The 144,179-nt window shown below is 43.1% G+C and overlaps 1 protein-coding gene across 1 annotated transcript; it reads left to right on the top strand.

Moving 5' to 3' along the window:
• Nucleotides 1-52,175: 52,175 nt before the first annotated feature.
• nsmfb (NMDA receptor synaptonuclear signaling and neuronal migration factor b) lies at nt 52,176-120,567 on the top strand. The gene is made up of 16 exons (XM_072240526.1): nt 52,176-52,436; nt 53,793-53,860; nt 65,860-66,291; nt 69,576-69,651; nt 82,593-82,598; nt 82,709-82,777; nt 83,697-83,749; nt 89,220-89,309; nt 91,880-92,004; nt 94,251-94,334; nt 98,098-98,131; nt 101,014-101,084; nt 101,991-102,070; nt 104,911-105,013; nt 110,474-110,549; nt 112,637-120,567. The coding sequence occupies exons 1-16, from the start codon at nt 52,366-52,368 to the stop codon at nt 112,732-112,734; spliced, it is 1,536 nt and encodes a 511-aa protein (XP_072096627.1). The 5' UTR covers nt 52,176-52,365; the 3' UTR covers nt 112,735-120,567.
• Nucleotides 120,568-144,179: the final 23,612 nt, after the last annotated feature.

Below are 144,179 nucleotides of genomic sequence, written 5' to 3'. Positions count from 1 at the left end.
GTGCAACTGGTTGACAACATGGTTCAAGCATGTAAAACCATGAAGTGCAACATGTCACTAAAGATTCATTTTCTGCATTCCCATTCAGACTTCTTCCCTGCAAATCTTGGTGCGTTAGTTACGAGCATGGTGAATGTTTTCATCAGAACATTGCGGTCATGGAGAAATGGTATCAGGGCAACTGGAATCCATCAATGCTGGATGATTATTGTTGGACACTTAAGTGAGAAGCTTCAGACACCGAGCACAAATGAAAATTATCAACAAAATATTTTTTAGTTTAGTTGAACTATTGCAAAGTGTCAGCACTGTTAAGCAAGTAAACACATATTCAATAAAAGGTATTTTCTTGTTTCTCCAAAATCCTATGTGATACAAGTAGTCTGAAATTATAATTGTGCTTAGCTTCACATGGTCTATCATGACCACAAAAAATCTGAGGAGCAACACTTTCAAAAAAAACTGTTCAATGATAGAATTCATTTTAGAAAAGGGTGTTCAGTATGTCTGTCTTATTCAGGCAAAATAATCCTTTTAAACTGGAAACAGGGCTGGCATTACACATAAATGAGAGTGCAATTGTCATTTTAAGCCAGAGCTAATGGCTGTCAGCACAGCACCTGCACTGATTAGTCCCGTGGGTGATGGAACAGCCCAGAAGGAGTGAGAGCATATTGCATAAATAATCCGGGTGAGATATCCTTCCTGAAGTATCTTCACAGCTAGCAGTGAGTTTGACCAAAATTAAAAACTCATCCCCACTTGTGTGAAGTAAAGCAATCAACTAAAAAACCCATCAGTCGAATCACACCTGCTCACTCAGTACATCAGTTCTATATACCTACAATTAACTATAGAATGTCAAACATAGATGGTTCTTTCAACATCTATCTATGAATCTCTTAAATCTCCCGAATGTATCCGCCTCTACCAGTGCTCCTAGCAGTGCATTTTACGCACATCACTCTCTGTGTAAAAAACCTACTTCTGTCATCCAACCCCCTCCCCCCCACCCCAGCTTAAAATTATGCCCTCTCTCATTAGCCATTTCTGCCCTGGGCTGTCCACTCTATCTATCCTGTTATCATTTTGTACACTTTCATCAATTCACCTGTCATCATCCTTCACTCCAAAAGAAAAATCAATTTTTATTTAAAGTAACATGTCATAAGACAAAGAAGATAAGCATTTTACAGATTGCTTTGGATGGTGCTTCACAGACACGTGCCATGAAACTTTCGGAAATGATATCAATCAGAAGATTACTTATCTGACCTTACTAGTCACTTCAATTATGCTTAATTAGAAAACTTATGTTTTTTACACCTTTTCTTTAAAAAATCTTGCTATTTAACCAAAGCAGATACACAATCGCAATGGGCACTGTAAAATATGAATCGAGCATCGAGTATCTCCTTCCAGTGTTTACGCTCGGTGACTGGAGTTTGATTCATGGGATCCACTATGGAGAACTGTTATGTCTGGTTTTGGAGATTGTGAATAGGTTACAGAGCCACTGGAGGGGTGGGGGGTCTGCATTCAAGAGCAGTTCTCAATCTCAGTAATTCATCCATTCCCATCAGCTGGCCAGTCTCTTCCTCAAAAATATATCAAGGTTGCAGCAGTGTGCCTGGAGTGAGATATGAAGTTTACATCTATTACTCTCTGCATGGGATTAGCTCCTCTTCATTCAATGTGTTGTTGATTCAACAGAGCTAAATATTAAGATTTCAAGATTGTTTAATGTCAATTCCAGTACACAAGTGTAAAGGAGAATGAAATAATTGTTATTTTGGATCTGACACAGCACAGAAAACACACAATAATAAAAAAACAATAAATATAAACACATAAGACAGCTTATATACATAGGTTGATTTTATGTCTATAAAGTGATGATTGTATGTCCATGAAGTGTGGAGGGGTGGGTCAGTGGCTGGAGGTGTTGATCAGCCTTACTGCTTGGGGAAAGTAACTGCTCTTGAGTCTGGCGGTCCTGGCATGGATACTATGTAGCTCCTCCCTGATTAGAGTGAGACAGACAATCCATGAGCAGAATGAGTAGGATCCTGCATGATGTTACTGGACCTTTTCTGGCACCTTTCCGTATATATGTCCTTGATGGAGGGTAAGCTGGTGCTGGTGTTGTGTTGTGCTGTGCAGTTTTGACCATCGATTGTCGAGCTTTCCTGTCCATGCAGTGATGCAGCATGTTAGGATCCTCTCTACAGTCCATTAGTAGATTTACTGGCTATCTTACAAAAAAAGCTCTTAAGTTCAGGTTTCAAATTTGAGTTTAATTATCATTCAACCATACATGAACATAGCCAATCAAAATAGTGCTTCTCTGGGGCCAGGGTGTACAAAGTATTACCAACACACTGCACATAGTGTATAGCACAAATAGCATTTATGATGATGATTTCAGAAAAACATGCAGTCACACAGAAAATTAAATATAGCCCAAGTCCCTGAGTGGCATGACAGTAATTGTCCTGGTTCAGCTTGTTCTTCCACCAAATGAACACTAGAGAGCAGCACCGAGCAAGTACTGGAGAGCAGCACCAATGGGAGAGGCCAGCCTCCAGCCCAGTACACCCAGCAGAGGCCCCTTCTTTCTTCCACACAACCTCAGCTCTCCTTCCCTGGGCGGCTGCTGCAGGCTCAGCTTAGGCTTAGTCTTCGCCGCAACCAATGCAATGCAGCTCTCCCACTGTTGGTCTCACCAATGGACTGGACTTGCAGTATTCTACATTAGCAATGTCTTTTTTTAAATTATTAATTTTTTATTGCAACACCAACAAATTACATTCAATACAACCAGCTGCCAATTACATTTTGACTGTTTAACCCAGCCACCCCCCAACCTTCATCACCTTCCCCCCTCCACCCCTCTCTCCCCCATCCCTCTCCCCTCCACCAATCAACTGAATAGTAGACAAAGCATTCCTAAAAGATATTTTAAGTTAGATATCAAATTTGTCCACATTAAGATTGTGTTTGGTCATGCATCATTTACTCTTGCTGATGAAAGTTCCAGGTAAGAAATGTCCAAAAAGCTCTGAAGCCAGTGAGTATTTGAAATATCATGGGGAGGTTTCCAACGCTGGACTACAATCTTCTTAGCTGCAGTCAGGCCTGCCAGCCAGATTTTGCATGTTTTTTCTGTAAGGAAAAGGTGGGAGTCATCATTTAGAAGATGTACAGCGGGATCCATTGGTAATTGTACCCGTTAGTTCTGTAAAAGTACTGATAACCTTCCCCCACAAATCAAAACCCCTGGGCATTCCCATACAACATGTATAAAAGAGCCAATGGCTACATTAGCAATGCCTTGCATTTTGACTCATTTTGTTGGATTGCACACCATCCCTGTACAGTGTTACGCAACAAGTCCAGGTAACAATAGTATGCAATAAATCTACCTCCCTCGTTATCAAGCAACTTGCTGATAGGATCATCCTGCAGTACTTGATATAAGGCTGATAATTTCACTTAAAGCATAAAGCCCCAATTTAGCAAGCTTAGAAATTCAACAGATGTAAATTGTGGTTCATTATGCATAACCAAGGCCCTTGATATTCCAAATCCAGCAAACATTATTTGAAGTCCTTTCACAATGCTGCACGAGCCAAGATATTTTGATGGATTCGCAGTAATAATCATATGCAGTAAATATGGCCATATTGATGTAACCCTATTGCTGTGGCTCATAATAAACTTGGCTCATTAGCTAACTCTGGCTAGGTATTGCATGGGTAATGGTGTGAAAGCTACCTTCGATAAGCAACATACATCTCGGGTCAGTATGAATTAGGTTCAACCAAACAGGAAAGTTGGAAGGTTCCATTAAGGGAATGGAAATAATGGTGAAAGCTGTGTAAATGCTGCCCCATGAGAAGTTATCCTCACCAGGAAATAACGGGCATTCGTTATGCCAGCATAAAACTGAAGTGAAAGTATATTAACATATACTTCAACTTTAATAATAATTAATAGGAAATAAAGAAAAGGACCCAGTACAGATAAACCTGTCTAAGTGTACACATAAACATTGGAGCTCATTTCTGGAGTAGTCAGGTGCTTCGCTTTGATTACTCACAGACCTTGCACGAAGGAGAACAGCTACAGTTTGAACTCCCCCTGAAGACCATTTTGAAAGAACTCACTGACTCAGGAGTATTGGCACTTCCTCTTTTGAACCATTTGTCTGCACAAAGCATTTCTTACAATGGGGGTCCTTCCTTCGGACGAGATTCTGTGAGCATCTTACCTTGTGTTCCGCTCCACACTACCCTCGTCTTCCCACCCTTGTCAACCAAGGACACAAAAGCCAGACAAACCCAGTCCCTCAGAAATCTGATCCCGCCTAGTTCTCTCGAATGTTCCATAGCACTCCACTGGACTAAATATTATAGAGCATTACCAAGACAAACCTGATTGGCTGACACAACAATCCTAAGTTGACCGAACGGCTCAAAATCTTAGCTGAAGCCAAAACACTCATCTATTTAGCTTAACTAAAAGAAAACACTGCATTTGCAGAAAAAAACTTCTAAAATTAAATAGCTAACAGCATAGCAGTACAAATACAATAAAACATTTCCTTGACCAGGGCATTACATTACTCAGAGATCAGCACCAACTTTTACTCACGGTCTGGTCACAAAGTAATGGTGAAGTAAAGATTCATAGTGTAAGTCAAGTATATTATCATATGCACAAGCACAGGTGTAATTGAAAGCTTACTTGCAGCAACATCACAGGCACACAAGTTTATTTTACATAGGCAGCATTCACAAGAAAACAAAAATTAAATATAAATTACGTAAGTTTTACAAGAAACAATTAGAACCAAAAAAAAGGATTCCTTCCTTAATGAAGTTGAGTATGCTAAATTTTGATGTTTAAGCTCAGATTTATCCACAGCTAATAGGGGTCATCTCAGCTTCCACAAATCTGTGCCAATGTGCATTGAACAACTGGCATTAGCTCTTTATGCAGCAAACTGGTCTCAGGAGTCACTGTGTTTAAGAGATTAGATTGCAGTGTGCAGCTAATCAATGAGAAAAATCAAAGTTAAGATGGAAACATTTAAGGACTTCTGGCTCGCTCTGAGGCCATTCATGCTAAATAGCAACACACAGGTGCTTCCAGTTCAGTTCCTAAGCAGCTGCCTGACTAAACTGCTCCCAAAGTTTGTCTGCAACAAAGCTTTTCCAGCTCACGTGTAAACTCAGATGCTAATCTCTGGCAGATGCGCTCTGATCAATTTATCTTTCTCCATTTTAAAACACCACTTTCAGAGGAAAATTCCATCAAGTCAGCAGCATTGTCTAGTATCTGCTGGTATTGCTCAGTGGTTTTGAGAACACTTCTCTGCAATGGTCGATGATCTGCTTTAAGATTCACTAAGCCTGATTTAATCCTGATAAATCCTAAGCATTGGTACATGGTTCAGACTTGTCACAGGTAAAAGAAATTGCTAAGAATTGCTTCCCAATTTGTGCAGGTCTTGTCTCTGTGTGTCTCTTAATATCCTTTGTTCAAGGGTAACTAGTTGTACATTTTTTGTTGTTGTTTCTCCAGACTGAAAGGCATCAGGCTAGAATGTTACCTCCCTTTGAAGAAGGTTGTCGACAGAAAGATTTCACACTGCCATTTATCTTCAGAATAAACTTTTCTTATCACAAGTTGATGTCAACAAGGCAGTCACTCATCCTAGAACGAATACCCCCAATCCAAAGTTTTCATTATTCTTATATTATCTCTGATCCATTCACTACCTCTAAACAGCACGTGCTATATATACATAGAGTGAGATAAGCCTTTTGCAGTGTCAAACTTCAGTATCTACTTGTGAGCTTTGTACAGTTCCCCTGTTACCTTATATGTACAATGACGAGCTTCTCCCCTAAAGTTTTATAAAGTTTTAAGAACTTGTGCTAGGTAGCCATGCATGAGTTCACACTAACATTTTAGCTTAAGCTTCGTTGCTCAGGCCATTTGGACCTGCTACAGACCTGTAAGCCTGCCTTTAACTCTTTATTCTATGCTCATCCCCCTATCTTCTGTTTAAGATGGTGCTGGTGAATCTCAGCGACTTCTGGCTGGTGGTAATGAAACAAGGAAACCAACTGAATACTTCAGTAATCACTCCTTTTCTGGTAAGTGATCATCACAAACTATAGTCTGTAACTTCTCTTTGGACTTGGAGGCAATTCAATGTGGCAGAGGCGAGGTGAGGCAGCGGGCCTTTTGCTAAGCGTGAAGAAGACTTGAGGTTCGATCGATTTAAGTCCCAGGCTGAGACAGAGAGGTCGGGTACAGGGCCTAGAACATACCAAAGCAACCTGATCTTTGGACAATGATTTAGGCGCCAGGCCAGATTGAAAAGGGTCGAAGCGTTGGGCCCCAAGGCTAAGGACAAGCAGGATCAACTCACTGATCCGCATTGTTTACTCGGCTGTGCGCGGAACTATGGGTCTCAGATTCTCCTTGAGGACTTCAGGTCAGAATGCTTTTTACTTGCCTTTATTGTTTACATGATTTGTTTTTTTACTCTTCACATTGAGTGTTCAATAGACTTCTTAATGGGTTCTTTTGGGTTTCTTTGTTTTGTGGCTGCCTCTAAACAGGCGAACCTCAAAGTTGTATAATGTATACATGCTTTGATAATAAACGTACTTTGATCTCTCTATGTTATGCTACAGAGCCAAGAATTCATTATTCCCTACTATGAATTCATTATCTCTTACTATAATGATAATATTTAAGAACTGTATTATCTCTGCTCAGCACCACTTCGCACCTCGCAGAACCAACCCTAACCTTCACCCTGGTTTGATCCTGACCTCTGCAGTTGCCTTTGTGGAGTTTGCATGTTCTCCCTGTGACAGCGTAGATTTCCTCTAGGTGATCCAATTTCCTCCCAAATCTCAAAGATTAACTGGCCACTGTTAATTATCATTAGCATAGGTGGATGGAAGGAGATTCAAAGTGGAGTTGAGAGAGAGAATAGCTATGTGGGGAAACCGGATTGATGGGATTGCTCTGGAAGCCTGAATTGATTCAATGAGAAATGAAATCTTCTTTGGGCTCCTCTCCAGTTTTCGTTCTTAAATCTCAGAGAGGCTTTATCACATCTAATAGATTAGAAGAACTTATTCAGATATTCAGCATGTCCCAGTACAAGCTGGAACCGTGCCACATCTGTCAAGGTTACATTTCTAAAATAGCTGTAATTTTGGCTGATTCTACAAAATATCCTTGGTTTGCAGCAATATGTCCAATCATGACAACTTCTTACCTTTGAAGTTCCACTTTGTCTTTCTTTAGTGTTGCTTGACACTCATTATACCTTTGTTGAAATGATTCTCTATGTTTATCACAATCTTGAAATAATTCTTTAGTTTTTCTTCACAACCTGTGGCAATCTTTGCAAGTTTAATTCTTGCACAGGCATAGCGGATATACGCTACATCAACTCCTTCACCTATATAAAGCCTCATGCAACATCCTGGTTCAAACCTAATATAGCACACTCCACATCATCCAAACCCTAAGCATCGCACCATTGACAACAAAAGCTGGTGTTCTTGGTTCCACTACCTGCTTATGTGAAGATGATGTTTTCCATAGAATTTCCTTGCAAGCGGTTGCTTATTACACATTTTACCTAAAGTAGTGCACAATTCCCTCCTTTGGAGCTCAGTCTTACAGCCTTAGAGTTCCTTGAGCCTCAGTTGTTACTCTAGTGCTTTCCTTGGCTTTATGTGCTGCACTTATATTCTGCTCTTTCCATTTACTTGGGACTGTAAATTCATCTTTGGTGCTCTGTGCTGAATAACAAACCTCTGAGCTTGGATTAGTTTCTGGAACAAATTCTTTCCTCACCTTTGAGTCTGTAGGACGTGTGCAAGCACCTTCTCTGGCCAGAAGGAAAGTAAGCTGCACAGTGCAGATGGTGAGAAATGTGTGTTATATTAGTTTAGAGTCAGGAATAGTGCACTGGAGTGCAATAATGAGAGAGTGGCAAATAATAAGGATAATGAACTTATGGATTAAATTGGCAATGTTTGTGAGAGCACCATACCAGTAAAAAAAATTAAGATACCTTCAATCCCTGCTTCCAGTATTTAGAGTACTAGGGTTACGTAGATTGAAAGAAAAATCACAGAGCCCATTGAGTTGGTACCAACTATCAAACACTCATTAACCCTTTATCCCCCATCCCATTTCATTCTCCTCACATTCCCATTTTCTCATCCCTGTTCTTGCACCCCTCCCACACCCCCCCCCCCCAGATTCTATCACTCACCCACATTAGGGGCAAATTATAGCGGACAGTTAACCTAGCAATCTGCATATCTTTGGGATGTGGGAGTAAACTAGAGTGTCCGGGAAAAATCCACACAGGGAGAATGAGCAAACTGTGCACAGACTGGACTGGATGTCAGGACTGAACTCAGTTCGCTTGAGCTGTGAAACAACGGCTCTACTTAGCTGTGTCACTCCGGATTAAATTCATGAATATTCAGTGGGTTTGGGCCACGCTGCTGTGCATTTAATCTTGTGTTCCTCTGTTAAATTAATACCACTCTAAGGAAATGTTTTCTTGCAGCTGGCAGGGCTGAGGAAGCTTCTGTGACACAGCTGCTGCCTCATACTGATGGCTGTCTTGGGTGCAGTTTGCAGAGTTTATGCTGTCCTACCCCCTACTCTTTTCAGACAAGTGGCAGCCCAGACTCACTCCGTCTACAGCTCAGTTTCACTACCACAGCAGAGATCTGATAACTCAGATGTCCTTCACCTTCTGACACCTTTCTGTTATGTATTTCTAACAGTGACAAGTATTTCCTGAAGCCATGTTGTATGGAGTTAAGATTTTGCGACATTTACAATTCACATGGAAAGCCTCAAAACGTGGTGAGGAATGTTTTAAACATTCCCTTCCATGTGATTTTCCCCAGCATGTTTTGATTCTTCATATTCAATTGATCCTGTATGAACAAGTTTAACCTTGATGTTTTACCAAAAACAAAATTAGATTTTCCTTGAAATATAATGCTAAAGGTGTAAAGCATTTTACAGACTGCCTCGCAGAGACCATCTGGAAAAAGTAAAGGCAACTCTAATCAGATGACTTCACTAACCACTGTCAGATTTACTTTCTGAAATCATCAATCCCTTTATGCTCCTTCCTGTGCTAAGACTCACAAGCACCAACTTTGTGGATCAGTGCGGCAACAAACGCCTGTTCCACACTGTCTTTGCTTTTATTTCTCATTATTAATATAAATTTATTTGCATTTCAGATCAAACAGAAACCTGGCTGCACTTGATGACCCGACCACTAACTGCTACAGTACCACAGAGGTCTGCGCGACATTATTACCGCCTGGGACATAGGTTCAGTTCTGGCGTCCTCTGTAGGAAAGTTTGCATATCCTTCCGGTGAAATGCTTGGGTTTCCCCTGGGTGCTCTGGTTTCCTCCCACAGTCCGAAAATGTACGGTTAGTATGTTAATTGGTCATTGTAAGTTGTCCTGTGATTAGGCTATGGTTAAGTTGGTGGGTTGCTTGGCAACATAACTTGGTGGGCTGGTGAGCCACTGGGCGGCGTAGCTCCGTGGGCCAGAAGGACCTGTTCTATGCTGTATCTTTACATAAAATAAATACAGTGCCTATAAAAAGTATTCACTCCCCCCCCCCGGGAAAATTTCATGTTTTATTGTTTTACAACATTTAATCACAATGGATTTAATTTGGCTTTTTTGACACTGGTCAACAGAAAAGGACTCTTTCATGTCAAAATGAAGACAGATCTCAACAAAGTGATTTAAATGAATCACAAATATAAAACACAAAATTATTGATTGCATAAGTATTCACCCCCTTTATATGACACACCAAATCATCACTGGTGCAGCCAATTGGTTTTAGAAGTCACATAGTTAGTTAAGTAGAGATCTGTTTTTGGAGAACTGTGTGTGGTCAACGTGTTTCCGTTGATTGTTGTAAAAATACACCTGTATCTGGAAGGTCCAACTGCTAGTGAGTCAGTGTCCTGGCAAAAACTACACCATGAAGACAAAAGAACACTCCAAGCAACTCTGCAAAAAGGTTATTGAAAAGCACAAGTCAGGAGATGGATGCAATTAAAGTTCCAAGTCGCTGAATATCCCTTGGAGTACAGTTAAGTCAATCATCAGGAAATAGAAAAAACATGGCACAGCTGTAAATCTGCCTAGACCAGGTGGCCCTGAAAAACTGAGTGACCATGCAAGGAGGAGAGAGGCCACCAGGAGACCTACAAAAACCCTGGAGGAATTACAAGCTTCAGTGGCTAAGATGGGACAGACTGCACATACAACAACTGTTGCCCGGCTGCTTCACCAGTTACAGCTTTATGGGAGAGTAGATACGAGAAAGCCACTGTTGAAAATAACTCAAAATTTCAGCTAAAATTTGTCAAAAGGCTTGTGGGGACTCTGAAGTCAGCTGGAAGAAAGTTCTATGGCTTGATGAAACTAAAATTGAGCTTTTTGGCCATCTGACTAAACACTATGTTTGGTGTAAGCCAAACACCACACATAATCAAAAACAGCGGTCCCCAACCACCGGGCCATGGACCGGTACCGGGCCACACAGCATGTGCTACTGGGCCGCGAGGAAACAATATGAGAGTCAGCTGCACCTTTCCTCATTCCCTATCACGCCCTCTGTTGAGCTTGAATGCACGTGAGGTCATTACCCACGCGTCATCCATGTCAGCGCGGGAAGGAGATCAACGCCTGGAGCTTGCAGATGACGGCGGGCTGAAAAGTATGTTTGACATAACATCTCTGCCGGCATTCTGGATCAAAGTCAAGGCTAAATATCCTGGGACAGCCATGAAAGCACTGAAAATGTTGCTTCCATTTCCAACATATCTCTGCAATGAATGCAACGAAAACTAAATTGCGTAATAGACTGGACATAAGGAACCCCGTTTGAGTATCGCTGTCTCCCATCACCCCTCGATAGGACCGTCTTGTTGCAGGAAAACAAGCCCAGGGCTCCCACTGATTGAGCAATATTGGTGCATTGCAATGATTTTATATGTTCATATGGGGAAAATATGTGCTGTGTGTTTAATATCCAAATGTTACTTAAAATGTTATGATGCTATTGACTTACTTATATAACCATATAACAATTACAGCACAGAAACAGGCCATCTCTGCCCTTCTAGTCCATGCCGAACGCTACTCTCATCTAGTCCCACTGACCTGCACTCAGCCCATTACCCTGCATTCCTTTCCTGTCCATATACCTATCCAATTTTTCTTTATATGATAATATCGAACCTGCCTATACCACTTCTACTGGAAGTTCATTCAACACTTACTTCAAGCTCCCCTGATAATTGACTTATCACTATATTCATGCGAGGAAAATATGCACTGTGTGTTTAATACTAAATTCGTTTGATAAACCCTTTTAGAAACAAAATTGAGTGTATTAGCTAATTATCATCTATATTCCGGTCATGATTAACACCCACCCCACCCCTGGAACAGAATCGCCAAAAACAATTTGTAGAAAGAAATATCGGCACGTACACGCATGCGCACTGGTGCCTGCGCTGGGCTTCATGGTCATTGTAGTCTTTCTCGGGGTAAGCACAACGTATTTGACTGCTACTCTTGTCCGTTGGCAACCCTACCCCCACCCCGCCCCGGGTCAGCCGGTCCACAAGAATATTGTCAATATTAAAGCGGTCCGCAGTGCAAAAAAGGTTGGGGACCCCTGATCAAAAACTCACCATCCCTACCATGAAGCATGGCAGTGGCTGCATCATGCTGTGGAGATGCTTCATTGCAAGCCCTGAAAGGCTTGTGAAGGTAGAGGGTAAAATAAATGCAGCAAAGTACAGGGAAATCCTGGAGGAAAACTTGATGCAGTCTGCTAGAGAACGGTGACTTGGGAGATGATTTGTTTTCCAGCAAGACAATGACGCCAAGCATAGGGCCAAGCTACACAGGAATGGCTTAAAAACAACAAAGTTAATGTCCTGGAGTTGCCAAGTCAGAGTCCAGACCTCAATCCAACTGAGAATTTGTGGCTGGGCTTGAAAAGGGCTGTTCACTCATGATCCTCATGCAATCTGACAGAGCTTGAGCAGTTTTGTAAAGAAGAATGAGGAAAAATTGTGTGGTCCAGATGTGCAAAGCTGATAGAGACCTACCACAAAGACTCAATTAATTGCTGGCAAAGGGGCATCTACTAAGTACTGATTTGAAGGGGGTGAAGACTTAAGCAATGAATTGTTTTCTGTTTTATATTTGTAGTTAATGTAGATCACTTTGTAGAGATCTTCTTTCATTTTGCCACTATAATGTCTTTTTCTGTTGATCAGTGTCAAAGAAAGCCAAATTAAATCCACTATGATTCAACATTGAAAAACAATAAAACATGAAAACTTCCAATGAGGGGTGAATACTTTTTATAGGCACTGTAAATATGATCTTGATCCTTAGGCCAGGGGTACATACTGTAACCCTTCAGATTAAACTGTGGATGAGATCCCAAAGTAGACATTATAAATTTAAAATACACTGGAAGAAATTCTGGGGAAAATGCTTCACTCAGACAATATTTCAACTCTGAAGTTCACCACCACGTGAATCATTTATGGGGAATCTAGTTAAATACATGAGGGAGAAAAGAATGGAAAGGTATTTAATAATTTACATGGGACACCACTGTTACTGGTAAAATATCAGATGGTAATGAGGTGGTGTACTGGGGTGAGATAGATCAGCTGGCTGAGTGGTGTCACAACAACAACCTTGCATTCATCGTCAGCAAGATCAAGGAACTGATTGTGGACTTTGTGTATTTAATATTTCAATAATATTTGAGTAATATTGTAAGTATATTGTTTGATTTAGCATTCTTTGTTATTTACACAATTCATTATGGGTTATATGTAGAAGTGCATGAATGGCATACATTATTACACCACCACGTCATAAGTTCAAACTTCAAAGTACATTTATTATCTAAGTATGTATACTATATACAACCTTGAGATTTGTCTCCTTACAGGCAGCCATAAGCAAAGAAGTCAAATAGAACCTATTAAAAAAAGACCATCAAACACCCTATGTGCAGAAAAAACACAAATCATGCAAACAATAAAAGTAGGCGAATAACATTCAGAACTGAAGTTCATGATAGAGAGTACACAGCCGCGGTCAGTCACAGCCAAGCCAGGAACTAGTTGCAGGCCACAGCCTCAGGTCAGCGCAGAGACAGGTAAATCTTGTTGAGCTGTGAGCTAAGCACCCATTTCTTGCCTCTGGCCCTGGCACACTGACTTTTTCCAGTCTAGCCTGGCGCTTAAATTGGCCAAATTTTGGGCTGTTCTTCACTCTTGGCCAAGGCCCTGCTGTTTTGATATGGTCTTGGGCCTGGGCCTTGATTCGGCCCATACCTGACCTTTCCAAACTGGCCCAGCGCTTAAATTGGCCAAACAGTGCGCACTTCACTGAACGTCAGAACTAAGTAGACACATTATCCTGGGTTCCATGCTTTCCTTTTGATTAGTTTTATGCTTTGGAGTTAAAAACATAACAGACTTCATGTAGGGAAAGTTGAGAGAACATACACCAGGGTGAGCAGCTCTAAGTTTTTGGATCTCAACATCTCCAAAATTCTGTCCTGAGCCCAAAAAACTGATGCAATAATAAAGAGCACACCAGTGCCTACAAATAGTGTTATTTGTAAATAACACTATTCTTTGCCTTTCTGGTCAGATGCGAACTGCATTTCATTGGCTTTGTATCTGTACTCGGCACAATGACAATAAAGTTGAATTTAATCTAATCTAATCTAATTGTTTGTTTTCTTTGTACCTTTTATTTATTTTGTAATTTATAGTCACTTTATGTTTTTGCTCTTTATTGCAGCCACATAACGAAAACTTTCACTTCATATAAGTCTGTGATAATAAACTTGATTCAGATTATGAGCCCTGATGATCTTTGATGAATAGGAAAGGATAAGGCTTGTGTGGACCATGAACACCAGTAAAGACCATTTTCTATTTCAGTGCTGCAGAATCTCCTGTGCCTTCAGTGATTCAGTGATGGGAGCTAGCTGTTTCTCAGCAGCACATTGCAACATAATCTCATATTATGTGGGGCCTGTCGCCACTTGGTCCTGTCCCTTCAATAGCATCTACCATCGATGCAATAAATGTGTGCCAAGTCACTTCTTATGCGGGGCTCTCAGAAAGCATTCAACACATAAATGAGCAGATCTAAATTTTCCTGTACTTTCTCCTAATCCCACACTATGCCTGACAATAGTATAATCATTCTTACCCATTTAAACAAGAAGCTATCTGGTCCACTCATTCTTTGTCCCTCAGGAATGATTTCCCTGTTGCTTTTTCCCTTATTAAACTAATCAGGAAGCTCACCTGCAGAATCTATACCTTCCTTTCCTCTGAACTGTTACTTTTCCAGAGGGCTTCTCTTTGAATGGTGTCCTGACATTGAGAGTTCACTTTTGTGTCAGCTTTCTGCAAAGATATTCACTGACACTGTTCCAGCTGTCGAGGTCGTTATGCATTGGTGAAGTAACATGGAGAAGAGGTAAATCCTCAGCTGTTTTACTCCTATATATCAGGAAGTAACTTTGATAGTTGGGGTCACTGAGATACACTGCCTCATGTACAGAATGAGATGCTTTGAGCAGCAACCAAATGCCAATAGATGTCACGTCTGTCTCAATGAACTGAAGCAGGATGTAACTTGCGTTCTTGGTTTCCTGAAGCCCAGGCTCCACTTGGTGACCCGATCCCTCCAAGTATCAGTTACTACTGAATTCCTTTAGCATGAGGCACAGATGCTGATGCAATCCTGGGATTAATCAGGCCCAGTTCTAAAAATAGGACAGTAAACATGAGCCAGTGTGCAGGGTATAATCAGTGACCCACGCTGAGAGTGCCCCCCTCTTTAATGACTGCCTTTCAGTTCTCTTACGCCCACAGAGGGAGGCTCTAGACATCAGCTTAAATACCAGTCAGAGGCAGCTGGTAGCTTTTCAAAACAAATTTGATCCATTTATCTTTGCGTTTGTTGGGGATGCCCCATTCTTCATCAATAGCACAGCCTAAATGCACAACTCCTCTTGAAGACAAACCTTCATCTTGAAACTGTTGTGGAACAGGCAAAGGGATCTCTTCTCTTCAGGATGAAGAAAGTGTGGGGTGGAATCATCTGTCAGGTTTCAGCAGGACTCAAGTGCAGACCAATGAATACTATTCCACCAGGATCATTAGGGAGCGCAAAGGTGACAGTCTTTCAAAAACAGAAGGCAGGCACGAATCCAAAATAGCAGGCAGAGGTCTTACCAGAAAAGACAGTCAGGCGAGGGCAGACAATCCAGAGCGCACAGGCAAAAATCAGGTCCAAGAGCAGGCAAAATCAGAGGGCAGGAGTCACAATGACAGGCTGGAACAACACAGGTCAGAACTGGGACAAACTGGCTGAGAATACTAGTCAAGAGGGGGTTTAAATGGACAGGGTAATGAGTGAAAATTAGACACAGGTGGGTGCAAATGAGGAGACAAGCAGGTAATTGGAGGAAGTCCAAAAAGGAAAGGAGCTGGGCCAGAACCCACATGGCCAGGTGAAAGAAAACAGAAAATAAAGACTGTCGTGATCCAGAGCTACCAGCAGAGGCCCTTCGACCCAGTGTTCAAGCCGGATAATTAACATCATCAGCCTGCCCACCAACTCAACCATCCATGCCCTGCAGTACAAGGGGAAGAGTCTAAGCATCTACTGTGGCCATTCAATGGCATTTTCACTGCAAATTCCCTGACATCAATATCCTAAACATGGACCAGAAACTCAACAGGACTGGCCACATAAATATCGTGGGACAATAGATAGTCAAAGACTGGTATCCTTCAGTGAGTGTCTCACCTCCTAATATCCAGACCCTTTCAATGATCTACAAGGCACAAGTCAAGAATGAGATGCAATGTTCTTCACTTGTCTGGATAACAGCAACATCAAGAACTTTCAAGGAACTTGGCACTATCTCAAAGCAAAGCAGCCTGCTTGGTTGGAATCCCACCCACCACCTAAAGCAGTCATTCCCCAGTCCCTCCACTATCAGCACCCTGAGGCTGCAGTGCGAACCATCCACAAAATACGATGCAGTCACTTCAATAGAACTTCCCAAACCCGCAAACTGTACCACCAGGAGGGATAAGGGCAGCAGGTTCCCTTCTCCTAAGTCACACGCCAAATTGACTAGAGAATAAATAAATAAATAAATAAATATACTGTATCACCAGAACTACAGTGCCATTAGGTCTACCTTCTGGAACTCCTTCCCCAACAGCATAGTGTAGTACCTCCAACAGGTGGGACACAGTGGTTCAAGCACCACCATCTCCTCAAAGGAAAAGAGAAATGATAGTAAATGTTGGTCTTTTCAGAAATACCAAGATCTTAATAAATACAATCTCTCCATGACCTTACTCTCCTGCCTTGAGGAGGATTATTCTGATTGCTCTATATAAGTCGATTCCTTCATCCCAGGTTAAAGTTCTCATCAATCACTGACTCTGATTATCTGTTACACCCAATCTCAGACTCCTTCTTCTTACATATTCATTTCTGAGAGACCTTTTCTTCATCTTCCTCTGGATCCCTATACTTCTGTCAGAACATTCCTGAAACATTCCTTGACCTGGCTCCAAGAGTCTGATTGGATGTAGGCCTCTAAACCACCTCCAAATCCCTGGACCAGGCCATCCTGAGCGACACATGTCCTCAACGAAATTCACTACACTTCAATAGCTTTGTGAATCATTAACCTTGGCTAGCTCAATCACATTCTGAGAATCGAGTGCATTCAGTATTCAAAATCCAGCAACCTTTCACTGAGAAGATGAACTTCAAGGAATCTTTTCTTCCCCCGCCTCCCCACCCCTGTGCATCCTGCGCTAAAGCCAACATCGATTCTACTAATATTCCTACTGGATAAGTGAAAACCATAGATTCCTATATGCGAGGGCGAAAGCAATTCCCAGTTCACATTCAGGCATATTTTGTGATGTCCCACCAGGACCATAATGAAGAGTCTGTGAATTAAGTTTGGTTTAAGGAATATGTGAATTTTAATGGTTGCCTCTTTGGTTATGGTGTATGGGCTGAAGGTCAAATCTGAGGCCGGCGAACCTGGAGATGGAGGCTCGAAGGACAAGTCTGCAAGTCTGGGCCAGGAACTGGTGGTTGGAAGCTCAATATTAGAGAGTCCAAGAGCTTGGGGCCAAGGAGTGAAAGCCTGAAGGTGACTGACACTGGGCTTGGAGGTCTGCCTGTGTGTTGCCAGAGGGCTTTTCCCAGCTTTGCTGCTGCTGTCTTATTTGATCTGCTGCTTGTATTGTTCTGCTGAACACTGTGGGCATGCCACGTCAGCACTAGAAGGTGTGGTGACAGTTGTGCGCTGCCCCCAGCACACCTTTGGGTGTGCTAATGACAAGTTTCACTAGGCGTTTTGATGTTCATGTGATAAGTAAATGTGAATATGAAAATTAATTTGAGAGGAAATTATTCTTTTCATTTTCAAAATTCTGAATAATTTCCTAATGGTGCTGCATCGGCGAGTTGGCGGCGCTTGGAGGTTCATGGCAGGGAGAGTTCCACCCTTCTGCCGCCTGCGTGAGATGATGAGTCTATTGGGACTTTGAGACTTTTTTTTAACCGTGCCCATGGTCTGCTCTTTATCAAATTATGGTATTGCTTTGCACTGTTGTAACTATATGTTATAATTATGTGGTTTTGTCAGTTTTAGTCTTGGTTTGTCCTGTGTTTTCTTGTGATAGCATTCTGGAGGAACGTTGTATCATTTTTTAATGCATGCATTTCTAAATGACAATAAACAAGGACTGAGTGTCCTCATAATCTAATCTAATACATTGCCTGTAAATTTTATATAATCTGTCTATCCTCATAATATGATGTTAAATTTTATAATCAAGCTTCCAATTGAACCTTAGCTATATCCACACTCTATTGATGGTTTCTAATTGGAGGGGCTTGTGCAATATTTGCTGGACAGCTGAGCTGGTAGGGAGAGACATTACATCTGAATGCATCTGGAGATTCATTACATCTGCACAGTTCCTGGGAGTGTTCTCTCTGTGATATTTTCTCAACCATGTCATTGATATATTGCAGAGACAGGATTATAAGCTACAGTGACCCTAGCCAATCCTTAATATTCTAGTTGGAGTAATATGGCCCAGCATGGCTTAAGACTGTTGAAGGCCTCATCATTCTGAATCAGTTCCTCCATAGTCTTACTTATCTCTATCTCTATAACTTTATCCGGTCATACACCTCTCTGATTTCTCTTTGCTACATTGGTTTTTAATTTATTACCGTCACAGGTACTGAGATAAAGTGAAAATCATCATTCTTCCAGCCATCCAGACAGAACATTCGAAAGCTTAACTGCATTGAGGTAGTAGGAAAGAAAAAACAATGACAGAATACAGAATATAGTGTTAGAGGCTCCAAGTGCAGTGCAGATATGTAATAAGGTGCAAAGGCTACAATGAGGCATATTGTGAAGACAAGAGTTCATGTGTATCATATTAGAGTCTTACAACAGTGGGATAGAAGCTGCCCTTAAACTTGGGATCCAAATTTTCAATCTTTTATATCTTCTGCCCAATGGTTGGAGTAGGAGAGAGAATGACCAGGGTGGGAAGGGTCCCTGATTATGTTTGCCACTTTCCTGGAGTGGCAGGGAAGTGGAGACTTTGTCAAAAGAGAGGAGGCTGGTTTTGTGATGGACTATGTGTCCTCACCTCTCTAAGATTTCATGTGCTCTTCATTCTGACCTCTTGCACCTCCCCAGGGTTCATCGATTCATTTACCATTCAACTGCCTCAGTCTTCTGCTCTGAAGTTCCCCTCATGAGCCACGATTGATTCCAGCTTTTGATCCTCCCTTATATTCTTTAAAATTTATTTTACCACCCCTTTGATCAAACTGCTCGAACTCTCCTAATGTAGCTCAATACTAAGTTATATCTACTCCTGCTCTTATGTAGTGCCTTAAGACATTTTACCATGATGAAGACATTGTGTAATGCAATGTGTTGTTTGAAAAATGAAAAAGACAATTGCTTCCATGGAGCTAAAGCATGCATTCAGTCTTCAAATATAAGTCAAAATAACCCATTAGTACCAGAATGCATTGACTGGAAAAATTGCTCCATTGAGTAATACACTCAGTAAGGAGCTGTGCAGTTCCACTTACATACATTTCCTATGCTGCCTGTCTGTGCAGCTTTCAGTGTCTCTCCATACACAATGCTTCTCTGCATTTTCTGTCTGTCCACTTTTCCCAGCTTTTACCCAATTTCCCTCTCCATTTCACCCACAGGCATATTACTCAATCACATACTGACATTTCTATCTATTCTGCCTCCCTTTGTATTAAAGAAAGGAAAGAAGAAAAAAAACATTTCACAGAGACAGGGCATTGCAACATTCTTTACAGCTAATAAAGAGATTGGAAGGGAGGCCGTTGTTTACAATTGAACAGGCAGAAGCTAAATTTTCACTCAGTAGGGTTACATCAAAAGCTACGACCAGAAAATGAGCTCAGATTCCTGAGTAAGCTCTTCACTCTTCCTCAAAACCATGTTTTAAATATATTCTGCTCAGAGGATAAATGAAGTTTGATGGTCTCATCCAAGTGACAGGATCTGGGTGACAGCCCAACAATCCCTTGGCACCAGTAGTTTCCTGGATTATACCTTAAGTCTCTTGAGCTCAAGTCCTCCTGTCTCACAGACAAAAGTGCTGTCACCCCTACACCTAAAATGATGATAAGATGGTGTAATGAACAAATATCACTGCTATTGGGTTCTGTTATTCATTGAGTGGTTGTCATTTTCAGCATGTTTCCCAGGGCTGCGTTGCGTTCGGTATTGAGGGAGAGTGCAGAGCACACCAGGACCCCAGCATGCAGGATACTCAACTGAACTTTATTGATAACCCTGCTTGTGTTATGTGAACTTCTCCCATGCTGGAGTGGCTAACTGAGTAACACAGGAATAACACTATCACCTACCACTACATCTCTTCTTGAAATAAAACGATAAACTAGGTAAGTACCTCTTATCCATAGAACTACATTGAAATTATAGTCACTGGAATTGAGGGATTCAGTTCACTTTACCCATAGCGCAAAAATTATGCTCCTTATGTAAATATAATTGCCAACATTATTACTGTCTTTCTCTTTGTTTTAATGGTCTCCCACTCTGTTCATTTAAAAAAGGAATTGACAACATTCTAATCATCTTTCTCTTTGTTTTTAACAGTCTCTCTCTCTTTGTTTTCCTCCTTTTTTCCATCAATTCTTTTTTTTCCAAGAACAGTTTCATTATGTGAAATGTTTTCAACATTAGAATTATTTTTTAAAAAAAGCGCTCAGTCTAATGGAGGTCAGGGTAGACTACCTGAACACTGGCAGTGAGAGGATTATTCTGCCTCTTTAGTCACTTACCCAAAGCTATAAGAGTGTGGAGTATATCTCTGTGGTGGGACAGATAAATGACCTGATCTGGTATAGGTTCCTGGAAGTGTTGGGGTGGTTGGAGATTCTTGAATGGGTGTGTCCACCTCAAGTAAGTGGTCCTCATTTTGAGGATCAGGCCACTCTATTTCTTTTGTGGACTTTGAGGTGCACGTGCCTGATTTCACCTTGTCGTGTTCTTATCACAAATGATCATGGTACGTGCTGCCAAACTACTGTTCCTTTAGTGAATTCATCTGAAACCCAAACAGGTTTACCACTCCTGAGCGGCAACCAAGATTTTGCTCTGTGTCTGAGATCATGCATGCTGTGATGTCTCAAAATTTCCCACTTTATCTAAGTCCAGTAAGTGAGATTGGAGAAGGGAAGGAAGAAAAGACAGGCTTGTTCTCAGCCCGTTGACAGCTCGGATGGACTGTAGTCATTCAAAAGAGGTATGGAGTAATAAGTTGGCAATACTTCCTTGGGTTCTTTTGTCTTCAGTTATAGATTTTTAACCATTTCCACTGCTCTTGTCATTTCTCCATTTGCCTGTGGGTATTGTAGACTGCTTGTCAGGTGTTTGTCCTTAGGAAAGGCTTTGAATTCTGAGCAGCTGAATTGTGGACTGTTGTCTGGCACATGTGTCTCTGGTATTCCATGGTGAGCAAACACAGCCTTGAGGTGCTATGTAACTGCCTCTGAGGATGTGGAGGACAGCTTGGACACCTCAGCATTCCATGAGTAGAAACCATAGTGAGAGATATTTGTCTCTTTTCAGCTGAAAAATTTTGTTCCTACAATTTGCCATGGAACGTCTGGGAATTCTGTGGGACAGAGATGTTCAGCATGATTTTCTGCATGCTTTACTTAGCTTTACATAATCTCCCAGCTGTGTACTCAGACCAAAACACTGCATGGATTGCCTTGCTCTTAGGCGATAATTTTTGATGCTCTGATGCCTTGGTGGATTCAACTGATGATTTTGGCATGCATGGGAGTTAGAATGATGAGTCTGGAGCCCTTTAGCAGCAAACCATCAAGAATGGTGAGTGTGTCTCTTTCAAGCCAGTAAGGTTGGAGTTTGTGAGCTGCTTTTGGAACAGCTGGCCATCCATGCTCACAGTACTGTACTGCATGACCTTGCTAGTGATTTGGTCCTTTTTCAACTCAGTGCGAATTTCATCCCGTTTACTCTGTGATTTACGAAAAGCTTTCACATACCTGAGCTAAGTAAATGTTGGTATCTTCCGTGAGGGCGGAGTCAGCTTCTGTCCACTCACTTCTGTATGGCATCTGTGACAGAGTGTCTGGTGTGGTGAAATACGTGCAGGGAACATGTTCAATGTCATAACAGTATCGCATAAGCCTCATTCTGAATCCTTGCAGATGTGGAGGTAAGGCATCCAAGTGTTTCAAGCTGAAAAAGGCTGACGAGTGGCTTGTGGTGTGTTTCAGGTAGGAAGTAGGTGCCTATCAAGTAGCATCTGAAGTGTTCACAAGCCCACGCGAGAGCCAGTGATCTTTTTCAATTTGGGTGTAACGCTGTTCAGTAGACGTCAGTGCTCTTGTTGCATATGCCACTGGTGTTTCCATACACCACTGCAGTGTTGCGTGAGCACTCACCCTAGGCCAAAGTAAAAGGTGTCTGCTGAGACCTTGGTTGCTTTGTTCAGATGAAAGAATGCCATTGTTTGCTTTAAGAGATGAGGATGACTTTTCCTGTGGTGTGCCCCAGGTCCAAATGCTTCTCTGAGCTTTGGGGTAATGTAGGGGTTTTGTTTTCTCTGCCAAACCTGGAATGAACTTTCCCAGCTGGTCTACTATGCCAAGGAAACTGCAGATCTCTGATTCATTTGTAGGTTGTTCCATTTTCGGAACTCAAGCCAGTTTGGCTGAATCTGGTTGCACTCCGTCTGAGGACAGTTAGTGGCCTAAGAACTTCACCTCCTACTTTACAAATTCACATTTCTTTTTGTTTCAGTTTCTCCAAGACAGCTCCCACTCCTGTCATGTTCCTCATTTGAGTCTCCGAAGATGAGTATATCGTCCATGTTCCAGAACCTCCAAAATTTGGTTCATCCTCAACTGAAAGAGTTCAGGGGCTGATGAGATGCCAAAGTGGAGTCTCTTGAAGGTATAGTGTCCATAGGGTGTGATAAAGGCTGTGAGCTTCTAGGAGCTAAACGGATCTACCAGAAACCCTGAGTTTGCATCTAGTTTGGTAAAGAACTTCGCTCCACCCAGTATACCAAACAAAGGGAAGAATAAACTTCAACTTATTCAATGTTGTTAGATCAACAGATCCTCACTGTGCTATCCAACAGGAACAATGCTTGCACACGAGTCAGTAGGTCCATTCACACTAGTTATAATGTCAAGCGCCTCCAATATTTCATGTTCAGCTTTGACTTTGTTCATCAGTGGGGCTGGTATACGCTTCACTGTGATCAGAGAGTAGGGCAGCACTCCTGCCCTCAATTGGATAAGGTATTCTTCTTTCAGTACCCCCAGGCGTGTGAACAACTCTGACTATGTCTCCTCCACTGAACATTATTTAGTCAACCCAACCTTGCAATGAGGTTCAGCTTCTCGATGGCATGTCATTCCAGTAGTGGTGAGAAGAGCTTCTGAACAATATAGAAGTAATAAGCATTTCTTTCACATTGAGCTTATGCTTCCATGGCCTCATTGACATTTTCTTAGTTGGGTTTAGCGCAAAGCCTGTATTCTTCCCAGTTTTGTGAACAGAAATTCAGGGATGTCTGTAGATCTACCCCATGTCCATTTTGAATGTCACTGCCTCATTTTGCATCTGAACAATAGTACACCTACCTTGTCTATTTGAATCTAGAGTCCCAAGGAAAGATCTCTCTTCGACTGAATCTCTTTGACCTCCTGAAGAACTGTTTTTGAGTGGCACTGGCTTTTGAGTGACAACTCTGTTGCATTGGTGGCATTTCACTTCTTTTGCTGGACAGAACTCTTTGATGTGGAATGGAGACATGCCACATTGCCTGCAGCTGGACATTTTACCTGTTCTTTGTGTCACTCATCTGTTTTGTTTGAGCTGAGCTCTACTGTCACCTCTTTCTGTAGTCTTTCTGACTGCATCTTGTTAGTACCCTTCTTTTTGTACAGCTTCTAGCTTTACCTCATCATTGTTTCCGTGCCTGAGTTCTGCCTGTTACTGACAAATATTCTCACTCTGTCGGACCATAGTAATAGCTTTCTCTGGTGTGAAATTTGCCTGGCAATTTGGTGTCCAGTAGCCTGACAACAATCCTGTCCCTAATGAGCTCCATGGGCACAGTTGTCTGACAGGTCATACAATGCTATGATGAAGTCATTTACACTTTTATCTGGCTCCTGCTTTCTGGAGTTGGAGTTCCACTCTCTTATATCACATCTTGCTTTCCTGTGAAATATTCTTTGAATTTGTCCTGCACTGGTTTGTACTCCTTTTTTGGAGCATCTGTCAGTCCTAATCCACCTATGATGTCATCTACTTTATCACCCATGCAGTATATCAGTGTGCTTACTTAATGTTCTTCTGAAGCTTGAGTGAGATTGCTTGAAACCCTAAATCTCTCAAAGAGTCTGAGCCATCTCTCAATGTCCCCTGATTTAGAGAAATAAAATGTCTCAGGGGTCTTTGTTAGGGAAATAGATGTAGGTACTGCAGGTATTTGCTACATTTTTCTGTTTATTTATTATTATTTTATTCATTTGCAGTGCAAAAGTCTTATTTTCTCTTCTTGTGAGTTTGACTGAGTTCTATAACTTCTCTGCTGTGTCTCTGTCTCTGTGCACTTCCCCAGGCTAGCAGCCCACAGATTATTGCAACGTATCCACTTTTGGGTGTAGCTCAAAGGCATTGCCTAGCAACCCTGGCCGTTTCTCAGCTCATGCCTCATGGTGCATACGGTTAGTGAACTAACATAGGCAGTTTAGGTTGCTAAGTCTCTGGATATTTTTCATAGATATATATAAACTGGAACAGTCTTACTGTAAATTATTTCCTTTTGGGGATCTCACTTGGTCTGTAGCACTAATTCACCAACATTCAGCCACTTCTGGCACCATAATGCACCATATTGCATTTGATATTGAGGAATAGTGCAGATCACACCAGGAGGCCAGCGTGCGGAATATTCAACTGAACTTTATTGATAACTCTGCCTGTCCGGTATATGAACTCATCCCATGTGGGAGTGGCTAAGTGAGTGAAATAGGAATAACCCTATCAACTCCCACCACAGGCTGCATAGTTTGTTTTTCCTACTTTTTTGACTCCACCACAGTATCCCATTGATTTTGCTTTTCCATTCCGCTGACACAGTTGCTGAAATAACAATGAGGTGCGGTCAGAGGAAGCTTGCGATATCATTGGTTTTCCTCCAGTCAGGTTACAGTTTGAAATGAATGGAGTGCATCGGACGCACATGGGATATGCATTCTATTTAGCTGAAATGCCCTGGTGATTTGCTTCTCTGTGATTTAAGATCCTATCCCTGAACAGTGGTGATTATAATTTGATTATTAATGCCTTGTTCAACGCAGATCCTCAGTATTGATTGTAAATAAAATATAGTGGATTGCAGTTAATTGGTCACACATTGGGACCAGTACATTTTGGCCCAATTAAGTGGCTGCCCCAACTAGCTGAAGTTTCATGGAAGTAGTTAAAAGTTACAAAAATGACAAACTTTTATTTAACTGAGTAACAATTTATGCATTTAAATGAAATATACAACAAATTAGAACACAATTAATACCTCTACAGTACTATAAAACTGTGTATTACTTTATAATTATTGATGGAGGAATTCATCTGCAGTGTTCTTTTGATTGGCTGTAAAGGAACAAAATCAGCAGAGACACCTAGTGCAGGTAATGGACTGCCTTCGTGCATTTCTTTAGATGACTTTATCCTTCAAATCTTCATTTTGATTGCAACATTGTCAATACCTCCAAATTGTCGTAATTCCTAACGTTGAAGTAGTGAAATCATTTTGTTTTCACTCCCGGCCGTTTTTGGCATCTTCAAACCTGAATGCTTGAAACTGTGGTGAGCAAAGCAGTTCCAAATTGTCTTACTGCTTATTTCTAGCCAACTATCAGTGATAAAAATCACTGCCTTTTGAATACAAACACACACAATTGATGCTATTTATAAGCTGTTTGCTTTAAGCATGGTGTAGTACCTAATGGCCATACAAGTGCACATGACTGATGCTAGTTAGGAGCTGCTTAGCAATCGTCTCCTGTCCCAATTAAGTGGCTTAATGTCCCAAATAGATTGAAGGAATCCTGGCTGTTTTCTTGACTTACTTCTTATTGTTTGTGGGTTGTCCCAAATAAACGGCTGCCTCAGTTTACCGATGGCTTAGTTAACTCAAACCACTGTAATCATAGTGCTCCAGCAAGCAGAGCTGCTACCTCACATCCCTTCCCCTTCTTGCCATCTGATTTGTAAATGGACATTGAACCCATGAACGCTACCTCACTTATTTATATTATTTCTGTTTTTGCACTACTTTTAATTTAACTATTTAATATGCATATGTATACCTACTATAACTGATTTACATATTTTTTCTATATTATCATGTATTGCATTGTACTGCTGCTGCTAAGTTAACAAATTTCATGACTTATGTCAGTGATAATAATCCTGCTCCTTATTCTGATTCTGATTCTCTAATAACCAGGTTCAATCTTGACCTCCAGTGCTGTTTGTGTGGAGTTTGCATGTTATCCCTGTGATCCCGTGGTTTTCCTCCAGGTACATACACCAGCTTTCTCCCACATCCTAAGGATGTGCGGATTGGTGGGTTAATTAGCCTCTGTAAGTTGGACCTAGTGTGTAGGTTCAGGGGGAGATGGGAGAGGTTAGGCTGTGTCGCATGTTGAATGGAACATGAGCAGAAAATGTAGTAGTGGAAATTTTTGGGAGGGCAGTTTTGCTCTGTGAGACAGTATAGACTCAGTGGACTGAGTAGCCTCCTCCATATCAAAAGAAAATTTAGAAATATACAATTGTATTATTTACATTTTCCCTTAGCACTTTAATGTTGTGCTTGAGAAAGCAGGTGTTGTAGTCCAGTAATCAGAGAGATATTTCTGCTTGGCTGAAAGTGCTCCTTCTGCTTATTTCCAACTGGTTCAGGGATCATGCAGCTGTTCTCTATTTTTACCTGATTTGCAGCTGTTTTGGGTGCTTACCAGATCATTTGCCTTGCTGTCTTGTAGTAAATAATCTGGATGCCATTTACCACATAGACCAGTTACCTCAGGAGCTTTTTATTCTTACCTAAAGATCAAAGTATCTATAAATTATGCAGCCTTGAGATTCATTTACTTACAGGCAGCCACAAAACAAAGAAACGTCAAAAGAATCCATTAAAAAAAAACGTCAAACACCTAATGTGCAGTGAGACAGAAAAAAATCATGCAAACAATAAAAATAAGCAAATAGCTTCATATCTGAAGTTTTGCGAAGACACAAAGCCAGTCATCACTGCAGTTGGAGCAGGCCGCTGCTTCAGTTCATCACAAAGCTGAATAAACTTTGCAAGACCACAGATGTGAAGCCAGGCTTCACTGCAGTGGGAGCAGGCCACCCTCAGTTCAGTGCAGAGCTAAGTAAATGTCATTGAGCAGTGAGCAGAACTTGCCCTCTCCCCGTCTCTGGTCCCAACACCCTGACCTTTACAATCTGGCCCGGCGCTTAAATCATGCTCACTCTTGGACTGCCCTGGGCCTGAACCTTGCTGGCACAATTTGGCCTGTAATCAACCCTTCCAATTCAGCCCAGCACTTAAATAGATCAGACATTGTGACAGTTCTTGCTCTCAAGGACACTTCGACTCTACCTTGACTCTGGTTCAACCCTGCCTCTGCCTTCAAATGCCTTGACCATGCCTTCCCTGCGCCTCCAACTCGACCACCGCTCGCTTCCATTTTCCTCGACCATTTCTCGCCTCTGCCTCCACCACCACCACTGTTTGCCTGTCCACTGTTAGCATTGGTCATTATTAATGAAGTGTTAGTGATAAGGTCTATAGAGGTTTCCTTTGTTTTGTTTTTTTAGCCACCAATAAGTAGTCGCTGGGCATTACCAGTGCCATCTTACACCCAAAGTTTAAGTAATGAATAGGATTTACTTATATACAGTAGTAGTTTTAAGATAGTAAAAGTATCCCAGAAAAAACACCTGATGTATCAAGCAAAAATCAACAGCAAGCAACATGCAATGATTTTAGAACAGTTGTAGAGTCATAGAGTTATACGGTACAGAAACAAATACTTCAGCCCATCTCATCTATGCTGACCAAGGTGCTTTGCTGAGTGAGTCCCATTCACCTTCATTTGGCCCTTAGCCATTTAAACCTTTCATATCCATGTTCCTGACCAAATGACTTTTAAACATTGTACTCACCTCTATCACTTCCTCTGGAAGCTCATTCTGAATACCAAAACATGCCCTCAGATTCCCTTTGAATATGCCCTCCTCTTACCATAAACCTATGCCTTCTGGAAAAAGGACTGGAACTATACAGCTTCTCTATGGTCCTCATGACTTGATAAACCTGTGAGGTGACCACTCCACTTTCTTCACATAAAGGAAAATGATCCCAGCCAAGCCAACCTCTCCTTAGAACTGAAGTGTCTTAAATGTGGCCAAACTGAAGTATTTTAAACATCTTAACTTGTTTTAGCGCAAGAAGGAAACAGGAACTCTTCGGAAGTGAATTTTGGAACTTAAATACCAAAAACTGGAATGATAGCTATGGATTTATAGCGAGAAAGATAAGAGAGAACTACAGGATTGGACAAGCACTTGAAACTTGTAGGATTGTAGAGAAGAAAATATGTTCTGACTGAAGAGCCCTCAAAGACCAAAACAGTAGAGCTTTTACTTCATCTCAATGCACGCTGAAGGCAGAGTAGATTAATTGAGAGACTCCCTCTGAGAATCAAAGTACATTTGGTTGTATACCCTTTGAAAATGTGTAACAGCCCCTCAGCTCTGACCTTGTCCATGTCTAGTGAGGCTGGTGATCCGGTTATAAGGAGCCTTTCATGGTCTTCTGTCACATGTCCAGTACTGAACAAATACAAGTTGATATCATATTCACATTGAGAATAGGATTTATCCTACTGCACCTTCTTTATAACCAGTCAGTGGCTGTATAAATTGCGGTTGATTCTGAGGACCCATTATGCCAAGTGGTCCCAGTCCTTGGAAACATCCAGCAGATTCTGATTATGATCTTTGATGGTGCAGATCTATCCTGGTGACTTTCATTACTGATTACAGCTCATTACATTAACAGAAAACTGGGGTTTCTGTGATTTCTGCAAGACTATAATAGAAATGTTTCCCATGATTCATGCCCTCTACTCTATTTCTCTCTCTGCTCCCATACACAAACTTAGAGTGAAAGAAAAGTTAGACCAAGCAGGAATTTTAACACACATGTCTGCCTTATAAAATTTCAGGTGAGGAGATGTACTCAAATACCCCTGTATGACAAGACTAAGGTTCTCTAAAGATGATACTCCTGAGCTGGAGCTACACTGTGCAGTCATCAATGGAATAAAACCGTGGTCTTCTACCTTCTGTGCTAAAACAGCACTGCCAATATCCAATAAATCTCTCAAGCTGTCACTCACAATGTAGCTCCTGCAAATGGAGTTCTTGATTTTCCCTTAGAAAACTAAAGGTTTTAAAATGGATCAGACCAGAGAAGATACCAAGAGTGACCAGTGATCAAGGCAGCAGTGGCAAATGTCCATCACCATCAAGTGCGAGAAGATATTTTTCCACTTCCTCAAGAGACTTCTTACAAACACTAATAACAGCTGAATAAGCTGTAGTTCTCCACCGAGAGCCTTTAGAATCAACTGTGAATAAAGAGCCACTGAAAAAAAAATCAGGCAGTGACTAGAATGGATATCTTTGTCAAACTCGTTGGCTGACAATGACTGCTCTTCTTTTCAATGGTGTTTGGGGTTTTATTTTACCACTCAAGAAGGATGACTGGTTTTAATGCCTCACCCAACAGATTACAATTAAATGTTCTGCTTATGCAACACCTTTCAAGGCCTTTGGCTAATAAAAGCACTTTCCTGCCCAAAAAAAGATAGTATTTTCCAAGGAAATCACCAAATTCTCCAGGAATTGGTTGTTTGATCATATACGTGGTGATAGGCAACGCCAGTAACGTTGATGCTCTGGGATGAGTGTGTTGAATCAAGGTTCTCACCACACTGAAGCACTACCACAACTATTAAATCAACAGCACAAAGAGATGAGCAACACACATCCAAGTTGCTGGTGAACGCAGCAGACTAGGATGAGATGAGACCTCTTGCTTGTTTTGTCAATGAGCTCTCCAGGGTGCTGAAATAAAAGGATTTCTGGAGCTTGTATAGGACACAGACCCAGCGTTCTTCTGCTGAAGGTGTCTGTAACTAGACTATTCTCTAGTCCAAGTGTAAATCTCACAAAATGTTTGGATTTTTCATCCCACATCTGCTTGCCAGGATCTCCAACTATTTACTTCTTCACTGACTTCACTGCATAAAAATCTATCATCAGCATTTCAATTGTGCCTTTTGGTTTGTTACAGGCAAATGTTCAAACCCCACTCCCAACAGGCCGTTGCTCTTATTTACACGCAGTACTGAGTGGGGGGGGGGGGGGTAGGGGAGCATAGGATCAGTAGTGCTATCCGAGACTGCAGTGAATGTTAAAGATGCAATGAAAGAAACGGAGATTTGCCAGTGTCATGGCCAATGTTAATCTGTCAACCAGCATCACTAAAGCAGATTGTTTTGATATTATCACATAATACAACTGGCTGTGATATTTCTCACATTTTAATATTAACCACACTGAACACGGCTTCATTGGCAGTGAAATGGTTTGGAATACTGAAGTACAAATCCTGAAAGTGAAAATCCATACTGAAACATGTGCCTATCTTTGGATATGTGTTCAATATTGCAATGCAAAATTTCAATATACTATAATATATGAATTAGCCTCAGGAGTGGGCATTATAATCCTTTGTGTCTTCTCTGCCATTCCACAAGATTGTGGCTGATTTTGTTTTAACCTCAAACCCATTTTCCACACTAATCCTGTATCCCTTATTATGTAATAACTATCAATATCTGTCCTGAATACGTTCAATAACTCAGTACCTAAAGACTTGTTTGGAGTGAATTCCAAAGATTTACTACCATCTGCTTGAAGAAATTTCTTATCTCTCTTCTGCTTCTACCTTGCAGAACCCCATGAGAATTCTGTATGTTTCAATGAGATCACTTCTCATTCATCTCAATTCAAGAGAGACTTGGTCTGTTCTGCTTAATCTCTCCTCAAGTGCCATACAAATTACAGGATTCAACCCGGTGAACCCTTGCTATATTCATTCTACCTCACCCTTTCAAACCTTTATTCTTGAAATATAGATGTCACCATGAAGTCAGCATCCATTGCAAGTCGAGAGTTATTTTGCATTAATTCAGTTAAGCAAATGATAAGGCCCACTTTAGAGGATAGTTAGGGACATATGAACATACAAATTGGAGCAGAACGAGGCCCCTCAACCCTGCTCCATTTTGATCACAGCTAATCTGACTGAAATTTCAACTTTTCATCCTCTTGCTTAAAGTATCTGTTTTCCTCCAACTAAGAATCTGCTTTCACTATCCCTTAAGAAAATAAGCTCTAAAGAATAGGAAAGAAAATTATTCAGTTAATTGCTGTCTTAAGTAAGTAAACCCTTCTTTAATCAAACAGTGATCCCTATTCTAAATTTATCCACAAAAGGAAGCATCCTCCTCACATCCATATTTGGGTAGAATTTTATTATACAGGTAGGATGAGCAAGTTTTTGAACATCAGGAGAACAAATAATCTCGGTGGGTCTACATAGCAATCCAACAGATTAAGGAAGTTTCACTGATGCCATACTCCCATTTCCAGGAAACCTGAAAATTAAATTTAAAATTTCAAATACTATAGAGAGCTCTGTACTCACATTATTTAGATTGCTAATTTTCTTTTTCTTTTGAATAAAATTATGCTTTATTGAATTTTATAGCCATTACTTTCCTCAAGTGGAGAATATTATAAATGCTTTCATTTTGTTTGATAAACAAAGGCCATACATGAAGCAGGAGTCTGCTGCAATACGATGACTACAGGAGCTCCCGTTCATTTTAGCACTGAATGACAAGCTTCTGCAGGGAGAAGTGACTGAACAACAAGGGGCCCTGGCAAACCGTGGAGCACGATCGGTGAAGTCTGGGCATCAGAGTAATGCCCAATCCACTTGAGTGCTTCCCTGGTGGGACAGCTGTTAATGCAGAAACACAACAGCAGTTACAGAATTGGAGATGGACTGCTGTCAGATGGTAAGTCAGTTCACCCCTTTTTGTTACATGTGAACTTGAATTACATAAATCATTGGAAATTGGCTTTGTGGGCAATAGAAAGGTAAAATTTAGCTGAGATTTCAGTTTCTTGTAGTTCCTCTGACAAAATCCCATTGCATCTCTCTCTCTCTCTTCTCTACCTCCCCCCCCCCCCCCCGCCACACCCCCCAACAATCCTCTGTAACGTAATTGGGTCCTTTTTTCTGTCTGGGAAGTATATTCCATCTGGGTAGCCTGTATCTTGATGGAATGACCATCCATTTCTCCTTCCAGTAAAAATTTCCCTCCCCTTCCCTCTTTTTCTATTCCCACTTTGGCCTCTTACTTCTTACACTTATCATTTTCTATCTCTCCTCCTTCCCCTCCACCCACCTTTTCATTCCGGCATCTTCCCCCTTTCCTTTCGAGTCCAGAAGAAGTGCCTCAGCCTGAAACGCCGACTGTTCATTCATCTCCATGGATGTTGCCTGACCTGCTGAGTTGCTCCCGCATTTAGCATGTGTTGCGTTAGGTTTCCAACATCTGCAGAATCTCATGTGTTTATAAATCTTTCCATTCTTGTTTTTAATTTTTTTGGACAATCTCTAAACATCTGAAGATCCAAAGATTTTAGCTAACACAGGTACACTATACAGCACAGTGGTATTCATCAATTGCATCTATACCATTGCTTTGGAAAAGCCACTAATGTTCGTTCTTTCCCATACCCTGGATAATATTTTCTTTTTGACGTAGGTATCCAACCCCCCCCTTTGAAAAGTTACAGCTGAATGCTTTCAACCCATATGTGGGTAAAACAGTCTGGATATTTGAGATGTGATTTCGTGACAATGGGAATTTGATTCCAAGCACAACTACACCAAGAGACACATTAAATTCATAAATATATGACTAATCTGAGCAATTAACCAGATCTAAGGCAATAAGATTAAAAGTAATGAAGCAGTAATGAAGGCGCTCAGAGAAAAGAGATATGAATTACATTAAATAAAAACCAGGCAAATGTGAATAACGGAACATTAAATAACATTGAGTGGATCAGAGGAAGAAAATACAGCCAGCAGATTACAATGAATCTTCTCATTGGGCTCAATGTTGGAATCACTGTTTGCTATTCCATCAGGGTCAGCGCTGGGATCACTCTTGTTATTAAAATAGATGAATACAGACTGAACATAAAAATTAAAAAGTACATAAACAATCAAGGAAGAAAAGGCATTAGGTGACTGTAAAAAGATCAGGAAAAAAAATATTTAGATACGTAGTAGAAATAAGCTACCATGTTAAAATACGAAGGAATATAAAGAGGAGAAGGAAAACATGCAAAGGAATATTACAAAAGAGTGAGATCGTTGTTGGCTGTTTGGACACACTTCTGGTATGTTAGTAAAATGGTGGAAGTACTGTACTGTGCAAAGGTCTAAGTCACGTATATATAGCTATGGTGCCTAAGACTTTTGCACAGTACTATATTTGTAGCGGAGAGCGAGGATGTAAATCTGACAGGAGCGAAAGATGTTGGGAAGGGCGAGGGAGGAGAACTGCAGAATGAGTGTGGGGCAGGTGGCAGAGAAGGAGTGCTGGGTTGGGGGGAGGGGGGCGGTGAGAAGGTAGCATGGGTGCAGACACTCCCAGCCCTGTGACACCAGACAAGTCATGTGGTTCCAAATAGTTGGTTTATTGATCATTACTGAATGTCTCTCTGGTGCTTCCCATTCCCTCCCCTCTCCCTCTCTCTTTCTCCTAACCATGATTCCCCTCTTCCTGCCTCTTTCCCACTCTCGGTAGAGACCCATATCAGAATCAGGTTTATCATCACTCACATGCATCATAACCTTATGTGGCCGCAGTACAGTGCAACACGTAAAACTACTACAGCATTGTGGAAAAGTCTTGGGCAACTTAGCTATATATATAAGCACGAGGAAATCCACAGATGCTGGAATTTCAAGCAACACACATAAAAATTGCTGGTGAACGCAGCAGGCCAGGCAGCATCTATAGGAAGAGGTACAGTCGACGTTTCGGGCCGAGACCTTTCGCAGGACTAAGTGAAAGAAGAGATAGTAAGAGATTTGAAAGTGGAGGGGGAGGGGGGATCTGAAACGTCTCCCACCTGTCTTCTCCTATCATTTCGGATCTCCCCCTCTCCCTCCCACTTTCAAATCTCTTACTATCTCTTCTTTCAGTTAGTACTGATGAAGGGTCTCGGCCCAAAACGGCGACTGTACCTCTTCCTGTAGACGCTGCCTGGCCTGCTGCGTTCACCAGCAATTTTTATGTGTGTTGTTAGCCATATATGTATATGTGCCTAAGCCTGTTGCACAGTACTGTATGAACAAAATTATTTTGTGTCTAGATTTACCAAGAAGTGATGATGGACATAACTTCTGGAAAAACAGTGAAGGAAATGATCCTGCTTCACAAGGATCCATAAATGATCCACACATTTAAATAAAGACTAGGATACCATATCATAGGCACTATCACATATAAGTACACATTCATTAGCTAAGGAAGTGTGCCAGAGGATTGATGAATAGCTAATGTGATTCCAATATTTGAAAAAGTTAATGTAAATGTCTTGGCAAATATATGCAATTAGCTTGATATGATTGATTTCAAAATTAAAGGAACTTTGACTTAAAAATACAATAAAGCAAATCTAGAAATTTAGAAAAGATAATAAGCAGATGTTAGCACTTATTCTAAGAGGTAGCTCAACCTTTATGAAACTTACTGACTTTTAATGAGGAAGTAACAGATAGGGTAGATTGAGCAATATAACAAGTACAGTATGTTTGTATTGCCAGAAGTTCTTGATCAGGTGCCAGTCAATATACTCCAGACTAAGGGCAGAACAAGTGGAAACAGAGGAAAAATTGTAGAATGGTGAACAAAGTGGCTCCAAAACAGAAAATAGGGAATGGGGACTAAACATTGTTATTCAAAGTGGCAAAAGTTGGAAAGAGGCATTCCATAAGATTTAGTATTGGGATCACTGTCCACCATTCCATCAGAAACAGTTTTGGGATCACCATTCCATCAGGAACTCTGCTGGATCATTTTTCATTATTCCGCTTGAGTTGGTGCCAGGATACAGTTCACACTTTTTAGGGGAGCAAGTATTGCTAAGGAGAGAAATTATGGAACACATGCAACTCTTGTTATACAGAAATAATGCACCACTGTTTGGCAAAGGCAAGGAACTCCAGGGTGATTGATTTAGGTGGGTAGGGTGGGTGCTTACAGGAAGCGTTCAGTGGAACATGAACATTGTCACAAAACTACTTGTCTGAATGGTATGTTTCTGTGCTGCTAAGTGCTTTCATCACTCAACCAAGTGTTCAGGTGCTTCCACTAGAGTTAGGAGTTCCAGCATTTCAATTTATTTATCTATGTGTGGATCCAGAGAAAAGCTCAGAGATGTCAGCCTTCACTGGCATCCTCTACCCTTCCCCTTGAGTTTGGGCGGAGATGTTGAAAAAGCTTTGTCACATTGTTGGAAATATTGTAGAGTGAATGCTACTGACCACTTATCAGCCTTTGCCTGAATTGTCAAGGCCTCGCCACAGGCAGTCATTGACTGCTTCATTTGCTGAAGAGTTGCGAGTGGATTTGGACATTGTGCAATCGTCAGTCAGCAACCCACTTCTGAAACGGTGGTGGAAAGAAGGATGTAGCTGAACGTGGTTGGACTTCGGACACTGCTCCAAGGAACTTCTACGCTGATGTCCTGGTACTGGTACAACAAAGAACAATCATCTTCTTCTCAGTGAGGCATGGCTCCAGCAACCAGAGTGTTTTTCCTTTGTTGTCTATTGACTTCAGTTTTATGAGGACCCTTGATGCAACACCAGGACAAATGATGACAAGGGCAGTCTGTCTCAGGTTAGGTCTGATATTCAGCTCTTTGATTTGTGATTAGACCAAGTCTACGATAAAGCCTGACTTTGAGTGATTCAGGTAAATTCCAAGCTGGAGATCGGTGGGTGAGGTATTGGTGAGTAAGTGCCTCATGTTAGCACTGCAGATGACAGCTTCCATCATGTTGCCGATGATTAATCAATTATGGGAAGAAATTAGTTAGTTTGGATTTGTCCTGCATTTTAGGGACAGTGTGTACCTGAGCAATTTGCCAGTGTTGTAAACTTACTAAAATATTTAACCAGACACATGGTGAACTTCGGAACACAGGTTTTTATTTATACAGTCGGGATATTGTCTGATCCCACAGCCTTTGCTGTATCTAGTACTTTAAGCCATTTCTTGATACCACATGCAGTAAATCAAACTGGCTCCTGTGATGAAGTTCTTTGATCCAGTCAGTTGTTGTGAATTGAAATTGGCTACCAGGAGGGCTTGTGGAAACAGACTCAGTAACATTTTTAAAAGGGAAAAAGAAAGAGGAAAAGGAATAGTCCTCGGAATAAACAGGATGTGAGATTAGCTAGATTACTCTTTTAGAGACCAGGAACTGGCAGAATGGGCAAAGTCAGCTTAAACATAGAACATAGAACATAGAATAGTACAGCACAGTACAGGCCCTTCGGCCCACAATGTTGTGCCGACCCTCAGACCCTGCCTCCCATATAACCCCCCCACCTTAAATTCCTCCATATATCTGTCTAGTAATCTCTTAAACTTCTCCAGTATATCTGCCTCCACCATTGACTCAGGCAGTGCATTCCACGCACCAACCACTCTCTGAGTAAAAAATCTTCCTCTAATATCCCCCTTGAACTTCCCACCCCTTACCTAAAGCCATGTCCTCTTGTATTGAGCAGTGGTGCCCTGGGGAAGAGGCGCTGGCTATCCACTCTATCTATTCCTCTTATTATCTTGTACACCTCTATGATGTCTCCTCTCATCCTCCTTCTCTCCAAAGAGTAAAGACCTAGCTCCTTTAATCTCTGATCATAATGCATACTCTCTAAACCAGGCAGCATCCTGGTAAATCTCCTCTGTACCCTTTCCAATGCTTCCACATCCTTCCTATAGTGAGACAACCAGAACTGGACACAGTACTCCAAGTGTGGTCTAACCAGAGCTTTATAAAGCTGCATCATTACATCGCGACTCAAACTCTGTCCCTCGACTTATGAAAGCTAACACCCCATAAGCTTTCTTAACTACCCTATCCACCTGTGAGGCTTCTGCTGAACCATCCTTTCTACTAAGGTTCCAACACTGGAGTAGGTCAATGAAAATTTCTCACAGAGGGACAAGTGGAAAAGTGTGGGTTATTGGGTGTGTGCTGCACCATTACATAAGATCATGGCTCAGCCTCTACCTCATACACGTTCCCTGTTTTGACTTCAATGTAAAATGTACTCAAAGTCTGAGCATACAGACACCTTGGAGCAGAGAATTTCAAAATTTTACAGCTGAACACTTTGCTCAGTCTTAAATGGACACCCACCCCTTCCCAAGAGTCTGCCCCCAGTTAGATAAGATTAGATTTATTTATTATTCACATGTATATAAAAGAGTGAAATGTGTTGCTTACATCAACAACCAACACAATCTGATGATGCTTGGGGGCAGCCCGCAAGTATCACCAACATTCTGATGCCAACATAGCATGCCCACGATGGTCAGCAGAACAACATGTAGCCAACGTACAACAAGCAACAACAACAAAACACATCTTTTTCCCACCTCTCCCCCACCCCACTCACATGCACAGATGAGCCTCCAAACCCAGAGCAGACCACTTCTGACCTTCAGACCATGGCCCTGGAGTCGGAGACTATCAGACCTCCAGCTCCTGGACTTACTGTCCTAGGGGCTTCAACTTTTGGCCTCGAGTTCTAGCCTTGCTAACCTTGGGCTTTGACCTCCAGACTCGCCGACATCAGGGCTTTGACCTCGGGCCTCCAATCCTGGGACTCGCTGACCTCAGACCTTTGACCCCAGGACTCACTGACCTTGACGATCATGGGCCCTTGTTCTCAGAGCTCACAGACCTCAAGCCTCTGTTCTCAAGAATTACTGTCTTCCGAACTCAGAGTGCTCCAAACTGAACTCTGACCTCCGGTTTCTTCCCGTAACGCTTCATTTATTGCCCCAGATCACTCACACCCAAAAATCACTATTCCTACCCCATAACCTGACTCCTAAGTTCCCACTCTGACCCCAAAAACCATCCTACAAATTTAAAAAACTAAGTCTGAGTCACAAATCTGATGGACATCAGAGCCGGGAGAGAAGGTCTCATAACTGCATATCACATTGAGATTGACTATCATACGTCTAAATTTCTCCTAGTACAGGCCAATTTTAATCTTTCCATTTGGGTTCACTACTTATCCCAGAAGTGACTCTGAAAACTTCCACTGGTGGGTAAGAGATTAAATTTGTCCTAGATATTTCTGGCATAGTTCCACTGAGCTCCATACGGTAACTCCCTTGCATTAAAGGACACATACCTTTTGCCATGCTAAATGCTCTCTCTATCTGCGTTTTTCATTCTACATTTGAACAGGAAATCCTGCTTGGCCATTCATGAGACTTACACTCAGTAGCCACTTTTTTAGGTAAACCTGAACACCTGCTCTTTAATGCAAATATCTAACCAGCCAATCATGTGGCAGCAACTCAATGCATAAAAGCATGCAGACGTGGTCAAGAGGTTCAGTTGAAGTTAAAATCAAACATCAGTATGGGGAAGAAATGTAATCTAATTGACTTTGGTCATGGAATAATTGATGGTGCCAGGCAGGGTGGTTTGAGTCTCTCCTGGGATTTTCATATACAATAGTCTCCAGTTTACAGAGAATGGTGTGATTCACAAAAGACATCCAGTGAGCAGCAGTTCTATGGGCAAAAATGCCTTGCTAATGAGCGAGGTCAGAGGAGAATGGCCAGACTGGTTCAAGCTGACAGGAAGTCAACAGTAACTCAGATAACAACGTGTTACAACAGTGGTGTGCAGAATAGCATCTCTGAATGCACAACACACTGAACTTTGAAGTGGGTGGGCTACAGCAGCAGAAGACCACGAGCATCCACTCAGCGACCGCTTTATTAGGTACAGGAGGTACCAGATGAAGTGGCCGCTGAGTGTACGTGTCTGACCTTGGCCTGAACTTGGCTTTCAATTGTAATAGAAATAATCTGGTGTTCGCAGCAGAAGAGAATGAAAATGTTTTAAGGACAATTGAGCTTTTCCAGCCATTGACAGAAATTCTCAACCTGTCAGCTAATGGAATCGCCCATTAATCAAAGTGTGTTGTTCCTGCTGAGTGAAGAGTTGCTCTCAACCATTGGGCAATTATTGCTATTGAATGTTCTCCTAGACAGTAGACAGCGACATCCCATATATTTGTCCTGGGTGATATCAGAGCATGGATCAAGTATCTGGTGCATTATTAGGGTCTTCCTGATAGATATCTTTAAAATTGTCAGAGAATTTTAAAGAATGAAATCCTTGAGAGAATGGAAATCTTGAGAAATCCTTGAGAGGTGGAAAATAGGGCAGCACAGTGGCTCCGTTGGAGGAGCTGTTACATAAGAGCTCCAGCAATCTGAGTTTGATCCCGATCTCTAGTAGTGTGTGTGTGTGTGTGTGGAGTCTGCAAGTTCTCCCTGTAACTGTGTGTGTTCCTGTTTACTCCCACGTCCTAAAGTCTGATGTATTGCCACTGTAAACTTCCCCCAGTGTCCAGATGAATGCTATCAGTTTTGGTTTAAGATTGTCACGTGCACCATGATCCAGTGAAAAGTTTGTCTTGCATACTGTTTCTACAGATCAAATCATTGCACAGTGCGTTGAGGGAGAACAAGGTAAAACAATAAAAGAATGCGATATAAAGTGTAAAAGCTGCAGAGAAGATTTGGTACAGGTAAATGATAAAGCACAAGATCATAATGAGGTAGACTGTGGGGTCAAGATTCCATCTTAGCTTACAAGAAGCTCGTGAGTCTGATAATTACCAAAGTAGACACTGTGCTTATGCCTGGTGGTACGTGCTTTCAGATTTTTGCATCTTTTGCTTGATGGCAGATGGAAGATTCGAGAACGTCCGAAGTGGTTGGGCTCTTGATCATGCTGGCTGTTTCTCTGAGGCAGCAGCAAGTATAGACAGAGTCCACAGAGGGGAGGCTGGATTCTGTGATGTGCTGAGCTGCGTCTACAACTCTCTGCAGTTTCTTCCGGTCATGTGCAGAGCAGCTACCACACCAAGTCATTGTACACCCAGATAGAATGCTTTCCGTGGTGCGTCAATAAAAACTGGGAGTGAGAAATTTTGGGCGGGGGGGGTGAGTTTATCAGAAGGATAAAATGGGCAGGGTATGATTAGTGCTATTAGTATGAATGGGAGATGGTCAGTGAGCCAAAGAGCCTGTTTCCATGCTGTGTCTCTCTATGATATTAAACCTGTTTCTGATTCTTCAATCTCTAGACCATCAAAGCTAAGATGGGCAATAAGTTATCAAACAGGGCATGTGGAAGGAAGTCGTTACTCAGTGAAAAGCAGGAATGTAGGGCTGTGTGAGGGGGTGGTGGGAAATTGTTTTGCTCAATACATTTATGAGGAGGACCATGCTCACAGGGAGTTGAGAAAGGATGGGAGGAATCTCAAAGGCGGTGTAAACAGAGGTAAAAACAGAATGACCACTTTCTGCTGAGTACATGCTCTGCAATTCAATGATGAACCATTTTCTCAGGCCCACACTTAGTGAGGAGATCTCATTTTACTACACTCTCCGGTCATTCCCTAGCCTGACCACATATCTATCCACAGCAAAGGCACAACCTCATCACTGAGGGAGCTTCACGTGTAAGCTTTCAGCAGTGAAGCTGGTTCAAATCTTCTCTTCAGTCACCAGCAGTTCCTTAAGCATAGCAGGAAACATTTTCTTCAGCATTTATTGCATTTTTGACTTGTTTTGACATTCCAAATGAACCTTCTCTCACCATTCTGAAGAGGTTATGATTCTCCCTGAAAACTGAAGTATTCTCAATCCTCTTGAATTCTCCTTTATGGAACTAATCATATTTAAATTTGAAAGATTCCTCTGATAGTGATTTTAAGTGTGCTGCGCATGCCGATTAAGGCTAATGCTGCAAATTTTCATAATTAATAACTATCCTGAACCACTCGGCAGCATTTGTGGAAAGACAGAGTTAATGCTTCAAAGTGACCCTTCATTAGAATCTCTTCCCACCATTTCAGCTTTTCAACCCAAGACATTAACTGTTCCTCATTCTTTTGGGCCCATCTAGTGTAGGTTAATTCAAAACCACTTTACGTCTGGCTTCTGTGGAAATTGAATTTCATTTGACAGGGGATGATAAGATATAAAAATAAGTAGAATTTCAGATCAGCTTCCAGGTTGTGCCTGCTGGGAGAAGACTGAATTAGGCTTGGCACAGCACAAAGAAGCCTCTTGTCTAGTGAACTAAGGCCACCAACACTCCTTGAGATTCCACTGCTGGATTCTCCACTACTGACCACCAACTAGTGACCGTATCCTGCCTTGGAGGGGAACTAATGCGGGGCACGTGTCAGGCTCAGGTAAGTCACTTGGATCTTCTTGTGTTAGGGGCAAGGTGCTGAATTAAAATCCGGCCTGAATTAAAATCCTAGACAGAGAGTGAAACCTACTGATGAAAATATGGAAAGGAAATGCAGTTGTGGAGGTGGAATGAAACATACTTTATCAGAAAGAGAGAAAAAGGTTTAATGCCATTCACATGGCCTACATAATACAGTGAAAGGGGTATGCAGGCGGCGGTGACAAGAGCCTCATGGAAAGAGATACTGAGTGAGGGAAGCATTCAGAGAATTGATTTCTGAGTTTATGAGACAGATTAGCCCTGGATGAGGTTTAGAGAAAGGGGTCCTAGATAAAGAGAGGACGAGAGACATGCATGGAGAGAGACAGAGAAAGAGAAAGAGGGGAGAGAGAGAGAGAGAGAAAGAGAGAAAGAAAGAGGGAAAGAAAGAAAGAGAGAAAGAAGGAAAGAAAGAAAGAAAGAAAAGAAAATAATCCAGGCGAGGAGTAATATCTTTGGGAAAAGCTCACACTAGGTGGCCCAGAGAGTAGATCCACACAGAAAGATTAGAGATGCATAAACTGACCCAAACACAGAGATACAGTAACACTGATATGCACACATCGAGGTACAGGTAGAAATGTGTACATAGCCACACAAATGGAGAATCACGCAGTCAGAGAGAGGCACAGATATGGATTCAAAGGCACAGGTAGTGGAAGCAGAGCCACAGAGATAGAGGTAATATTTAGATGCACAGGCACAGAGGTAAAAGTTATACAGCCATGGACTAAGAGATGAGTTGATACAGAGAAATGCATAAAACCACTGATGTCTGGACCAATTAAGCACGTAATAACAAATGCCTTCAAAGCTTTATCCTGTGCCTCAGTGAGTTTCAGTGGAACATAGAACAGTATAGGTCAGGATCAGGCCCTTTGGCCCACAAAGTATTGTGGAAACTCAGGATGACACTTTCTAAAGTCCCTCCGTTGAAGACCCTGCTGACTTTTGACCTTCATCCACCAATCCTCCATGTTTTCTATCTGATGGAGCTGTGCTCACCCAAATTGGACATCACTTGAAAGAAATATTGAGAATGACAGGGACGGAGACTGTGATCTAGTGGGGGACTTCAGTGAAGAGTGGCTCCATTAGACGATAAGATATAGGATCTGCTCTGCCATCGATCATGGCTGACTTTTCTTCAACCCCATATTCCTGCCTTATCCCTGTAACCCTTCATCAACTGAGCACCTTCGTTCTCCAAGTAATCCATGTCCTGAAACTCATGTCTGTGAGAGTGGAGAGAAAGATGAAAGGCAAACCTGCTTGAACTAATCTTCAGCAATCCAATTGCTACCGATGTGCTGTCCACAAGTGAAAAGAGACTGCCTCTCAGACATTACGGAGAATGCCTCCCATTTTAACAGTAAGACCACCCTGCAACGTATTAAATTGCATGATCTCTCTGCTAAATTGATCCAAAGCAGATGCAGAGGTTTCAGCACAGACCTACCAGAACAAAGGCAGAGAGTAGGGTTTGGTGCTCGGTGTGGACTCTGGACTTCAGGTCAGAGACATGCTCCTGCTCATTATGACTCCAGAGGTTTCTACCTTCTGTCTGTGATGTTTTTGGGCCATTGTTACCACTCTGACATCATAATCTGACCGATGGTAGAGTCATAAAGAGATAAGGTACAGAAAGGCCCATCAGTATGAAGCCACACTGACCATCAAACACCCGTTTCATTCTCCCCACACCAACCCCTCCAAGTGTAGTAGGATTTGGCTGTGTTTATTCTCCCATCACCTCTGTAAAAAGGAACACCATTCTGTTTGAGCAACACACACAAGGTGCTGGAGGAACTCTGCAGGCCAGGCAATACCTATGGACGGAAATGAACAGTTGATTCATTGGGCTGAGCCCCTTCTTCAGGACTGAGTAATGACGTTGATGAATCCTAATGAATCTGAAGAAGATGGAGCCAATGAAGAACGTGACAAAGGCGACATCCTTCAGACAGATCACGGAACAATTTCTTCTACTTCCCTTTCCTTCTTCTTCTTCTTTCAAATATGGCTCAGCTGGAGCCTGTGATCTACATTTTGATGGTGTGTTTTTGGGCTGATTGAGCGATCTGGTTCTTTGCTGTCTTCGAGGGTGTTCGGTGAGGTTTTAAGTGGTGGAGGCCAAGAAGCCTAAAGAGCCCATGATCAACTCCACTCTTCCTTGATGAAAGCGTCGAGGATGATTGAAACCAACGAGACGAGGACGAGAGTGGAGGGCAAGTGGGTGTTCAGTATCATCTGCCTGCGAGTCAGTGATCTCTCGCCCATCTCCCTCTTGCTCATTGCTGCCGGAGGATGGTACTGAAGGTCGTGGGCCTTGGGCAAAGGTTAACTGATGCAGTTTGTGGACTGGGCTCCATTATGATGTGCTTCTTGTTTCTGGTTGCTTCTTTTTCTGGTGCTATCTTGTGTGATTTTGATTGGGGCTGATTGACTCTGTGGCCTGCAGTCAACAAATAACACAATGTTAGATTGAACGGAAATCAGCTGAATCTAAACGTTCTGGCACTGTTTCATTGACTTTGTAGTTTAGTGTTTTATATTCTGTGATTTGCACTTGTTTTTTTTTTCCACTACTTGATTTGTTTTGTTTTTTGTATGTTGATGGGGTTTGATGTTTTTCTTTGAACAGGTTCCAGGGTTTTCTTTGTTTTGTGGCTGTCTGTGGGAAGACAAATCTCAGAGTTGTTTACCTGCAAAAAAATTGGATAATAAATGTACTTTGAACTTTTAATGAAGAGGCTTGGCTTGAAACGTTAACTCTTCAGTTCTCTTCATAGATGCTGCCAAACCTGCTGAGTTCCTCCAGAATTTTGTGTGTGTGTTGCTCAAGATCTCAGGCATTTGCAGAATCTCTTGTGTCTCTGACATTCTCTTTGTCTTCCATATTATCTGGAGAACATGCGTTTAACTTCTGTTTCATGATGATAACCCGCACATCCTTCTGTTCTCTGTCTCCGTTTCAACATTAATCTTTTTGTACCAAACTGGACACTCTCCCCTTTCCCTACATCATACTCCATCTGCCGTTCACTCTACCTGTCTCACATGCCAATAGGTTTGCTGCCTGTTTTTTACTGTGTTTGCTGTAATGCATTCGAAGCTTTGCCTGTCCTTGAAGTTGACCATAAGCAGTTGAGGCCTCGGCACTGATTCCTGTGACATCCCAGCAGTGGAATGGATTGCGAATGAAGAGATATCGGCTATACTCCCTGTACACTGACACCTGTGAAGTCGGAATGATACAAGAATTCCTTGTTCTCCAGCCACTTGCAATAAAAGAACATACTAATGGTGTGCTTGGGAAATGCCAGCATATCCCACGACATAACATTTTAAAAGTTGTAAATTAATATTTCTATAAGGCTACTTTGTGGGTTTATTTAAAACTGATTAGCCTTACAGTACAGAAACCTTGGCTCATTGGGTCTGGGCTGACCATCAAGCACTCGTTTACACTCATCTTACATTAATCCCATCTTTATTCCCCTCATATTCAAACTCTCACTGAACACCAGGTGCAATTTCCAACCTACATGCCCCTTGGAACGTAGGAGGAAACCAGAACATCCAGAAAAAAGCCAATGTGGTCATTGGAAGAACATGCAAAGAGTACACAGTCAGGACTGGTCAGGATTGGATCCAGGCTGCTGGGGGACCGAGACAGTGGATGCACCAGTTGTGCCACAGTGCAACACCTCCCTCACCCACCACAGTCAATGGTTGGCTACCTCTCTTTTAATAAGTGCTGAGAACGAGCCATCAGGCTCACCTAAGAGGTGACATGTTCAGCTGGTGAAGCTGCAGCACTGACTTACATGCAGGCTGAATGGCTGATCTAGCAAGCAGTGAGATTCCAGAACCGAAGGGTAAGGTCAGTGCTTTGCAGTCCAGTTGCATCACCCTTGGACAGACGTAAATGCAAGCAATTAATGGAGGAAATACAAGATGTTGGAGGCACACTGGTGGAGGGAAGTGGGCAAGGCCCTTCCTACAGATAGAGGGGAGATGGCCAGTATAAAAAGGTGAAGGGGTGAAGAAGGAACTAGCAACTTCAAGTTATGTCTCACTTTAAGTAAGCTTTCCTCCTTCATCTGGAGTTGTGCAGCCCTTTGTCATTGCTCCCCCTCACTATTCTCCTGCTCGTTGACTGGTTCCACTCTACTCTTGCAGGCCAGATGAAGGGTCTCAACCCATAACATTGACCATCCATTTCCCTCCACAGATGCTGCCTGACCTGCTGAGTTCTTCCAGCATCTTGCTTGTTGCTCCAGATTCCAACACTCGCAGTCCCTTGAGTGCCCATTATGAAGGAGAAAGATCCACAAACTTCACCGCCCCTTTGCAAAAGGCACAGTTGAAACATTCCACAACTACCAGAGGCATTAAGAGGCTGATCCATTGCGATCTCCCCCTCACAACTAACAGAAGCATCAGGAAGGGTTGATGCACAGCCAATAGATCACAGCAAAGCTCTGCAGCCCTGCCACATCAATTGTAGATAATTAAACAATTATCTGGGGGAGGAGGCTTCGAGAATCCACCCTGTTCTCAGTGATGGCAGGACCTGGCATGTGAGTACCAGACACAAAGATACAGCACTTGCTGCAGAGTTCAGCCTAAAATGCCCAGTGTATGATCCATCTCAATGTCCTCTTGAGATCCTTGTCTTTACTGAAGCCAGTCTCCAGCTAATTTTATTGCTTTACATGATGTGAAGAAATGGTTGAAAGAAGTGGTCGAGACAACCTCCAAGGTGTGATACTGAAGGTCTGAGTTTCAAAACCAGCTGTGCCTCTAGCCAAGCTGTTCCAGTTCCGACACAACACTGAAAATTGCCCAGAAGTGTGGAAAATTGCCCAGGTATGTCTGTTTCACAAAAGGCAGGATCTATAGTTCAAGAATACAATAAAAGGATAGGGTCGGTACTCTTGTAAGTAGCACACTGATGCTCAGTTTGGGTTTTATCAGGATAACTCATCCCACCTTCTCTAAACGTGGACTAAAGAGCTGAACTCAAGAGGTAAGGTGAGTGACTGCCTCAACTCTAGCAAAATTTGCTCAAGAGTGGCTTCTGAAGCTTGGAGAAACTGAAGTTAAGGAGGCATTATGGCACAGCTAGCTGCGTCGTTGCCCCTCTGCGCCAGAGACTCAGGTTCAAACCTGACCTCTGGTGTTGTCTGAGCAGACTTTTCATGTTCTCTCTGTGATTGTGTGTGTGTGTGTTCGTCTGGATGGGTTAGTTTCCTGAAGGTGTGCAGAACAGTAGTTTATCTGTCCATTGTAACATTACCTATAATATGTTAGCGGTGGAATCCAGACGGATTTAAGTGGAAATAGGTGGTTGATTATCTGCATGGACGGTGGGTCAATGGGATTGTTTCCCTCCACTTTCTCTCTATGGATTTATAATGATGATGTTAATAAGCATCAAGAGAAAACTGTTGCCATGGTGGTGGGGCATGACCTGCAGAGAGGAAGATGGCTATTGTTATGAAGGACAATTATCCCAGCCCCAGAACCTAATTGCTGGCCTTCCTCAGATCAGTGTCATAGACCTAACTATCTTCAGCTCCTTCAATGGCTTTCCTTCCATCATATGGTCATGAGTGGGAATGTTTGATGAAGATTCCAAAATGTTTAGTTTCATTTGCAACTCCTCAGCAGTTCAGGCCTCTCAATAGAGTGGGGGTAATGTGGCAAGTAGCAGTCACACTGCAGATGTACCGGACAGTGACCAGCTCCAACAAAAGAGAGCCTAATCTTGACATTCAATGCTGTTATCATTTGCCAATTCCTATTATCAGCATCCAGGGATCACCACAGGCTAGAAATTCTCTAAGTACTGTGGCTGGAAGAGCAGGTCAGAAGCTGTGACTGAGCCACCTGCTTACTCCTCAAGCCTTTCCACCATCCAAGAGCCTCAACTCAGAAGTGTGTTTGAATACTCTGCACCTGCTTGGATGAGTGTGTCTCCAACAACACTCAAAGTCCTCAACACCATCCAGGACAGGGTTGCTCATTTGATTGGCATTCCATCCAGCACCTTAAATATTCACTCTCTCCACCCCTGGTACACAATTGTCACAGTACCACCTGCTAAATATACTTCAATTACCCACCTCAGCTATACAAATAGCATTTCCCAAGCTCTGAGTCCCTACCAGCAGGAAGGACAAGGGCAGCAAGTGCATCAAAACATCATTACCTTCAAATCACACACCATCCTAACTTGTAAATACTGTTTATCACCATTCCATCATTGTCACTGGGTCTGAATCCAAGAACTCCCTTCCCAGCAACACATTGGGGCAGCCTTCCCCACTGAACTATGGTAGTTCAAAAGAGCAACTCATCACCATCATCTTATGGGCAATTGGGCATGCATGAAAATATGCTGAAAAAAAATAGCTAAGTAAAAGGTCTACTCTCTTTAGCACCAATTCTTTCTCCTTTTCTGCATCTATGAGTCCCACTTTATCCACTGCTGTTTTGTTCCTTATGGCCTCTCACTTTCTGTAAGCTGTATTTTAAATTCTTCTCTCTACCTATTCCTGTTCCTTCCCTCCTTCTATCCACATGTCCAAGCATCTTCATCTCCTTCTCTATCTCCCTCCCTATCTGACTGTTCTATTGATATACTCTCTGTCCCGCCCTGTATCTGCCTCTCTTCATTTGCCTCGTTCTTTTTCAAATCTCTCTGCTCCATCTGTTTCTCCGATTTACTCATTACACTATTTACATTCTTTTACCAGTTATCAGCCTCTCTGTCTCTGAATTTCTCTCGGTAATGCTCCTTTCTTCTAGCTATCCTCTATCAATACTCTTTATCTACTCTCTTCCATGTCTCCTTATCTACCTTCCATTGGGCACTCTTGCTGCTGTATTTACCTAGCCTCTGACTTCCTTCACAATTGCCCAGCCTCTGTTTCTTGGCCAGCTCTGGGGCCTTGCCAGTTCTTTCTTCTGGTCTTTCTCTCCTTTTGCAATCTGCCCTGTACTTTTTTCTCTCCTTGGTCTCTGCTAACCACCTGTTCTCTCACCTGCCCCCTCTGTTTGTCCTTCCTTATCTATCCTCTTTCCACTGCCTATTTTTTCACATCTCTCTGCTCCTCTTTCTTTATATCTCTCCCTACACCTACCTTCTCTCAAATCCTTTAATTACCCTTTCAATTTTTCTAACACTCCTCTGTAGCTACACTCATTTCTCTCTGCCCCCTCTGTCCCACTTTCCCTATCTGACTCCTTCCCTCTTTTCTACACCTATCTAACTGCTTCCCCAATTCTCTGCCCTTTCCATGTGTTCATCCTCTTCTATCTGCCCCCTCTATGCCTATAGTTCTGCCACTCTCTGAGCCCTTGTTCTTATCTAACTCCTCTCTAACCTTTCCCTTTCTCCCACTCTGTCCTCTCTTCCTTGTTCCCTGCAGCCTCAGTCTGTATGCCCCCTTACTCTCTTCTACCCTCTACAGCTGCCTCTATCTCTACCCCCGCTTCTATTTGCCTTCCCAAACTCTATCTTCCCCTTCTCCTTCTCTATCTGCCCCCCGTCCCTCTCCCCTCTTTCTATCTTCTGTGTATCTCTCTACGTATCGCTGTGTCTATCTTCCTTGTTCTGCATTTTTCTGTCCTCTGCCCCTTTCTCCCTCTGCCTGTCTCTGTCCGCCCTTTCTCTCTAGCTTAATCTACGTCTCTACTTCTCTTTTTGTCTTTCTCTATCTATAATCTTTACCTGTCTTTCTCTTTCTCTCTGTCCCTTTTGTTCTGAACTTTCCTTGCCCTTTAAATTCCTCTCACACTTTCTGTCCTCTCCCATTGATCCTCTCTCTATCTATCCATCCTACTTTCTTTCTACCCTCTCTATCCCTTTCCCCATTTGCCTCTTTCTCTATATGCCTCACCCATCTCTCTTTCTGCATCATGAGGAAATCTGCAGACGCTGGAAGATCAAGCAACACACATAAAATGCTGGTGGAATGCAGCAGGCCAGGCAGCATCTATAGGAAGAAGTACAGTCGACGTTTCGGGTCGAGACCCTTCGTCAGGACTAATGGAAAAAAGAGATAGTAAGAGATTTGAATGTGGGATGGGGAGGGGGAGATCCAAAATGATAGGAGAAGACAGGAGGGGGAGGGATGAAAGTAAGAGCTGGGAAGTTGATTGGCAAAAGGGATATGAGGCTGGAGAAGGGGGAGTATCATGGGACAGAAGGCCTTGGAAGAAAGAAAGGGGGAGGGGATCACCAGAGGAAGATGGAGAACAGGCAAGGAGTTATTGTGAGAGGGAAAGAGAGAAAATCAATCAATCAATAAATTAATTAATTAATTAAGGATGGGGTAAGAAGGGGTAAGTGGTCACACATTTTAATTCCACATCCCATTCCCATTCCGATATGTCAATCCACGGCCTCCTCTATTGTTGAGATGAAGCCACATTCAAGGTTGGAGGAACAATGCCTTATATTCCATCTGGGTAGCCTCTAACCTGATGGCATGAACATTGATTTCTCTAACTTCCATGAATGCCCCTCCTCCCCTTCTTACCCCATCCGTATCTATCTATGTATCTACCTATTTATTTATTTTCCTCTCTTTCCCTCTCACAATAACTCCTTGCCTGTTCTCCATCTTCCTCTGGTGCTCCCCTTCCCCTTTCTTTCTTCCAAAGCCTTCCATCCCATGATCCTCCCCTTCTCCTACTCTGTATCCCTTTTGCCAATCAACTTCCCAGCTCTTGGCTCCGTCCCTCCCCCTCCTGTCTTCTATCATTTTGGATCTCCCCCTCCCCCTCCCACTTCCAAATCTCTTACTATCTCTTTTTTCCATTAGTCCTGATGAAGGGTTTCGACCTGAAACATCGACTTTACCTCTTCCTATAGATGCTGCCTGGCCTGCTGCGTTCCACCAGCATTTTGTGTGTATGTTGCTCTCTGTCTGCATCTTCTCTGACCTCTTCTCCTTTACCTCCAAACTATTTCTCTCTCTTTATCTGCAGATTTACCCTTATGTGTCCCTCTTTCTTCAACATTTCTGCCTTTTTTCTGCCCCCTCTCTACTCGCCCTTCTCTAATCGTCCCCTCTTTATTCACCTTTTATTTTCCAATTTGCCTCCTTATCTATCCCACAAAACATACCCTTCCCTATACTTAGGTGCTTTTGCTGTCCCCTCCCTCTACTTCCTATTTCTTTATCTGCCACCTTCTCTCTTTCCATTCCCTCAATGACTTTCCCTTGGGCACTTTTCTGCCTTGGTCATACTCTATCTAAGCTCTACCATGTCCCTCCTCCACCCGTTCACTGGTAGAGAAGTCGAGATCAAAAGTGATTGGCAAAACCAGAAAAGAGACTCAAAGTGACAATTTTATTTTCCACAGCAAGCGATTAGTGCATAGGGCCAGGAAGGAAAGCAAGTTCACTGGTGGTGTTTCGAACAGAGCTGGAGTAATATCTGAGTGTGTTTGCGGGGAGGGGCAGTGGGACCAGGTGAGGGCAAGGGAGCTGGCAGATTGGATGAGCTGCATGGTTCCTGTCCCACTGTCATTCTGATCTCCTTTGCTCTGTCCCCTATCTCTGACTCTCCTTTATCTTTGACTCCCTAAATGTGTTTGTTCTCCTCTCCAACACCCCTCATGCTCTCTGAGCATCTACCACTCTACCACACTCTCTCACTCTGACCCGTCTCTCTGAACTTTCTTTTCCTCTTGCCCCCTTACCCCTCTTGACCTTCTCCAGTTCGCTCCTTCTGACTTCTACAACTACACTCTATCCCTTTTCTCTCTGTCTCCCTCTCTTATCTCCTCTTTCTGACCCGCCATCCGCTCGTTCTACAATCCCTCCACCCTCTGTCTCTACCTTTCCATCATTCTCCCTCTCTTTGACCCTCTTTCTTCCCTCTATTCCCTACCTTTCTCCCCAGCTCTTCCAATTCACTCCCTCTCTCTAATCATCTCCACTCCAAGAATTTCTTTCCCTCCTAACCCCCACCGTTTCCTCTCATTCCTCTATCCCTTATACTCTTCCACCATACCTTCCTTCATTTCTATGATTCCTTCAACCCGACAACCTCTTTTTCCCTCCCTCTGACTCCCAACTCTCCATTCCTCACCTCCCTCCCTCCCTCTCTGAACCCATTAGCCCTAACTCCTCCCATCCCACCTCCTTCAGCCTCTTTAACGTTTCCCTCCCTGACCCCTCCAATCCCCTCTGCTCATCGCCTGACCTTCGTACCTGTGACTTCTCCAAACCTGACACCCCTCCAACCCTATCTCCTTTCATCCGTCCCTCTCTCTCTCTCTGACCCCTCTAACCCTTCCTAACCTGACATGCTCCACACCTTCCCTCTCACTCCGATCCACCCGCCCCACCACCCTTTCACTGACCCCTCTGTCGCCCTCTCCCTCCTCCTCTCCCCCCTCTGCCGATCTCTCCTCCCTCCCCCCGGGGGTGGTCCATTCGCGTCACTTCGGCTCCCTCCTCCTGCCCATATTTGGCAGCCGCCCTTCCTGCCCAGCCTCTCGGCGACAGCCGGCGACACTCTACCCGGGAAGGTGACACACAGCCGGTGCTGCAGGAGCTCGGGAGTCCGGGCATGGGAGTGAGCGGCGTGCAGCCGCGGCAGTCGGGAGCCAGCCGCAGGAACCCGGCACAGCCCGGCGTGGGCGAGGGGTTACACCCGGCCGCGCCGACACTGCGATGAGTCCCACTCCCGAACTCTCGATCCAGCATGGGCAGCGCTGTATCCAAACGCAAAACCCCGCGGAGCGAAGCCATCTCCTCGGCTGAATCCAAGGTTAGGTAAGTGAGGCGGGGTTCAGCTCTCGATCCTCAGGCACCAGAGATTCTGCTGCAGCTTACACCTTGTTTCCGAGTCCGCTTTCATTTACTGTGCCTAAGATCTCCTTCTTACTTGCCTTCTCCTTTTCCAGAAACTTTGCGCGCTTTTCTTAACTCAAAAGGCGGCTGAACTCACTGGATGTTAAAATCCCTGCCCTGGGAGACGTTGCTTCAGTTTCCGCGGAGGACGATCCGGTCCCTCCACTGATAAAATGTGGGGCTGATTCCGGCCAAAATGCGCCCGTCCAAACGCCCTGACTTCTCCAGCCTCTGCAGCTCTCGCTGGGGAGGAGAAGACCAGTTGACACCCTTCACCGAAAAGTTGGCTGACCATTTCCCCTGGCCGGCTGAGTTCCTCCAGCCATTTGTTTTTCGCTCCTCACCCCAGTATCTGCAGTCTCTCTGGAACTATCTCCTGGATCCTCCCTCCCTCTCTCTCCCAACTCCGCACAACCTTATCCAGCCCTGTTTCATTGTCTTGCCTATTTCTGCCCCCTCTCAATGTCTTTGCATTGTGCGTGAACCGTTTCTCGGTGTGCTATACCTTTGCTCTGTGAATCTTATTTTCTCTTCTGCTCAATCCTGTTTTTATTTCTGTTCCTCTTTGCAACCTATTCCCACTTCACTCTGCGCCCCACTTTTATTCCCGTAGACAATGTGGTCCAGCATGCAGCCAGCGTTTCATAATCCAGCCTATGAATTACGGTGCACTCCCGTTAGCTCTCCATCAACTGTGGGGCCGCGTAACATTCCTGTATGCCCTATTCTAACATAGATTTGAAATAGCAGGGACCGGTGGAAGCCGAAAAATGCTGGAAACACTCAGCAAGCCGGCCAGCTTTACTGGTGGGAAGGCTTTGCAGTGTGCCAGTATCATGTTCTCATAATCCAACTAGTTATTTCCTTCATCTGTTTTATTTTCAATTTCTCTCTGTAAATGTTTCTATTGTCATGCAGAAGATAAACTGTGCCCTTCACTGTTTGAATTAGTTTCATGTTTTTCTTTATCTGTAACACTTAAAAGGTGCAACAATTGGATATGTGTAAATATTGGATGTGCTTTATTGTGCTGGCTACATTAGAGCAGATGGGTTCTTTCACAAACATTCATTCATTATTCCTCTCAGGGATGTAGGCTGTGAGAATCTGGTTGCATTTTACATTTATCATTCAAGCCCCTTTTAAGTGCTGGGGTGAATTAGTCATTTGCAAGAGGGAGGTTGATGTGCAGCTTTGCAAGGTTTATAAACCCCTTACGTTTGTGCTCTTTACCTCCCTGCTCCGCCCTGATGCCTTGATGTGGATTTGAACCTGAAGAGCAGCCCAAGCTTTTGGAGAATATTTATCACAGAGTGAGGCTGGTACCAGCAGCACCAAAGTGCCAGGTAAGAGATCATCTGCTTCATGCCACTGGGCCTTGAAAGATCAACGGTTGGTTAAGAGGGTCACCAGGATGTAGGGTCTTGTCCCACAAAGTTGACGCCCCATTTCCCTCCTTAGATGCTGCCTGACCTGCTTAGTTCCTTCAGCATCTTATGTGTTGAGCCAGGCAATTTACTTTCTTAGGAATGCGGATTCTGGTATGGATGTTCCCGATTCCCTCTTGGGCTTTCAGGATGGATTGTACCTCTGATATTTACTGTGTGTCTTTACAGAGACACACTTCCCGCTGAACACACTTCTGCCACTTAGCTCTACATTGGTTTGTCTCCTTATTCCAGCTCTTCATGGCAGCTCAATGTCCCTTAATTCCTTTACCCAATCAAAATCCACCTCTGTCAGTGTACAATGGAACCCTAACCTCAGCAGCCTTTGGAGAGAGGAGAGTGCCTAATGAATATCTGCGTCTTGTCCTCATGACTAGATGGCCTGGGCTTCACTGTGCATCTGCACCTGCTCATTCTTGACATCTCCATGAGATAACGTAGTAGTCCACACCCACAGGTATGGGTACCTGGACAGCAGTCCGTCATGGCTCCATAAATTGCATGTAGCAAGTATGCCATACAAGTGCTCAGCCACGAGCATTTAGAATGAAGTGGGGTGGGTGCGGCTGGTGTCTAACAACCTGCTGTCAACATTCAATGCCTTTATCATTGGCAAATTCAACATCCTGGAGGTCACCATTGACTAGATTCTAAACTGGATTAGATAGAGTCATGCAGAGTAGAAACAGGACTTCCGGCCCATCACATCGACGCTGACCTTTCATCCTTAAACTGGTAACATCAGCGCTTGGGTATTATCTACTGAGTGACTCACCTTCTAATTCCCCATCAACAGTGCTGGAGTACCTTTAACTTGCCGAGAGGTAAAACAACAATGAAGAATGTCAATGCCACCCAAAATCAAGAAAGGGACTTGATTTTCACCCACCTGTTCCCCTGAAGTTTCACTCTCTCTTCCACATGACCACAGTTTATACAATATATAATATTCAGTAAATGAACTTGTTAAGGGTTCCTTAACAGCACCTTCCAAACACATGACTACCACCACCACCTAGGTGCAGATGTTCCACACTTGTAACTTGTCCTCCAAGTCATTTCTGGATCTAACTTGCCAAAGAACATTGAAGGAGTGGCTTCATCATATGGGCTATAGCAGATCATTATCACCTTCCCAAAGGCAATTAGAAAAGATCTTGCCTGAGATTCCACATCCCACATTAATCCTGATACTTACTGTTTAGTTGTAAAGAGGAGAGCCATTCATCAAGGATATGTCGTCTCTGACCAGCTCATTATTTGGGTTGCTGGCCTATTTATGCTAAATAGCGACCCCCAAGTTATTGTTGGTGGAGGTCTTCGTGATGGTAATGCCCTTGAATGTCAAGAGTTGGTGGTTAGACTCTCCCTAGTTGGAGATGCCCATTATCTGGCATTTTTGAGGTGTGAACTTCATTTGCCACTTATCAGCGTAGACCTGAATGTTGTCAGTCACTTTACTGTATAAGAAGTTGCGAATGTAATTGAATACTGTGCAGTCATCATAGGAATGTGCTGACTTCTGTAGTGGTAGGTAGGTCATTGCTGATGCAGTTGAAGATGGTTAGGCCATGAGCCCTATCCTGAGGAACTTTAGAAATGTTATCCTGGGACTTCCAATAACCATGACCATCTTCCCTTGTGCAAGAACTGACTTGAGTCATGTTAACATTCTCCTGTTAATGCCGTTGGCTTCAGTTTTAACAGGGGGCCTTGATGCTGGAACCTGTCAGGTGGCGCCTTAATGTCTCAGCAGGCCCACTCCCCTCTGCTTTGGAATTCAGCTCTGTGATCGATGCTTGGTCCAAGGTTGGGACAAGGTTTGAGCTGAGTGGTCCTGTCAAAACCCAGAATTAGCATTACTAATAGTAACATCTGTCGAGCATTTTTCGTACAAACAATGCAGTTCAAAGTGCTTTACAATGGGATAGAGTGCAAACATAAAAATGAAAGACAGAATTATGTTAGTTAAAAGCAAAATTAAATAAACACGTTTTGACTTACTTACTGCCAGTTATGCCGCTGGCATTTTGGACAGCAATGAAGTGGTGGTGTTCAGGGCTTCCTTCATCATGTTAGTAGCTTCCCCTCAGTTTTCGGGTCTTGCAAGTCCCAGTTGGAGACTCAGGAATACCATCACATTTAGATGTAAGAGGATTCTTCATTGCTGTTTTTGTAACAGTTTTGTTTTATCAGTCAGGGTGGTCTGCCCTGAGCTGAACCCCCAAAACCTGGAGGTCTGGTGGACCACTCATTCTGGCCTCTACACTTTGACCTGTTTGGCATGAGTGACCCTACCAAGAGCCAAAGGATAAGGCCCTGACTCTATCCGGCATAGCTCGCTGGATCATTGAGGCAGACAAACCCCCAAACCACCACAAGAGGAAACAGGGTTTTTAGCTGGTAAAAGTGTCAACCGAGCCTGCATCTCTTATAGTTTTAGGTATTGAGTTCCATAGTTTAGGAATGTAGTTTACCAAAAAGTTGACATGCCAATTTTCATTTGAAATAAGAGATTGTGTTAATTTAAGATACTGATGGAAGAAGACCTGAGAGCTCAAGTGGGATTATAAAAGTGATTCTGTGATGTTCTCTAGTCCCAGACCATTGAGAGCTTTAAAAACAAGAGAACATTAAAATCAATTCTGAAAGATACAGGAAACCAGTGCAGAGTACTTAGGACAGAAGTGATAAGCTCCCTCATCCTGGTTTTAGTTCAAAGTCTAGCAGCGGCGTTCTGAATGAGTTGAAATTTATCAATAGATTGCTTTGGAAGGCCAGCGAAAAATACATTGCAGTAATTTAGTCAATTTGATACAAGGGCGTGAATTAGTGCCCAGATTACTGCTGATAAGTGACACTTGATAATGCTATCAACAGCATCTTCTTTACTGATGACTAAGAGCAGACTGATTGGATGGTAATTAACTGAATTTGATTTGTTCTGCTTTTGAAATAAAGAGTATGGAGTCTGATTTATAGACATGAAGTTCTTTTAAAAAAAACACATCACAAAGGCTGCAGGAAAGAAAGGTGAGAAATGTAAATTGCTGTCTGATCCAAAGTAAATGAATTTTGTTATAGGGAGTTGCAAGACAGGCAGAACAATGTTAATCCACTTTATCCTTTTATGCCTTATTCTGTCTGCTCTGATTTTGAACAGGGCAAGTGTTTGAATGGTTTTAGCACAAGGCTTTGTAAAACATACTGCAGCACATCAGAAGCACCATGAACTAGTGATAAATGGAACTGACGCAAAGATAACAAACAGCAGTCCTGTTACAATCACATAGTCATACCCATTGCCACAATCTTACCCCGTGATGCAGCTAGTAAACTGCTGCCTTGTAGCTCCTGTGACCCTGGTTCCATCACAGGTACCATACCTCCCTACCTTTGAGAATATCTGTTGGGAACATCGTCACAGGAAAGCAGCATCCAACATCAGGGACCTCCACCATCCAGGCCATGCTCTGTCCTTGCTGTTGCCATCAGGAAAAAGGTACAGGAGCCTCAGGACTCACACCACCAGGTTCAGGAACAGTTATTACCCCTCAACCAGAGGGGATAACTTCACTTTCCCCAACACTGAACTGCTCCCACAACCTAAAGACTCACTTTCGAGGACTCTTCATCTCACGTTCTCGATATTTATTGCTTATTTATTATGATTATTTTTCCATTCTTTTCGCATTAGCACAATTTGTTGTTTTTTTTGCACACTGTTGTCCACCCTGTTGGTGCGGTCTTTCATTGATTCTGATATGGTTATTGGATTTATTGAAAATGCCCACAAGAGACTGAATATCAGGGTTGTATATAGTGACGTATATGTACTTTGATAATAAATTTACTTTGAAGTTTGAACTTGCCTCGGTGCTGCATGTGTGGAATTTGCACGTTCTCTCTGTTAACATGGATATTGGATTGGATTAAATTGGATAGGTACATGGACAGGAAAGGAATGGAGGGTTATGGGCTGAGTGCAGGTCGGTGGGACTAGGTGAGAGTAAGAGTTTGGCACGGACTAGAAGGGCCGAGACTGCCTGTTTCTGTGCTGAAATTGTTATATGCTTATATGGTTATATGTGGGATTCTTTGGGGTGCTCAGGTTACTGGTAATGCTGTGAGCAGTACCTTCTTTACTGATGACTAAGAGCAGACTGGTTGGATGGTAATTTGCTGAATTTGATTTGTCCTGTTAAAATGGGTGCGTTGGTTGGTTAATTAGCCCCTGTAAATTACCTCTTGTGTAGGTGAGTGGTAGGACCTAAGAGTAGAAATCGGATTCACGTTGGATTAATGTAGATGGGTGTTTGATGATCAGTATGGACTCTGTAGGCAAAAGTGTCCTGTTTCTGTAGCGTAAGACTCTGTGATTCATTGACGCATAATTCCGCACACCTACTGCTACACATCCATAAACAACTCTGATGTAATCCTGTGTAGCTATAATCTGACAGAAGTAACCCCACAACACAAAACCTTACATGCTTATCAACACATTAACATATAACCCTTACCACTGCGAAGAACAAGGGAAGCTAGAGCATAGGAACAAACAAACGTAGATTCCTTTTCAAGCTGCATATGATCTTGACTTCATTTTCCCTAAATTGTGAAGCTCCCCACCCAAAAGCATCGTGGGAGCACCTTCACCAGAAGGACAACCGTGATTCAAGATGTGGCTCATCGTTACAGTGACGAGCAGTATTAGATTTGGGTAATAAATACTGGAATGGTATCTGTTTGTAACTGGAGAAACACAGGAAGTGCTGGGGGAACTCAGTAGGTCAGGCAGCATCTATGGAGAGAAATGGACAGTTGCTGTCTTGGGCCATGACCCTTCATCAGTTTTGAAGGAAAGTGGGGAGATAGCCAGCATTTTCGTTTCAGTTCTGGCATCTTATATTGACTATCTCCCCTCTTTCTTTCCAGTCCTTCAGCATTTTCTGTGTTGTTTCAGATTTTCAGCATCTGCAGTCTAACTTGGGTCTCTGCCTGTAACTGGCATTGAGATGCCCATCAATGCCTTTGTGAGGAAGTTTCTGTCCTTCCTGCTAGCCCTGTCCAATGTATTTCAATCGTGACCTCTGACTGTGTATACTTTGTCCATTATCTCTATGACCACGAGCTTTCCTCATTTCCTCCCACACGGCAGGATTTACTTGCATTTGGAAAGTCAAGAACTAATTTGGAATAGTCAGCGTGGCTTTGTGTGTGGGAAACTGTGTCTCACAAATTTAGTTTTTCGAAGAGGAGACCAAGAGGATTGATGATGGCAGGATGACAGATACTGTTGTAATAAAAATTAAAGATTAGCTTTATTTGTCACATGTACATCGAACCATCACAACATACAGTGAAATGCATTGTTTGCATCAATGACCAACACAGTCTGAGATATGGTGGGGGCAGCCTGCATGAAATTTACATGACTTTTCACAAGGTCCTACAATGGTAGGCTAGTTCCTTTCCGCGCCTTGTAGCACACTGGACGGCATTTTTACCGTTTCCTTAGCATTTTTCTGTTTATTATGAGGCTGAGTTGCTAGCTCGACCCTAGTTTGGTGGGACGAGTCAGAGGGTGGTAGTGGAGAGTTCTTTTCCAGACTAGAGATAGGCAAACTGTACAGTAATCTAAACTGGAGCTGGACTGACCCCTGTGCTTTGTACATTGGCTCAGTACCACTCCTGTAGCTAGAGCCCTTTGGCTATTTGGCATGCCTATGTCCGCTTATCTGCAGCTAGATACATTACATATTGGAAAGCTAATGGTGTACCGAAGGGTGTTGTATTAACTGCAGATAAAGATTAGTTTTATTTATCAATTGTACATCGGAACATGCAGTGAACTGCGTCATTTGTGTCAAATCAAATAGGTGTGGATTGTGCTGGACAGCCCACAGGTATTGCCACATTTCCATCACTAATGCAGCATGTTGTTAGCTCACTAACCCTAAATTTTATATCTTTGGAATGTGGGAGCAAACCCACCCCAGGTTACGGAGGGAATGTGCAAATTCCCACAGATTAAAAATGTAGCGGTTGGTAAATTCGTTGGTCATTGTAAATTTTCCCATGATTAGGCTCAGATTAAATCGGGTGATTGCTGGCTGGAGTGTCTCGAAGGGCTGGAAGGGCTTATTCCCAGCTGTATCTCGATAAATAAACAAGTGTTGGGATCCAACCCCAGTCGTAGAGTTGGCGCCGTAATAGTGTTACGCTAACTGCCCCAACTCCCTTTTGAATGGCCATTTGTCATGATGTAAAGTGCAGGGCTGGAGGGAATGGTCACAATCCTCATATTAATGCTCTAGTAATCGTGTCAAGGCTGTGACCAGAGGAGCAATTCAAAGGTCCTTTTCTCAATGCAACAGTCTCAGTCAGCCAGCAATTAAACATAATTACAGTGAGCTAGCTAATTGCTGTTGTTAACCTGGCCCACATCCCGGTGCCTGCAGTCGCTCCTGCTGCCTGTTCCCATTCAATCCAAGTCAAAAGCAAGCCTCATCCACTTGTCCCAGTGGGTGTCAGTCACTCTTTGTGCCTTTTTTTTCAACTAATTCTCTGTGTATTTGTACCTGTCTGTGGGTGGAAATCTGTCTGTGGTTGCAGGTGTTGTGGGGGTACTTTCATCAGCCAGCGTGGATGTGAGAATGACTGTTGTTCTGTGGATTTGCTAGTGTTTATGTTTGGAGCTGTAAGGAGGTGTTTGAATACGTACAGTCTATGCCTCTGCAGGAAGTGAATTGTATGCATATATTTCTATATGGATACCTATTTATCTGGCATTTGGATATGAATGAACATTTGTTTTGGCAGCTGTTCACATGTATTGTCATGGTAGTGTGGTGGCTAGCGCAATGCTTTACAGTATAGGCGACCCAGGTTCAATTCTCACCCCTGCCTGTAAGGAGTTTGTATGTTTTCCCATTTGGTTTCCACCGGGAGCTCCAGTTTCCTAGGTCTAAAGATCGACTTGTTGGTAGGTTAATCGGTCATTGTAAATTAAGCTTGGATTAAATCGGGAGATTGTTGGGTGGCGTGGGCGCTGTATCTCAGTCATAAAGTCATGATATTTATTTATATATGGTTACATCTTTGTGTATATATTAATAAAAATGTATGCGTGTTTGAATGTGCATGTATGTGTATAAGTGCATATTTGAATGGATTTGTGGGTTTGTCGTTGATAGATATCGACTCTTCAATATGTCTGAGTGCTTTTTTATTCAGTTGTTTGTGCGTCTGTGCTTGTCTCGTTGGTCTCTGACCACATAAAAGCTGTCCTTAAAGACCCTGACCTGCTAATCAAACTTCACAGAGAGATGGCCTTGCTTCGAAAGGACTGTGTCTTACTGATCCACATCTGTTTGATGCACAATGTTTTGCAGTCACGGAAGTGAAGTTGTTCACAAACAAAACCAACATCCAGCATGAGAGTACTCAGTAATGAGAACCTCTGGCAGAGAAAGTGTTAGTCTCATGACAAGTATTGCTTTGAGCCCTCCTGCAGCACATGTATGACATGTGTGAAGAGAGGAGTGTCAATGGTGTGCCTCTGATTCAAGTGGGCTTTATAGAGTCATGGATTTGTACATAACAGAATCAGGCCCTTCAGCCCATCATGTAAATGCCCACCACCATGCTTATCTATATAAATCCGACAAACCTTCCCTAATTCCATATCCCTCTATACCTTGCTTATGGAGGTATACAGTATGTCAAGAAGCCTCTTAAATGTTGTTACTGTTCCTGCCACCCCACCTCCTCAGGCAACTCATTCCAGATACCAATTATTTCTTTATATGAAACACTTACACTGGAGCTCTCCCTTAAACCTTCTCCCTCCCGCCTTAAAACTTATATCCTTGATTTTTTTTTAGATGAAACTACCATATCAGCTCCGTCATGGGTACTGGCCTCTGTAGTATCCAGAACACCTTCAAGGAACGATTCCCCAAAAAGGCGGCATCCATCAAGAAAGACCCAATGCCTTGTTCTCATTGCTGTCATCAGGGAGGAGGTACAGAAGCCTGAAGGCACACACTCAGTGATTCAGGAACAGCCTCTTCCCCTCTGTAATCAGATTTCTGAATGGACATTGAACCCATGAACACTTGCCTCATTACTTTTTTATTTCTATTTTTTCACTACTTATTTAACTACATATACACACACACACGTATGTTACTGTAATTCACATTTTTTTCTATTATTATGTGCGTATTGTGCTGCCTCCGCGAAGGCAACAAATTTCATGGCATATGCCAGTGATATTAAACCTGATTCTGATGTTCAGTGTAAGCCCGAGGCAAGCTAGTGTGAAGAAACATTTGCAGTTGGATAGTTAAACAAGGGTCTTATAGGAAATGAAGAGTCTTTAGAATTATTTCTTATCTGCAGAATTTTGGGCTAGTCGTTGTTCCATGCCTCAGAGGACACATTAACCGCAGTAGCATTGCACTGTCATATGCTTCCTGTCATCAGATCATAGGCATAGAAGCAGCAAGAAGGCAATTTGGCCTCTTGTAAATGCACAGCCACTGAAAAGATCCAGATGCCACTATCACTGAATTCTCTGAGCACTACGGTCACTGCTGCTTCAGTGCATTTCGCTCAGAGCATTTAGTGCGGTAGAAAAGGCAGCTGATTCCTCTCCTTAGTCGCTCTGCCATTGCCAAGCCAACAGAGATAGAACAACAGCTGTAAATACTCAGTAGGTCAGTCAGCAGCTCTGGACTCGCAGCCCGGAATCCTAAATCAGTACTGTGAAGGAGAGAAGTTAGTTTGGATAGCAGATAAGGTGGGGGAGTGCAATGGGTGGAACCAAGCAAATTTCTCTGGTCCATTGACACAGGATGATCTAATGTGGGACACTGAAGATGCAATTAAGCTTCCGTGTGTGTGGAATAGCTAGCGAGTGGTAAGTTATAGAATAAATATAAGAGATTCTGCAGGTGCTGAAAATCTAAGGCAACACACTCAAAATGCTGGAGGAACTCAGCAGGTCAGTCAGCATCTATGGAAAGGAATAAGCAGTCAATGTTTTGGGCCGAGACCCTTCTTAACAGAATTTTAAAGTAGTGAAGTTATTAGAGCAGTTGTCTCACTGGCTGTGATCCTGAGCTAGTGTGCTGTCTGAGTGGAGTTTGTATGTTCTTCCTTTGACCTTGCGGGTTCCCTCTCACATGCCAATTGGTAGGTTATAACCCTACAACCATGAGGCTCCTAAGCTGGCTTGGATAACTTCAGTCCCACTAACTGACATACAAACTCACTTTCAAGGACTCTTTACAATTCATGTTTTCAGTATTGTTTTTCATTTGCACAGTTTGTCTTCAGTTGTTTATCAACCTTTGCTTATGTATAGTTTTTCATAAATTCTGTTGTATTTCTTTTTCCCCTGCAAGTGCCTAGCAAGAAAATGAATCTTGAGGTAGTATATGACAACAAAAAGCATACCTTAATAATAAAGTTACTTTGAACTTAGAATTAGTTACTGGAAATTTTTCTCTGTATGCAGGTGGAATCTGGTGGGAGTTTATGGGCATGAGGGAGAAGAAAAATGGGAATACTGTAGGATTGATGTAAATGCGTGGATGGTGTTTGGTGCAGACTCAGTGGGCTGGAGGGCCTGTTTTGTGTTGTTTCTTTCTATGTTTCTATATCCAGCAGAGCAGGCTATGCAAAGAAAAAGGAAAAGTTGAACCAAAATAATAACAGGCAACAACCATCCGTACCCATAGTATAGGGCTTCCCAATCTTTTTTTATCCTATGGACCAATATTGTTAAGCGAGGGGTCTATGGGCCACAGGTTGGGAACCTCTACTATAGAAAGTGAGAGAAACCGAAAGTTGGGCAATTTATTTATTGTTACAGCTCGGCTTAAGCCCTTCTGGCGCTTCGAGCCACACTGCCCAGGAATCCCAAGATTTAATCCTAGCCTAATTATGGGACAATTTACAATGTCCAATTAACTTACCAACCAGTACATCTTCAGACTGTGGGAGGAAACCAGAGCACCGGGAGGAAATCCATGCGGTTACGGGGAGAATGTACAAACTCCTTACAGTGGGGTCACCTGTACTGTAAAGGCTTGGACTAACCACTACACCACCGTGCCTTCAGTACTTTTGTAGAGTCCTGCAGGCTGCGGTGAAGCCAGCGGGAGGTGTTGTTCCCGCACTGAGATGGGTGCCGGATAAACGAATGATTGGGAATGCACCGACAGAGACACCATGAGTATCCTCTCAGCCTTTCAACTGCAATCTGTGGACAGCTCCAGTCACAAGTGGACACCAAGCAAGTGTATAGTATTGGCAATATACAATGAACAGGGATAGGTGATCTGCACCAGTAGTGGAGCCATTCTCCCAGTCACTCGCTCACTCCAGGGCCTGCTGTGAGTTACGTAATGTGGAATCTGATGCGGAACTGTTGTTGCCATTAACGGTGGGAGCATTTGGCCCTGGGTGAGCAACAGTGTAAGAATGTCCTGCATTCTGTGAGTACTGACGTTATGTCGTGAGTAACAGGTGCCTCCCTCTCAGCTGGGAACATGGTCTGCAGTCAGCCAAGGGATAGGTGTTCATGTCCCTCAGCTTCAGTTTGAACTCCGACCTGGGAATTGCTTTTGTGTAAAAACAATAAAAGAAGAGCGAATTGCAGAATTAAGACATTGCAAATCTAATTTGCTTTAAATCTGTATTGTAATCCCCTCTGTTGAAGTAACAGATAAGCAGGTCTGGTTGGATATATAATCTCCAGATGTCGTAGTCAGCTTCCTGATGGTTGCTTCTTTCCTCAGGTTACTCTGTGCAGACAGAAGATACACAAATCAGACCCAGAAAGTACAGGCTCTGGAGCTGAGTGCTCCCTGCGTCAATAATTACTTTAAACAGTAATAAGACAAACCAATTCCTTTCCCCACTGACCCTGCCCGGGCATCGCATCAGAGGATTCGGGCAGAGGACCCTGTAGTTGTTGGCAGGCTATTCCACCATCGGCTTCATCACATCCAATCTTGCCCCGTCCTCAAATGTCCAGATTAGTCACTGAACAGTTATTGGAGTATTCCTGTTAACATGCCAGTTGAGGTTAATGGTAAATCTCCCCTTGTCAATTCAAGTACTTTATTAAAGACAGTGCTAAATCCTACTCAGCTGAGGCATCACCAAATCAATGTGGTAGCAGATAAGCTGTTTCTTACTGAGGATTTCTGATGGATAAACATTGGCGGAAACACTGAGGATACCTCTCCCGTTCTTCGTCATGCTTTTGAATTCTTTGTTATCCAAGGGCAAGGTTATAAATTACAATCTACAGAGTGGGCCTGGCTCGTCACTCGTGCTGAGGGCCACTCCACACTCTAAGGTCCAAACGGCTTCCCTTTTGGGTCACTATTCTGTGATTCCACGTCTACCGGTTGGAAGGGTCAGTACATTGATTTAAAGCCTCACCATTCTGACCGTGCAGGACTCCTTCATTACTGAAGAGAGTTCCTCCATGTTTCTGGAGCAAGGCTCGAACTCTCGGCCTTCTGCCTGGGAACATCTGTGCTGTCCACTGAACAGGCTCAGGGAGTTGGTCATTTGGGAAACAAGTCATAGTTGTTAAGACATAACACTTAAGGAGCAGAATTAGGTCATTTAATCTATCGAGTGTGCTCGGCCATTTGATCATGACTGATTTATTTTCCCTCTTAACCCCATTCTCCTACCTTCTGCACAAACTTTTGATGCCCTGACTAATCAGGAACCTATCAACCTCTGCTTTAAATATACCCATTGACTTGGCCTCTTACTCTGTCTGTGGCAATGAATTCCACAGAATTCTAATGAAATCAGTTCTATAGGTGGCGGTATCAACTGCTTCTCTCCTCGCCTTTCAGATCATCTGGTGGTAGAGACATCAATCGGCCCAGAGGACTCATCTCAGCTCCAGCCACCGGTGCAGAACAAGCGGCGCCTGTCCGCCATCTCACAGAGCAGACTGGACCGCAGCTTCTCGGAAGAAGGGACAGAGAAGTCGACCGAGGCCCAGAAGCCCCGGGTGTACACCATCTCTGGTGAGAGCCAACTGATGGCCGAGAGGGAGAGCGAGGGCCCTCGGCCCGGCAGGGTGGGACAGCAGGCACCTCAGGGACCGTGCAGCTCGGGCAGGAGCTGGTCCGGTGGCAAGCAGAGCTCCAAGGACTGTCCTGGCTGTGCAAAGGGCTCTGTCCCCACCCAGCAGACCTTCGACCTGGAGCAGGCGGCATCCCGTGAGCCTGCCCGACATCGCAAGAAGCTGGAGCGGATGTACAGCGTGGACAGGGTGTCTGGTGAGTGGGAACGCTGGCCCGCGTGTGGCTGGTTGACCATGGACATGGAACATAGGACACAGGACAGCAGAGTGTAGAACATAGAACACAGGACAGGGCAGCACTAGTACAGACACTTCTTGCTGAACACAACGCCATATTAAACTAATCCCTTCTGCTGCACTTGATCCATATCCTTCCATTCGCTGCATGTTCATACATCTGTCTAAAAGCCACGTGAACACCACTACCGTATCTGCTTCCACCACCATCAGTCTGTGTAAAAAAAAACCCTTGTTCTGTACACCTCCTTAAACCTTTCCCCCTCTCAATCTAAAACTCTCGAGAATTCAACATTTCTACCCCAGAGAAAAAGATTTTGTCTGTCCACACTATCTATGCCTTTTGTAATTGTACAAACTTCCAATGGGTCTCCCCTCGGCCTCTGAAACTCCACAAATAACCCAGTTTTGTTTAGTGTAGTGAGAGGAAGGGAGTGCTGAGGTAGGAGCTCAGGAGGAGACTGGTGGACTGAGATGGGGTGTAAGATGGCAGGTCGTTGTGTTGGAGGGGAGGGGCACACCTGCCTATCGAAAGAAAATTGCATTTCCTTTCCTACCACTGATGTTGCTCAACCTGCAGGTTCCCTCCACTGGATTGTTAACGTGGGTGGGTGATTCGTTGCCTTTAGATGTGGAATCATGGAACATCGTAGTGACGTAGTTTAAATCTGGTGGTTGTTGCAAGCGTCCTACCTTAAAGCAATTTCAAGCCAATTTTTTTAAATCCAAAAAGCACTGGAGCAAAGAGATTTCATTTATCAGTGCTTCTTCCTCTCCTGAGGTGGCCTTGCCCTTCTTCACTGAAATCAGTGAATGTTCAGCCCCTTCTTGTTTGTTGGTCTCTTGGCTTTTGTTCCTGCCTCAGGCTTGTCTAGAGTCACCATCTGGTATAGTTAGTGAGTCTTCGGTAAGATAGGGAATTGTACCCTAGACCTGGTGACCTCTCCCCTAGACTCAGAAGACTATGACACCATGGATGTAGGAGCAGATTTAGGCCATTTGGCACATCGAGTCTGCCCCACCATTTTGTCATGGCTGGTCCATTTTCCCTCTCAGGCCCGATCTCCTGCCTTCTTCCCATATCCCTTCATGCCCTGACCAATCAAGAATCTATTACACCCCTGCCTCAAACACACCCAGTGACTTGGCCTCCACAGCTGCCTGTGGCATTAGGGTTAGCATGGAGACAAGCTCCTTGGCCCATTTGTCCATGCTGACCAATATCCCCAGCTAAGCTATCCAGTTTGCCAGTGTTTTGCCCATATCCCTCGTAACTCTCCTTCTCCATGTACCTGTGTAAATATCTTTTAGATGTTTTAGTGTACCTGCCTCAACCACTTGCTCTGGTTCATTCCATCTACTAACCACTCTGGGTGAAAATGTCATCAGGTTCTTACTAACTCTCTGCCCTGTCACCTTAATCTGACGTCCTCTAGTTCTTCATTTCCTTCATCCTGGGAAATCAAGAACTAGATGACATTCACTCTGTCTATACACTCATGATACACCTCACGAAGGTCACCCCTCATTCACCTATGCTCCAATAAAAAGATCCAACCCACTTAGCCTCTCTGTATATCTCAGCCTGTTGAGTCCTGAAAAGGTACTTGTAAATCTCCTCTGCACTCTTAACAGCCTAATGTCATCTTTTTGGTCATGAGTCCGAGAGCCTGTGTAGGAGTTTCGAGCTGAGGTATTTGCCACTGCAGAGAGACAATGATTAAGCCTCCTGTGTTGAAACAAGTTCAAAAGCAAATTACTGTTCTGATTTTCAAGGCAGGAGTCTTATTGAAAAATAATTTTCAGTTGGTTGCTAGGAGGCTCTACAGTCAGCGTGCATTTTGTAACAACATACTGTGTAGTGGGTTACTGTGTTTTTGCGTGATTACAACAAGGGAGTTGTAAAATGACTGGGATTGGTGATGGCTTGTGGAGCTACCCACTCTCCAGCTTCAGCATTCGCAAATAGATCTGATTAGTAGTCTCCACAGGTATAATCAGTGGTTCCATTTAATATCAGAGAATGTATACAGTATACAGCCTGAAATTCTTACTCTTCACAGACATCCACAAAACAGAAGAAAAACCCCAGAGAATGAATGACAGAAAAATGGAGAGCCCCAAAGCAGATTTCCATCAGTTCCCACCTCTTAAACTCGTCCTGAGTTGGCCACAGTGGTACTGTTGTTCATTCTGCCCACTTTTGATAAAGGGCACCATCCTGACAGGGCTCGCGGAGTTGCTGTTTCTGTGCTGTATTTGTCTGTCAGCAGGAAGAACTGCATGCTATTGCCTGCAGTTAAACCCCTATGTGATAATGGTGCCAGGAGGAGTCTGATTTTAGCAAAGCTTCAAGTAGTCTTGCATAGACCTGTGAGATTCTGGTAAGAGGCCATGTAGGATTTGAGGCAAAAGTCCTAAAGGTCCTGGGACAAAGTCTTCGGCCCTGGATGTGAGTCTCCCAGGGTAGATGTGCTGAATAGACACTGAGGTTATGTTCAAAACTTAGACTGTAGTGGCTGTCTTGAATCTAATGGATCCAGCGGTTTGGAGAGATCAGATCTTGCCTCCACCTCAGTGATGTTTAATGGCGTCAAGCTCTGTGCGTATCAGCAGGTAACTCTGCTTTTCAATGGGAGTGGGGAATTATATGTAGGAGCCGAACAAATGAGCACTTGTCTAGCTCACTCATGTTTGGACACCTTTAGTCCTAAGAGCTGGCCAGTGAGGTTCTGGATTTGCTACTTTTTCCTGCTTCTGCAGTTCCGGCTCCTTATCCCGTGGGACAAAAGTTTCATTTGAAGCTGGGTGATTCTCTATCCATTCTTGATATTCAACTGAAGATTGGATGCTGGAATCTGGAGCAACAATGTGATCTCAGTGGATTGACCAGCACTTTGGGAGGAGAGGGAGTGTCGGCATTTTGGGTTAAACACCTGCCTCAGTGCCTCAGGTCTAATTCAACCTGTGGCACTGACATTTCCATCCTTCCACACTCCACACAGATGCTGCTTGACCTCCCTCAACTCCCCCCCCCCCCCCCCATGATTGGCTGATTGTTGGTCACTTGGACATCTCTGGGTCAATCTCCTTTCCTCATTTCTATCTATGGCCACAGTCAGTATCCAGTTAACGGACATAGTGGTAGCTCACTGCTGTCTGTTTTAGAGCAAGTTCTACAGGGTCACTTCCCTAATCATTCTTTCCATTGTTATTTCTGATCAAAGTCTTTTTGTTTTTCAGACGATGTTCCAATCCGGACTTGGTTTCCAAAGGAAAACCTTTTCAACTTTCAGACAGCCACCACCACAATGCAGGCGTGAGTATAGTAACACATTGCCTTTGCTTTCTGAACGTTTATCGTTGGGTAAGATCACTAGATGCTCGGGCAGTAAGGAAATTTTAAGTGTTGGAGATCAGTGTAGGAAAGAAGACTATTACAGAGATTCAGAACTAATTTTATTGAAAGACAGAAAAGATCTGACTGCTGATGACTTGCTGCTATTTCCTGTGTCTTTTCTATCGTGATCCCGTGTGAAAGACTGTGCATGGACTTGCAATTGTAGGGTGCAGAGTTTTGCTGATAAAACAAGAACCACGTTGTCTTTAAACCTGGGGTTATTTGGCAAAGTTTAACTGGTGCAAATAACCCCAGGTTTAAAGACTTGAACTGTTACTGGTTTCACAGCAAAACCTACAATTGCCAGTGAGTGCACATTCTTTTATGGAAAGAAAGATGAGGGAATTTACTTGGCAAACTTTAACTGATGCACAACATTGCAAACAAGTTTTTCATTTTGCTTAGAGTCTGTGATTGCTGCACTGTTGGAATTCCAATCTCACAGGCGATATGTTTAAGCTTAAACCCTACCTACTACCTTATGTGAATGTAAAAATGCACATTTTGAGGAAAAGCACATGAAGATGAGTTATCAAATTCCTGGCAATTTTCACTCTACCCACAAGAATGGTTATGTGTATGGTGTCCTGCAATGAAGACACTACCTGCCATATTTCTCTAAATGAAGATAGTGACAAAATGTAAAGAATAATTAATTAATGATGAAGTGTTTTGGGATTTCAAGAACATATGAAAGGTAATATGTAATAGGAATAAAAAGCAGAAAGTCATGTAAACATTCATCAGGTTCTGCAACATTTGTGGGAAGAAAAGCAGAGTTAATTTTATCAGAGCCTCCTCTCACCGGTTCAAATCTTTGATCTGAATTTTTTAACTCTGGCTGCCTCTCCAGATCTGCTGTATGTTTCTAGCATTTTCTATGGTCATTTCAGATTGCCAGCATCTGCAGTTTTTGATTTTCAATGATTTAGAAACATAGAAACATAGAAAATAGGTGCAGGAGTAGGCCATTCGGCCCTTCGAGCCTGCACCACTATTTATTATGATCATGGCTGATCATCCAACTCAGAACCCCGCCCCAGCCTTCCCTCCATACCCCCTGATCCCCGTAGCCACAAGGGCCATATCTAACTCCCTCTTAAATATAGCCAATGAACTGGCCTCAACTGTTTCCTGTGGCAGAGAATTCCACAGATTCACCACTCTCTGTGTGAAGAAGTTTTTCCTAATCTCGGTCCTAAAAGGCTTCCCCTCTATCCTCAAACTGTGGCCCCTCGTTCTGGACTTCCCCAACATCGGGAACAATCTTCCTGCATCCAGCTTGTCCAATCCCTTTAGGATCTTATACGTTTCAATCAGATCCCCCCTCAATCTTCTAAATTCCAACGAGTACAAGCCCAGTTCATCCAGTCTTTCTTCATATGAAAGTCCTGCCATCCCAGGAATCAATCTGGTGAACCTTCTTTGTACTCCCTCTATGGCAAGGATGTCTTTCCTCAGATTAGGGGACCAAAACTGCACACAATACTCCAGGTGTGGTCTCACCAAGGCCTTGTACAACTGCAGTAGTACCTCCCTGCTCCTGTACTTGAATCCTCTCACTATAAATGCCAGCATACCATTCACCTTTTTCACCGCCTGCTGTACCTGCATGCCCACTTTCAATGACTGGTGTATAATGACACCCAGGTCTCGTTGCACCTCCCCTTTTCCTAATCGGCCACCATTCAGATAATAATTTTGCTTTGGGTCCAGGTTTGGCTTTCATTGGGGCCCAGGTAGTTTACACTGATTTATAACACTTCACATTTGGGATTTGAGGAAATTTGACTTTAATTTGGCAGTGGCAGATTAGCTGCAGAAATGTGTGCAGTTTCATGGCCACTTTCTGGACTGTGTCTGCAGGGGAAATGAGTGAATTGGTCTGAACTCAACTCGAGGAAGCCCGTTGTCATGTGAACAGTGGTCATCTGTGGCACTAGACAGTGACCACCTCCCACCCAGAGGGAAATTGATGAAGACCCATTCACACATATTTCAACCTGAAATATTAAGTTCCTGCAGTTGCTGCATGGCCTACGGAGTATTTTTTCATCATTTTCTTTTAAATTTCAAATTTCAAGCATTTGCATTCTGACTCAATTTTTGTGTAAATGCAAATTATTTCTTTAAATATGTACCATTAGCAGAAAAGGCCAAAGATTCAGTCCATTGAAAGCCTTACTTCATTGGGTTCATTAAGATTTCCGTTGATGGTAATATATTAATTTTAGGGAAACGTCGTAAGCTAAACTTTCGCTAGCCTGGAAATTTCTCACAAGGCGTCTTGCTTTCAAATCTAAGTTTCCCCATTCATTTGTCAATATTATGGTCAGGTTCAAGCTTCAGGCATAAGGGTCACTCACCGCTTGTGTGGCATCAGGCAGCAATAAAAATTCCCTTTCATCTGTGCACTGCATCTAAATCAACATTGAATCACTTGAGCTACAGGTTGTGCCCTAATACGTTCCCTCCACATCGGGGGTGCAGAGGTTGTATAGTCCTGGCTGACAGTGAAACTTCGTTTTTCAAAGAGTGCAATCAAGACCTAGACAGAGATAAGTTATACAGTATTATGAGAGAGTGAATTATTGCCTCTGATGATATTTTTACACATTTTTTGGAGGATCTGGGCTTCACTGACAAGGCCAGTATTATCCGCTTTGGTTTGCTAGGCATTTAAAAATCAACTACACGGAGTTGCGTTCACTTGGACCCTGAAGCACTGTTTCCTCCATGAACTCCTCTCTTACACCTCTGTGGCCGTCTTCATCTTCCTCCCAAATAGTATGTGGGGTGTTGTAGGGACAGGGAGTGTATGTGTGTGTGAGAGAGGGAGAGAAAGAAAAGAAAATGCTAAGGAATATCCATGTACGTGCCCACCACATTTTGGGTGTGCCTGTTACTATACATGTAGATGTATTTGGTCTCCAGTTGCTACTGGAGCAAGACCCCTCCCTCTGTCAAGCTCATACGGTGGCTGAGGATGAAGGGTGACATCGCAGCATAACAGCTAGCGAAGCACTTTACTGCGCCTGAGACTGGGAGATCGAGGTTCATTTCCCGCTGCTGACTGTAAGGAGTTTGTACCTTCTCCCTGTGACTGCAGGGGTTACCTCCACTAATCGTGGGACAATTTACAATGACCAATTAACCTACTAACTGGTATGTCTTTGGACTGTCCATGCAGAACGTACAAACTCCTTATAGGCAGTGGCGGGAATTGAACCTGGGTCACTGGTACTGTAAAGCATTCAACTAACCACTATGCTACCATGCTGCCCCAGAATGTTTGTGCATGAGGGAGAGAGTATCAGCAGGTTAGAGAAAGATGGTGCGAGGAAAGATTCTGCTCTGAAGTGCAAGCAAGAAATAATACCTCAGAAGTGAGTCAGCAAGTGAGAGTGTAAGAGTGAATGCATGAGAGACGCAATGACTCAGCAAGTGAGAGACTGAAGCGCAGACTCAAATCACAGTTTGGGGAGAGAGAGTCAATGCTTGTGAGCTGAAAAGAGAGAGAGAGAGAGTCAGCACATGGGGAGGGAGAGTGTTGATGCAAGAGGGAGAGAGGGAGTCAAGGTGTATATGAAAGTGAAGGAGTCAGCACGTCAGAACTGTGCATGATGTGGAGGGTGAGTTGGTGTAAGTGAGAGAATGAAAGGGTCTGCATGAGGGAGTTAGAGTGTGGGTAAGGGGGGAGGGTCAGTGTGTGGGTCTGAGGATCTGAGGGAGAGAGAGGCACTGTGAGTGAGGGAGGGAGAGTCAGTGTCTGAGAGAGAGAGTATATGTACGTGAGGGAGATTCAGTGTGATTGTAAGAGAGGGAGGGAGAGCCAGTGTCTGAAGGAGAGAGTCACTATGTGTGAGGGAGAGTCAGTGAAGGAGAGAGTTACTCTGTGTATGAGAGAGAGAGAGAAACAGTCAGTGTATGTGAGAGAGTAGGCAGCACTTGGCACTGATGGAGATGTAGTCTTGCAGATTCTGTTCTTTGCCCCAAATTGCAACCACAAATCAATAACGGTGACATTGTAGACGGTTACGATGATGCCCTGTGGCAATGGAAAAGATTGCATTGAAGGAATGGCCTGATACACTTTATATATAGTGCCGCTGATGTATGCTGGTTGCTGTGCAATGATGTGGAAAGCTCCCTCATGCCCTATTTACATCAGTCATATTGGAAAATGACACAGAAACCTACAAAAGTCATACACTACTAGCAAGTTAAGACACCTTTAATATAGCAAAATGCCCAAAGGTATTCTCAGAATTCTATTCATAAAGAAGTAAGTTAATTAGCCAATTTCCCCTTAATATATAGGCGAGTGTTAGAATCGGGGGGAGCTGACGGAAATCTAGGGAGAACAAACAGGGATTTATGTCGGATTAGTGCAGATTGGCATTTGATGGTTTTAGTGCACTCAATGGGCCGATGGGTCAAATTTTGTTTTGTCTGACTCTCCAAGTCCAAAATAGTGTTTGGGTGACACTTAGTGTAAAGGAAAGGGAACCAAGAGGTGTAGAGGGCCTGTCTTGAGCAGGGATCAGGCAGGCTGATGGCAGTCACCCGCGTGAGGGTGAAGGAATGGGTGATGGGCAAGGGTACAGCTTCAGAGGAACTGTGAACCCGAAGATGGCCGTGAGCCTGGAAGGATTTGAAGACAGGGATGAGAATTGTAAAGTAGAGGATATGGGGATTGGTAGCAATGCAAGCTGCTGAGCTCAAGTGCTACCTGACAGAGACAATTATTATTCCCTTTTGGCCAAGCCACACAAACAGGAGTCGGCAGTGAGCAAGCACGAGTTGCGTTTTATTGATGCAAGCATTTGTTCTCTTTTATCTGGCGTGTACTGTACATGAAAGGAAAATGCACCTGGATTTAGTAATGACAGAAACAGGCGGTACCAACCAGAGGTCTGAACACGGCTTAATAAGCATCCCACACCCTAAGTAGTATTCCACTAACCTGGAACTAATTGGGTGTCACTTAACAATCAAGCTTTCTCTAAAACATTTCCATTATTCCTATCAGTGATTTTTTTGTTAAACATGCAAAGTATGCCAGCATTTGAGAGCTAAGTTTGGTGTTTAATGAGATCACACTGAATACTGAGTAGCAGTAGGTTCAGTCAGCCAGCATGTTAAATGAGTGCTCCCATTGGTAAATTTATAATTGAATGTAAATTTATTGCACCAGCGGTGTGTCATATAAAATATAATTCCAGGGTTTCAACCAATTGTTTTCTTGATAATAATCCTCTTTGAGAATCAGCAGATCAAATAATGATTACACTTGCCTTAAATATGGAGAGCTTCCAGTGCTCGATACTATCTCCTGTATTTCACATGTCTCAGTTCCCAAGGTGATGAGGTTCAATGTAATTGCTCATCAGCTTGCCTTTAGTAAGTGTAAATCCGGAGTGTGACTTCAAATGACCATGGCAGATGAAGACGGGAACTAAGCTATGAAAATTTACTCCAGTAGAACTACCAGGACTTAGTTTCAAACAAGGAACATCAAATGAGCGTAATTGCTTTTCACGGAATTGTGGAGGGAAAGGGAAATGAAACGCCTTGGAGTTTTCAAGATGTGGCAAATCACTTTATAATAAGCCAATACACAGAACTGGAATCAGGTTTAATATCACTGGCATATGTCGTGAAATTTGTTGTTATGCAGCAGCAATACATTGCAATATATAGTAAAAGAGAAAGAAAACTGAATTACAGTGAGGCAGTGTTCATGGGTTCAACGTCCATTCAGAAATCAGATGGCTGAGGGGAAGAAGCCGTTCCTGAATTGTTGAGTGTGTGCCGTTAGGCCTCTGTACCTCCTTCCTGATGAGAAGAGAAGAGGGCATGTCCTGACGAGGGCCCTTAATGATGGATGCCACTTGTTTGAGACATCGCTCCTTGAAAATGTCCTGGATACTGTGGAGGCTAGTGACTAAGTTTACAACTCTCTGTAGCTTATTTTGATCCTGTGCAGTAGCCACCCCCCCACCCACCCATACCCAGACGATGATGCAGCCCGTTAGAATGCTGTCCAGGGTACATCTGTAGCAATTTGCGAACGTAAAAGAGAAGTGTAATAAAGTAGCAAAAGCCAGGTTTACAAGCATTTCAGCTCAAGAGGCCCATATGGATGGTCAATGGTGAACACAAGGCTCTGTCTATCCCTTAAATAAAATTTCATCATATTCTTCAATGTAAGAAACAAGAGATTCTGCAGGTGCTGGAAATCTTGGTCAACACACAAAATACTGGAAAAATTCAGCAGAACTGAGCATACGTTCCTAGTCTACTGCTGTTGTAGCCCAGTCACTTCGGGGTTTGGTGTGTTAGGCATTCAGAGATCGTCTTCTGCACACCACTGCTGTAATGTGTGGTTATTTGAGTTACTGTCACCCTATCGTCTGCTTGAACCAGTCTGGCCATTCTCCTCTGACCTCTCACTAACAAGGTTTGTGCCCACACAACTGCTGCTCACTTGATATATTTTTTGTTTTTTGCACCGTTCTCTGTAAACTCTGGAGTCTGTTGTGCATGAAAATCCCAAGAGGTTAGCAGTTTCTGAGATACCCGAAACTACCCTGTCTTGCACCATCAACCAATCCACAGTCAAACTCACTCAACTCACATTTCTTCCTCATTCTGATGTTTGGCCTGAGTAACAATTCTGTCTGTCTGTATCTTGTTTTACGGCGGTTGGCATCCAGCTTAATGGTGCATTACCGCCACCCTCTGCTCCAGAATGTGCACTAGACATACATTCTAAATCCCTTCACCCAATCACACACACACACACACACACACACACACACACACACACACACACACACACACACACCCCTACACTTCACCCTCCCATCTTTGACCATCCTAGTATCCTATTCCTGTTTATTCATCATATTCTATAAAAAATACCTGTGCCCCTTAAAAATGCTAAAAATACCCGGACGTGCTCTCTCACCCATGCCCAGCAACCCTTTTAATGTGAATTCCTGCATCCCCAACTCCCTTAATTTATTTCTCATCATCTCTCTCTGTATCCCATACTTCCTGCAACTCAGAACTACATGTTCTACTGACTCCTCTTCCTGACATTCCTCACACAATTCTGTCTGGTGTTTCCCTATCATTTTCAATGTTTTGTTTAATGCACAATGCCCCAGCCTTAACCTAGTCCACACAATTTCCTCTCTTCTGTTTCCATTACCTACCCTACTAACTGCAACACTCTTTTGTATTTGATATAAATGCCTCCCTGTCCCCTCCCTGTCCCATCTTTCTTGCCACATTCGGTTGACTTTTTCCCAGATTACACACTTAACCTCTGCTTTACTGATACTAATGTGCATTTCCACATTTTCTTTCTTTAACGCCCTCTTTGCCAACTGAGTAACAATTGAACCTCTTGATCATGTTTTAATGCATCAGGTTGCTAACACGTGATTGGCTGAATAGATATTTGCATTAACGAGCAGGTGTACTTAGTAGTGGCTACTGAGTGTATCTGCTCAGTTCAATGGCATCATTAACTTCCCAGTTCTGGCATCATCCTAATAAATATCCTTTGCACCTCTATACTGCTGCTATAAATGTTTTAATTCTTGGAGGACTGAATTCTTAAAAGTACTTCATGAATATACAAATTTAATATTGCTTTGCTACATATCTAGCAAATTAGCTCAGTCTAGCAGGGATTAAGCAACCTTGCAGAAATTAATTCATTTTCCTTGTTTTCTTCAACATTATTAGCATAATATTACTTCAAGCAGCCTGTGTGTGTGTGTGTGTGTGTGTGTACCAGTCCCTGATATCCCCCTGCTCAGTTAGGCACTATTTTTAATGAAACATGTAACTTCCTTATTCTTGGCACATTGCTAGTAAGTAATTTGCCAATTGTGTGTCCCTTTCATAATTGTGTTGACATTCTGAGTCTTTCAGGTGACCTCCTTTGTTTAGTGATATCTGCAAATTTGAAATATTTCCTGCCCACGGGTTCGAGTGAAGCAACAATGGGCTCTGCTATAGTTTCACTCATAGTCATAGTCATACTTTATTGATCCCGGGGGAAATTGGTTTTCGTCACAGTTGCACCATAAATACTAAATAGTAATGGAACCATAAATAGTTAATTAGTAATATGTAAATTATGCCAGTAAATTATGAAATAAGTCCAGGACCAGCCTATCGGCTCAGGGTGTCTGTCCCTCCAAGGGAGGAGTTGTAAAGTTTGATGGCCACAGGCAGGAATGACTTCCTATGACACTCAGTGTTGCATCTCGGTGGAATGAGTCTCTGGCTGAATGTACTCCTGTGCCCACCCAGTACATTATGTAGTGGATAAGAGATATTGACCAAGATGGCATGCAACTTGGACAGCATCCTCTTTTCAGACACCACCGTCAGAGAGTCCAGTTCCATCCCCACAACATCACTGGCCTTACGAATGAGTTTGTTGATTCTGTTGGTGTTTGCTACCCTCAGCCTGCTGCCCCAGCACACAACAGCAAACATGATCGCACTAGCCACCACAGACTCGTAGAACATCCTCAGTGTCATCCGGCAGATGTTAAAGGACCTCAGTCTCCTCAGGAAATAGAGATGGCTCTGACCCTTCTTGTAGACAGCCTCAGTGTTCTTTGACCAGTCCAGATTATTGTCAATTCGTATCCCCAGGTATTTGTAATCCTCCACCATGTCCACACTGATCCCCTGGATGGAAACAGGGGTCACCAGTACCTTAGCTCTCCTCAGGTCTACCACCAGCTCCTTAGTCTTTTTCACATTAAGCTGCAGATAATTTTGCTCACACCATGTGACAAAGTTTCCTACCGTAGCCCTGTACTCAGCTTCATCTCCCTTGCTGATGCATCCAACCATGGCAGAGTCATCCGAAAACTTCTGAAGATGACAAGACTCTGTGCAGTAGTTGAAGTCTGAGCTGTAAATGGTGAAGAGAAAGGGAGACAAGACAGTCCCCTGTGGAGCCCCAGTGCTGCTGATCACTCTGTTGGACACACAGTGTTGCAAGCACACGTACTGTGGTCTGCCAGTCAAGTAATCAAGAATCCATGACACCAGGGAAGCATCCACCTGCATCGCTGCCAGCTTCTCCCCCAGCAGAGCAGGGCGGATGGTGTTGATCGCACTGGAGAAGTCAAAAAACATGACCCTCACAGTGCTCGCTGGCTTGTCCAGGTGGGCGTAGACATGGTTCAGCAGGTAGATGATGGCATCCTCAACTCCTAGTCGGGGCTGGTAGGCGAACTGGTAAGTGTGGCCTGACCACAGGCCGGAGCAGCTCCAGAGCAAGCTTCTCCAGGGTCTTCATGATGTGGGAGGTCAATGCCACCGGTCTGTAGTCATTGAGGCCGCTGGGGCACGGCCCACCGTGGTGGTTGTGTGGGGGAGGGGTATAGTCATGACAGCAGGGTGAGGACTGTGAGGAGGGGTCGGAGGGGAGGGTGGAATATGTGTTGGTTGGGGGCTGACAACAGGTGGCTCATGTGGGGGATGGGCAGGGGTCACAATGTTGAATCTGTTAAAGAACAGGTTAAGTTCGCTGGCCCTGTCTTTGAACTTTGACTATCTCCATTTAGCAACATACAGGCTGGAGAGAAATCTGACTGACTAATGCACAGCACTGGTACCCAGGTGGCTCCAAGTAAATGAGCAGGCATTCTAAAACCTTCCCTGCTGAATAAATATGAAAAATAATCCACCTGACACCTGTCTTCTGCTCGTAGGCATCGCTCCATGAAGAGAGAATTTGAACGTACAACAGTACCTTGTTGCAATGTTACGATCTCCAAAATATTTAACCTACATATAATAAAGCTTTCATGTAAAAAAAACTAAAACGTTTATTACTTTTAAAATTAAGTTTACTACTTATCGTTAACAGAGGGATTCTAACTAGTTTTTCTTTATGTTCTGATGTACAGTAGGGAAGGTAAACCTGTTGTCATAATAGAGTCACACAGCATAGAAACAGGCCTTCACCCAACATGTTTGTGCTGCTCGTTGTACTTATTTACACTAATCCCTCTTCCCCATAGTAGCTTCCTTTGCTTTATTTGGCGTCTAATTCCAAACTGATTGGTTATTCAACCTCCCTTCAAAATTCCCTTCAGCAAGTTGCTCAAATCAGTCAAACATCGACCAGCATGTTAAGGAGGCAGTCCTTGTTTGCTGCTTAAAAATATACCCAGGTCACAGTATTATACAACATACTTCTTCAACTTCCTTTCAAGTGAAATAGCCATCACAGTGGTTCAACATGGAAATATTTTCTTTTAATCCTTTAAAAGGAACAGTACAAAGCACCTTCCACAAGAAAGCCATCAAGGAAAGCAATACCAACTGATGCGTGTGTCAGCCTCTGAGCCCAGTGGGTAGAAAAACGCCAAAGACTAAACTGACTCTCTGGGGTAATTCTGGAGAAACTGCTTTTTGCCCACCCTTTAGCTTTCAGATTTCATACTTACTGCAGCAGTTCAGACCAAGCATTTCATTGTAGCCTGCTTTGTGAAGTCTTGAGTTTGTGGAACGTTCTATATAAAAGCTGTTCATTGGGTAAAATCTTAGTCAATAAAGAAGGAACTTGCATATAGCCTTTCACATCCCTATAAGTGGTTAATGGCCAGTGAAGCGGCTTTGATGTGTGCCTACAATATTACAAAGGCAGCAAAAAGATAACTTGAATGTTACAACTCAAATAACAAAGACGATCATGATCAGTACACAAAGGCTGCCATTTTCTTACCCACAATCCCCTTCCCTCCCTCAAGCGTATCGCCATAACAGGGAAAGTGTTAATCCTAACTAAATGCTTACATAGCCCAAATGAACAGAATTCAACATCAAACACAGGCTCGATGAACAATGGCATGGTGATAAACAGTTAGGCATTTGTCATTGGTTTGAGGAATTTATATTGACCAGGCAAAAGGGAATAACTCACCTGTTTTTCTTCAAAATGGTGTTATGTAATCATTTACAGCAAAGGCAGAAAAACTGGCATCTCAATCAGTGCAGGTCTGTATCACTGCATTGATCTATCAGCCTTAATTTTTGTACACTGCACTAAATTTGAACCCCTGACTTTTATGACTCCAAGGTCGGGAATGCTGTAATAAGTGAAGCAGTATTTTGAGGAGAGTCCTGAAAGGGGAAAGGGAAGCAGATTTAAAAAGGCAACAACAGATCTAAATGGAAGAGGCTGCTTCTGATGAGAGACAGATTAATGTTATGTGTGCCAGAGGCCAGAATGGTGAAGTCAAACAAATCAATTCTACAGGGCAGAAGGAGAGAGAGTGATAGAGAGCCAAGAGAAAGGAGGGATTTGAAAGATGGATGTGAATTTTACCAGAGCAGGGTTAATAGAGTGTGTTAGTAGCTGTGAATCGACTAATTGATACATTGTCCTCGTGTTGGATTATGAATACAGCAATCTAGCCTTGTGTTGAACTGTACAGTGTTATCATTACAATACCTGCACAAAAATTTAAGAAATATTTCTGAAATAGTTGTCCATATGTTGAATTGTAGGGTAAATTGCTATAACAAGAAGCATGCATTGTAGATTTTGGAGTGAGTTCTGTAACAATGTCCCTGTGTTAGAGTACAGTGGGTTACTGTGACAGTGATCCTGCATTGGGTTACAGAGTGAGTCAATGTAACACTGTGTTGGATTATGGAATCCGTTTGGCAATAGGGTTCCTCTGTCGGATTAGGACTGAGTTACTCTGACGCTCTCCTTCTATTGGATATGGCATGAGTTACTGTGATAGTGTTCCCGCGTCGGGTTATAGAACGAATTGTGAAACACAGTCTCTGTGTTTGATTACAGAGTGAGTTAGGTGAGTTACTGTAATAATGCTCCTTTGTTGGACTGTGGTGCAAATTAGCCCACTCCCCCACCACTCCTCCTCCCGATCAGGATCACGTGAAGCCACAGGAGCAGGTGGTGGATGGTCGTATGAGCAGCTGGTGCATATCACAAGCCCTGGTTGTGCGACCACTGATGTCAGACAGACAATCTCTGAAGAGTATTGATGAGTGGTTGTGGTCACCATCTTGTGAAGACACTGCTCAGAAGAAGGCAATGACAAACCAGTTGTGTAGAAAAGTTTGCCAAGGGCAATCATGGTTGTGGTTAAAGATAAGAATAAGAACAACAGAGTGGAGGAGGTATTAAAGACAGATCAAAGATCGTAATCGCCCACGTCCTACCTGATGGCGCAGAACAAATGATATGTTGGATTTGGTCTCGGAGTGAGTTAGTGTAACAGTGACTCAATGCTGTTTAACAGAATGGGTTATACAACAGAATGCATGTTGGATTATGGCATGAGCTACTATATCAATGTCCCATTGCTTTTGATCTTGGAATGAGTCACCATAACTATACTCCATTGTTAGATTATCAAGTAATTTACTATAATATTGTCTCTGTGCTGGATTAAGTAGTGCATTCATGTAAAAATATCCATATGTTGATTATATAAAGAGTTTCTGTCACAGCATCCCTGTGTTGGATTACCGATTGAGTTCTGTATCTGTGTCCCTGCGCTGAATTTTTGCAGCGTCTTCATATAACAAAAATTCCCGCAACTTGGATTACATAATGAGCTACTGTAACAGCATCCCCCTGTGGGATTACAGAATAAATTTTGTAGCCGTGTACCTGTGCTGAATTCTTTTAAGGAGACCACCATGTGTTAGATTACAGAATAAGTTACTGGTCAGAATATTCTTTCAAGTGTTGGATAATATCTGCTTCAAAGTCACTAACCCGATCTTTTCATTTTTTTTCTCTTTCAATGCCTATCCATGTGCCTGTCATGAAGGATTTCGTGAGTACCTTACTTGATTTCCATCTCAGCTCTTTCCGCTTTCTCTAGAGTTTGTGCATTTTCAAAGCACACCTCAGATTGTGATGATTGCCCCTCATATCTCCCACCAGGGCTTTCCGAGGCTTCACAGAACGGAAAAGAAGAAAACGGGAAAATGAGTGTGCTGCTGTGATCCAGAGGTATGCATCTTCCTCCCTGGATCCTCTTATCAAAAACATTGCACTGGCGCACACCTCAAAAGGTGACTTCCAGTGGCTCTGCTGATGCCATGGGTGAGACAGTCTGGTCTGGTGACAGTCCTATTCCCCCCCACTTTGTGGAAGAACCCCAGCTGGTTGACTGTGCACTGCAATAATAAAACAACCGCCAAAATCAACACTACTGGCAATGTGGGGTCGCTATCTCATTCTTTCATCCTGGCACACGCATGGAGCGAGGACTTCTGACCATTGGTTCCAAAGACCAGAAATGTCTGCTATGATTCACGTTACTGTGACAGTGTATCCCGGGAGAAGGATATAGAATCAGAACCGTCCGATCAGCATTGGAGGAATGTCGCACTGATGCACCACTGCATTAGAACAGTGCTGATGAAACTTTGTGCTCTGTATCTCCTGATATTTGATACTGAACAGGAATGTCCTCGCCATAACATTCTCAAACTCTGAAGTTCATTAGTCTGGCAGTGACGTTGCATGTTGGTATAAAGTTTGCCTCGAGGTGACTAAATATGATGGCCTTCTTACCTGGCCCAGTTCACATGTGGCCAGGTCTTACATCCAGGATAATAGCAAGGTGCCCAGTGTAAATTATAAAACAACACAAGAAGGTTGTTGAAGACAGATTTTGGCACAGGCTGAGTATCTCCTCAGGCCAGTGCAATTACAAGAGGGATCTCAGGTGTGGTACCTTCCAGCCCTTGTACAATGTACTAGTCTGCTTCTAGTACATTGTGGCTTTGTCTGACTGGTACCTTCACCATACTAGTCATGCAATGAACCATACGTATGTTACTTAAATCACAGCGATTTCATCGCAGACTTTGGCTTTGGGACGACTCAGATTACTTTGGTTTTAAGTGAATTTTCTTTCCTGCAGAAATTTCCGAAAACACCTTCGAATGGTTGGGAGTCGACGAATTAGAGTTCAGAGTAAGTACTGAGGGTGCCTGTCGCCCTGCTTGTTTCCCTCTGTCTGGCAGTGTGATCCTGCCCTTGACTGCTTCAGTCTGCCTGTGAGTGAGGTCCGCCTGTTTCAGTTTGTTTTTATGTGCGTGTTTGTGTGTTACTTTGGGGTGGATGTGTGAGTCTGACTGGTACGTGTATAAGTGTGTGGACAGGTATGTGTTATTAGCGTGTATCTTTCAATGTGTGTGAGTGAGTGAGAGAGTGGGCACGTGGCCAAGTGGTTAAGGCATTGGACTAGCGACCTGAAAGTTGTCAGTTCGAGCCCCAGCCAAGGGAACGTGTTGTGTCCTTGAGCAAGGCACTTAATCACACATTGCTCTGCGACGACACTGGTGCCAATCTGTATGGGTCCTAATGCCTTTCCCTTGGACAACATTGGTGTCATGGAGCGGGGAGACTTGCAGCATGGGCAACTGCTGGTCTTCCATACGACCTTGCCCAGGCCTGCGCCCTGGAGAGTGAAGACTTTCCAGGCGCAGATCCATGGTCTCGCAAGAGTGAGAGAGAGATTATATCAGGGTCCTTTTGTGGCTTGAGATGGAGTTTAGTGATCTTCTTTACTGTTTATTCAAGGACTGGGAATTTTCCCAAGATTGTGACCACTTTCCTGCCTCAACCAGGGTCACCAGAACTGGTTATTCATCTCATTGCTCCTTGTGATTCTGCTGCCCCACTTCCCTGAAGAATCTTTCAGTGAATGCATTAAGCTGCCTTGTGATGTGAGCCATGCCGTATTAAATGGACACCCTTCTTACCTGCGCCGAGCGCAAGTTTCTGCCGCTGACAAGCAGTGGTCAGTGAGCAGTGCAGGAACTTGTCAGCTCTGCTGGTTTAGTGGAAAGAAGTATTTTTAATGCCGCCAGAGTCTTCTGCTTTGTCAGAAATTGGCTGGCATCACAATGGACAGTGCCTTGAGTCTGAGTTGTTCAGGGCATCACAATCTTCCTGCTAATATTGCCAAGGTCCTTACAGTTGAGCTATATGAAGAAGGTGTGTCTCATTGCACTGACTGGGGTGGAAGTCAGAGTTGTGGACTCCTTGTTGCAGCCCGCTGGTTGAGGCGAATTGTGGAAGCAGTGGGATCCAGCTACCTGTCTACATTGCCCACGTAAGGCCTCCCCCTGTCTGTATGTCACACAGTAGCTTTAGGGCAGGTGCAGCTTTGTGGGTTTCGAGGACAGAATGACTGCACCATCTCACGGGGCACTTGCAGAAAGATCTGCTGCTTATTTCTGAGGACCCAGGGGAGAGTAGCAGTCAGCAGATGCTGATGCAGCTGGCCCACAGAGCTCAGGTGTTCACTTGCCCTGTGTTAGGGAACACAGTCTCAGCCTGAAGGGCTGCCTTGGGAAATGGGAGAGTGAAATTGCAAACCTATTGGTTATGCACCACGTGTTCAGGATTACAAACTGCTGGCCTCATCAGCAGTTACCAGGTGGGAGGCTTTAGAGTCTTGGATTCACACAGCATAGAAACAGGTCTTTAAGTCCATGCTGACCCATCTAAGCGAATCCCATTTGCACGTGTTTGATGCAAATCCCTCTAAACCTTTCTTGTGCACGTCCCTGTCCTTTAAATTGCCTTTTAAATGTTGTTAATGTACCTGCCTCAACCACTTCAACTGGCAGCGCAATCCACGTACTGACCATCCTCTGATGAAAATTTTTTCCCGTTTTCTCCCTGTGGCCTTTGAAGCCCTTACAAATCAAAACTATTAACAGCCTCCACTTTTACTGTGCTCAGTGACTCGGCCTCCACAGCCAGGTATGGCAATGAATTCCAGAGATTCACCATCCTCGGCTACAAAAAATTCCTCCTCATCTCTGTTTGAAAGGGACGTTCTTGACTTCTGAGGCTGTGCCCCCTGCTCCTTGGCTGTCCCACTATTGGAAGCATTCTCTCCATGTCCACTCTATCTAAACCTTTCAATATTTGGTATGTTTCAGTGAGATCCCCCACCTCATTTTTCTAAACTCCAGGAGTGCAGCCTCAGAACCATAAAACATTCCGCAAACGTTAACCCTTTCATTCAGTTATAGGTGATCTTATTGAGGTGTATAAAACTGTGAGAGACATAGACAAGGTGACTGCACAAGGTGATCTTCCCCAGGGTTGAGGAATCGGGAACAACAGGACATAGGCTCAAGGTGAGCGAGGAGAGATTTAATGGGAACGAGGTAGAATTCTTTCACCCAGAGGATGTCAGTATATGGAACAAGCTGCCGGAGGAAGTGGGTGAGACAGGTACAGCACACAAGGCACCTGGGCAGGTACATGGAGAGAAAAGGTTTAGATAGATATTGGGACCAGATTAGAATGGGATAGCATGGATGAATTTGGGCTGAACAGCCTGCTTCGTGCTGTATGGCTCTACGACAGAGTGACTGCAAGCTGTGTGACAGAGAGTTCAGGAACAAGTTTGATCACAGAGTTGGTATTTAATTGTTTATTAAATCCTGCAATGGATTGCATCACCTGCCCTCTCCTTTCATGCACTATTTAACGCATTCTGCTCTTTTAAGTACCGCATCACCTTGCTGATGTCAAAAACTAATTAAATGCATCCCCTTGGGTGGCAGTGTGAGACTTGATTAAGAATACTGAGACTGTGCTTGGCGGGACATGGGGCTAATCACTACGGAGCGCAGGGGACATCAGGCAGACGGCCTGGAGTGTCCACTGCTCCACTCGTGTACTGCGTCGTTGGGTGGCAGCGGTCCACGGAGGGATGCGCTGAGCTGCTGCCCAATTCCAAAACCACTCCCCACTGCTGCTGATCCTCCGCTCTCAATTACTGACCCCTCCCCACCCTCCTGACCACGCCTTTATCCGCTGACCTCTCACCTCAGCTGCTGGTCGCTCCCCTTGGCTGCTGACCCCTCAGCACTGATCTCTTCCCATGGCAGCTGATGACTTGCTGCAGTCACTCACTGTTCCCACGATCAGTCATCCCTCCCTGTAGTCATTAACCACTCGCACAGTCACTGTTACTACAATACGTCCCAGAGTCACTGACCCCTCTCCGTTGTAATTAACCCCTTCCCCACATTAGCTGACCCTCTCCCCACTGCCACCACCAACATGTGCAGTCACTGACCCCACTACAGTCATTACCCCACCACAGACACTGACACCCCTTCCAAGTCTCTGACCCTCCCCGCATTCACTAAACCTTCCCTACAGTTACGACCTCCCGCCAGTCACTGGCCTTCTCCCACAGTTACAGAGACCCCATACTTACTGACCAAACCCCACCCACAGTCACCAGCCCTCCCCCTCAGTCTCGGACCCTTCCCTCTGTCACTGAACCCTCCCCACACAGTCACTGACTTCTCCTCTCAGTAATGCCTTCGCCACAGTCACTGACGCCTACCCCCAGAGCTGACCACTCCCCACGATTACTGACTCCTGCCCATGGTCACTGACCCCTTCCGCACGATTACTGAACCCTGTCCACGGTCACTGATCTCTCCCTGCGAGCCCCAATCCCCTTCTGTCCACAGTCTCTAACATCTCCCCTCAGCCACTAACCTTGGCCCCTGGTCCATGACCTCAGTCCCTGGTTACGTTACACCTTCACTCAGTGTGTGAACGTGCACAGGCAGCTCAGAGGAGAGCCACAGAGGGCTGAAGCCCAGAGTCGGTGAGTTCTGAACAACTATCTGCAGCCCTTGTGGGGAAGGGAAGCTCTGGACAGTCTTGTCTCCTGCGGATTGCACAGTACGCTTCCATTAAATTGTGGGTCTTTCTGCTTGTGATTTTAATGCAGAGGCTGCTCCTGTAGCACCGTTGCTGGGCAACAGCTAGCTCATTCCCAACATGTTTCCTCAGACCCCAAGCCGTACCTTGCGACTAATGGTAGCAAAAGTCCCCGCGTCGATGGGAGCTTAATCAGACTGACACTTCCCCTGAGCCTCAATACTGAGGAGCCTTCTGCCAGTCATGGACCAAAGGGTGCAGGAAGACACACAAGCCCTCAAATAATAGAACACATTTTTCGGAGGGCTGGGGAGGCCACAGAGCTGGGATGGGATAGGAGCACAGAAAGATTCCAACATGAGATGAACAATACCATGGTTTCCGGTTAACTGGGACACATAAGGACAAGTACATTTTGGCCCAATTAAGGGAGGGAACGTCGACTCAGACCACGAGAGGCCTGCGTCGGGCATTTTCATGCCTTACAAGGCACAGATTGGAAGTCTGTGTGGGGCGCCACTCCTCGCACAGACACTAGAGCAATGTGTGGTTAGGTGCCTTGCTCAAGGACACAAACACGCCGCCACAGCTGAGGCACGAACTAGCGACCTTCAGAACACTAGACGAACGCATTAACCACTTGGCCACATGCCCAGCACAAATAATTAAGAGGTGACCCCAATTAGCCAAAGTTTCATTGAAATACAATAGTTATTGTTGTTGTTCAGTCGTTAAGTCGAGTCTGACTCTTTGTGACCTCATGGACCTTAGGATCCATACGGAAGTAGATTGCCAGGCCTTTCTTCCGCTCAGATACTGTTGCTGCCCAGGTTGGGGCCTGGCTGGGTTTGAACTCTGTCTTGAAGTCCAGTGCTGATGTCACTACACCACCAGCCGGCCCACAGTAGTTATAAAGGCATAGAAAAAGACAAACTACCATTTAGCTGAGTAACAAATTTTGTACTTAAATGAAATGCAGAACAAGTTAGAACACTATCAATACTACTACAGCACTATAAAACTGTGTTTTAGTTATTATTGATGGAGGAATTCATCTAGTGTACCTACACACTGCCGCCTTCTTTTGACTGACTGCAAATAAACAAAATCAGAGCAGATACCTGGTGCAGATAATGGACTGCCTTCATACAATTTTTGACCATTGCATCCTCCAAATCTTCATTTTCATTGTAACATTCAAGATGATTGTCGATACCTTCAAATCCTTCGTAGTTCCTAGCTTGTTGAAGTAATTGCATTGTTTCATTTTCACTTGAATACTTGATTTGGTCATTTTCCTGGGGTTGTAGGATTAAGAACTAGAGGGCATAAACATGACGTAAGAGGGGAGAGATTTAACAGGAACCTGAGGGGCAACTTTTTTTTACATCTGGGGGTGGTTGGTATATGGAATGAGTGGCCAGAGGAAGTGTTCGAGTCAGCTACATTAACAAGGCAGGTATATGGAGAAGAAATGTTTAGAGCAGGATCTAGGAACTCCCAACCTTTTTTATGCCATGAAGCCTTACCATTAACCGAGGGGTCTGGGAACCCCTGATTTAGAGACATGGGGAAATGAGACGAGCTGAGGTGGGGGCCATGGTCAGCATGGACCACTTGGGTTGAGGGGCCAGCTTCCATGCTGTATGACTCAATGACTATGACTCTATGGTGCTTATGTTGTGTTTTATACATTGTATATCAATAACATGGTACATTTCACACCTTTTTACAGGTTTCTCTGAGCGACAAGAGAAAAATTTAGGTCGCTCCTGGAGTGACCCCACACCAGTGAAGTCCGATCTGATGTGTGACCCCCGTGATAGTAGGTTCACCAGTAACTTTTTACATCAATTAGTCGACTTTCCTTTCCTTCAGGAGTTTATAAGGGTTCATTATTCAGGCTGGTAGCATGGTGGAGTGTTGTTGTCAGCCTAGTAACGCAGTCTCAAAAGAACCAGGAGCTCTCTCAAATTTCCTGGCTGGCATCTCTCCCTCAAGTGGCTTGTTTGAAAGTTGATTTAATTAGCAGCTTGTGGAATCTTAACTTATAAAAATTAATTAGCCTTTTATACAGGAGTTAAAAGAAGTTAAGATGTCTGCAAACATATAGAAGGGTCATTATAGCTTCCACAACTATTAGGTGTAAAATTGTCTCTTAAGTCCATCTGTTAATGCAGTAGAGGTTGTAAACAAGGTGCAAGGTTAAGGGCAGCAGAGAGGCACAGTGGGTGCCTCACAGAGGTGCACCCTATGGGGTTTTCCTGTTCACCCTGCAAGTACATGGGCTTCCCTCAGTGCACTGTCTCCCTTCCACATTGCAAAAATGTGCTGCTTGGTGAGTTGAATGGCTACTTTAAATTGGCCGGGTGTGGGTGGGCAGTGGCAGAATCTGTGGTGTGTGTGTGTGTGTGTGTGTGTGTGTGTGTGTGTGTGTGTGTGTGTGTGTGTGTGTGTGTGTGTGTGTGTGTGTGTGTGTGTGTGTGAGAGAGAGAGAGAGAGAGAGAGAGAGAGATAGATATGGGTAGAGGGTTATGGTTAGGGTTCAGGGAATTAAATAAGGGAATGGGATTGTTACAATGGCTCAAAGCCAGCATTGACTGAACAGACTGAATGACTTCCTTCTGCGTTATCAAGAAATACAAATTCTAATTTGTTTGACCTTTGACGAAGGTTTACCAGATCACCAGCCGCACACATCTCCTGGTTTTCCATTAACTTCTTGGTTTGGGGTTGGGGGAGAATCTCAGGTGGATGATGCAGTGCTTTGTTTTAAATTGCTGTTCAAAGTTATGTTACAAGGTCCCTGGGCCCAGGTTGAATTGTAAGGCAACAAGGCTGGGCTTCAGCAGGCTTTCTATGCAGTAGACCAGGTCAACAGCAGCACAGTTCTAATGCCACAGCAATTACAGCAAAGTGCAAAGGAAACACTTGGGAATAGATTCTGGGAACCTGGGAGGAGATCTGCGCCATTTAGTAGTGTGAAAATTAATTGATGGGACAGTGCAAATGGAACTTATTATACTTAGAGTCATAGAGCACTACAGTATAGAAACAGGTCTTTGGCCCATCTAGTCTATGTTGAACTATAATTCTGCCTAGTCCCATCGATCTCCGCCCAGACCATAGCTATTCAGAACCCTCCCATCCATTTACTTCCTTTAAATGTTGACATCAACCCTGCATCCACCATTTTCACTGGCATCTGATGCATCTTCTGCTACAGCTAGTGACACTTGATGGGGAAGTGTTGAGGGAGGGAGATTTACTATGGGAAATGATCAGCTCCAAATTGACCTAGGAATGTGTGAAAAGGCGGTTTCTAGCATATATTGAACTGCCCTGGAATTTTGTGAATAGAGGAGGACTATAAAAGGGAGCGATATAATATTATGAAGCAATGGAATTGTAGGTGCACAGGAGTCCTCTGGTAGTATATCTCACATTATACCAAGTTGGGAGTCAACATTCAGACAGTATAAAGCAGATCTATCTTACACCTTGCTTGGGCTCTGAGAGAATTAGATGATACCAGAACATCTACATTTCTGTACGTTTGATGTGTTATTGATCGATACAGAAAGCAGTTGTTGGGGTGGCACCATAGTGTAGTGGTTAGCACAATGCTTTTCAGTACAGGTGACCCAGGTTCAATTCCCGCCACTGCCTGTAAGGAGTTTGCACGTCTTCCTCGTGGCCGTGTGTGTTTCCTCTGGGTGCTCTGGTTTCTTCCCACGGTCCAAAGACGTACCAGTTGGTAGGTTAATGGGTCATCGTAAATTGTCCCGTAATTAGGCTCAGATTAATCAGGGGATTGCTGGGTGGCGTGGCTCGAAGGGTGTGGGGCTGGCGAATTCCGCGCTGTATCTCAATAAATAAAAAATAAGTGATTGGAGCAACAAAGGCAGTTATGGTGAAATAGGACTGAATCATACAAATTGGGACAATTTCATTCAACTCTGCTTTACTCAGGCTCCTCTAAATGTTGGGTTCCCATACAACCTCGTTCGTTCCTGCTCATTAGCTTGACATCTAATTATGATTTACGCTGTGGAGTTAATGGAATTATGAGAGGAGACACCATGTTGTGTGAGTGACATCTGCTTTCTAAAGTCAGTCCCTGAAGTGATCTGATAATCCTGCTTCCTGAATAGCTTCAGTGCCTCAGCTCATTCCTTTCCACAGGGGTCTCTGTAGCAGCGTCTCCGCGTGAGAGGTTCACATTGTCACACGTAATGAAGACACATAACGCCCAAGTAACAGATGGGGCGTCTTTTGAACTCAGCCCCGACAGTGTGTTTTTATGAAATACTTATTCAAAAGACTGCTCTGTTGGAACACTGCCTAGGTCTCCATGGTAATCACTGCCTGATCTCCCTTCTTGCGTCACACCAGGTCACGAGCTGCAGAGCTTGTGCGCTGCTTTGGATGATGACTTTGACGATCTCAGCTGGGAGGCGGAGAAGGAGTTGGAGCTGCTGTCGTGCGATGGTGAAGACTTCGTTCCGCCCAAGATTATGGTAAGGTTTTCAATGAGGAAACTTCCAGCGGCCATCTTGACTAGCCCAGGCCAGTTAATTCGCATAATTATTGCAGCTCAAAAGCTGTCCTGCAATAATGGCTTGGGTTCAACTCTCACACCTTTTCTTCCGAGTGATACCTGGGGGGGTGGGGCGGGTGGTTAATATCTCATACCAAGTCATGGCATCTAACATCCGTGAGGTAAAGATCGAATTGACTGTCAAAAGTAGCAGTAAGGGTTGAGTGCCTTCAGTCTGCTCCCATTTCATTTTTCACCGTATACCACTCTCCGTACACTTCCAATCCAACACATAACTTCTTGTTAAAATTCTCCACCTTCCTGGGTCTGTAACCTTCCTGAACCTTTTGATAACCTTGCACCCCTCTGGCCTCTGCATCTCTGTTACTGCTCACCAGGCCTTCAGCTGCTCAAGTCCTAAGCTCTGGAATTCCCTTCCTAAATCTTACTACTACTTTCCCTTAAAGCAAGCATTACATTTTTGACTTAAGATTATGGTTTGTTGCCTTGCTGGTTTTGGGTGTTTGGTTACAGTTTTTTTTTGGAGCTTTGCCAAAACTAAAGCTGTCATTGTTGAACCCGGGCAGTAAAACTGTTGCCAACGCAACAGATCGGGCCTAGTGGCCCTGCGTCCAATCCTCACATGGCTGGATATGATTGTGAGAGCAGAGACTGAAAGCAAAATAACGCAGATGCTAGAAATTTGAAATAATACTACAGGTATTGGAAATAATCAGATTACCTGTGCAGAAAATTTTGATGATCTTTCATCAGAAATGGAAAAAATTAAAAGTAGAACAAATTATAAGGTTACAGAGGAAAAGGCAGGGAGCCAAAAGGGGAGGGAGTAGAAGGCCTCAGAGATCGAATGGCAGAATTGTTGAAGGAAACAGTAAAGGACCAAGAAATAGAGGCAGGAACAAAGAGAGACTAATTCTCACTTCACCACGGCTTCTCCTCTCCTATTGTGGACAAAGCACTCAATCACATCGCATCTATTCCTCTCACCCTTTCTCCCACTGGACGGAGATCACTCATCCTCACCTTCCACCTTACGAGCCTCTGCAATTTCTGCCAGCTCCAACTAGATTCCACCTCCAGGTACATATTCCCATAATCCCCCTTCTCAGCATTTCAAAGGGATTACACTCTCTGTAAGTCCTTGGGCCACTATTCTGTCCCCTCTTACAGTTCCTCATCTTACAGGACTTGCCCATGCAACCACAGGACGGGCAATACCCCTTCCCTTTCCATCCTGCAGGGATCCAAACAGTCTTTTCCAAGTGAAGCAGCAATTCACTGTACTTCTTCCAATCCACTGAACTGCAATCAGTGTTCACAATGCGGCCTCTACACTGAAGAAAGCAAATGCAGATTGGGTGATTGTTTTGGGAAGCACCTCTGCTCATTTTGCAGAGGTAATCCTAAAATCTTTGAATGGCCCCAGCAACACACACAAAATGCTGGAGGATCTCAGCAGGCCAGGCAGCATCTATGGAAAAAAGTACAGGCGATGTTTTGGGCCGAGGCCCTTCGGCAGGACATAGGTGCTGCCTGGCCTGCTGAGTTCCTCCAGCATTTTGTGTGTGTTGCTTGGATTTCCAGCATCTGCAGATTTTCTCTCATTTATGAATGTTCCCAGCTTTGATGTAAGAGATACTTGCTGCACTGGTGCAGTTTGACCTGCTGAGTATTTCCAGCATCTTCTGATTTTTGCTGGCAGTAGTTAATCTGGAACTGGGAACTCTTTTTGTTCATCTACTTAGCCTACCTGTCACTGGTTCAGTACTCTGCCAGTCATCTTCGATTAGCCTATTGCTGATGAGCAACCAAAAGATTACAATCCAGCCAGTTAATTTGGGGAACGACATTATTTAAAGTCAAAGTCAAGTTTATTGTCATATACACAAGTACATAAATGCACAGCTGGAATGAGGAACTTTCAGTAGCATCACAAGCACAGAGAATCATATAAGCAAAATTCACAAGATATATATAAACAAATTATACATAATTCTTACAAGAATGGAAATACAATTAGAACAACAAAGAACAAAGTCCATTTTAGTGCAAAGTGTTCAGAGAGTAGACATGGTGCTGCATTTTCCTCCACAGATGTTGCCTGACCCATTGAGTTCCTGCAGTGTTCTGTGTGTTGCTTTCAGATTCCAGCACTTGCAGTTTCGTCCATCTCCACCTCAAATAATTATCTTCTTTTGTTTGCAGCTTATTTCATCTAAGGTTCCCAAGGCAGAGTACATCCCGACCATTATCCGCAGGGATGACCCTTCCGTCATCCCCATCCTCTATGTGAGTACAACATTTTCGGACTTTTGCTTTCCACTCTTCTGGCTGTTTCAGTCAAGGAAAATATTTCCACGCCTGAATGGGTTAGGGCTAAAAACCCACAGTCTCCAGGAATTCTGGATGAACCTCAAGGACACTGTGTAAGCAGTTCCTGTGAAAAAAATCACATAGCCATTTAAAACATATATATATCTACTTCTTTGTTTATTAGATATAAAATGTTGAAGATAGAAGAGAAGGTTGTCTGACAATGCTATCCATCTCCTTCAATTTTTCCCACTCCACATTGTTCCCCACAGTCCTCATGGTTATGCAAAACATTGAGTATTTCTCAAAGCAATACACACAAAATGCTGGAGGAACTCAGCAGGCCAGGCAGCATCAAGGAAAAAAGTGCGGTCAATGGTTCAGGCCGGAACTTCGACTCTACTCTTTTCCAAGATGCGGTCTGGCCTGCTGAGTTCCTCCAGCAGTTTTTGTGTGTTGCTCAGATTTCCGACATCTGCTAGATTTTCTCTTGTTCGTGATTAAGCATTTCTCTAATTTTGTTGAAAGTTAGTAGTGCTGAGGAAATCAGTGTACATGATCCAGGAAGTATAGAACCCCATTGTGTACTCCCTCTCCCCTGAAGCCCAGTATCCATACCCACTCCTAACCTCTTGCCCCCTAATTCCCTGACTCCCTGACTAAAACCACAATTCTCCCTGCCACCCAAAAAGAGGGCAGTCTTTGGCAAACAACCACAATCCCATCCATCCCCACCAGATCTGAGATCATGTTGTCTGACACCAGAGTCCTGTACCTTGGATGCCATAGCCAACAACTTCCCCACGTAATGCACTCTGTACGATGTGCATTAACATCCAGGCCTGTGCAGATGACTTGGGGCAACAGCGCTGAGCTGATCCCAGGAATAAATGAAAATCAGAGACTTGACTTGAAGAAACCGGGCTGAGCAGTACAAAGTACTTCGCTAGAGCTCTGGTAGAATAATCTGGGCTGCATTTGAACCTCTGTTCTCTGTTCAATCATGGACATGTGATTTTCACTTTTATTACCTTCTTACATTCCCGCCTAAACAGAGTGGCTTGCTGGGCCATTTCAGAGAGAAGATAAGAGTCAATTTCTGCCATGGGTCTGGAATCACATAGTGGAAGTGACTCGGTTCCTTCCCGGGGAGACATAAGTTTTGGGATTCCCACTATTAATATTAGCTCTTCAATTCCAGAATTGATTTCATTAATTGAGTTTAAATTCATTGCCATTTGTGGATCATCACCAGAGAGCCCAGGCCTAAATGGCGAGAAGACTTCCTGACCTGCACACTCAATAGCCAAACTCTTGACCTCACAATGTAGCTCTATGTGACTTTGCACCTTACTGTCTATGTTTTCTCTGTTATTGCTTTACCTTGTACTACCTCAATGCAGTGTTGTAATGAATACGTCTGTATGGATGCTTGCAAGACTTGTTTTCCACTGTGACTCAGTACATAAGCCAATAATAATAATAATAAAACATATAAATACATATCAACAAATTTCTCAAAAATCCTGAAAAGCCCCCAAATTCTTGACAGAAGATAAAGCATATCTTTTACCTAAAGGAGAAATCACAAATGACCCAACAAAATATCATCCCATTACTTGTTTACAAACTATATATAAAATTGCAACATCATGCATCTCGCAACTAATCACCACAATATACTTACAGAAGAGCAGAAAGGATGTAAAGGTCAACTGACAATAGGTTCTGTAATTCTAAGTCAAGCCCAGTGGAAAAGCAGAAATCTTTCATTTTGTTATATTGACTACCAAAGAGGATTTGATTCTATCCAATACTCATGGTTAATAATTCTTAATATATATAAACTACACCCAATAATTGTGCAATTCCTTCAACATCTGATGAAGCATTGGCATACTGTAATCACCCTCTCTATTAACAACCAAAAAAGAACAACCACTGTTATCAAAATAAACTGAGGCATTATTCAGGGTGACCCTCTAAGCCCTCTATGGTTTTGCTTAGCTTTAAATCTGCTCCCTAGTTTACTGAATCAGGCAAAAATGGGGTACAAATCAGAAACAACCAAACAAATTATATCTTGACACACCTTCTGTATATGGATGATTTGAAATTATATGTTCCTTCATCTGTAAAGCTAAAACAGTTAATTCAAATAGTAGAACTATTTTCAAAAGATATAAACATGAACTTTGGACTAGATAAGTGCAGAACATTAACCATAAAGAAAGGTGCAATAGAGCTTATAGAATGTAAAACAAAGCAGCAGGATACAATACAACCGATGGATGAATACGAAACTTAGATAAATATCTGAGATATCAAAAAGCAAAGAAAGTAGATCATGGTGCGATAAAGGGAAAATTTTTGACAGAATTGACTTTAAGGCTGAAGAAAATCTGCCAAACAGAGCTCAGTAGTAAAAATATAACAAGGGCAATGAATGCTTTTGCTATACCCATATTAATGTATTCTTTTGGCATAATATCTTGGTTTGAAACCAATCTGGAAAATTTACAAAGGAAAATAAGACCTGAAATGACAAATGCAAACACTATGCACGTCTAGATTCACGTTACCTAGGACTGAAGGAGGAAGGGGAATAACAGACATTAAAAATTTACGCAATAGTCAGATAAAATTTCAAAGGATATACTTCCATCAACGAAAACAGGATTTAGCACTCCATGTGAGCATATGCAATTTTGATAAGAGTACACACCACTAAATGTAAATGAAAGCACACCCTGAGAAATGAAGAAATTATCACTACAGGAGAAAAGGTTAACCAATGGAAGGACATGACCCTCCTCGATCTGAGCAGGGAGTGCTGAACACCTGGGTCAGAGTTGGAGACTTCTTCCCAGAAACAGAGGTTCCTTGTGGCAATACAGGACCATGTGGTTAACACAAAAAAATTAAGAGTACATAATAAAAGACCAACAAATTGAAGATGATAAATGCAGAAAATGCCAAGAGAAACCAGAAATCATCCAACACATTACAGGATCCTGCAGCAATTTAACTCAACCTGGTTACCTACACAGGCACAATCAAGTGACAAACATCATTCACCAAAATCTTGCTTTAAAATATAAACTGATAAAAGACCTTATACTACAACAGATCCGTTATTACAGATAGGACAATCCATAATAACCATCCAGATATAATATTACAGGATAAACAAGCAAGAACAGCTTATTTACTAGATATGGCCATTTCAAATACACACAACATCAGAAATCAATAATTGAAAACCACCAGAAATATGCTGAATTAAAAGAAGAAATTGAAAGACAGTGGAACATGAACAGGGTATGCATTGTCCCAAAAGTATTAACTACGACTGGTATCATTCCAAAGTCACTACATAATAGTATTAAACAGTTAAGCCTATGCAGAAATATTTATGTAAATCTCCATAAAGCCACAATACTAAGCACCACTAAAATAGTCCGAAAGTTCCTAGCAATTGAGAAATGAGTGTGCTTGGCAATGCTCCTACCTCAGGTTTTACCAGCTTGAGCTGAGAAAAATTAAAAAATATAACAACAATAATCACAAAAGCAATATAAAGGATATTAATTTCCATTCAGTAGGGACTGAAGATTTGATGTTTCACCATGGCCACTTAAATCTGCTGAAGGATAAAACATATCCAAGGCAGATAAAGGTGTGGCTAGAAGGTACTAAATGTTTAAAGGGTTAACAGTGCCTTTCATTTCTCCAACAGGACCATGAACATGCTACATTCGATGACATTTTAGGTGAGTAAACTCTAGGCTTAAGTGGTTGTTGAAGCCACTGTTGGCCAGAATATTTAAAGATTCACTTTGCCTTAAGTTAAATCCTAAACTGATCTAGAAAGATATGGTACATTTTGGGGTGAAATATTTATTATACACGGCTGAGAGCTCCATCTCCAGTGGATGTAAAAAGACTCCGAGGAACTATGTGGAGGAGAAGCAGCAGCTGCAGATAGAGGGGTTCCCATTTAGAATGGAGATGAAGAGTTATTTCTTTAGCCAGCGACTGGTGAATCTGTGGAATTCACTGTCTCAGGCAGCTGTGGAGACTAGGTCATTGGGTGTATTTAAGGCTGAGGTTCATAGGTCTTGATTAGTCAGGATGTGAAAGCTTGCAGGGAGAAGGCAGGGGAATGGGGTTGAGAGGAAAAATAGATTGGCCATTATGGAATGGCAGAGCAGACTCGATGGGCTGTATGGCCTAATTCTGGTCCTATCCCTTATGTTCTTCTGGAGAAATCTCGCTGGTGTTCTGCCCAACGTTCATCCCTCAACCAAAAGCACTAAAACAAACTGTGGGGTCAGTGTCAACTTCCATGTGCGTTCAAAATGCCTCTGTCCTGCATGATCACAAGTGCACTCAATTGGCTGCAAGTTGTTTGGGGATGATCTGAGGATGCAGTGAAAATGCAAAACATTTTTTAAAACCTAAGTTCACCCTGCTCGGATTCCATTCATTTCAGAGTTTGTTCACTGTAAAAAATAATGTTGTAGTATTGCAGCTGTCCCAATCCCCACCAGATCTCCTAGAGAGGCGACTTCCAGCCCCTTCATCGGTCACAGACACTGGGCACTGTGAGGCAGTGGCAGGAAGGGGGTGAATAACCTGCTTCTGATTGGTCAAGAAGTGTGTCAGTTTGCTGGAGTAGATAGATCAGGTTTATTGCTTGATGGTAGGTCACCAGTCAACTGTAGTTTGACAAACTGACCTCAGTCTCACAGGTGCTCTTTGCCAGTTCTGTGACACCTTTTCACAACTTCCCCTGGACCACGACCCCACCAACAAACGTTAGACCATTGTCTTCCAGACAGTCACTGATCTCAGTTTCTTTAGAGCTCGTCACTCTCATCTCTCAGTCCTTCAGTTGGTTTCCTGCCTCATAGTCCGTCAACCAAGCTTGTGTTTGTATCCTCCTCGAGATCCACAGATGGGGCTGCCCTGATAGACCCATCATTCTCATACCATCCCACAAACCTTATTCCTTCTCACCTCAACTCTATGCCCCTTTGTCTAGGCTCCTCCCACTTACTTCCATAGCACCTTTAATGCCATATACCACTTTGATGGTTTAGTGTTTCCTGGTTCCAGACAGATCATTTCCACCAATCCAGTCTCTCTACATTTCCATCGTACACTAGGATGGCCAGAGGGCCCAAATGGTCACCTTACAATAGAACCTTCCTTTACTTGGCTGAACTCTTTCTCATGTTGAACAATTTACCCTTCAACTCTACTCTCTTTCTTCAACTCAGAGGTAGTTATGCGAACACAGATGTGTCCAGGCCACATCTGACTCTTGTGCATGTATGTGGAACATACATTCAGTGGCTACTTTATTAAGTGCAGGAGTAGAACCAGGTGTGATCTTCTACTACTGTAGTCCATCCACTTCAAAGTTCGATATGTGGTGTTCAGAGATGCTCTTCTGCGCCACTGTTGTAACTTGTTGTTATTTGAATTACTGTTGCCTTCCTATCAGCTTGAACTAGTCTGGCCATTCTCCTCTGACCTCTCTCATTAACAAAGTGCTTTTGACCGCAGAATTATTGCTTACTGGATTGTTCTGTAGTTTTTCACACCACTCTTATAAACTCCAGATAACTGTTGTGCCTGAACATCCCAGGAGATCATCAGTTCCTGAGATACTCCAACCACTCCATCTGGCACCAACAATCATTCAAATGTCAAAGTGACTTAGATCACATTTCTTCCCCATTTTGATGTTTGGTCTGTGATACAGCTGAACCTCTTGACCAGGTCTGCATGCTTTTATGCATTGAGTTGCTGCCACATGATTGGCTGATTAGATTATTTGCATCAACGCGCAGGTGTTACAGATGTACCTAATAAAGTGGCCACTGAGTGTTTAAGTGTCTCAGATTTCCACAGACCTTCTACTAGTGCATTGATGATGTATCAGTCCTAGTACAGAACTAGGAAAAGTCAACATCTTTGCTGCCAGTTTGCATCCCACACTCAGTTTCATGCAGCCCTTCTCTTTCTTTACTCAACACTCTATCTCCATATCAGTTAATAGGCTGGGTGCCAGTATCCTTCATGTACACAGACACCCACACATTCTCCTGTTCTGGCAGTCTCCATTCTATTCCCTGTTCCTGGAGCTGCCTTGTAGTTGTTCTGATGACACCGTCTTCCACACCCACTCCTCCACAATCGCCTCAGCCACTTACAGCCTGCTTCTACCTTCTCCCCGAGATCCACAAGCAAATGCCCTCTTTGTGCATGGTAGTTTGGAGCCTTACTCACAGTGCTATGAGCATAAGGGTAGCGCAATAGCTTAGCAGTCAGTGTAATGCTTCGCAGTGCCAGCAATTGGGATTCATCCCACCACCGTCTATGAGGAGTTTCTATATTCTCCCTGTGACCAAGTGAGTTTCCTCTGGGGGCTCCAATCTCCTCCCACATTCCAAAGCTGTATGGGTGGGTAGCTTTCTGGCACGCTATGTTGGCACCGGAAGCATGATGACATTTGCAGGCTGCCCCCAACGCATCCTCAGACCGTGTCGGTTGTTGGCGTACGCAACATGTTTCATTGGATGTTTCGATGTAGATGTGACAAATAAAGCTGATCTAATCTGCAACCATGTTTGTTTCCTCACAGAGGAGATTGAGAGGAAGTTGACCACCTACCGCAGGGGCTGCAAGATCTGGAAGCTCCTGATCTTCTGTCAGGTGATGCTGCGCTGAGCGACCACAATCGACCGCTCTACTTATCAGCTTGATATCCTGTGATTATGAGTCAGCTTTGAGTGTCATCACTCAGGCCCTTTTATGAGAGGATTGTGTGCTCAGATCCGTTGTAGAGTTTTTGCCCTCTCGGACCAGACTGTGCCCCTACTGTATATTGGACTGGAGACCCTCTGTGAACACTACTTCTGCTCTTTGGTATTATTACGGTTTCACTGGCTGCTCCCTCACCTTGTTACCGACCTGCAGGATATGCTGCAAGCCTCACATCCCTCATACTCACACATACTCCTCCCTCTCCCTCTGCCATCTCTGTTGGTGGGGTGGGGTATCAAGTTGACTCTATTACAAGATAGTAACCTTAGATCTTGTTGTTCTGCTTGGCTTTCCCTCCTTCACCTATTCCCACTTCGCTTCTCAATATAGCGTTTGATTCTTGCATAAGTTGTGAGATTCCTGGAATATTGATCAAGAGAGCAGAGTTCCAATTCAAGCAGTTAAATAAATCTGAAATTTTAAAATCAAAGCCTAGTCTCCGTAATGGTGACCATGACAGTCGAGTGAAATTCACCTCGCTCAATATTGTTCTCCAGGGAAGGAAATCTGCCATCAATATCTAGTTTGACTTCTCCGTGACTTCACATCCACGGGTGTTTGCAGACAGTTAAGACTGGACTGGAATTTCTCATGATGTCAACATCCTGATATTGAAGAAACTATTAACATTTCCAAAAAATGGGCATTCCTGTATGCCTGGGTCAACATATCTTGTGAAATTGTCTTAACACAATTGATCATTTCTACACAAGGCATGTTGTAGTAAATTGATGCAAATATGCTGTTGCCACAGCAACTCTTTGTGTAATGATGGGTTCTGTGCTTTTTTGGTAGGGGGGTCCTGGCCATTTGTACCTTCTGAAGAACAAGGTTGCCACTTTTGCAAAGGTGGAGAAGGAGGAGGATCTGATTCTGTAAGTCATTTGCATGTCATATGCAAATTGTAGTCTTGAAGATTTTTAGAAACCTGAAATAAAAATGGTGTTGGAAATACTCAGCAGGTCAGTCAGCACCTGTGCAGAGAGAAACAGAGCTAATATTTCAAGTGGAAGACCCTTCCTCTGGACTTGGATAGAGAAATGAAGGGTCTCGGCCTGAAACGTCGACTGTACCTCTTCCTCAAGATGCTGCCTGGCCTGCTGCGTTCACCAGCAACTTTGATGTGTGTTGCTTAGTTTTAAACTATAGGGAGAATGACTTCATCTACAGATCACCCAATGCCAATCCTAGCCACACCCTACCAGGGGTCTTATCCATCCCTCAGTAGTTCTGGCACGTGGTTCAATGAGAATCTGCTGGAGGGACTGCATTAAGGAGTCTAACATCTAAAATTCCATGCAGATGGCATCAGCTGTAGCCCCTTCAACCTTCTCAGTTACCTGATCAAAATCTCTATTGGGCTCGTCAAATATTTCTGCCTCCGGAAAGTCAGTACTGAATTTCTGTTTTCCAAATGTTGCTGTCATATTCTGTAATCAGTTTTCCTCCAAACACCCCACAACCGGGGATTAACTGAGTTACCTGACAATTCCTTAGACCTGTTTCTGAACGAGGACGTTTCCTAGAGCCTTGCTGGTTTCTCCTTTTTAAGAATATATCTGATCTCCTTTTTGAAAGTTATATTTAATCTGCCTCACCCCTTTAGTGACTGCACTACAGTCAGTGCATTTAAAAATGAAAATTCCCTTCCAATGTCAGAGGCAACATGAAACACCATGGGCATTTGTGGTCTTGCAGACGCCAGAGAAATTAATTCATAAAAACAACTCTATTCTTCGTCGTTAATGAGGTCAGAATCCCACAATAGCAACCCTGTCACCAAGCACACGCTGACATCCTACATCTGGTTCTGGTAACTGAAGCCTTTCTTTCCTGGTAGGGCTTTCAGAACTGTTAGCCTGGGTAACAGCTGCTTCACCCAGACTGTGACACTTCTGAACATTCTGCTACCACCCAGTACACATTATTTATGACAGTACCATCAGTATTATGTTGTTGTATATTTAGCTATGTTGCAAATGCACTTTATACTGTTGTATATATTACTATACGACATATGCACTTTATGTTAACTTGTGCGTCTACAGAATATTTTTATTATCTGTTAATATTATGGTGTTAATATTATCTTATGTGCTGCATATGATATATGTACTAGGTTGTTCACCTTGGTTCCAGCGGACCATTGTTTCATTTGGTTGTATACATGCGTACGGCTGAATGATAATAAACTTGAACTTGAAAGCGGACATAGTGAGACCGCAATAACCCATCGTAATCCACATCTTTGGTTGTTAGATATTACTTCTGTATCCCACGCACATTTATTTAATTTCTATATTGTTACTCAGTGGCATAATACATTTTTGCAATGGAAACAATGAGTTTAAATGGAGTGGGAAGCTGAATGGCACCACTATGTTTGAATAGTGAGTGGGAAGCTGAACCCAGTGAGTTTCAGCTTGTAAATTCAAGATTCAGGTTTATTTATCATGTATACGTTGAAGCATACAGAGAAATGCATTGTTTGCATTAGCAACCGAAACAGCAAAGAATGTTTTGGGGCTATCCCACAAGTGTCATCGCACGCTCTGGCACTAACGGGACACTTCCACAATGCTTGGCAGAACTACAAAACAACACAGGTGAAAACAAGCAAACCAAGCCCTGTTCCTCTCTCCCACCCACATACACAGTCCACCAACCCCAAGAGAGGCTACCTTCAGTCTCCAGCCTCCAGCCTCCAGCGGAGTCAAGCACTCAAAGACATTGGGCCTTTGACTTCCCCAACAGACTTGCAGAGGTTCATAGACTCAGGGCTCCGGTCATCCGGCCTTGGCTACCCAACTTCCGATCAAGCTTCGGTATTGACCCAGAACTCGCTGAAGTTGAAGAATGAACACCAGGCCTTGAATAGCAGACTCGCCTGTGCTGGGACCTGAATACCGGGTCTCGAACTCCAGTCAATTCGCGTACCTAGAGGGTCACCAGCCCTCATTCTTCAAGCCTGCATGGAATTCTGGTTCCAGAACCCGTCAACAAAGCGCTGACCTGATGGGGGATGACACAACCTTTGTCCACACTGGACTACCGGCCCGACACCCGACTGCAGATCTCCCACGTCCACATTGCTGGCCTCTGAATGCTGAGTGGAGGCTTAAGCTCTGGCCTGATCTCTAATTCCCCCACATCCCTGTACCTAAACCTTAACCAGATCCCTAATTCCTCTCCAAAATCATCCCTACAAACCTAAAGAACAACTAATTCGGAGCCCTGGTCTCAACAGAGACCGTAGGTCCATCTTACCTTGACCAGCAAGTTCTGGCTCTGAATTCCAGCTCCGCTGTCACATCTGGTCCCACACTCCCAATTCCTGTTCTAGAAACATACCCAGTCAGCAATCTGGATCCCTCACACTCTGGCTGCACACCTGGTTCAAACTCCCAGTAATACCCAGTTGGCCTGTAGCACGGACCAGGTCCATGGATAAAGTTGCTTACTAGTGACCGAAGCAGATGCAAACCCATCGGATTTACTGATCAATCAGATAACAGGTTATCAGAGCTTTACTGCATGAGGGCACGTTGGTTTCCAGTTGCGTCCCTGACTTCTGCCAGCAAATTGAGGTGTCCCTCTGGGCCAAATGGGAATCGAGAAGCTGGTGCTTGGAGGGTGGGACTGTGTTTCTCTCGTCCGTGTTTGCTGATCGGCAGCAGAAAAATCTGACAAGAATTTTGTGTCTTGTCCGGCGCAGGTTTTGGAGGCGACTGAGCAGGATGATGAGCAAGATTAACCCCGAGCCAAATGTGATCCATGTAATGGGCTGCTACGTCCTAGGAAACCCCAATGGAGAAAAGGTAGGCCTCACCGAGGGGTGGACAACACCTGCAGACTCAGTAATAAATCCATTGGGTGGAGTCCATGCCATCCAGGTATCCTGGCAATCCCAGTGTCTCTGGGCAACAGTTCCCAGATATAAAGTGGCTCCAACCGTTGCACTTTCTAATGAACTTTCAACAGAAGGAACACACAAGGGCACAGGAAGAACTCAGCAGGGCAGGCAGCATTTGTGGAGGGTAATGAACAGTCAGCATTTCTGGTTGGGGCCCTTCATCTAGACTGGTTGAGACCTAAAACATTGACCATCCATTTTCCTCCATAGAGGCTACCTGACCTGCTGAGTTCCTCCAGCACCTTTATGTAATGCTCCAGACTTCCAGCATCTGCAGAATCTTGTGTATCTTACAGAAGAAACTGACTTAGTAAGAAATGACCTTTAGCATTGTGTAGAGTATCAAAAATATCATTCAGAACAGAGCCATCAATTCTTCCTTTTTCACAATGATTAATCTGGGGCAGAAGCATGTGACTTCCTTGCTGAAAAGATCCCTTGTAGATGGTGAGTGAACACTCCATTGCAAGTCTTGCAAGACAAGATACTGTCTTCACAATCCTGCATTCAACCTTATTGGATCAGATTCCTATGTTGCCCCACTGGGGAAGTGTGATCACTACTGTGTGGACAGATGTGGCAACTGGATGAGTGGATTTCTGGAAAGGTGTCAAGAGGAGAGGTGAAGAATGAACTATGCACCGTGATATATTGTGATTTGCCTGCTGATGGTGTTTTAAACTGTGATCTGAAATACCGGAGAGACACTGATATAGGAGTCCTTATATTCATCATGACAAGCAGGCATTCTTCTGGAGACACTCTCAGTAGAGTGCCAATGATACCTGTGGACACGCACGGTACCTGTGATCGTCACTGATATGCTAAGTGACAATTTCAGTCTGGTCTGCCAGCTTGACCTCAAGTCAAAATGGTGTAGGTCAATTAACCTCGTTGTCCTATGTTGCATACAAGAATGTCTCATGGTCACTTTGTCTTACGTTGCATGTGAGAACATCTCATGGTCACTTCATGGTGCAAGCCACAGCCAGCAACCCTACTCCCTGCTGTAGGCCAGCCTATGCTCCACGGACAGTATTGTTTATTTGCAAAGGTATCCTTTCTTTACTTCAAACCAATTACTGCTTGCAACTTACATTAAGAACTGAAGTCTGGTTCTTGTTTGAATTAATGTTTGCTATATTTACATAATTCCATAACTCCTCAATAATTCCTGACAGTGGAATGAAATTCATTGATTAGTTTTCGATTGGGAACTGGATAAATAGTTGAAAACACAATTAAATTGGCAATTGGCTTATTATTGTCACGTTTGGAGTGTCACGGTAGTGTTGGTGTTAGTGCAATACTCTTACAACTAGGGGCATTGGTGTTTAGCATTCAATTCCAATGCTGTTTGTAAGGAGTTTGTATGTCTTCCCCATGGAACACATGGGTTTCCTCAAATCGTGAGACATAAAGATTAAACGATACACCGTGATATATTGTGATCTGCCCGATGGTGGTGTTGTGACTGTGATCTGAATTACAGGAGAGAGACTGAAGCTGGTAATATAGAAGTCTTTATTCATCATGATGAGCAGGCATTCTTCTGGAGACTCTCTCAGTAGAGTCCCAACGATACCTGTGACCTTAACTGTGAGTTAGTAGGTTAAGTGGTCATTGTAAACTGGATAGGGTTGAATAGCTGAGCTGCTGGGCAGCAACTGTATTTCCAAATAAAATAAAATAAAAATATACCAAGGGACAGTGAAAAACGCTTTGTACACCTACCATACAGATCATGTCATCACATCACTATATCAGTACAAGGAAAAAGCAGTAACAGAGCACAGAATATCGTGTTTCAGTTACAGAGTAAGTGCAGTGCAGGCAGACAGTAACGTACAAGGCCAACACGATGTCGGTTATGAGGTCAAGAGTCCATCATGGCATACAAGAGGTTCTTTCAATAGTTTACAACACTATAGAAATGAACTTGAGGCTTTGGAGAGGGTGTTGAAGAGGTTTACCAGGATGCTGCCTTGTTTAGAGGGCATGTGATATCATGAGAGGCTGGATAAGCTTGGGTTGTTTTTCCTGGAGGGGCGATGGCCGAAGGAAGATCTGACAGGGGTTTATAAGATTACGAAAGGCATTGATAGAGTAGAGTATCAGGGCTCAGGGAGCATCTTTTTCCCAGGGTAGAAATACCAGAGGGCATGAATTGGAGGTGAGAGGGGGTAGGTTCAAAGGGGATGTGAAGGATAAGCTTTTTACTCAGAGAGTGGTGGATGAGTGGAATCTGCTGCCTGGTATGGTGGCCGAGTTAAATACGTTAGAGGCTTTTAAGAGACGTTTAGATGGGCACATGCATATGGGGAAGATGAAATGATATGGACATTGTGTAGGAAAGAGGGGCTATTTTTTGTTTTTTTTTTTATTTACTTTTCAGCTGGTTCAGCACAACATTGTGGGCTGAAGGGCTGTTCCTGTGCTGTACTTTTCTATGTTCCATCTACTTTGAGCCTAGTGGTGGGGGCTCTCAGACTTCTGTATCTTCTGCCGGATGGGAGTGGAGAAGATAGAATAACTGTGGTGGGAGGGGTATTCGATTATGCTGGCTGCTTTACTGAGGCAGTGAGGAGATCAGTGAGAGACCATGGAGGGGAGTCTGGTTTCCATGATATGCCGAGCTGTGTGACAAGGCGATGGGAAAAAGTAGAGGTGTTCGATCAACCTAATAGCTCTTCAGAGAACTGGCATGGATCCTGATAGTGTTATATGGAAACTGTCAGCATTGATATTGGCCACCAAGTAGTTATCTCAATGCATTTCCCAGTCTACCAATCTGCTCAGTATCTGCAGTTCCTGGCACTTCAGTCGCAGTGTGAAGTCTTATTCATCATTGAACAGGAGTAGGCAGTAGCATCAACCTGACAAAATGGCATAGTTTGTGAAGATCCAGTGTGCCTGTTACAAAAATGAATTATGACTCGTTTTGTAAAGCCAGGTTAGAGATTAGTCTGAAATTTCTCTGAAGGAAAGGCAATTAGAACAGCCAATACTGTCTAGATCACTCTAAAGGTAAATTATTTAATTCCCATCAAACATAAGGTTTGCAACCATGGGTAGTGAGTCAAATAAAAACACAATTTTTATTTTTGAATACGATTTTTTAAATTGTTAATCCTGTTTATCAATCAATAGCGAAGGATCTAATCATTGACTTTGTTTCTGATTAGATTCCCATCCTCCTGATTGTCCCACTTTATCACTGCAAGCCTTCACTCCCCCTCCATCTCACTGTATCTGCTAACCCTTGCCAGGTTTCCTTCACTAGCACACAGACATTCAAATTCAGCCTGATGTAGGTGTGAACATAGGGAACCACGGAGCAGTCACTTCCCGATGTTGTTGGTGCTCTGGTCATCTCCATTATTGCAGGATGGGGAGAGGGAGGTGGTGTGAGGGTAGAGATTGGGAGGGATAAGCAGCCTCTTTGTGGTGAATAGGAGGAGGAGGAGATCAGAGCAGCTGTTGGTGGGGGTAGGGGTGTGAAGTCAGGTAGGTTGGTATGTTCCAACAGGTGTGGTTGGCAGGACAACAGTAAAACAAGTGTTGCTGGGCTGGGTAAGCACAATTAAGAGTTTAAATATGGGTCAAGAATTGAGGACATCTGTGGAAGCTTGTTTTAGTATGGTGGAGGCAGAGATTTTATTTAGCATGTGGCCATCTAAGGTTAGAAGTTAAATTTCAGATCACTATTCCAGAGTGCCTAAAGACAGGATCCTCCTGAGCAACACAGTCCAAACGCTCCTGCTCCTGAAGCAGTGGTCTATGAGGAATGACATCACCCTGTTTCTATCTTTATCATGATCTGTAGCACTCTCATCTCTCTCTCTCTCTTATTCTCTCTCTCCTATTCTCTCTCTCTTTCTCTCATTCTCTCCCTCCTATTCTCTCTTATTTCTCATTCTCTCATTCTCTTATTCTCTCCCTCTTATTCTCTCTCTCATTCTTTTATTCTCTCTCATTCTCTTATTCTCTCTGTTTGTCTCTCTCTCTCTCTTCCCCCACTCACTCTTTCTGTATCATTCTGCCACCCTTTCCCTCTGCACACATGCTCCTGAGGATAAAACAGTCTTTCCCCTCATATCTCCCTGGTGTGCTTAATATCTGTGTTCATCTTTTTTCTGATTCTTCTCTGTTTCATCTCTTTCCCCATTCCTATTCTCACTCTATCGCTGTAAGCCTAGGTGTAACCCTAACCCTGCAACACAATGGAGATGGCATGGAAGCCATTTAGCCTGCGAAATATTTATTGTCCCTCAGTTAGATTTGACCTCTGTTTACCCATTTTTGTTCTCTAACACTTCATGCCCTTGGCAGCCAATAACCTATGTTTAGACTTGGGATTTTAATTTTACTGAGCTACCCTTTATTACACAATAGTAATGCCAACATCCTACCTTCCTCTTTGTGAAGAAGTACCCCTGCCACAACCTCAACAGCATAGCTCTAATTTTAATGTTGGTGGTCTTGTCTTTGACCTCATCAGAAGAAATCATTTCCATTTACCATCCAAACAACACAGGGAAAACTCATCAACTGGAGCCAAAAGATTCTACTCATTAAGTCAATATATCACCAGTGTGCCATGGATCAATTCCTCATTTGTACTCACCCCAGGCAGCTTCTTGCTGTGTTCATCAAATCATTATTTTAATTAAATTAAGAACAAAAAAATGGAAAGAATCAAACTCAATTGATGATCTAAACTTTTTGTGCGCTCCAATATGCGCAGTGGCCACTTTATTACAGACTCCTGTACCTAATAAAATGGCCACTGAGTGTATGTTTGTGGTCTTCAGCTACAGTGGCCAATCCACTTCAAGTTTCAATGTGTTGTGCATTCAGAGATGCTCTTCTGCACACCACTGTTGTAACACTTGGTTATTTGAGCTACCGTTGCCTGCAGCTTGAGCCAATCTGGCCGTTCTCCTCTGAACTCTCATCAACAAGACTTTTCTGCTCACAGACCTGCTGCTGACTGGATTTTTTTTTTTTGCTTTGTGCACTATTCTCTGTAAACTCTAGAGACTGTTGTGTGTGAAAACCCCAGGAGATCAGCAGTTTCTGAGATACTCAAACTACCCATTCTGGCGTCAACGATCATTCTACGGTCAAAGTCACTTTGATGAATTTTTCCCCAATTCTCGTTGGTCTGAACAACAACTTAACCTCTTGACCATGCCTGCGTGCTCTTATGCATTGAGTTACTGCCACGTGATTGGCTGATGAGATATATGCATTAACAAGCGGATGCACAGTGGTACCTAACATATTGGCCACTGAGTGTATGTTGACAGCACTTCATTCATGTTGGAATTCGCTTATAATTATTCATTGCTTTTGCTTTCAGCTTTTTCAGAGTCTGAAAAATCTAATGAATCCTCACCGAATATCCTTCGAGTCTCCTTTGGAACTGTCAGCCCAAGGTATGTCCAGATTTGAAAATCTAAAGAACCACAGATGATGAAAATCTGATATAAAGGCAAAAAATGCTGGAAACTCTCATCAGTTTTGGGTGGTGTCCATGTCAAGAGAAACAGTTACTTTTTCTGGTCAAAGACCCTCCTTGTATGTACTGCCCTTCCTGACAGATCAAGCCAGTAGGCATCAGTTTGATGTTTGTCAGATTAAATATTGGGAAAATTGAGAACTTTTGATTTGAGCACAGTAACCTTATTAGACTCAGAGATGTCCTCCTTAAAGGGCTTCACTTCTGAAGGTTAACGATAGCTGATTCAATCCAAGCCCCAAAGGAAGCATAGCTGGAAAAAGTTCCTTATATTTTACATTATTTTGATAAACTGACCCAACTGAAAATGCAGGAGTAAATGCCAAATCCCAACTGCAAGTCTGTAGACTGTACAAAAAAAGCTGGGTCAAAGTTCAGAGTACAAAGTTCCAAGGAAAGAATGAGAGGGACACTGTCCAAGAAGTCCTGGTTTTCGGACAAGCAGAAATTTTCTGTAGGTTAGATTGTCTGGAACTATGGAGAGGAACAAGGGAAAAGTCATTTAGAATCACTACTGCAGTGGTTCCTAACTTGGGATCCACAGACCTCTCAGTTAATGGTAGGGGTCAACGGCATAATAAAAAGTTGGGAACCTTTTAGAGTAAAGGAACTCTAACAGAGCTCTAGAGCAAAGGAACAGGAGAAAACCTGTTCACCTCTTATCACTGTTCTGCCTTTGGTTCTATGTGGACTAATCTGCACACTAACACAATCTCCCTATCTATGCTCCGCGTCCCTTGAGACATTTGCCTAATCCCAGTGTGTTGGCCTTTGAACGCTTGCAGTGACCTTCCCTCAAACAGCTTTCAGGGTTAGGAGTTCCAGGTTTCCATGATAGTCCGGGTGGACACCTACTCTTTGATTTCCATCCTGGCCCTAATGAGCTGCTTCTGCACTTGGGGAATGCCAGTGGTAAAAGCCTTGGGCGACAAAGGATGCTGTGCTGTTCTCAGTAGCTCAGGGAGCTGATCCATCTCGTGTGTCTTCTGCACCACCGTGAGCGCACAATCTGATTGTCCGTAGTCTGTACCAGAATAGTCTCAACACCTCAGATACAAGCAGGGAGTAACTGTTGTTCAGAGTTCCTGAAGGTTTCTATGGGAGGACCCTGTGAAGTTGGGATTGGAACTGGATGTGTCATTCTAGACAGTCATGCCAGTGTTGCCGTGAAAAGCCAGTGCATGTGTACTGAAGCACTTGGGATATTGCAGTGGATCCATTCCCCAAATGTAGCAGCATTTGCAAGCAAAGAGGAAGCAAACATGTGCAAAATATCTAAACTAGTTTGAAAAGGCTGGTGTGAAATCAGCTGAGTTCCTGCAATTCCTGCTTTACAAAAATGCTTGAAGAGGTTCCTCCCTCCCCTGCTTCTGGTGGGATTTTCAGCTGCCTCTTTTGCCTTGAGTGCAGACAGTGGTTTCTCTTCTCCCTTCTTGTCTTTCCAGGGTATTGACCAAAAATAACTTGCCTCCATAGCCTCCTCCACAAATGGCTAGTTTTGTCTGATAAAGTTAAGAGCAACTTTTTAGAAGGACATTTTGCAGAATGGTTGCACCTTGATGGGAAAACTGACAAGGTGCAGACTCCTCATGTAATCCGTGTAGGAATTGGTGAGGATGACAGCTAATAGAGCTGTTGCCCCATAGCTCCAGTAAACCAGGTTCATTCTTGACCTCTGGTGCTGTTAGTGTGGAATTTGCACATTCCCCCACGTGGGTTCCTCTAGGGTACTCCACTTTCCTCCCAACTCCCAAACAGAAAAAGGTTGGTAGGCTAATTGGCTGCTATACCATGCCCCTAATATTAGTGAGGGATAGAATCTGGGTGTAGCTGATGGGAAAGTGAGAGAATCTTTCATAGAGATGATTATTGGGGAAAAGGGCTAGTGTGAGCTGGCTTAGTTTAGACAGACTGAATCACCTCCTTCTATGTTTTACTTTAATGATTTGAAGACAGTTATCTTTGATAAATTCATTAGCTGACAGTTGCCGCATTGAATTACAGGGAAGCGGATGATAGAGACGTACTTTGATTTTCGACTATACAGACTCTGGAAATCCAGGCAGCACTCAAAACTGCTGGACTATGATGACATCTTGTGAGAAAAAGGAAGATGGTATTGGAATGATCAATTGTAACTGCTCCTATTGTGAAAGACGTCTCCTCAGTGCAGATGATGGAGTGTCTATGAAGGGACGGAGAAGAACCAGGACACACTTCTGTTGTATCTTATTCCGAGGAAGAAAGGGTTCATGGAAGTCCTGGTAAAGAATGGATCAGAGCAGTTAGGAGCTTTGCCTCCTTCTGCTGATAAAGCAGGAGTCCGAATTTTACTTTCTGCAGGGTGAGTCTGACCCAGGTCAAGACAGGAGAGCTCGGGTTATTTTATTTTTCATCCCACCCTCCTTACACAAAGGATGGGCTGCAGGGGTCAGCTGTTGGGATCCTGGATAAATGAGAAGGTGCCAAACAAGATTCCTTGAAGGTTCCTTGGGCTTGACTTGATACATGCATGGTTCTGGAGCTCCCCCTCATTGCTCCTGGACCTTAGACCTTCAACAGAGGCCAGTATTGTGCGGAGAAAAAGCAGTTGAAGGTTTTATTACTGAATATAGGTATAATGGATTTTTAATTGATTAGTGCTAATTATATGAGTTAGTTAATAAGAGTTTCTCGGTAGTTAGGATATTTTCATCTATTTGAGAGTGTGATGCAGTGGGTTCCCATTAACATTAGTTTACCACTCAAGCAGTGGCAAGGAAGAGCCAGGTGGTGTTCACCATGTTGAAAAGTTGACTCTTCAGACAGAAATACTGAGAGGTACCTTCCTGTGATGAAGTAAATTTATTGCCTTTACTTTGTTTATTACAGTCCTAGCATCATTGTGTCTATCAGATGTGATAGAGTCGTAGAAAAATAGTTTTGTGGGTTTTATTGTGTTTTGAACAAAAAAGATGTGGAAACCGTGAAGAATCATCAATGAGGTTGTTGGTAAAATGGCAACAACTGGATTGGAGGTTTAACAATGACAGGTTTATTGTGAGGGCAATTCTTATAGGATAGGCTTTATCAGATCCGTTATGAACACCAACAGCATTGCCTTTATCTAATTAGAGACACTGTGATGATCTTTGTTATGAATTCTGAATTCATCCCTCTCCAAGGAAGTCCTAGTGCACTAGCAAAGGTCTGAATATGAACTGTTGACTTTTATTGATTGACATTCTGGTATTGATTGGATTTGATGATTATTTATGCTCAATTCCATTGCATTGTCATAGCAAGTAACATTCTTAAAATGGTTGTGTGGCAGAACCTTGGAGATGTTTTATTGTTGTGACTTAGGCTAGGCTATGTAGGTTAGGAGATGTCCTTTAGTTAGGATATTACTGTAATCAAAAGGTTTTATAAAAGAATATTCTTGAATGTGTTGCAATGTAGTCTAGCCATATGGGGGGGGGTGGGGAGAAACACTCAAACTTGATTTTCAGTCAGCTACTTTTAAGGTAGTTCCTTCAACTCTTGAATTCTTTATTAATGTAAAATATACAAAAAATGAGGCTCGTCTCAGTAGCCAGATTGTTACCTCTGTGTTAAAAGTTGGGATTGTGTCGGGGGTGGGGTGGAAAGAGCAGAAACGAAAGACCTTGACCTTCTAAAACCCAAAGAATTGCAGATTTCTAGGCACCAAATATATTCTCCAATCACAATTTCCTCATTATAAATCCTTAAGCTATAGAATACAGTATTATCATGCAGTTATATTGTGATTGTACCAAATGATTTTAACTTCACCATTTAAAGCAAGCAGCTTTTCATTAAAAAAAAACTTCATCTTAAGTATTTTACATATATACTTGTAATTCAACATTAGTGTTAGTCTAATTTAGCACTGTCAGTCATTAGTGGTGAGCACGTTCTATGACAACAGATGCAAAACAAATAACAAATGGACCATCATTTAATTTGGGATAAGAAAGACCAATCATCCCATTTTTGATCGTTCCAGGAATACTCAACCCTGTCCTGCAACAGTACTGGGTTGATTATTTAAATAAGTTCCAGTTTTTTCATGTGGGAGATCCATTTCAAAGTCGATGATTTCTGTGCGCTTTCTGATAATCAGTTTCAGGTTTGAATTTTTTCAGTGACTGAGCCTTGAAATTTCAGAGTAGGGTCTGCAGACATCCTGGAGAATGGATGTTAATGCTGATTTCATTGTCTTGCAAAGAATTGCCACAAATCTGTACCAGTTCCCGAGAAATGTTACAACAACTCAAATTAGGACAGTCACTCAGCAATTCATCGTTTTCAACTTGCCTTTGTTTTTTGCTGAAACAATTTCACAATTTAATTTAAACAAGGTCTGAAAATGCACACTGTTAACTGTCCCTCTGTTACACCCTATAACACTCCTTAGTTCAGTCAAATTATGAGCTCTCCTTTGGGAGGATGTCTTTAAAATGAGTCATTTTTCTGCAACCACTGGTGTGTTTCACATGTACTTGTTGATAACCATCATCATGTCACTGTTAAGGCCAAACTCAGAAGTGGGGCATTGGTCCAACCTCTGAATTACTTCATTCCCAGCTATTTATTTTGCCCTACACAATTTTACATTTAAAATCAGAATTTCAGGACCATGGTGCATTTTCAGCAATGCTTATGTTTAACTATATGTTGCATTATATTCACACGATTGGACACTACATTGGTTTTTATGAGGCTGAAGTTCACGTCAAGCCACTCATTCGTTGTTGATTGCACTGGGGAAGAACTGACAGCTGTGACTGCATTTCCACACATAACTCCATGCACGTGAACACTGGAAGTTGCTGACACTTACAGAGTAGACCATGAGCCAAGCAACCCACACAAAATGCTGGAGGAACTCAGCAGGCCAGGCAGCATCTATGGAAAAGAGTACAGTCGATGTTTCGGGCTGAGATTCTTCGGCAGGAAACTACTGCAAACTCCAGACCAAAGTTTGGTTGGGTAGCAGAGACCTTTCCTTCATTATTGAACTATTTTGGATAAAGTGGAAATCTGTTTTCTCCTTGTGCCGTGTTTAATTTTTATATATTATATATTGAGATACAATGTGGAATAGGTTCTTCGGTCCCATTGAACTGCACTGCCCAGCAATCCCCCAGATTAATCCTAGCCGAATCATGGGGCAATTTACATTGACCTACCAATTGGTATGTCTTTGGACTGTAGGAGGAAACCCACACAGTCTCAGGGAGAACGTACAAACTCCTTACAGACAGTTGCAAGAATTGAACCTGGGTCGTCTACACTGTAAAGTGTTGTGCTAACCACTAGGCTACCGTGCCACCCAATTTTTGTAGACCTACCAGCCTAGAATTTGTCAATGAGCGTTGCCTAAAACATTCAGAGTGTCTCAAGGCCGCTTACAGGGCACAAGCACTGGAAATGTAGATTGCAATCTTTGTGTGATTGATTAGAAGAAGAGTAGTTAAGCATTGATTGATGGTTTATAGAATTAACTAAATTAACTTGATAACCTGAAGTCAGCAGAATGTAGACAGAAGTTACTTTTAGTCTTGATACACCCAATACACTTAATTCATTTACAGAAAAGTTCAGTAGACAAAAATCTTGAATGACGTGGGTTGGATCCTCACTGACCATTAGCACGGTGGGGGAATGGATTTTTTCTCATCCCCTTGTTTTCCTAATGCATTGTGGTTCTCTATGCTTAAAATACCTCCTGAAAAACCCAATGAACCCATTTTGGTGCAGGTTGGTGCTATGTGGCAATGAAGTAAGTAAGACTGCTAATTGGCACTGTTGGGACTGGGCATCACTAGGTGATAGGATGTTACTGCTATTCCTACCAAAAAAAAACACATTTATTTCACTTTGTTTCATGTTAGTAAAATAACGTTTCCAATGAACCCAGTGAGTTTAATGAGGGCAGGAAATGTACAGATACACCGGACCTTGACTTAAGCTACAACCCACAGCTTAGACTCTTGCGAATCCTCCAAATACCTCTAGCCACACACTACACTTATACTCTGGACCCTGCCTCTCATTCCTGATTAATGAGTAAACCAAGTGTGAGACCATCAGCATTTCCAAACAATCAGGTGCTGGATTACTGGATTTTCACTGTTGATGGTGGCACCAACTGATCTATTGCGTCCCGATGCTGCTTGTTAAATACACAGGCCGATTGCCATCATTTAGTAGGGACTGGATGGAACAAGCCTTTCCCACAAGTGACAACTCCTCGACTGATTTCTCAGGTAGATTATATGAGAGATGCTGGATACAGTTATTGTCGTGATCCATTATAGCTTCTCAGTTTAGTTAAATGCATTGGTGACAATACATCCCAGTGATGTGTCAGATGGCTGCATTATATTTTTAATTGTCAGCAGCAAATGCAGCTGAAAGTTTCCTCTGGAGAGGTAACCCAGTTTTGTCAAGAACAAGTTCTATAATTGTACTGCTTGGAGCTTTTCATCAGAAGTTCAAAAGGACAGAGCACCTCCTCTTCAATCTCCTCTCCCGTGTTATCCTTGTTGGAGCTTTCTCTGTTAAAGGTCCTGTTAATTTTTTCTATATGTAGCACCTGCAGTGAGTGATACAGAGGATTCGCAAGGATAGTTTTACCAGGCTGCAGAGCACTCTACACACATAATGTTTCAAATGAGATATCTGAAACGGCAATAATTAAGTTCAGATAATTGATTAGAGGGTCTTTAAGCTTCAGTACATTTAACATCAACAGATTTTTCATTATGATGCAAATTTTATGGCAACCTAAGATTAAAAAAAGACATGGTGGAGTTGATACCCCAGTTAATCAAGGCACATCTTGTGTTAATATTATTACCAAATTTATCAGATGATAAGTCACCTCAACTATATTGAATTTCCATGTACTCTTTTTTCCGCCCCCTTTTCATCCCTGCTCTTGAATTCCTGCCATATCCCCCCCCATCCCAGAATCGTCTTCCCCATTCCCAGTTATGTGAGCTCGTGCTGTAAATCTCATGGGTTTCAGTGAATGTTGCATCAAATGCCAGATGGCTTCACAGAAAGAGTTTGCAGAATAACAATACCAAGATACCAGATCTAATTTCAAGCTTTATCGATAATTAAGAGTATTGTCAAGCCCCGAATTCTAAATGGCAGAGCGTTAGAAGGAATTTGGAGGTGGTGGTGGAGAGGTGAGGCTTAATACTTAAAGACCTGAAGAACCTTAAAACAACGAAGCAAAAGTAGGCCGTTCAGCTCCTTTGTGTCTGTTCCACTGTTCAATAAGATCACGGGGGGGGGGCCTCTTACATTAGTGGTACTTTCATTGATCACATATCTTGTAATATCCAATAAACGATTGATCATAGTTGCTCTGTGGCAAAAGTAAATGCCTCGAAAATAGATGATCCTCATGAGCCATCTAGGAGTATACATATAAACCGAACTGTCAGCTGCAGGAATGTTCATGATCAAAATATTACGTCCACAGACTGAGTTTCACTACGTGCATCTTCAACCTACCATGAATTTCTTTGCATCAAAGAACTGTCAGGCAGGATGCATTTTAAATGATCAGTGATCATCTTGCCACGTTGCACCAATCACTTCAGCCACGGAGGCAAATTGTAGCCCAAGCGACATTGAAGATTTAAGCTGAACATCAGCCCAATGTATTCTCTGTAAGGACGTTGCTCCTGCTCAGATCAGAGTTGCTGCTTTATCCCTATGTCAGGGTAGCGTCGTCGTTTCTGAGTCCAAGCCGCATATCCAGATCCGGGAATACAAATCCTGATTTTCCCAGCGTTTACACTTGAACAACCTGGTTATTTCAGGCAAAATATTTGGCATGGTAAGGATTCTGAAATCTTGATGTATAGGGGAGGGTTTACTTAGCAGTGCTGGTTAGAATAGTGGATAGTCTTGGTTATTGTACCTTATTTTGGTGAAGGAAATATTAGGATATCATGAAACATGACGCAGTGCCATTCAGAAATTATAGTAATTCAGAAAGATCCTGGGTGAATGTTGTTATTTGGCATAACACTAGTTAAGTAGGTTTTATATTTAGTATGGTGCCATTTCAAAGAGTTTGATGAGTGGTTTGTCACTAGTTAAGTAGTTTGGTTTTTGGAGTGTCACTGATTAGCAGAGATTAATGTTTAGCACAGTTCCGGTTCCACGCCTTTGATTGATGTGGTGCTGGTGGGAGCTGGTCAGATCTCTTGTTTGGTCCTTTGCCACATGTTGTGTCTGAATTTGTTTCAATTTTGCCTTTATATCTGTATTGTTTCATGGAAGCACAGATTTTCTATTTTATCAAAATGAAATCACTCTGTTGAATACTTGGAGCAATAAGTTAAAGTGCTGCGCGAGCATCTTGAGGGATGGCTCCCTTGTTGCCCCACACAGGCTGCATGCACACCAGCCTCACTGCACCTCACCTGCATTCCTATTACAAAGGGATGATAGCATGGCAAAGATTTCAATCCCGTTGACCAGGAGGACGATTGGGAGTAGCTGTGATTTAAAGGCCATTTGTAGCCTAGCCTCTCATTTACATCCTTGTCCCAGATGGTGTTGGGATTGTTAGCTCTCTGTGCAGGTGAAAGGCCCTTGGGTGGGACACTCTGACCATCCAACAGGCAAACCACCAATAATAACACAGCTCCATCCAAGCTACCACCACTGCACTGGCTACAAGGTGTCGGCCAGATTCTAGTTAGTGATTACTGGGAAAATATCTTCTGTCCCCACTTTTTTCTCACTGATGTTAACCATGTTGCAATGTAACTCTAAGCAGAGTTGCTTGAAGTTTAACGTCCTGGAGATTCCCGGGATGGCGGGAAGTTCCCGCTCTCTCCCTCCTCGCTCCCAGTGCTGGATGGTACCCATTAGATCAGGTGACCTGCTGCCTATGGCTTCTATCCTCAGCTTCTGAGTCATCAATTACCATTACCCTGCAACTCTTCCCACTTCTGAAGCCTTGTGCCCTTTGCTTTCCTCCCACTTCCTTCACATGCTTCCTCTCTCAAATTCCCCAGGGGTTCCCAACCTTTTTTATGCGATGGACCAATACCATTAAGCAAGGGGTCCATGGACCCCAGATTGGGAACTCCTGCACCTCACCATCACCTTCTCTCATCCTTCCTCACTCGCCCTTTCCTCTTCCCTCGCCTACCCTTCCCTTGCTCTTCTTTCCTCAGCTCGCTTCCTGCCCTCTTCTTCCCTCACTTCCACTTCCCTTGCCCTCTTCCCTCATTGCTCCATTCCCTGCCCCCTTGTCCCTTGGTCACCTCACTCCCTGCCCTCTTCCCGCTACACACCCCACCCTCTTCACTCCTCATGTTCCCTTCCTCTACTCTCAAGCACCCTCGCTCCCTCATTAGCTGCCTTATTCTCCTCCAGTGACTTACAATGGAGTGGTCACCAACCTCTGAGGCAGCCATGCAGAACCTACCAATGTGCCTCCCTGCTTGGGAATTCAATGTCAAACAGGTCCCTGATATTTGCAACCTCCTCCACCTTCACACTGGGTACCAGGATGCCAGAAACTCCCACCGCACCTGGCATGGGTTGAATGACTGACCCAGTCCACTGACCCTCCGTATAGCATAGTCTTCCAAAAGAATGTAACTCGTGCTGTTTTGGACTGATCTTGAGAAATTAAATGCCACAAAACCAAAAGGTCCATTTGCAAACTGTGAGCTACAGTGCAGCCTGACCAGGTCTATCCCAAGGGATGCCATCTTCTCTTAACTCTGCCTGTTTTACCCACCACTCTCTGATTATTGTATAAATGTACAGACTGCTCTTTCCTTCTTGTAAAGCTCTGCACTTTCTGTATTTAACATTCAGTACTGATTTGAATAATTTTTAACATTTTACAGTTTCAAGATGTTATTTAATAAACTGTTTTGAGAGAAAAGAATAACATGAATGATCCTGCTGGGTTTTTCTTTATTGCTTGTCTCAGTAGACTGTGAAATGGGGATTTGAAAGGAGCAGTGAGTCACACACTAGACATCCTACTCTCACGTAGGTGACAATAGCACTACAGAACCCATTGCTTGGTTGTGAATTGGTTTGAAATATGCTGAAGGCATCTTTAAAAACATTGTGTAGAAATATGCGTTTGAATATAATTGTACTCCTTGTCTTGGGCTGTATTTATAGATGCATAGCAAGAGGGATAAACTATTGCAAATGTACCAGCAGTTAGGGAGATCCTACAGATGAATCTGTTGCATTAATGTCGACTGCTGGAAGAATATTGCAAGGATTTGTACCTAATTTAGCATCAGACAGGACGCTGGCAGGGTAGTTAGTCCTGCTGCCTCGCATGTCCAGTGATCTGGGTTTGATCCTTACCTCAGATGCTGTCAACATGGAGTTTTCTCTGTGACAGGGTTCCACCTTGTGTGCTTCGATTTCTTCCCACATCCCAAAGACATTCTGGTAGATAAACTGACCCTAGTGAAAGTGGGTGGAAGGAGAGCAGGAGACCAGCATTCCAAGATACTTAACATCCAATGAATTTGAAATTTATTCATTGTTGTAATGAAGGAAATCTGTCCAAATTAGTACACACAGAGCTCCCTCGAACAGCAATATGATGACGGCCAGATAATCTATTTATTGATGTTTGTTGTGAGGTAAATGTTGGTAAAGACATTGAGGATAACTTCGATAGTGCTCCAAGTATCACCATGGGGTTTTCTTAAGATGTACTGGTGTAAGCAGAGTTAACTTTGGTTTAAGAGCCTAAATATTCTATTTTGCTTTTGGAAACATTAAAAAGGCTTTGCAATATTTTGACACAATCATCAATAAAAAGCACTGTATAGTTCATCGGTCAAATTCTATTCCCTCGGGCTTTTTTAAAGAAGTTCCTGACACGTTAATTGACAGTGTAGTTGACAGAGTTAATTGCTCACTAGTTTCTGGCAGTTTTCCGACTTCCTTAAAAACTGCAGTAGATAAACCCCTGTTTAAGAAAAATAAGCTAAACGGCTCTGTTTTGGACAATTTTAGACCTATTTTCAACCTGCCTTTTCCATGTAAGAGTTTAGAAAAAATAATTTTTCAACAATTAAGTGATTATATAAATAAAAATACGATTCTTGACAATTACCAGTCGGGTTTTAGATCAAATCATAGTACTGAAACTGCAGTATGTAACGACTTGTGGCTTAATGTCACTTGCAGGGAACATGTCAGTTCTTCTTAGATTTGAGTGCAGCATTTGATACCATAGATCACAACATTCTCATAAACTGCCTGAATCGTTCTAACACTGCCTTAAGATGGTTTCAATCTTACATAACAGGAAGAGATATTTTGGTTAGCTAAGGTGACTGTGTGTCTATATATTATGTTTGGTGTGCTGCAAGGATCAATTCTTGGCCCATTGCCGCTCTCAGTCTCATGCTCCCCATTTGCTCGTTCATTATGTGCCGTGTCACATGACGTAGGTGATCATGGTCTTTTCGTGACTGTGATTGCTCTAGGCAAATTTTTCTACAGAAGTGCTTTGCCATTGCCTTCTTCTGGGCAGTGTCTTTACAAAGCAGTTGACCCCAGCCATTATCAATGCCTTTCAGAGATTGTCTGCGGCGTCAGTGGTTGCATAACCAGGACTTGTGATATGCACCAGCTGCTCATACGACCATCCACCACCCGCTCCTATGGCTTCATGTGACCCTGATCGGGAGGTTAAGCAGGAGTTACACCCTACCCAAGGATGACCTGAAGCTAGTGGAGGGAAGGAGTGCCTTACACCTCCTTTGGTAGAGACGTATCTCCACCCCACCATCTATTAGGTCAGATTATTTCAAAACACAAGGTGAATTGCCCCAGCTCTTTGCAGCAATACGTAGTTGTGTTTGTCTATTACTCCAGATGACCGTGAGGCTTTAAACCCTCTGATTCAGTGTCTTACAAGCATTACAGAATGAGTAAGTTCAAATTTCCTTAAACTAAATAAGGAAAAATTGGTAGCAATAAAAAAGTATGAATTTTAGAAATAAATTTGATCCTGTGGCTTTATAAATCAAACCTAAGTAAAGAATTTATGTGTTATTATTGACTCTGAGCTAAATCTGAAATCGCATACTAACCATATTAGTAAGACTAATGTTCTTTCATTTAAGGAACATTGCAAAAGTTCGATTTCCTATAACATCTCAAGATACAGAAAAATAGATACACACTTTTTTGTCTTTGGCTAATTAGACTACTGCAGTGCATGCTTTTCAGGACTGTCTAAGGAAGATGTAAATCGGCTGCAGCTTGTACAGAATGCAGCAGCAAGGATCTTAACCAAAAAAAAAGAAAATCTGAGCACATTTCACTGGTTCTGGCATCATTACACTGGCTGCCTGTCTCCTTTAGGATCAGTTTTAAAATACTCTTACTTGTATACAAGGTTCTGAATAATTTATCTCCCCCATATATTTTGAAGTGTCTATCCCCTTACATCCCTAATCGTAATCTTAGATCCACTAATGCTGGTTTGCTTAATGCTTCTAGAGCCAAGCATATAAGAACTGGTGATGTAGCCTTTTGCTTCTATGCACCAAAAATCTGGAATACTCTACTGACTGAGATATGCCAGGCTGGGACTGTGGAATGTTTCAAAACACTTCTGAAAACTTACCTTTTTTAATTTGGCTTACTTATAGGATTACTCAATGTCTGTTGATGTTGATTATATTTATGTAATTAGGTATATTTGATTACCTTTTATTCTATATAATGTTTATCTTTATTTATGATTTTAATTTTGTCTCATTTTTATGACAATATTGATTTATCTTTACAAGCTATGTAAAGCACTATGAGCCTACATTTTAACGTAAGACCGGTGCTAGATCAATAAAGTTGTTATTATTTTTAAATAGTGCTGATTCGTGACTAAGCACAGACTGCTGAACTTCTCCATAGCAATGTCACAGAGCTGCCTGTCCTTAACCACACAGCTGGAGTCGTGAATTCCAACTCTTAAGGGAATATGTGCAGCACAGAACAATTGCTGCCGCAACGAGCAAAACCCAGCGATAATGTGGAAATTGGTTATGAGAGAGGTTGAAAAGGACATTCAGATTCACTAATAGGAGATCACTCACAGGAGAAAGCTCCTATGTGCCTGGTGTGCCTCAGAGTAACAAAAGGAGCTCTTGGCAGGAGCTTGCTAGGGAGATCTTGGGCATCCACATTGACTTGACTCTGAACGTCAGTAGTTTGGGAAACCTGGAATGTTAAGACGTCCTCATGAACAAAAGGTTTTAGTCCTTAGGATGGCAGAAAAGTAGATGAAATCTTCTCTCCTTAAGTAATGCATTAACTTTTAAAATATGATACAGGTTAAGTCAATGCCGAGGCTGACTAGCTAAGGATGACTATGAGGCTGCCTTGCAAGTTGTAAATCATAGTGAGGATGGTTGCGGTAGAGTAGCCAGGGATAAAAGCATGGGCTCAGCAAAAACTGGGTGAGAATGGTGCTGGTGTTGAGTCTTGTTTTGCCCTCTCCTGTGTTCCCTCTGTGGCGACCTGCTGTGCCGCCAGCCACGTGTCCTTTCTGCACGCCATTGAGATAGGGAGTATTAGATGCAGACGGCCCCGCACTGGAAGTGAATTCTTGAGTGCAGGAAGTTGTTGGTGCAAGGAAGGTTTGGTCTAAAGAGGCTTGTGTAAAGAGAAAGTGATAGGGGCAAGGGGGGTGGGGTTTAAGGAAAGAGGAATAGGACTATTGGGGTTGCTCTACCTGGGACCGCTGTGAATCAATGGCACCAAAAGGCCTCCTCATATCAATAATATATAGAAATAAGAGAACAGGGTGATGTTATACAGCAGAGATACTTGGAGATGTTTGAATATTGTGCCAATGTACCACACAAATACACACATCCATATAGAATTGAGCACTGACACCTTTGCCCACTGACAACTCTCTGACTTCCCTAACCCTCCACCCATCCTCCCCTTGACCTCAGCCGCACCCACGTGTCCTCACTCACCCCGAGCAGCTTCACTCAGAGTTTTCCGAATACCCCAGTTCCTCTAAACCAGCCGACCAGTTCTCTGACCGCTTCCTGCCCTTTCACAGACCCTGTCCATTCAGCCCTTACATCACGTTCCCTCCCTCCCACCTGACCGCATTCCCAGTCTCCATCTGCCAATGCTGGCCTTCCTCTGGCCCCCAACCACATTCTTGCCTCACAACTTGTTCCCTGCCACAATTTACCCGCACTCTTGCCACCTGACCATGTACAAGTTCAAGTTTAATTGTCATTCAACATACATGAATACGGCCAAACGAAACAGCCTAACTCTGGGGCCAAGGTGCAAAATGCAGCACTAACAATCACACACAGCACAAGGCACATAGAACACATATAAGGTATCAACCACACGTATGATATCAATAAAATACAGTCACACAAAAATATAGTCCAACACCCTGAGTCCATGAATGTGCAGAAATCTGCAGTCGAACATAGAACATAGAAAACCTACAGCACAATACAGGCCCCTCGGCCCACAAAGTTGTGCCGAACATGTCCTTACCTTAGAAATTACTCGGCTTACCTATAGCCCTCTATTTTACTAAGTTCCATGTACCTATCTAAATATCTCTTAAAAGACCCTATTGTATCGTCCTTCACTACCGTCGCCGGCAGCCCATTCCACGCACTCACCACTTTCTGAGTAAAAAACTTACCCCTGACATCTCCTCTGTACCTACTCCACAGCACCTTAAACCTGTGTCCACTTGTGGCAACCATTTCAGCCCCGGGAAAAAGCCTCTGACTATCCACACGATCTATGCCTCTCATCATCTTATACACCTCTATCAGGTCACCTCTCATTCTCCGTCGCTCCAAGGAGAAAAGGCTGAGTTCACTCAACCTATTCTCATAAGACATGCTCCCCAGTCCAGGCAACATCCTTGGGAATCTCCTCTGCACCCTTTCTATGGCTTCCACATCCTTCCTATAGTGAGGCGACCAGAACTGAGCACAGTATTCCAAGTGGGGTCTGATCAGGTTCCTATACAGCTGCAACATTACCTCTCGGCTCCTAAATTCAATTCCGCGATTGATGAAGGCCAATACACCGTAGGCCTTCTTAACCACAGAGTCAACCCGTGCAGCTGCTTTGAGCGTCCTATGGACTCAGACCCCAAGATCCCGCTGATCCTCCACACTGCCAAGAGTCTTACCATTAATACTATATTCTGCCATCATATTTGACCTACCAAAATGAACCACTTCACACTTATCTGGGTTGAACTCCGTCTGCCACTTCTCAGCCCAGTTTGTCACAGTACAAACATGAGGAAATCTGCAGATGCTGGAAATTCAAGCAGCACACTCAAAATGCTGGTGGAACGCAGCAGGTCAGGCGGCATCAACAGGAAGAAGTACAGTCGACGTTTCAGGTCGAGACCTTTCGTATAGCTTGTCCTCTGCTGAATGAACACTGGGGGGGCAGTACCAGCTCCAGCCTGTACACATGCCACACTGCCTCTGGTGGAGCGCCTCTCTCCTGGGCATCCGTAAGCAGGCAACACTGCAGCTTGAGGGCTCGTCCTCTCTCTGACCGAGGCCACGCAGCACCCCCGCTACCTGCCAAGAAATCAGTGAATCGCCCTTGCAGTATTCCACATTAACAATGTCCAACAGGGTCTTGCAATCACAAGAAAAGTGACTAAGATGATCTCCCGCTGCTAGACTGCGGCCTGCCTTTGTGCACCAATGCCACTCTGACACAGTGTGCACTCGGTGGCCACTATACCTAATAAACTGGCCACTTAGTGTATATTCATGGTCTTCTGCTGTTGTAAGCCATCCACTTCAAGTTTCGATGGGTTATGCGTTTAGAGTTGCTCTTCTGCACACCACTGTCGTAACATGGTTATCTGAGTTACTGTTGCCTTCCTGTCAGCTTGAGCCAGCCTGGCCATTCTCCTCTGACCTCTCTCATGAACAAGGCATTCTTGCCCACAGAACTGCCACTCATTGAGTGTTTTTCACTTTGTCATTCTCTGTAAACCCCAGAGCAAGGGTTCCCAACCTGTGGTCCTCAGATTCTTTGCTTAATGATATTGGTACATAGCATAAAGAAGATTAGGAACCCCTACTCTAGAGACTGTTGTGCTTAAAAACCCCAGGATATCAGAAGTTTCTGAAATACTGAAACTACCCCATCAGGTAACAATCATTCCACCATCAAAGTCACTTATATAACATTTCTGCCCCACTCTGATGTTCGGTCTGATCAACAACTGAACCTCTTGACCTTATCTGCATACTTTTATGTATTGAGCTACTTCCACATGCACGATTGTTGGTTAAATATTTAACGAGCAGGTGTCTAGGTGTACCTAATAAAGTGGCCACTGAGTGTATTTTCCTCCGGGTCCTGACCACCCCCCTCAACCACTACACTGTCTACATACCTGACCCAAGCCCTCACCTCAACTGCATTCTGTTCACGCAGATGCTCCCAGTGTAAATCCCAAGGCATGTCCTTACTCATATAACCATATAACAATTACAGCACGGAAACAGGCCATTTCAGCACTTCTAGTCCATGCCGAACTCTTACGCTCACCTAGTCCCACCGACCTGCACTCAGCCCATAATCCTCCATCCCTTTCCTGTCCATATACCTATCCAATTTAACTTTAAACGACAACATCGAACCTGCCTCAACCACTTCTGCTGGAAGCTCATTCCACATAGCTACCACTCTCTGAGTAAAGAAGTTCCCCCTCATGTTACCCCTAAACTTTTGCCCTTTATCTCTCAACTCATGTCCTCTTGTTTGAATCTTCCCCACTCTCAATGGAAAAAGTCTATCCACGTCAACTCTATCAATCCCCTTCAGAATTTTAAACACCTCTATCAAGTCCCCCCTCAACCTTCTATGCTCCAAAGAATAAAGGCCTAACTTGTTCAACCTTACTCATGCCCACCCACATCTCTAGCACCTGCTCTGAGTCAATGGGAACCACTATTGTCTCATGGGACTTGCAATACAGAACACGGTTGTGGAATAAGGAGTGCTTTTGAGTAGCCCAGCAACTAATGTGGAGACCCTTCCCGTGGCATGACTTCAGAGGAAACACTATACCATTGTGTAAGTGAACAGGAAATGCCGCTTACTGGAGAACACACTAAATGCTGGAGGAGCTCAGCAGATCAGGCAGCATCTATTGAGGGAAATGAACAGTTAGCATTTTAGCCAGAAATGTGAGTTGCTCAAGATTTCCAGCACCTCTTGTGCCTCTGATATGCAACATTATGGATCATTGTGGTCGTATATTGCCTGCTGCATTATTGCTGTCATCAGAACTGTGCTTGTAATGCTAATGAGAATCACAGTGAAATGTCAAGGTGGAATTTCCCACCAGCTACTAAAGCCCTGGAAACTGGCATCATTTGCATTTGTGTTTATATTTAAGGCAGAGGTTGATAGATTCTTGATTAGTCAGGGTACGAAGGGATATGGGAAGAAGGCAGGAAAATGGGGCTGAGAAGGTAATGGATAAGCCATGATGAAATGGCGGAGAAGACTTGATGGGCCAAATGGCCTAATTCTGCTCCTGTATCTTCTGGTCTTCTGGTCCTATGGATATTAGCCTAAACGTTCTTTTGCAGATGATGAAGGGTTACAGACCCGAGGTGTTGGATGCTTCACATTCCATCGATGTGGCCTGACCTGATTAGTTTTGCCAGCATTTCATTTCTTCTCTGGCTGACTCTTTTCCTCCTGAATAAATAACATAGTAAATAAATAATAAATTAAGTCAGTAGAGGTAACTTCAAAATGAATTGTAGAGGTTTGATAGAAGTTCAGAAGATTGGAATTACAATTAAGATGTGAAAGAGTTGTCCAAGAAAGAGGCACATCTAACAATGTGTGGAGTGTAATCTGCAAGTCTAGTCAGTAGAGAGGTACGTCAAGTCTGTAAGAGGTAATGTTATTGTCACTTGAAATGATGGTCACCAATTCTAGACTCTGCATCTTGAGGAAATGTACTCCCTGCCTCTAGTCTTAGAATTTGGAATGTCTTAATAAGGCCACCTCATTTTTCCAAACTCCAGGGAATAGAGAGCAATGAATTCAATTTCTCCTCAGATCAGCCCTGACAAGATCCCACATCATAATCCACAGCTCATGCCTAATGTTCTGACATTCTTTTACAACCAGCAGCGGCTCCACCCTGACAAGGTGAGGTTGGAATTTGGACTGAGCATGCCAGGGTACTGCTATCCTATCATGTGATCCCCGTATTTCACCATACTGACCTAGAGATAGAAAGAATTATCTTTTTTATTTATTATTTATTGAGTTACAGAGTGGAATAGCCCTTCTAGCCCTTCAAACCGCATCGCCCAGGAATTCCCCAATTTAATCTGAGTCTATTCACAGGACAATTTACAATGACCAATTAACCTATCAACCGTTATGCCTTTGGACTGTGGGAGGAAATTGCAACACGCAGAGGAAACCTACACAGTCACGGAGAGAACATACAAACTCCTTACAGGCAGTGATGGGAATTGAACCTGGGGTGCTGTACTGTAAGGTGTTGTGCTAATCATTATGCTGCCATGCTGCTCTTCAGGGCTGAAATGTAACTTTGGTCCCAGATGTGATAATAAGGGTCTCCCACTTGTAGTCCCTTATTCATCAGATAAGAACTTAAGAAATAGGAGCAGGGGTAGGTCATTCTACTCAATATTGTGCTGCCACTCTAGAATATCATGAGTGATCTACCTCGTGTACCATTTTCCTGCACTACCCCTACATTCCTTGAATGTCCTGGTATCCAAAAGTTTATCAATTTCTGTTTTGATTGCACTTAATTATTCACCCTCCACTGGGGTAGGGAATGTCAAAGCTCCACCACTCTAGGTGCACCAATTTCTCCTCTTCGAAAAGTCATTCCTACTCCTTATTCTAAGACTGCATACCCTGATAATAAATTCCTTAGCCAGGGTAAGTAAGAACCTGGTGGCATGGTGCGAAGACAATAACCTATCCCTCAACGTCAGCAAGACGAAGGAATTGGTTGTTGACTTCAGAAGGAGTAGCAGACTGCACGACCCAACTTACATCGGTGGTGCGCAAGTGGAACAGGTCAAAAGCTTTCAGTTCCTCGGGGTCAATATCACAAATGACCTGACTTGGTCCAACCAAGCAGAGTTCACTGCCAAGAAGGCCCACCAGCGCCTTTACTTCCTGAGCAAACTAAAGAGATTTGGCCTGTCCCCTAAAACACTCACTAATTTTTATAGATGCACCGTAGAAAGCATTCTTCTGGGGTGCATCACAACCTGGTATGGAAGTTGTCCTGTCCAAGACCGGAAGAAGCTGCAGAAGATCGTAAACACGGCGCAGCACATCACACAAACCAATCTCCTGTCCTTGGATTCACTTTACACAACACGCTGTCGGAGCAGTGCTGCCAGGATAAGCAAGGACACGACCCACCCAGCCAACACACTTTTCGTCCCTCTTCCCTCCGGGAGAAGGCTCAGGAGCTTGAAGACTCGTACGGCCAGATTTGGGAACAGCTTCTTTCCAACTGTGATAAGACTGCTGAACGGATCCTGACTCGGATCTGGGCCATACCCTCCAAATATCCGGACCTGTTCCATTTTTCTATTTTCTATTTATGATTTATAATTTAAATTTTTAATATTTACTATCGATTTGTAATCCAGGGAGCAGGAAGCGCAGAATCAAATATCGCTGTGATGATTGTACGTTCTAGTATCAATTGTTTGGCAACAATAAAGTATAAATATACTATCCTGCTAAGCTCTCTTTTTTTAAAAATTAAAATAATTTTGTATGTCTTAATGAGACCACCTTTCATTCTAAGCTCTGAAGCATTAAGACCTGTATACTGAATCTCACGCCCCCCCACCAATGCTATAGACATCCCATCTCAGTCAAGCAAACATGTCCCACACTCTCTCTTAAACAAGTATATTCTTCTTAAGTAAGGAAACCAAATTGTATTGACACATACCTGCTGTTGTACTTAAATCCACTTGTACTATAAGTTCTGCCAAGGTTACAAATACCCAATTTACATACACCCCATACATACCCAAATAGACAAATGAGTGTTTAGGAGATGGAGGGATGGATTTCCTGGACATTGAGGGGCTACAGACATCTTCTCTCTCCTTGGAACTCAGTTTGTGGCCACATTTGCAATTTGTGAACTGTCTGCATTATGAACAGTTTACAGGAGAGTAACCCTGCTGTAATCTAGGGACGATTAGTCAAAGGTAACAAAGCACTTGACTTCCTAGCTGTTTGCTACTCCTGCAGTTTAGCTTTCAGTGATTTGGCAAAATCCTCCAAATCCACTGAAATGTAGAACAAATCCCCATCATTGTCTTCTCCCAAGTTAACATTCCCAGTGCTGAGGCCTTAGTTTCAGTTCTCTACAGTGAGCTGGCCAAGTGGTTTGCATGCTCAATACTAAACTGAATGAAGTCACCAGAGGGGAGTACTGGTAGTATTGAAGCAGTCTCTTTAATCAACCAAATATCACAAATAAGCTGACAGCCTTTGGAGTCATGGGGGTGGGGGGGAGGGGGAGGGAGAGAGAGAGAGAGAGAGAGACCCTTTCAGAACAAGAGAACTGCTTGACCCAACACTACACAACATATTATATGCCAAAGATCAAAGAAAAATTCAGGACAATTCAAACAAACCCATGTTTACAATGCTTCCTTTGAACTGCATATAACAGTTTCTAATGCCTGGATCTTCCCACCAACACACCTCCCCGTTCAAACCTATATTACAGACACCCAAATGCACACAAGTAATGAATTAAAATCAGCATGTCTGTTCTTCAAATTAACTTTGCTCACAGTTCTTAGGAACTCATTGTTCAGATTTGCATTTTGGATTTAATCCACAGTTCATATTCAGATCTGAAAGCTAGTGGATGAAGTCAGATAAAGGTATTTGCTACAGGTGCTAACTCCAAAAATTGCTCTAACAGGCGCACTATTCCAAGCTCTGTCACAGGGGGAGATTAACAGGCAAACGGAAAAAGAAAGGATCAAGGTTCACAAAGCCAACTTGAATAAGTGCATCATGTCACAGATTCTTGGGAGCCTTTGACTCAAAATGGAGAAGGGACATCAGGGCTGGTGTGAGAACCTCACAACCATGCACTGAGAACAGACATTGCAGGAGGAGTGAGTCACCTCATAGACTACCCATCCATCCATCCCATTGGTCTCCTCATGAGTGCAAGTGTCCACAGCTGTCACATTGGCTTCTGCAAATCTGGACAGGAAATAAATCATCCCCAATCCGGACGAATGGTTTAAGAAGACACACGGGTCTCTTTGAGCACCACGCTAATACAAAATACTTTCAATGCTTCTGTCTTTTTTTACAGAAGGGCATGAACTCCCATTTTAACACTTTGTCCTCCATCTGCCCACTCTTGTTTCTTGCCGTTTCCCCTTGAGGTCTCCTCATATTCCCATTTAGATTCCTGTCATAAGCAAAAGCTTGGAGAAGTTACATTTGATTCCCTCGGCTAAATAATTAATATAAATGTGAATATTTAAGGCACATGCATCAATCTTGTGATAAACCAGTGGTCACAGCATGATGGTTAAAGACTGACTACATCAATCAATACAGTATTGATCCCTAATGGCACTTAGTTTAGTCCTCATTTATTTGCCTCAAAATATTAGATCATAAAGCAAAGCAGGCCATTTAATTAGAGGGGGGCACATTTAGAGCCAGCAGCAACATTCCTGACAAGATTGATGAGTGACGAAGAGTTACATTGTGGAATATGTAGACCATCACAAATGAGATTTGTGTTCATCTGCAAGAAGCAGACATAAGTAATTCCTGAAAATGCAGAGCGTCAGAGTAGAGGGAAAAGGTCCATTGACAATCTCACTTGATCAAAGTTCAAAGTTCAAAGTGCATTTATAATCAAAGCGTGTGTATTTTATACAACTTTGCTATGGTCTCCTTACAGGCAGCCATTGAATAAAAGACACAATATGTATCCTCACACTCATAGTTAACACAGTACAGTAGAGCAAAGGAACAGGAAATCTGGTCACAATGTTGTGATGAACTTACTAAACTCGTAATTAAATGCCTAACTAAACTAATCCCTTCTGACCATGGAAGGTTCATATCCCTCCATTCTCTGCATATTTATGGACATGCCTAAGAGCCACCTAAGAGCATCATCGTACCACTTTTGTTGCATGCACGCTGTTCATTCACATTCACACACCCTCTCACACCTACTCATACACTCTCATAAATCTAGACTGGAATTCTCTGGCAGAGTCATATGGAATAACTTTCGCTTTTTTATATCTCAGTCTTTTCTGGTGGGGTTAATACCCATGGGATAATGCAACCATACAGTCATACAGCACAGAAACAGGCCTTGAAGCCCACCATTTCCATGGAAACCATCAAGTGTCAACTTTACCAACATTTGATTCATAACATACTATTTCTTGGCAATTCAAGTACTTGTTCAGATACTTCTTAAATATTGGAGAGTCTCTGATCCTACCATCTCCTCAGGCAGTTTCCTTACAGCTTTCAACTACCCTCTGGGGTCAAAAGTCTTCCTCACATTCCCTGTAAACTTCTTACTCTTTGCCTTCAATAAATACCCACTGCTCTTAATCACCTCTGCCATGAGGGTATTCCCTTGTAATATTGTTTACCTATGTCGGCTTCCCTCTCAGCATTGTTCATGTTGGTGCAAGGAAGGAGGGAGTAGAGGTTCACTGCTCCTTCCAGAGCCTGAAGCAGTTCCTTAAGCCCATCACCACCCGGAGACTTCCCAGCGAAAGTTTGGGGCACGGAAGTGAGTGAGAATCCAGGTACTTCCCCCTTCCTCAGCAGGACTGGAGAAGGCTGCAGCAGTTCAGTTGGGAGTAGGGAAGGGATCGGCTGGACAGGATGATAATGCAGTAATGGCATTGTGCTCACCTACTGAACGTCGCATTAATATTCTGCTCTACTGCCTCTCACCTTAAACTGGGCTTTTGGAGGGAAACTCAGGCCACCATCTCCAATAGTTTGCTTACCTTTTTGTTTCAGTCACTATTTCTTGCTTGTCCACTCTATCTCTCCCTCTCTCATTCCTCTCTCTTTTCTTTTCTTTCCCCACATCTTTGTTCTCCTCCTCTCCTCTTCTCCCCTCTTCCTTGACCCTCTCCTTCTTTTACTTTCTCTCTGTTTTCTTTCTCCACATTAGCCCTTCTCACTTCATCTCTCTCTCCCTTTCTCCCCACCAGACACACTGTCTATCTATCTATCTACCCATCCATCTATCTATCTATCTATGTCTCTCTTCTTCCTTCGACTCAGCAGGTTAGAAAGAGAAATAAAGTTAATGTTTCTGGTCCCGAACCTTGAGAGAGGACCTTGTTTGTTTTCACTAAAGTTTTGGCTGAGAACCAAGATCTGATTGTGGAATCCAAATGGATGCTTACTCGCTTATCTGGGACACCATCAGCAAGTGATGAGGACAAGGACTTTATCAGATAAACTGCAAGGAAGGTAGCTTTGTTGCCAATGTGCGATCTGATAACAAATAAATCACAGAGTCGTGCCAGACTGTCGTCATTGAATGTAAGGTACCAAACACGTCAGCTTTAGAGGGAGGAGATGAAACTTAAATTCATTTCATCCTCGAAGTACCTTGTTCAGCAATATAAACCCTGGTCCAATCTCACCCATATGCTTGTCCTGGGAAAGCACTTGGAGAACTTTTAGGAAAGAGTTTTGCTGGGAATCCGAAGGGTACATTTTATACACAGACAGTGGTTGGTTTCTGGAACTCACTGCGAGATGGACAGATCAAGTCAGATTACAATTGCTGCTTTTAAGAAGCATTTACACCAGAGAACAAATAGACTCTGATGCATGCCTACATAATGCAGACAAATGATTTTACTACAAATGCCAATGTGGACACAGTATGCTAAAAATTAATTTGGTTGCTGCACTACTCTATAACTCTATAAAACAATAAAGTGACATTTACAGCATTAATTCAGATGATAAGTCAGAATATTTAGATAAAGGGATGGATTAGGAGGGAGGACTTTAGATTTTTGGATCCTCAGGACCATTTCTGGGGTAGGTGAGATCTATCCAGATTGGAAGAGTTGCAGCTGAACTAAAATGGTCTGACTTCCCTGTGGAGAGGGTTTGCTCCAGCTGTAGGGGAGGCTTTAACTAACGTGACAGAGCTGATATGCAGCTGGTGTGGAGATGGAGGGAGGAAATATAGAAGGCTGCGGAGAATCGGCATTACATCAAAAGCCTTGACAAACTTTTATAGATGTGTCATGGAAAGCGTATTGACTGGCTGCCTTACGGCCTGATATGGGAGCACCAATGCCTTTGAATGGGAAAATTCTACAAAAGGTAGTGGATTTGGCCCAGTACATCACAAGAAAATAACTCCCAACCATTCATCACAGCTACATGCTACTGTCATATGAAAGCAACATCTATCATCAAAGACCCCCACCCCGTAGGCCATGCTCTTTTCTTGCTGCTGCCATCAGGTAGAAGGTACAAGAGCTTCAGGACTCGCACCACCAAGTTCAAGAACAGTTGTTACCCCTCTGCCAGATGTTCCTACAACCAATGATCTCCCTCTAAAGACTCTTTATCTTGTTATTTCATGCTCTCATTATTTATTGCTATTTATTTATCGTTGCATTTGCATAGTTTGTTGTCTTCTACGCCCTTCCTCTTTTGTTGATCCTGTTTACAGTTACTATTCCATAGATTTGCTGAGTATACCCACAGGAAAAAGAATCTCAGGGTTGTATGTAGTGATTCTGATAAAAAAATCTTACTTTGGATGTTGAAAAATAACTCCACCCATTAAGCAAAGCATGTGAGGTTTGAAAGGATAATTTGCAACAACTTTAATGCAAGGAGCATGACTGATAAGATAGATGAGCCCAGAGTATTGATTGGCACATAAGGATATGATTTTGTTGCCGTCACAGAAAGATGATTGATGGAAGGGTAGGATTACATTTAGGACTAGACTAGATGAGTTCTCATCCTGGCATAGAGAGGGGCAAAGCTCACAGTCTTTTTCCCGGGGGTGGGGAGCAGGTACTAAGAATAAAAAGACACAGGTCCAGGATCAGAAGCAAGGTAGTTAAAAGGGATATCGGGGGCAGCTGCTTCACACAAAAGGTGAGGCATATTTGCAGCGAGCTATCAGGAACGATATTCGAGCTGGGCACATTAGCAAGATGTAAAAGACATCTAGGTAAGTACATGGATAGGAGAGGTTTAGAGTACAGTGTGCCAAAAGTGAGCAAATTACAATAGCTTGCTGGGTAATGGTCAGCATAGACAAGTTGGGCTGAAGGGCCTGTTTTATGTTGTATCACTCTATGTCTATATGACCAGTAGCTCAACATTTCAGGGTATAGAAGCTTCAGGCATGACAGGAGGAAGTAAAAGAAGTGGGACTTTGCAATAACCATCGTCAAAGTGGACCATGGATGCTGCATCCTAGCTGTCTTGATACACAAGTACAACATGGAGAGCAAGCTGTTGCCCATGTAGCAAACTCCCCCTCTCCACACATCTGATGACCCAAAGGAATGGCAGAGACAGATACAGTTTGGTACCAGCAGCATCGCAGGAGTTGCCAGTCAGCATTGAACTCAATGTATGACTGCCTTAGGGGATCCAACTCCGGATCTCTCCCTCGGGATTTACTCCTGAAGCCTTCCCTGTGAGTGGGTATAGCTGCAATGCGGTGGAGGTTTGAGATCAGAGTTTTCCATCTCCACGGCTGACTAGTCCCATCTGCCCAAACGACCGGTTTCAAGGCACCAGTAGCCCACCTTTGACCCTTCTCCTGTTAGTAGAAACGGTTCCGCTGGGCTTCGTAGCTAAGCCACACGTGAAGACCAGGAGCTGGACTTGGATGTCAGGGACTATTTGAGGTGCATGCCACTGGGGGCATTTAATACGTAGTGGGAGCTTGTCCCCAATACCACCCCCAACTATAACAACTTTAATGACCATCACCACAGTAATATGGGAGGATGTTCTACAAGACTCTTCAAGTGTGGGTTGTTTGGTAGAAATAAAAAGGAGTGTGTACTACAAGCCTCCCAACAATCAGCAGGAGATAGAAAAGCCGATATGTAGACAAACCACAGAGAAATGCCAGAGAAATAAAGGTATACAGGCACAGAGTCAAATGCCACAGAAGAAGGCTACCACCAGGTCCCTACTGATTTTCTTGCCCCTCCACACTAATCCCATCAGAGATTTCAACTTCCCCGATGTTATCTGGAATTGCCATTGTATAAAAGGAGGTGGAATTTTTAAAGAGAATCAAGGAAATATTTTGAGCCAGTATGATGGTATAGGACTTAATATCAGGAAATATGTTGGCAGAACCATCTCAAGCTCCATCATTGTTAGGGAAATTAATTTGCTTAGGAAATTTGATTAAAGTTGATTGCAAGTAAATTAGACACGGACTACGAAGCAGAGAGAGCTTTATTCACAATATTGTGGTGAGTGTAACCGCTAACTCCAAATAATAGAGAGCATGGCTCCTTTTATGCATGTACTAATTGACTGCAAAAGCAAAGGCTGTTCGATTAACCTTGCGAATTAGAAAAGTTAAGCTAGGTTCATATGCAGTTATCTTTTGATAAACTATACTCATAGCAACAGCCAAAATTTTAAAAATTCAGTCCTGTGTATAACTTTGTATTAACTGACTGTTTGCCTCTTATCCTTGGGTCTAGTTCTTAAAAGATAAGCAACTGCAAGTATTTATTCTGAATCATCTCTGCTGAAAGCCAAGGCCATACCTGTAACAAACTAAACTGCAAACTGGTTTCCATACTCAAAAAGTCAATATTAACCCATTGTCTATCATAATCTTTAACTGACAATATTTTCCTCCACAATCATGCTGAGCATCGGTGCTCCCCAGGGCTGCATACTCCATCACACTGCTGATGCATGACTGCATTGCTAAATCCAGTTTAAACTGAATCATCAAGTTCGCTGATGACACCAGTCGTTGGCCTCATCAACGACGATGGCAAGACAGCATACAGAGGGGCAGTAGAGTAGCTGGTAGAATGGTGTGAGCACAACAACTTGAGTCTCAACGTGGACAGGACCAAAGAGATGACTGAGGACTTTAGGAAGATGCAGGCTGAATGCTCCTCACTACACATACACAGCTCCTCCATGGAAAGAGTTAGGAGCACCAAGTTTCTGAGAGTGAACATATCAGATGATCTCACCTGGTCCCTCAGACCACCTCTTTGGACAAGAGAGCACAGCAGCGACTCCACTCTCTGAAGAGATAGAGGTGAGTGAATTTCCACCCCACCCCCCAACACCCATTCTGAACAATTTTAACAGGAGCACCAGGACTTGTACGGCCAGATTTGGGAACGGCTTCTTTCCAACTGTGATAAGACTGCTGAATGGATCCTGACCCGGATCTGGGCCGTACCCTCCAAATATCCGGATCTGCCTCTCGGTTTCTTTTGCACTACCTTACTTTCCATTTTTTTATTTTCTATTTATGATTTATAATTTAAATTTTTAATATTTACTAATTTTTACTATTTTAGTATTTTTAATATTTAATATTTGTAATATTTAATATTTGTTGTGGAAAGCGCAGAACCAAATATCGCTGTTATGATTGTATGTTCTAGTATCAATTGTTTGGTGACAATAAAGTAATAAAGTATAAATATAAAGTATCAAGAGTGTTCTGACCAGCTGCATCGCCGTCTTGTACAGGAATTGCAAGGCATCTGACCACAAGTCCCTCCAATGGATTGTGAAGACTGCTGAGAGGATCATGAGGGCCTTTCTTCCACCCATCAGAGATATTTATCAGGAGCGCTGCATATGCATTGTCAAGGATCCATCCCATCCATCCAAAAAATCTCTTTGGCCCCCCCCCCCGAGAAATCAAGCAAGAAGTACCATGGCGTCAGGACAAGAGCTGTTAGGATGGGAAACAGCTTCTTCCCCCAGGGTGTAAGAGTATTAAATTCCCTGCCACCACTCAGGTCTCATCAATTATGAAACACCAGTAGTGTTATACTGTTTACTTTTTAACTTCTGTCGTAGATGCACCTTATTATTTGTTTAATTTACTATGGTAATAGTGGTAATATGTGTTGTGAGTGTGAGTTATATGTACTGTCTTGTCCATCTTGGTCTGGAGCATGCTGTTTGTTTTGGTGGTATACAAGTTGTGACGAAAAACTAAGTTATCAGAAGATTGATGCTGATGAGAGAGATAAGGGAGACAATGGAGAAACATTCAAAATGCTAATAAGAGAGAAGAGCAAGATTAACGAGAAAAAAACACATTTCAGATATTGACAGACCAATTGCTTTGAACCTGAACTGTTTGAAGTTTGATGGACAGGCAATACCCCAGCAGAGGGATAAAAAGAACAGGTTCGCTAAGGCACGACACACACCATGAGATAACAAGACCCTGGAAAAGCGGTGTGCCCCCACAAGTTTGTGGGAGTTTGGAGGTCTGGTCACGAGAACCGACCATAGACGCACAGGGTGAAAAGGTACGATCGGCGGGAACCTGGTGTGTGTGTCCGCCCTTGCCTGGGTGCCGGGTTCACCGCGGAAGAACGGTCATATCCGGAATGGAGGGGTCACAGTTGGTGACCACAGAAGACATAAAAGGGTTCGCCCGAAAGCTAACTGCAAAGAACATCAAAGGTCTGTCTGAATCAGATTTGCATATTATCTCTCTCTCTCTCTCCAACGGCACAACAGCGATTACTGCGAACTGTACTAAGCTGAACTGAACTCTGCGTCACTTGAGACTGATCATTTTACCCCTAGACTGTGATAGGGCTTGGTTGATTCCTATTACCATAGTTCTGTGTACATGTGTGTTTTATCATTGCTAACCTGTTGCATTTATAACCTTACGATTAGAGTACTGTGTTACTTATTTCTTTAATAAAACTTTATTAGCTTCCGTTAAACCAGATTCCAACTAAGTGGTCCATTTCTGCTGGTTTGGCAACCCAGTTACGGGGTACGTAACAAAGTGTACAGTTGAATGACGTTAAACTGAACCTGAACTTGAACTTTAAGTATCCATTGGTGAGCACTTTTAGGTCTAGTGACTGTATTGTGCAAGGTAATGAAGGAAAATGATGAAGTGTCAATCGTGATCTGGAAATTAAAGTGCTGACCTGAGGGAAGGTCAACTTTAACATCACCAGATGAAAGCTGGGAGAAGCTACTGTATCACTTCAGTACTGAAGCTACTGTACTGGACAAGTGGGAGTCATTTAAAATTGAAACACTAAGAATTCAGAGCAAATACGTTCCTGTAAAGGGGAAAAGTAAAGAAGGCAAGGCCAGGAAATCTGACTGCCATTGGCGATTGAGGGTCTGATGAAGAAAAACAAAAGCATGTGGCTGGTATAAAGAAATCAGAACAGGACAGACTCTTTCGGAATATAGAATGTGTGGAGTAGAAAAGAAAAATCAAAAGGACAAAGAGGAGCCACAAAATAATCCTGTCTAGGCAAGATGAAGGAAAATATCAAAACACCTTATGGGTATGTTATGAGACAAGAACCCTTTTGGGACCAAAGGGATGAACTCAGTCAGAAGACGAAGACCTCTTGTCTGTAGTCACCTGGTTGGAGATTTCAGGGAGGGAGATAGTGATGAATGTAGAATGTGCTAACATTAAAAAGATGTATTTAATATCCTAACAGGCATAAAGATGCTTAAATCCCCAGGACCTGATGACTTGTACCCAGGCAGCTAGAGAAGACAAGGGAAGAGATTTCTGGTGCCCTGATAGTGCTCTTGCTGGCCAGTATCCACAAAATATTTTGGAAGACTGTAAATCTGGTACCTTTATTTGAAAAGGGTAGCAGGGATAAACCAAGTAATTACAGGTCAGTGAGCATACTGTTAATGGTCGAAAAGTTATTGGAAAAAAAATCTCAGGGAGAAGATCAAGCTACACTCAGAAAGGCAGGGCATGATCAGGGACAGTGAACACAACTTCATTGTTTGACTAAACGTTTAAAAGAAATAACTAAACGTATTCATGGTGTTAGTGCAGCTGATATAATCTGCTTGGGCTTCACTGAAGCTATGCATTGGAGACGGTCCATGGAGGTTCACAAGAATGATCCTGGGAGTGAAAGGGTTAACATACAAGGAGCATCTGATGGCTCTAGGCCTGTACCAGCTGGAGTTTAGAAGAATGAGTGGGGAATTGTACTGAAACCTATCGAATACTGAAATGGCTAGGTAAAGTGGACATGGAGAAGGTATTTCCTATAGTGGGGGTTCTAGAACCAGAAGGCAGAACCTCAGAAAACAAGCATGCCTCTTTAGAACTGAGATGGGGGGGATTTCTTTAGCCAGAGGGCAGATAATCTGTGGATTTCATTGTCACAATTGGCTGTGGAGGCCAAGTCACTGAGTATATTTAAAGTGGAAGTTGTTAGGTTCTTGATCAGTAAAGGTATAAAAGAATACGCTGAGAAAGCAGGAGAGTGGGGTTAAGAGGAAAAAATAAACAGCCAAGATGGAATAGTGCAGCAGACGATGGGCTGAATAGACTATTTCTGCTCCTATACCTTATGGTATTATGGTCTTAAGGCCTTTGACAAGGTCTCACATGGAATGCTGTTCCAAAAGATTGGAGTCTGTGGAATCCAAGGAAACTTGACAAATTGGATGCAACTTTGTCTTGGTGACAAAGTATGATGATGGGATTGGTGCTGGAACATTTACTCAATAATGATCGTACAAGATATGATTAGTATGATGACATAAGAGGGGGATAGACTGAGACTATAGAATAATATTAAACAATTTGTAAGGTGGGCATAGTACTGGCAAATGGAATGTAATCCTGATAAGTGCAAGGTAATGCATTTTGGGAGTTTTAACGAGGGTAGTTCATACACCATGGATGGCAGTGCCCTAGAGAGTATTGAGGAACAGAGGGACCTTGGTGTCCAAATACCCAGATCCCTAAAGATGGCTGCATCAGTAGATAAGGTGTCTCAAAATGGCGGCATCCATCATTAAGGACCTCCATCGCCCAGGTCATGCCTTATTCGCATTGCTCAGGAAGGAAGTTCAGAAGCATGAAGACACACACTCAAATCACACAGCTTCTTCCCCTCTGCCATCCAATTTCTGAATGGATATTGAACCCATGAATAGTACCTCACTATTTTTTAAAGATTTCTGTTTTTGCACCACTTTTTTAAACTATTTAGTATACTGTATGTACACCTACTGTAATTCATGCCTCTGTTTCTATTATTATGTATTGCATTGTACTGCAACCATAAAGACAACAACTTTTATGACATATGTCGATGATATTAAACATGATTCTGATTCTGGTTCTGATGAAGGCAATGCAGGATATGGGCTTTCATTTGCCACAGCATAGAATATAATAGCATGGGGGAAGTTTATAAAACTTTTGTGAGGGCGCAGTTAGCGTATTGTGTGTAGTTCCAATCACTGCACTGCAAGAAGGGCATACATGCACTTGAGAGGATGCACAGGAGATTTGCCTGGATATTGCCTGGGATGGAATGTTTCAGTTGTGAAGAGACACTGGATAGGCTGAGAGGCAAAGAGGGGAATTGATGGTGACGTACTAACTAAAGAGGTGCTTAAATAGTTGGATAGAGAGAAACTTTTCCCCATAATGAAGACACCTAAAACATGAGGCAAAGGTTTAAGGTGAGGGTTGGAGAGGTATAGGGAATCGGAAGAAAAATATTTTCACCCAAGGGTGTTACGCACTGTTTGAGAAGTTGGCAGAGAAGGGTTCTCATAGAACATTTACAAAGTATCTCAATGAGCACTTGAACCACCAAGGCACAGAAGGCTGTGGATCAAATGCAGGCAAATTGGATTAGTAGAGATGTTGCTTAGTGGGTCTTTTGAGGCCTGGTGGGCCTAGAGGCCTATTCTCTATGGATTACTCTATGGCAAGATCATCTGTTTCAGTGCTGATAGCTTAAGGGCTAATTGTGTTCAGCAGTTGTTGGATTGAATATAATAGTTAACCTCAACCCCGTGAGAATGGAGGACTCATCTAAAGACCCCATTCCAGATTTAAATCCCCATGTTGCCTCTGGACTAGTATGGGGGATGGCTCAAGACAATACAAGGCTGATCATAAAATATTTTCTTTTATTTCATGCTCTTTAGTTTCATGTTATTTCATACTCATTATTTATTGCTATTTATTTATATTTGCATTTGCACAGTTTGTTGTTGATTGATCCTGTTTACAGTTACTGTTCTATAGATTTATTAAGTACGCCTACAGGAAAAAGAATCTCAGGCTTGTATGTGGCGATATGTAGGTACTCTGATAATAAATTTTACTTTGAACGTTATTAAACATTGATAACGTAGAGAACTTGTCTAAAGGTTTGCAGGATTTTTTTTCTCATTGCTGAGGAAAGTTTTGCAGCCTGAAGTGGGATTTGTTATATTTCTTCTATTTAAACGTACCATGGGTTAACAGTAAAGAATCATATTCTGGAAGAATTAGAGAACTTTTATTTACATCTATAAACAAACATGTCTTAATCACGCCATGTGCTGGAACATACTGGTAAACCCCACGCATACTCAGTGCTTACCAGTCAGGTACTGACATAGCATTGCACCCGATATCACCACATCTTCCCTTCCTTAAAAAGAAAAACAATTAACAATGTTAATCAAAACAAATACATAATTCAACAAGTCTCTATCAGTCTCTCTGTGGGCTTACAAACACGAGTAGACCTCCTAAGTGGTACACACAGATCTTATGTTTCCTTGTTATTATTTACATGTTTTGTCTCGTCTGCATCAGTTAATTGAATCACTGAAGAATCACATCATCCTTTCCTTAAAAGGAAAAACAAATAACAATATTAATCAATAAACAAATCTACATCAGCTAACGGAAACTCTGAAGTTGGATCTTCGATATCTGACCCATGACTCTTCTTGTGCTTTTTTTTCTTCTTTTCTGCTTTAAGCTTTTCTTTATTTATCTCAACTAAACTTTTTGGTATACTCTCACATGCCTCCTGCTTAGAATCTGGAATTTCAAGTAAGCCGTTCACGTTATCCTCCTCAGCAATCTGCTTCCCTGCTTCTGTTTGGACTGTATCTTTGCTAATTCCTTCCACGTCCATTTGTAATGAAATGCGAATCTTCTTTTCTTCATCTAATACATGTATTAACTGTGTAGTCTCTTTTTTATGCTGAGACTTCATCATTTCAATACAACTTCTCAATTCCGTTACTTGTGCTTTCACTTCTTGCTTATACTGTGCCCACTGTGAGCGTTCTTGCTCTAGCTGGTGATTAGACTGACTCTCACATTCTCTCAGTGTCTCTTTCATTATCACTT

Source organism: Mobula birostris, chromosome 22, assembly GCF_030028105.1.
Source record: "Mobula birostris isolate sMobBir1 chromosome 22, sMobBir1.hap1, whole genome shotgun sequence".
NCBI classification, from domain to species: domain Eukaryota; kingdom Metazoa; phylum Chordata; class Chondrichthyes; order Myliobatiformes; family Myliobatidae; genus Mobula; species Mobula birostris.
This window is presented reverse-complemented; position numbering and strand designations above follow the sequence as displayed.

What these genes read in the sequence shown, in the direction of transcription:
- nsmfb (XM_072240526.1), top strand. Translation starts at nt 52,366, where the DNA reads ATGGGCAGCGCTGTATCCAAACGCAAAACCCCGCGGAGCGAAGCCATC. An exon ending in TGTGCTGCTGTGATCCAGAG is followed by an intron (nt 82,778 to 83,696) that starts GTATGCATCTTC and finishes TCTTTCCTGCAG; the next exon opens with AAATTTCCGAAAACACCTTC. An exon ending in TCGTTCCGCCCAAGATTATG is followed by an intron (nt 92,005 to 94,250) that starts GTAAGGTTTTCA and finishes TTTTGTTTGCAG; the next exon opens with CTTATTTCATCTAAGGTTCC.